Genomic DNA, 144,179 nt, shown 5'->3' on the forward strand with positions numbered 1-144,179 from the left:
CCCAGGAATGCATATGGAGAGGGAAGGTGCCTTGTCCCGCATCTCCTCCTCTGTGCACCACAGTACAACTTAGCCTGTGGTTTGCTAACAATTCATTATCAGAGCTGGGTGTAGCACTCATGAGTTGATGGTTCCAGACCTCAGGTCACTCTACTAGATTTCTCTCTAGCCAGTCAAGATTATTTCTTAATTCCAGTTCTTATGCATTAGAAGTTTACCACTTTTTTACAAAGCCATATACACATAGGCATGATCCTCCGCAGCACAGCCAAAATTCCCACTGAAGTCAATGAGAGTTTTGCCTGCATAGGGATTGCAGGAAAAAGACACAAGTGGTATCTACTTCGTACACAAATAATTTTAAAATTTTGATGTGTTGAGTGGAGCACTCCAGAGAAGTTTGCCTCCATTGTTTTTGATGGCATGCACTGTAGAGTCATGCATAATTAAACAGTACTCGTACAAGGTGAAGTTTGTCCTATAACATCTTTGAATTTTTTTTATCGTCTCTCTCACACAGCAGATTTTGACATCTCCACCTCCAAGACTACTTCCTTGGGCACAATCATTTTCAACTTTCTATCAATCTTAAACATAGTTTGCCTCAGTCTTTATTTCTGGAACATACATGTACTTTAAATAATATAGTAGATGATGTATTGTCATTGCATTGCCTGGTGTGATAGGGAGTGGAGTGATAGAGCATTAAATATCACACCTACATCTAGACTTTGGATGCCATATAATAAAAATTAGCTCTTCTACAGAATTTTTTAAAATCTGTCATTATTGAAGCATTATGCAAAGGAAGGTAACTATCATTCCCATTTTACAGATGCCGAAACTCAAGCATAGCAAGAGGCAGTGACGTGTCCAAGGTCATAGGGAAGATCCATGCTAGAGCCAACAACAGAGTCCACATCTCCATCTCCTTTATATATATAGCTTTTGTGATTTTTATTACAAACAAGGTGGCTGTAGCATGGAAGAGAGAAAGTAAATAAAAACAACAAGACTCTAAAGTAGATAATCCCTCCTCCCAGGCAGTCAAACTTCTAACTTTGGGGTCATCTTTGTCTTCTCCTTGACTTTCTATATTTCTTAAATACCAGGTCTGGCCAAAACCTGTTGTTTCTCTCTCTACAACATCCTCAGCATTCACCACTTCCTATTTGTCTCCACTGTTGAACTTCTGCCTCAGGCCCTCATTATTTTTCACCTACTGTGACCTGCTCTTGGCTTCTCTAACATTCTTCACTCTGATCTCCCTTTCCACTTCACTCAACACATTGCAGCCAAGGTTATCTTTCCGGGTCACAGCTCTGATCATATCACCCCATGGCTTGAGCATCTCTGCTGGTTTTCCATCTATTACAGTAAGTCAAACTTCTCATCCTTCCTCACTTTCAAGGCTGTGCATGGGGCCACTCCTGCGTACATCTTGCTCTCAGGTGCTGCTATATCTTTGCCCATCCACAATTAACACCTATTTAATCCTAATATAGATAAAGCAAATTATAGTTGTATTTTTGTACACTCTTCTGTACACTCTTCTCCCACTCAGGACTCCCTGTTTTTTCCACACCGTTCCCTGCAGCTGGAACACCTTCCAGTGTGCCAAGCAACCATACTTTCCTCCTTGAAGTCACTCATATAAATTAATTATTAAACACCTTCCCCTCACCTCCTAATCCTTTCATTTATATTGGGTTGTGAGGAAAGTATAAAAAATAAACAAACCTTTAGAAGTAAAAAGACACATACCAAATACACTGCTCAGCCATTTTGCTTTTATGGTGCATTCTTCCTCCCCTCTCCAATTTGTTTGTATTTTATGAGATTTATATTGTGAGTGCTTGGTACAAGAACCTTGTTTTCTTACATGTCTGTAAAGCATCAAGCATGTCAATGACACTGTATTAAATATGTAATAATAATTATGGACCTGATTCTGATTCTTTCTTCACATTGTATAGTGTCTCAGTCTATGAGTAACATACTCAAATGTGATTTGGATCAGTCTAAGAGAAGTAAACAACCAAGATCTCTCCAGATTCCCTTTCCTCCAGAATTAACCTTGGCCCCATCTAAACGAGGAGGAAAAAGTGTTTTAACTTGTAACTTAATGTGTGATAACTAACACATGTTAAGAGTCTTATATAGACAAGGCAAGTTACAGTTTTTAAACCTTAGCTGGTCAAGATAAATGCTAGGCTCTCCCTCTCCCCACCTCCATCACATAAGGTTTACCATAATCAGCCAACACATTTTAAAACTACAACTATAATTTGCTTTATCTATATCAGGATTAAATAGGTGTTAATTACCATATGCTAAAAATACACCTTTGATCCTGGTAAAGACAAGGCCCCAGATTGCTGGCTATCAGTTCCAAAGCTTTCTCAGTTAAGGACCCTGTTCCTTATCCCCCATCTGGCTTAACCCCTCCTAGAGAAGGGGCTTTTTTCTGGAAAATGGCCTTATTCTGGAGTGTTTGTCAACCAAACACAGCTACTGGTGCAGAGAAGCAGCTAAATTTAAAGGAAAGAAAGAAAAAGGGGTGCATGGAAAGAAAGAACAGAAACGGGGGAGATTAATTGAGCAAGGGTTTCTGCCATCAGTTCAACCTGTTTTCTCTCAAACTAGAAAGGAAATCTGGAAGGAAGGAAGGAAAAAAAATAAGAAAGGAACCAAAACAACAACAAAACCCTTTATTCTTTTGAGTTCTTTTAGATGGAGCCTCTTTATCTCACAAATCATTCCTGTGACTCAGTTATTAAGCATCTGGATTCTCCAATCTATTGTCAGCTAAATTAATGTCTGTGAATCTTTATCACTGACAATATTATAATATCAGAAGTATCAAAGGGCAACTGCTTTCAGTTTCATTGACAAAAGCAATGGGAAGTAGAAGCAAAACCTTGCAGCAGCAAATCATTAAATTATTCTGCTAATAAAAATGTGGCATTTGATTCATTCTTTTTAATTTAGAAATCATGATAACCAAACAGAAGAAATCAAAATGCCTAGTGACACTAGGTTTGCCTCTTGAAATATAATTAGGAACTTGATTAATTAACAATAACATTCCTCAAACTGTTGTATCATGTCAGTTACGTAGATGACTTATATGAGTAAAGCAGGTTGCTAAAATTTGTAGATCTGATGCTACTGTAAAAAAATCAGAGAAAAAATACTGAAGTAATTTTATCATGATAATTGGAGAAATATTAAACATGGAGAAACGGTAGATCATAAAATGATCCAAAACTTAATCTCCTCAGATGTTTAACATATGATTATTCTCTGTTGATCACTATTTGCCTAAATTAAAATATGCTTTAACGTGATTTGTGACTTACACCACATGCATTTAAAGACCTGGACCTTCTATAATATATACCTGCTTGTAGTCTATCTAAAAGTACTAAAAGAAAATGTTTAGCATTCTTTCTTTTAAATATAGTCTCAAATCCATAAATATTTTGACACCTAAAATTGACTAGCACACTTTTTTAACCTCTTAAATTCCATGAACACCTGTTAGCTTTAGTGCACTGATCCTTTAAAAAATTTATCAGGGACTCTGCTCCCCACTTTGTGGTGCTAGTGAGTCAGTGTGGATAGTGAGCAACAGTCTAAATATTTTGACTGAAAGTCTCTTATTTGAAAGACAATTCATAATCCGTTAGAACAGTTTACTCTTTCTTTTTCAGCGTATCTCTGTATCAAATCAGAGTAATATTTCAGCAAATATATGTACATACTTAATTTTAAATAATTTACTTTACCTTTTACTGAGATAACTTTACTCTATGCATTGTTTTACTCTGGTTGATATGTTAGGGATCTTATAATTTATTGACTGCAGACTTTATTAGTGTTTTATTTGCCTATACTAACTTTAAAAAAAAACATGTATTTTCAATGTCAACATTCCTGTTCCTGCTGCCATGGAAATCAGTTACAAAACTCCCACTGATTTCAATGAGAGGAAGATAATACTCCATGTTGACAGCTTAAGATATTTGTCCCCAAGATTTTGCATGATAATGAGCTGCACATATGTATTCAACGAAAATGACTCTAAATTATTTACTTGACTGTAAATAATACAACATGCAACTGGAAATGAATAATCATGTATGCTTTTTCACATAGTGTAGCACGGACAGTATCAATGGTAAAATAAGATTCTTTAATCTTTGATTTATTTATTGTTTATATCAGGGATCGGCTACCTTTGGCACGCGGCCCACCAAGGTAAGCCCCCTGGCAGGCCGGGCTGGTTTGTTTACTTGCCGCGTCCACAGGTTCGGCCGATCGCACCTCCCACTGGCCATGGTTCGCTGCTCCAGGCCAATGGGGGCTGTGAAAAGCGACGGCCACCACATCCCTCGGCCCGCACCGCTTCAATAACATCTGCATTCAATCATTCTTGTGACCTAAATGTACTTCAAACATTTCAGTCTCTGAACACTGGACATAAGAGATGTTCGCATCAGTGTTGTGGTCTTGTATCAATTCTATTCTATATAAGTTCTTATACAATGGTCATCACTATCATATGTGAGCGGCTTGCAGTGGTGCATTAAACAATCTAACATCTGTTCTCTCCTCCTCTCCCCAGGGGAAGAAGTATGTGCAGTGTAATATTTTGTTCAGGATTTTTTAAAAATTTATAAACACACATGTTTCTCTGTTGCAGGTCAAAAAATGCACCTTGCACTTTCAGTGAAAGGTGGTGAAGTTTCTGGTGGTCCTTAGTTTCTGGGCAAGTTCATTCTTCAGTCTTGGACTGACCCCTGAGGAAGTTCCATCTCCTGCACAGATGAGCTTTACCCTTAGTGCAAAAAATTCCATTGTGCCAGAGGAGTGAAGTTGTCAACCACAGTCTTCATCTCAGGACTTTAGACGATCTTTTAGATACCTGGTACAAGTAATTGAATGTCTTCAAGATAAGAACTGAGACCTTGAACTTGATTTGAAATTCTATAAGAAGCCAGTGTAGAGAGTGGAGGACAGCTCTGATGGATTCTCAGAAGCCAAAGCTGCCAAGACACACTCCAGAGTTTTGTACTAGTTGGAGTTTTCTAAGAACTGAAGGCTCCAGGTATATTGCCGTGCTTTAGTCCCGCCGAGGGGTGGCAAGGCATGAATAGTTGAGGCCAGTGCCTTTGATTCCCAGGATGAGATCCAGTCTCTTAGCCAGTCAGAGATGGTGAATCAATATACTTTGCATTTTGAAGTTAAATTAACTAATCTTCTTCAGTAACACTTTAAACTCAAGTTCCCAAATATGCATTTAATTTAAAGTTAATAACACAGTTATAAATTAGTTATTAAGAAACACAGAAGTTTAAGGATAGATACAAACTAATTACACAGTCCTTAAATCTGAATATATGTATAAAATAACTACCCTACTTTGATGAATATACAGTGACTTATTACATCCAAATTAAACTTCTATAATTTAAACAGAACTTTAATTTTAAATGTTACCCCTTTTTATTAAACTGTACTTTCCTTCTTTACACTGCAATGGAGACATCTCTTGAATATGCACATCAGTGAATTACCCAAAGTTAGAAATCCTAAACAGTTATACACAATACATTAAAACCAAGTGCACAATATACATTTTCAGACTGATTTTATTTACAATGCAAATCTTAACTTGGACTGCATGTTAAGATGTTATTTCTGCTAACATTTTAAGATGTTATAATAAAATGAAGCAGTATAGCAGTTCATTTATATTAATTTCTTTAAATTCTAAACTCCTGGGGCAGCAGCCAGGAATTCTTCTCTTTCTTGGGTAGAACCAAACACTATTTTGGTACTTAACAAATAATAACTAGTGATAGGAACACTAACTAGTGCAAATAGGTACATGCTTTTCTCTTTTTCAATTTTTTTAAAAAACAACAACATTGCTATTTGGGTATTGTTAATTTACTCTTGTTTAGTTTAGAGCACAAAACAAGATAACATTTAAGACCATGAAAAGAAAAGGAATACTTGTGGCACCTTAGAGGCTAACCAATTTATTTGAGCATAAGCTTTCATGAGCTACAGCTCACTTCATCGGATGCATACTGTGGAAAGTGTAGAAGATCTTTTTATATACACACAAAGCATGTATATATGTGTGTATATATATGTGTGTATATAAAAAGATCTACACTTTCCACAGTATGCATCCGATGAAGTGAGCTGTAGCTCACGAAAGCTTATGCTCAAATAAATGTGTTAGTCTCTAAGGTGCCACAAGTCCTCCTTTTCTTTTTGCAGATACAGACTAACACGGCTGTTACTCTGAAACCTGTCATTTAAGACCATGATTTTCAGAAGTGACTAGTGATTTGGGTACCTCACATTTGGGTATCCAGCATAAGACATCTTAAAGGGACCTGATTATCAGAACATGGGTGCTAGGCAATTTCTGAAAATCAAGTCCTTTTAAAGTGTCTTATTTTGGGCAGTCAAAAGTTAAGGCATCTAAAATGACTAGATGCTTTTGAAAATCTTGGCCTTAATTTTGGGGTATGTTTTCTTTTAAAACTTACAGTAAGGGTTACTTTTTAAAAGGCTGTTTCACCTTGGTTGTTCATTTGGTGCTGGTTTTCACTACTGTAGTCTAATAATTTATGACAAGATTGTAACATAACAGTTTGCCTGGAGTAAGGGGTGGTGCATAGCAGCACCACTAGAGTAGATTGGGCAAGATTTCTAGAGACACAATCCCCCCTGACTCCTACTGCTCTGCACAGGTAGCTGACACCTCCATCTCAGGTCAGTTCACCCCAGCTGGCCAACATATTGAGGGAGTAGAACCAAAGCTCCATCTGTTCCCTGGCCAAGGCCCAGGAAGTGGGTCAGCAGCCTCTGCTGGGACCCATGATGCAGGTAGCCAATGCAAAGGAGTGAGCTCTTGAGCCTCCTTACTCTCCTTCACATTGTCTAAAGGGCATCAATTTAATTGATGATTACACAGTTAAGAGCAATGTTGAGGCCTCAATTTAGCATACAAATAGTCAAATTAAGCAGTTATCTGATATACAATTACCCTAATAGGGCCATATTAAAAAGGGCTCGAGAGGTGATCCTGGCAATTACAGACCGGTAAGTCTAACATCAGTACCGGGCAAATTAGTTCAAACAATAGTGAAGAACAAAATTGTCAGATACACAGAAGAACATAAATTGTTGCGCAAAAGTCAACAACGTTTCTGTAAAGGGAAATCATGTCTTCCTAATCTATTAGAGTTCTTTGAAGGGGTCAGCAAACATGTGGACAAGAGGGATCCAGTGGACATAGTGTATTTAGATTTCCAGAAAGCCTTTGACAAGGTCCTTCACCAAAGGCTCTTATGTAAATTAAGTTGTCATGGGATAAGAGGGAAGATCCTTTCATGGATTGAGAACTAGTTAAAAGACAGGGGACAAAGGGTAGGAATAAATGGTAATTTTTTTAGAATGGAGAGCGATAAATAGTGGTGTTCCCCAAGGGTCAGTCCTAGGACCAATCCTATTCAATTTATTCATAAATGATCTGGACAAAGGGGTAAACAGTGAGGTGGCAAAGTTTGTAGACAGTACTAAACTGCTCAAGATAGTTAAGACCAAAACAGACTGTGAAGAACTTCAAAAAGATCTCACAAAACTAAGTGACTGGGCAACACAATGGCAAATGAAATTGAATGTGGACAAATATAAAGTAATGCACATTGTTAAAAATAACCTCACCTATACACACAATACGATGGGGGCTAATTTAGCTACAACTAATCAGGAAAGAGATCTTGGAGTCATCGTGGATAGGTCTCTGAAGACGTCCACGCAGTGCACAGCAGCAGTCAAAAAAGTGAATGGGATGTAAGGAATCATTAAAAAAGAGATAGAGAATAAGACAGAGAATATCTTATTGCCCTTTTTAAATCCATGGTACTCCCACATCTTGAATACTGTGTACAGATGTGGTCTCCTCATCTCAAAAAAGATATACTGGCGTTAGAAAAGGTTCAGAGAATGACAACTAAAATGATTAGGGGTTTGGAACGGGTCCCATATGAGGAGAGATTAAAGAGGCTAGGACTTTTCAGCTTGGAAAAGAGGAGACTAGGGGGATATGATAGAGGTATATAAAATCATGAGTGGTGTGGAGAAAGTGAATAAGTTATTTACTTGTTCCCATAATATAAGAACTAGGGGCCATCAAATGAAATTAATGGACAGAAGGTTTAAAACAAATAAAAGGAACTTCTTCACACAGCGCACAAGCAACCTGTGGAACTCCTTGACTGAGGAGGTTGTGAAGGCTACGACTATAACAGGATTTAAAAGAGAACTAGATAAATTCATGGAGGTTAAGTCCATGAATGGCTATTAGCCAGGAGGGGTAAGGAATGGTGTACCTAGCATCTGTTTGTCAGAGGGTGGAGGTGGATGTCAGGACAGAGATTACTTGATTATTACCTGTTAGGTTCAATCCCTCTGGGGCACCTGGCATTGGCCACTGTCAGCAGACAGGATACTGGGCTGGATGGACCTTTGGTCTGACCCAGTATGGCTGTTCTTATGTTCTTATATTGGACAAAGGGCCTGATCTTGCAAGTGCTAAGCAATATCAACTCACTGAAGGTTTGGGCCCCACAGGATTCTTATCCCCATAAGAAGATGTCATAAATATCAAGGGAAGGGTAAACCCCTTTAAAATCCCTCCTGGCCAGAGGAAAAATCCTCTCACCTGTAAAGGGTTAAGAAGCTAAAGGTAACCTCGCTGGCCCCTGACCTAAATGACCAATGAGGAGACAAGATACTTTCAAAAGCTAGGAGGAGGGAGAGAAACAAAGGGTCTCTCTCTCTGTTGGTATGCTGCTTTTGTTGGGGATAGAACAGGAATGGAGTCTTAGAACTTTTAGTAAGTAATCTAGCTAGGTATGTGTTAGATTATGATTTCTTTAAATGGCTGAGAAAAGAATTGTGCTGAACAGAATGACTATTTCTGTCTGTGTGTCTTTTTTGTAACTTAAGATTTTGCCTAGAGGGATTCTCTATGTTTTGAATCTAATTACCCTGTAAGGTATCTACCATCCTGATTTTACAGGGGTGATTCCTTTACCTCTATTTACTTCTATTTCTATTAAAAGTCTTCTTGTAAGAAAACTGAATGCTTTTTCATTGTTCTCAGATCCAAGGGTTTGGGTCTGTGGTCACCTATGCAAATTGGTGAGGATTTTTACCAAACCTTTCCCAGGAAGTGGGGTGCAAGGGTTGGGAGGATTTGGGGGGGAAAGACGTGTCCAAACTACGTTTCCCAGTAAACCCAGTTAGAGTTTGGTGGTGGCAGTGGATATTCCAAGGACAAAGGATAAAATTAATTTGTACCTTGGGGAAGTTTTAACCTAAGCTGGTAAAAGTAAGCTTAGGAGGTTTTCATGCAGGTCCCCACATCTGTACCCTAGAGTGCAGAGTGGGGGAGGAACCTTGACAGAAGATTAAGTGAAGCTTCATGCACATAAATGGACTGTATTGCAGCTACAAACGTCAAACTTTTTCCAAACCTCATGCTCTGGACAGCCTTGCATTTTTGCTAATTGGTATGTTTTTCTTTAAAAAGTGAGAATCCTAACCTTTTACTTGACAGATATGTGGATAAAATGCCACATAACATTTTGAAAGCTTATCTACTGTATGCTGTTTACCAGCTTTATGTTGGACCTCACACAGGAGGATACAAATGAAAAAAGTCCACAGACACAAAACTATCACCTAAATGGTTGAAATAAATGTGTACACTACTAGTGAATGGTTTTCAACTATGTAAAAGTGCTAAAATACTGCTGTGCTTGTAAAAATGACTATAAAAATGGTTCATTTTTACTCAACAGCTCTATTCCTTGTTTTTATTCACCATTCTGTCTGTTGATTTTAGTGACAAAAATAAGATGTCTTACTGCTTTTTTTCCTCATGTTACCGCTGCAGCTAGAAAAGAGTAAATAAGATTTTATTCCTTCCTGAGGATTAGCCACTGAATTGTTTACAGTGTTACAATCAGTTATACCTGTGCAAATCTGCTAAAGCCATACGGTTGGAATCAGTAAAGGAATACTTTGAAATTGAAGACAATAGGGTTTGCACAGGGTGTAACCAAAAGCCTAATCCGGGTTGCAGAACTTTTAGTACATGATGCATGAGAAAGAAAGAACCAAGTGTGACTCCTAAAGGAGTTTGTAAGGCTTACAGATAGGAGAGAAAAAAATGTTACCTGTTAACCAAGGAAAATGTATATGAAAATAATTGAGATGATGGACAGACAAAAAAAAATCCATAATTTCATCTTCTTTTCCAACTACCACTCTCCCTTCTCCCTTTTATATCCAAACTCACAAAAAATGGCTTCTACATTCACTGTATGGGGATCCTTTCTTTCAGTTCCATCCTAAGCACTTTCTAATATGGCTTCACCCCTCTATACTCTATTGAAACTTCTCTCAACGAAGTCTCTAATGACTTCTTCACAACAAAATCTCAGCGCCTGTACTCTAAGGGTGAAATGGCTTAAGGATCAGCTAAGGGTAGCATTCCCTATCTGTGACTGACTTCATTGACATCAGTGTATATTACACTGGACTGTCTAATAAGTTGATTCCTTGCTAACTCTATTAATTCACAGATTCTAGATAATAAAATTTGGAACCACTGCTTTCACCATGTTTCTTGTGTCCATGTCTTCTTCCTGACAGTGTATGATCAAAAGAGAAAATTACATATTTTACATGCCATCAGGAGCTTATTATTAACTTTGCTAGCTAGTTGTCTCTGTAAATATGAACTCATCTGAGAAATACTGAAAGTTTCTGTTTGCAGTATTAGCAATTTAGACTAAAACCAGGCTTACACCATTAACTGGTACAGTATTTAATAATCACTACTAGTAAAGTTCATTTTTATAAGAGTCAGCAACACATACAATTCACCAGCTGAAATATGTAGTGTGATGGAAATACACATTCAGACGCCAAGACTGAAACCACTAAACTAAACTATGGAAACACCTTATTTTTTTAATCAGAGAGTAGAAATGGAAGGAAGAGTTTTTGTGACTCTACCTACTATAGATTCTAGATTTAATAGTGGACTTATTTTTAAGGGACATACATTTATATCAATGGATTTTGATATGCCTAATAAGTGTACTCATTGTAATACAATATTATAAACTTACATACATATGAGTATACTGCATGTATGTATTTGAATATTATTACATTAAAAGCTATTTTGGAAAGAATGTTACTGTGGCAAAATCAAGCACTCAAAAATTAGGAAATGCCAAAATTAAGATTGCTCAAGCAATGCTAATTCGGCCCCCTCAGGCGTATGCATTATGACATAGTCTTTAATGACATGATCACATTCTTTTTTCCAGAGGATTCTTGCATCATTCTGTGAATGGGTAATTATTTAATATTTCTTTTTATCCTCCTAATCAATATGCATAGCTCAGATCTTATTTACTGCCCATTATTCAAATGCTGTACTGAATACAAAATTATTTTCCTGATGGGCTTTTCTATGATGATCTCACCATAGTATCCAAGTGTTTCACAAGGATGATTGAATTCATCTTCACAACACTCCTGTGTGATTATCCCCATTTCACAATTAGGGAACTGAGCAACAGATATAGTTAGGCCCAAAGTGTCAAAAGCGTGAGCCCAACTTAGGACACTTAGAGCCTTATTTTTCAGAGTACTTAGGATGGGATCCATAAAGGAATGTAGGTGTTACAACACTGAGTGTGATAGCACCTTTGAAGCATCTAGAAAATCACAGGAACACCACTGCAATCCACAAAACCAGGTTAGGTGCCCAGGTTCCCTATACAATGAATAGAGAGAGATAAGCATCTTAGAACCCACAAATCCAGCATGCTATGTGCTGAGCTGCCTGAGCTAGCCAATGGGAGATGGTGATGAAAGGGGTTTGTCATAGATCCTATCATTCTCCCAGAAAGAGGCACCTGAAACCAGGCTGCATGAAGCTGTCTATCTCTGCTCAGCAATCCACAAAATGGGAACCAGACACCTGTAGTCAGATAGATGAGGCACCTAAAGTGTTTCTTGTAAGAATGAGTTAGGCACCTGTCTTTGACCACACAATAGAGGTGGAGGTGCCTGCCTTGCAACTTTTAGCTGTGTGGTTATAGCACTTGCCTGGGGTGACCCAGGTTCAATCCCCACCTCTCTGCCAGAGGGGAGAAGAGAATTTGAAAAGACATGTCCCACTCTCAGGAGAGTGCTCTAACTATTGAGCTTTGGGATATTCCGATATGGGGCTCTCTCAATCTCTCCTCTTGAAGCTGTTCCACTGTGGATAAATAACGAAAGAGAGATTGAAGCAGGGGGACTGGACCAAGTTCTCCCACCTCCCATGTGAGTGTCCTACGCACTAGGCTACTGTATCCGTCTCGCTCTTTCTTGCCCAATGACTGTTCCGCTGTGGATAAATATGTAAATAGTCATTGGCCGAGAGAGAGAGAATTATCCTCAATGTGAGGAGGGTGGGAATGAGACATATATTTTCCCAGGGGGGTTCTCGGCTATTTGCTGGCAGCAGAGGAATGTAGACACTCAGGGGTCCTGGCAGGGAGCATAATATAGTGGTTATAGATCATTTTGTTTCGGTGCCCCCAGCCTGTCTCTGTCCTACTCTACTCCTATCCGCCTTCTAACCCAGTTCCCGTCTCTGCTCCTATTCGATTTCCCCACCTGCTTCGGCACCAGCCGCTCTTTTCCTATCCATCTCCTCCACCCTGGATTTTGCTTCCCTCCGCTTCTGCTCCTAACCAATCCACATTCACCTGAACTCCTACCATCCTCTTCCTGCACTTATCCACCCCTCACTCCTGACTTCCTCTTCTGCTGCAACTATCGGCTCCCTGCCCTTCCCCCAATGCTTCAGTTCCTGACCCTCTTCACCTATCTATCGAGGTTTAAACTGATGTAAAAATGTCCACATGCAAAATTACTTCAGTTTAACTTAGTTAACTTCTGTGTGTGTAGACCACGCCTTGGATAACTTCTTGCAAGATACTTCATTAAAATAAAGTAAAATTGGAAATTTAAATATATTATTTGAACTTTAGACATTATTTTGTTAACACACACGAAGAATTCTAATAGGCTACAGAAGCACCATTTTACTTTATAGAAGCTGTGCTAATTTGTCCTTACAGGCTGATTCAAAGCCCACTGAAGTCAATGGAAAGATTTTCGTGGGCTTTGGAGCAAGTCTTATATCATGTTAATCTAGGTGTTTTGTAATTCTATTTTTAATTGTAATTTCAACTAATTTCCTGGTATTGAAGTAAGGCTCACTAGACTATAATTCCCTGGATCACCCTTACAGCCTTTTTAAAAGATAAGTGCATTTACTACCCTCTAATCCTCTGATATAGTAACTGATCTTAATGAGTGCATATTTTATAGCAGCTCAGTCATTTAATTTTTAGATTCTTTCAGAATTCTTGATGTCTATCATCCAGACCAGGTGACTTTTTGATCTTTAGTTTGTCAGTTGCTCTTTTGACACCACATTCTATGTAGTACCTCATCTTTGTTATGTGAAAAGAGTAGGTCTGGGGTAGATATCTCCGCAATATCTCTGGTAAAGACTGCTGCAGATAAAGCATTTAATTTCTCTGCAATGTCTTGATATCCTTTAATTGTTCCGTTTGCTACCTGGTAATCCTGCAGACCCACCAATTCTCTCACAGTCTTTCTGATTTTGATATACTTAATAACATATTGGTTTGTAAGTGTTTGGCTATTTCTGTTCAATTATCTACAGGTACTTTGCTCCTCAAATTCCCTCTTAGGCCTCCTAATTTTCACTTTACTTGCAGTAGTTTATGTTCTTTTCTGTTAGTTTCACAATGATTGGATTTCTACTTTCTGAAGGATACCTTTTAGACTGAAATAACCTAAATCTTGAACCTTGCCATTTAACCATAATGATTTTCTCCTTCCCATCCTACTTTCTTTTTTAGTTTAGGGATATGAATGTCTTCTATCACTGTTATGATATGTTTAAGTGGCCCCCATGCAGAGACTAAGCATTTTAATTTCAATACTTTTGATTTAAGGTCTTTTTGACTAGTTTCCTGTCTTTTTAAATTGAAATAAAATAAATCCTTCTTTCTCAGGATAGGGTCACCAAGACCTAGTGTTTGGGATGAATCCTTACTCCAAAGATTTTGAACTTTGTTACATTGTGGTCACTATTATTTAACAGTTCAATTAAAGTTACTTCTTGAAGCAACTGCTGTCTGTTACCTTAAAACGAAGTTGAGAATAGTCCTGCTTTTGTTTGTTCTAAAACCAAAAAGCAATAATTTCAGGTGTCAAGAAATTGATTTTCTAAATCTTGTCCTCTTGTGCCATTTGACCAGTTCATATGCAGGTAGCTGAAGTAATTTATTATTGCCATTTTATTGGACTCAGTTTGTCTTGTTGTTCATCCTCAACACTCAATGTATTTTTTCAGATCAGGAGGCTGGTTAGTATAATCCTCCTAGTATTTTTGTATTCTTATGTCCTGAGAGTTATATCCACATAGTTTATCTCTTTATGGTCCTCTCTACTCAGAAATTTTATCTCACAAAATATTTCTAATAGTTTTTTTTCCCCCACTAAACATGTGGCATATGCAGAATACATGATGGTGTGGTGCACTACAAAGGTGTTATTGGCACTCATTTGCAATGACCTTCACAACTCTCTTGTGGCTTCTCCACACATGAGTAATGCACCTATTACAAATTAATGCAGATAAAACCTTTATAACACTCTACACAGTCATTTAATATATGCTACATATTTGACAGAAATAAATATTTTAGAAATATCTGCGAGTTGTTAAACAAACAAAAATTATACTATTTGCACATATGGATTGAAATCAATAAATGGCTTTTCATGGCTATAAATTGCATGGCAGAACAAACACCAGAAAGGGAGACAGATGTTTTAAAGCTGCTGAGCACCTAAGTCTATGAAATCAATGGAAACCACAGATAGTCATAGTTTCTGAAAACAAGGGGTGAAATACTACACCCACCACCTTGAAGTGGGATGGGATTTCACCTCAAACCACTTATGTCGGTGTTCAGATATGGATTTAAGGGCCTAACTTTAGGTACTCACATTTTGATATTTTTTTCCAAATATTCTACATGTGTATTTAGTGTAAATGGTATGTAGCTCTTTGGTGCTTTTAGGAAAATTTTCCCAGCAAATTTTGCTGGCAAAACTTCCACTGATTTGTATAGAAGTTTTGGCTGAGTAAGCGCTATAGAGTTTGCCCCTTATTTCAAGGTCCTGGGAGCTTATCCTCTGTGTGCCCTCAACTTCATTGACTTCAGGGTGAGTTGAGAACTGCTCAGCATGTAAAGTTGAATACTTAATTATATCAAATGGAAAGAGGCAATTGCTGAATTGGGGGGGGGGGGGAGAGAGAACAAATCCCCAAATGCATCTTATTTCAACTGAACATAAAAATTAGAAAGAAATCCTTTGATGCATATTACTCATCATATTCCATTGTAAAAGTGAAGTGACTATTTTGGCATGTTGGAACCCTACTGGTCCCTAACAGAAAGGCAAACTAGAGACAACATATGTACATAAACGGGCACCCACCCACTCACCCACAAGATGCCCCAAATGCAGTAGTACTGGCTCAGTACACTAGAGGGAGCTAGTACATAAATGCAATGAGACATTTTTTCATATTGACAGAGCATTTATGTCACATATTTCGATATCCTGCAGTATTTAATTTGGCAACGGTTGCCTAACTATATAATAATAACAGCACAAGACCAAAGGATGGGTGATACAAACCTGCTGAGACAACTGAGTATCTTTGTATCGATGTTCCACTTTACAAAATGTGTTGTTGATTCACGTCTTATTTTGGTAAATAAAAACAGACTAGTTGTAGCAGACAGCCATACACACTGAGCTTTCATCAGCCAGTCAGAATCCTCCTTTCAGAAATCCCAGTTTATAAATATACCATATATATAGTGTCTCTCTTTGGCACACAGACTATGTGTACGTTTCAGTTTAGTGATTCCACACTGTAACTGATAGATAGATAGATAGATAGATAGATAGATAGATAGATAGATAGATAGATAGATAGATAGATAGATAGATAGATAGATTTTACACAGCATTAGTTTCATAATGGTTAGAAGCAGAATCATTCTGCATGGCAAACTAGCCATTTTAAAGCTACAAAGGGGTCTTAGGATTGGGAAGAGCTCTAGCAAGGACACTGATTTGAATATATAAATGTAAAATATGTACTCTGAGTTGAATGATATTGATGGACATAACTAAAAAAAAGCCTGAGTGTAATTTCATTGACTCAGGCAAAAAACCCCTCTCTCACCTGAATTTTTAACAAACTGCTCTAAAATAATTTCCAGAAGCCTCTTGTAATTGCTCTAGATTTTATTTTCTTTACTTCCTAAATGATTCATGTTACTCACTTACACATTCGCCATTCTCAATTTATAAACGGCAGCTTAACTTTAGAATTTATGAATTGAGATCAATACATTAGCAATCAAAACACTCACCTTTCTATTTCAATACATCATGCTTCCCTCCTCCTCCCCCAACTTTCGCCCGGGATGTCTGAACAGTAGTCGAAGTTTACAGAGCTCTCTCCCAGATGGCTGCTTTAAGAGGGAATATATGTGTAGAGACAGTAGTCCTAGTTTCGGTACTAAAACATTACTCCAGGAAAAGAAAGGGGTGACAGAGCACGCCAGGTACTTCTAAATATTGGTAATACTTGGATGCAAAAGAATCTTCTTGTGGACCAGAATCATTTGCAGAAGTGCCGAAATTGCCTATTCCAGTTGTTTACCACCGCATTGGCTTCCATAGGTACCACACAGCATTCGGACAAAGGTTCCTTTGTGCTTGATAAGATTTATATTTTGGTCATCTTGTGAAACCTGCCTACTGTGGTTAGGGTGGGGCCCGATTTCTAATGAAATGTTTAACGGACCTACAGAGAAGGCAGATATATTTGATTATCGCCTCTTGAGACACTTATTGATCAGTATGTGCTGGAAAAATTATAATATTCGGGTTATCTGTCATGCATTACTATATTAGTGCGTTTCAAATAATTGTTTATCAAGTGGCAACTCAAATGTTTTTACCGAAGGCAGGGGAGTTGGGTAAAGATCGCTGCCTACCCGCCGGTATCACAGAAGATATACAGGACCGGCAGCTGGATCACACGGAGGCACATTCTCCCATTCCCACAATGAAGCATTCTAACCGTACTCAGGGATTTACGTGGAGAACCTGTTGGGAATCTGGGATCTATGTCATCTATGCAAATTTCATCCCGTCATACGCCGCTACTACAGTTTGTTTAATGTCTGACATATGGGAAGTATTGGTCCTAATTTTTCTCTATTTTCAGCGATCACCGAAGACTCCTTAATATTTCTACAAAAAATATTAAAAATGCCAGAGAGACACTGCAGTGTATAGAAATGAGAGACTGCAATTTACAAGCAACAAGCCCTTCTCACATTGTTAGTCTCCAATCTAACTGATCTAATCAATGACACCAAAGCACTGGGGATTCAAGCACCGCCTCCCCAAGCCTTTCCACTGATTCTCATTGGCGGCCAGGTTCGGAGGCAGGTTCTTTTCCTCAGCACGGATTGGCTGGCAGGGAATCAGTATCAATGTTTAAGCAGCGGCGTGAGGTGAATAGAGTCAGTCTGCAAGAGGCACTGGGAGAGAGCGATGGGGCTGAGAACCCAGCAAATGCTGCAGTAAGGGAGGGGGGAGCTATAAGAGACAGTGTTCCAACTGTTGAATTTTCGCAAATCTCCACTTACCTACGGACGGCTTGTACTGTGGATCTGTTTTCTCTGAAATCGACATCTCTTTTGCATATGGTCTGGTTAACGTTGGCTAATGCCTTACTGAAAGGTGCCACCCTTCAATGAGACCGAGAGAAGAATTTTTAAAAATCCCTCTACAACAGACTGCAGAATTAACTATGTACAGTGGCTCCGGACTCAAATAAAGGAGAAAAAAACAGCACAGAACTGAGACTTGGAACTAGAGCTGTGAGCATTTCAATGGGAACCTGTGCTTTCCCCCCCCGTTAATGTGCAAGATTTCTGGGTGTTTTACACATAACACTGAGGAAAGGTGGCTAAAAACACTCAGCAAAGCAGGAGACAGACGCGCCTCTGTGCCCGTGAGTGGATAACAGCCTTGTTTTCCTGATTCCCAGACTCCCGGAGAAAGAGGTATAGTAAAAGTGCAGCTGGATCCGACACCCTCCTCTTTCTTCCCCTCTCTCTTTTTTTCCTTCAAAACATGAATCTGATTTCTCTGTCTATAGCGTGAGTCAGAAAAGCGTTAGGAAGAAGCTGCAACTAATGTCTGTGAAGGGAGGAACATGAGGCGATAGTGAATGTGATTTGTTCCGCTGGATCTGACTCATCCAGCAGATTGAAACACCTGCATTTCTGGATGTGTCAATCATTTCTTTTCGGCTGTTAAAAGAACCTGAAATAAAATTTAACACTCCCCCCATATATACCTATACATAATATCACTGGGGAGGTAAATCATCCCGGGTGAACGCATCTGGCATTGCAGCCGCTCTTTCCCCATACACCAAGATGCACAGAAAGACTATTACAGCTTGAAAAGACTGCAAAATGCATCACACCAAACACTGAATTGTATTTGTTTTATTCCAAAAGAATTGTCGATCAAAATATTTGCCTCTTTTTATTCATCGCCAAGATTCCCCCTCCCCTAAATGAAGAGGACTAGGAGGCAGTGTCATTGGAAGGAGATGCTGAATAGAAAGAAAAGAGAGGCACTTGACAGCTCAGCCTTGTGAATGCAGAGACTGTTTCCCTTTTAGCGAGAGACTAAGAGAGTGTGTGTGTGGTGGGTTGCTTTTATTTTTTTGTTCCTCCCTCGCTCTCTTTTTTTAAATCAGTGCATCCAGCCATGGGTTGCCTGTTGATTTCCTCTCGAGTAGAGAGAAAAGCAAAGTGGAATTAAACTGCATCGAAAAGTGCGGCTCCAGACACACACACACACGCAGTGCGAGTGAGAGAGAGAGAGGATGTGGTAGTGGCGGCGGCTACTGGCCTGTCTTAAAGAAACCCAAGTGTGCATTTGATTGAGCACAGCCTGTGATTTTTTTTTAAAAAAAAACCACATCTATCGCTAGTGATGACGAGCAGCTGGTGGGTTTCTTAATCCCCCCCCCCAAAAAAAAAGAAAAGAAAAGAAGAGAGGGAGGCTAGTGGCGCGGGTAGAGAAAGGAAACTACAAATCCGGACACTAGTTTTCACACTGCAATTTCCCTCCCCTCTTTTTGTTGTTCGGCAAGGAAAGAGTGAGCGTGGAGGAGCCGGCGAGGGGGAAATACCGATGGCAGCGAGATGCAGTTCTCCGCCGCAAGCAATGCAAGATTAGATCTCTAAATGCAGCAAAACACTCCCTGAAAACCAACAACCCCGCGGTGCAATCAGACATTTCACTGCCTCTCACTGCACACGGAGCGGGCTTCTACACAGGCGAGAGACTCTTTTTACCCCCCACCCCCGCTGTCTCCCTCTTCTACCCACCCTCCACTCCATCAGTCGCATCACAAGCAATGAGTAGCAAATAAGCGTTTTCTGTTAACGGTCCTGCTTCCCAACAGCCAGCTCCTTTTTCTATATATATTTTTTTAAATTTCTTGGACTGATCTGGAAAACCACCACTGCCATCGATCATTTTTTATACTCTTTGTAAATCGGCGGATATTAAAGGGGAAAAAAATCAAACAACCATTCGGATCCGTCTAAAGAAAAAGGTATATTTTTATTCTCCTCCTCCAGCTGAAGTTGGGCAGCCTAAGTAACTGTGCGGGGATTGTGTGGCCGCAGAAGCGCTTGATTTGAGGCTGCTTTTCTCTCGCTCTCTCGCCCCTCCCTGCGAGCTACATGCTCCATTTGCTGCCCCGCATCCTGTGTCTCTGCAGATGTTTTAGAGCAACAGGTTCAGCAACTTAAAACACGGGTGGGGAGCGGGAACGGAAGAAGGGAGCGGGAAGAAGGCGGCGGAGGAAGAGGGGGCAGGGGCCACCCGGGTGCTGCCGCAGCTGCCACCACCCCCTGGCTCGGGGATGTACCTTTCCATTTGTTGCTTCTTCTTCTGCTGGGCTCCTGCCCTGACTCTGAAGAACCTGAATTATTCGGTGCCGGAGGAGCAGGGGGCGGGCACGGTGATCGGGAACATCGGCAGGGATGCCCGGCTGCAAGCGGGGGCGGGCGGGCCGGCGCCGCCGCCGGCGGAGCGGGGAGGCGGCCGGGGGGCCAAGTCGACGTTCCGCGTGCTGGAGAACTCGGCGCCGCACCTGCTGGACGTGGACGGCGAGAGCGGGCTGCTCTACACCAAGCAGCGCATCGACCGCGAGGCGCTGTGTCGCCGCAGCGCCAAGTGCCAGCTCTCGCTGGAGGTCTTCGCCAACGACCAGGAGATCTGCATGATCAAGGTGGAGATCCAGGACCTGAACGACAACGCGCCTGCCTTCCCCTCCGACCAGGTGGACATGGACATCTCGGAGAACGCGGCGCCGGGCACCCGCTTCCCCCTCACCAGCGCCCACGACCCGGACGCCGGCGACAACGGGCTGCGCACGTACCTGCTCACCCGCGACGACTACGGCCTTTTCTCGCTCGACGTCAAGTCGCGGGGCGACGGCACCAAGTTCCCGGAGCTGGTGATCCAGAAGCCGCTGGACCGCGAGGAGCAGAGCCACCACACGCTGGTGCTGACGGCGCTGGACGGCGGCGACCCGCCCCGCTCGGGCACGGTGCAGCTCAACGTGCGCCTCATCGACTCCAACGACAACAGCCCCGTCTTCGAGGCGGCCTCGTACGTGGTGGAGCTGCCGGAGAACGCGCCGCTGGGCACCGCCGTCATCGACCTCAACGCCACCGACGCGGACGAGGGCACCAACGGCGAGGTGCTGTACTCCTTCAGCGGCTACGCGCCCGAGCGCGTCCGCGACCTCTTCAGCATCGACCCGCAGAGCGGCCTCATCCGCGTCAAGAGCAACCTGGACTACGAGGAGAGCGGCCTCATCGAGATCGACGTGCAGGCCCGCGACCTGGGGCCCAACCCCATCCCCGCCCACTGCAAGGTCACCGTGCGCCTCATCGACCGCAACGACAACGCGCCCGCCATCGGCTTCGTCTCCGTCCGCCAGGGGGCGCTCAGCGAGGCCGCCCCGCCGGGCACCGTCATCGCCCTGGTGCGGGTCACCGACCGCGACTCCGGCAAGAACGGGCAGCTGCAGTGCCGGGTGCTGGGCGGCGGCGGGGCGGGTGCTGTGCCCTTCGCCCTGGAGGAGAACTACGACAACTTCTACACGGTGGTGACCGACCGGCCGCTGGACCGCGAGGCGCAGGACGAGTACAACGTGACCATCCTGGCCCGGGACGGGGGCAGCCCCCCGCTCAACTCTACCAAGTCCTTCTCGGTGCGGATCCTGGACGAGAACGACAATCCGCCCCGCTTCAGCAAGAGCCTCTACGTGCTGCAGGTGCCTGAGAACAACATCCCTGGCGAGTACCTGGGCTCCGTGCTGGCCCAGGACCCAGACCTGGGCCAGAATGGGACTGTGTCCTACTCCATCCTGCCCGGGCACGTGGGCGACGTCTCCATCTACACCTACGTCTCCGTCAACCCCACCAATGGCGCCATCTATGCCCTGCGGAGCTTCAACTACGAGCAAACCAAGCACTTTGAGTTCCGCGTGCTGGCCAAGGACTCGGGCTCGCCCCATCGTGAGAGCAACGCCACAGTGCGCGTCACGGTGCTCGACGTCAACGACAACGCGCCCCTCATTGTTCTGCCTGCCCTCATCAATGACACTGCGGAGCTCCAGGTGCCACGCAACGCTGGCGTGGGCTACCCCGTGGGCACCGTGCATGCCCTGGACAGTGACTTTGGGGAGAGCGGACGCCTCACGTACGAGATTGTCGAAGGCAATGAGGAGCACCTCTTTGAGATGGACCCCACCAGTGGTGAGATACGCACTTTGCATCCATACTGGGAAGAACTCAGTCCCGTGGCTGAATTGGTGGTCAAGGTCAGTGACCATGGCAAGCCCAGCCTCTCAGCCGTGGCTAAGCTGATTGTCAGGGCCTTGGCTGGACCACTGCCCGAAGCTGGTGAGCCACAGGTGAATGGTGAGCAGCATCGGCGACCACACTGGGACCTGTCGCTGCCCTTGATTGTGACCTTGAGTACCGTCTCCATCATCCTACTAGCTGCCATGATCACCATTGCTGTGAAGTGCAAGCGGGAGAACAAGGAGATCCGCACCTACAATTGCCGCATCGCCGAATACAGCCATCCCCAGCTGGGAGGAGGGGGCGGCAGCAGCGGGGGAGGAGGAGGAGGCAGCGGTGGCGGGGGTAAGGGCAAGAAGAAGAAGATCAGTAAGAATGACATCATGCTGGTGCCCAGTGAGGGGGAGGACAGCAGGGGCCCCCTCAATGTCATGAACGTAGTGAGCAGCCCATCCTTGGCCACCTCACCCATGTACTTTGACTACCAGACCCGTCTGCCCCTCAGCTCACCCAGGTCCGAGGTGATGTATCTGAAACCCGCCTCCAACAACCTGACTGTGCCCCAGGGACATGTGGGCTGCCATACCAGCTTCACAGGGCAAGGAACTAACGCCAGCGAGGCTCCCCCGAGCCGGATGTCCATAATTCAGGTAGGAGACTTTTAGAATAACCTGGACCTCACTTTAGACTCTGGTTTAAACTTTACATTTTGTCTGCAGTGAAACCTGTTGTAAGGCACCAACAAAAATCAGTCACTTCAGGGAGGTCTTACTTCACTTCAGGGAGATCATACTTGAGGGATCTGATTCTGTTCTCATGCTGGTGTCACCAGTGTAAATCAAAAGTTATTCCACTGACATAAATGGAGTTACACCAGTCTAAAGCTGGTCTATGTGAGAACACAGTCAAGCCTAATATGTTTGGTATACTTTGGGGGTAGTCTCCTAAAACAGGAACTGCCTAATAAAGGTGAGAGAGACCAGGTAGGTGAGGTAATATCTTATATTGGACCAGCTTCTGTGGGTGAAGAAGACAATCTTTCAAGCTACACAGAGCTCTTCTTCAAGTCTGGGAAAGGCAAACTTACCCACCTTGTCTCTCTCATAACCTGGGACCAACATGGCTACAACAACACTGCAAACAACTATTAAAGGTTGTCTCTTTCACAGGTTTCACTGAACTTTTGTTTGGGGCGGAGATGGGGTGGGATATTTGAAGAAGTTATGTCTGCTGCTGTAACCAACAGGACATTGCAGAAACTGTACACACTAAGGACACACTTTTTTTTTCCCGAGGAAATCTATTGCAATGGTGAATATAGCCTTCCAATCCTGTATGTAATATGGACTGTTTCCAAGATGTATGCTTTTAATTTTTTTATTTTCCTTTTTTGACCATATATACATATATTTTTTATCTTTGACACAGAACAGTGTAATTTGGGGCCCCATTACTTCTTTTTCTTCTCTGAAAACAATAAAACTTTCAGTCTTGGAAAGTTCGCTTAGTTAACTAGATTAAAATGTAAGTGATCGTTCCTTCCTGCCTCCCCAATGTTAACAAACCTCAAATCCTATTGTAAATCAACAGAATGACTAGTCAGATTTCCAGTAGCCTGAATCAGTATTGACTATTGCTTTATAGTGAAAGACTTGCATGCTCTGTTGTTTTTTAATCAAAGCTCATTTTTGAAAAATAGAGTAGTGGGCCACATTCTGCCTTCAGTAACACTCATCACCCATTGACTTTCATGTATGTCAGTGATGGCAGAATTTGGGCCATTGGATTGAGTTTAATATTTAATTAAAAGAACAACTTAATACATAGTATGCAGTTTGAAGTTCAAACACAGAAGATGTTTCTGGAGCAGTGGGCTTATACCATGAAATTGAGGGCAGAATCTGGCCCTAATTGATCTAATTTAAAGTGTTCCTTGATTAGTGTGGCTTAATGGTCAAATGTTACAGGTATGCTCCAAAGAAATTTTTAGAGTTTTCATTGAATGCAGGCTCTGGGTAATGACTATTAAATATATCTGAAGTGTCATATCTGTTTTGTCCTGTGGTTCTCCTAATATGCTGTTCTGAGTCATAGGGGAATGGGCTGAGTGTATCAAAAGTGACACAGACTCATTTTGTGTTGCCAGCTAATGAGAAAAAGTTGCACTGTAGACACTTAATATATCAAAAAGAAATTCGTAATGCATTTGAGGCTTCATATGATGCAGTTTTGTGAACACCAAATTTACTAGTTTCCAGTGGCATCTAATATGCTCAAGAGAGGTGGCCAATAATTGATCTACTATAGCTGTATATTTTAATAACTGCAGAAAAAATGCCCTGTGTACAAGGTCACTGCGAACTATTCCTCAACCCACTATTGAGTTGTGTCACAGAAACAATTTCATTTTATACTTATCATGAATTTGTGTTGCTATCAATTAGGTGGTTGAGTAATATTCAAAATCAGAAATTAATTTTAACAAAAAGTGACACTTCAGGAGCAATATTAGGTTAGGGCAATACTGAAAATAATTTGAATATAATTCATGCTTTAAAAGACAAATAACTTTCAATGACTCTTGTTTAAGTCATGTAATATTTTTTTACTATAAAATGAAGTTGTCAAAATACAAAAATTCTTTTTTTTCCAAGTGACAAGTGTAATACTTACTAAAACATAGAAAATTATATTCTCTTGCAACCATGTAATGTTTATATAAAGCAATTAATACATGTATTGGTGCTACCCAATAGTAAAGATTCAACTGTAGTATAAAATCTCAATCGTAAATATTATTCCTCTTTTAAAGTGTTCACTGTATCATATCAGTAATGATTTTTTTTTAGATTTATATAAAACTGAAAGAGGAATTTCCTCTTGTAAAAAAGGTGTGTTGTGGTTTCTGTGAAAGTTTTGCTGTGATGACTGTGGAAAATCTTAACCGTAATTCCTGATAGCATGAAACTGTATACCTAATATTTAACTTTCTCTTTTCCTGAGTATCTGCACACAGTATTTTGGAGCAAGGTGATGCAGCTAGTGAGTTAAGAAACACTCATCTTTCGTTTATGGAAAACTGGATCAAATTTAGTTTAGGTCACAAGTGGACCTGAATTTAATAGTCACAATATAATCATAAAACAAATACGCAGTTTGACATAGTTGTTGGGCCCTGTTCAGGATAGGCCCAAGTTTATAGTATCAGGAGTTTGTATTAAGAGAACTATGTGGAAAAAATTGCATGTCTTCACCAAAGGCTACAGATTTTACATGCCACAGAAATGAAATTTTATATTTTCTTGCCTTCTTTCTCTCCCCATCCCCAAATTAAGTATTATATATAAACTCTGCATTTAAAATCAGGAAGCGCATGCTACTTTGGCTCTGATTCTGCACTTCAGTGAAGCTCTCATTGGAGTCAGTGGGAGTTTTCCATGAGCAAAGAGTGGAGGATCAGGCTCTCTCCCTAGTAGAATATCTACTTCTAGGAAAATAACCTATGCTGTGAGGAAGCAAAAGAGGTAGCCAGTAAAAGGAAGAACTAGTTTCCAAACATCAGGGTTTCTCAGACATTCTTGTTAAACCCTGGATTTGTGCTGGAAATGGCCCACCTTGATTATCATACACATTGTAAGGAGAGTGATCACTTTAGATAAGCTATTACCAGCAGGAGAGTGGGGTGGGGGGAGAGAAAACCTTTTGAAGTGATAAACACCCATTTTTTCATGGTCTGTGTGTATAAAACATCCTCACTGCATTTTCCACTTTATGCATCCGATGAAGCGAGCTGTAGCTCACGAAAGCTTATGCTCAAATAAATTGGTTAGTCTCTAAGGTGCCACAAGTACTCCTTTTCTTTTATCAGGGTTATTGTCCACCTTCATTAACTAGTGAAAAATGCACAATTTGCTCATTGCTTCAAGTAGGTGAAAGCTAAGCTATTTTATAAGTATTTTCTCTAGTGAATATTCAGTTTAGTTTTTTTAATACATATGTATGGTGGAGCCACATTAATCTCCTACTTTCTAATTTACACAACAAAACAGCTCTCTTTCTCTTCCTGTTTCTCAGCAAGGATTTAATGGAGTTCTCTTGTGAGGTTCTAATAAGATTTTGTATATTTCCAAAATATACTACATTATATTACATCACATACACTACCAAAAATGTATAAATAATTAAGTAGAGACTACAGTTGTCTAATCAATAAGGGCCAGATTTTCCCTTTCTTACCTTTGTACTCTGGAGTTATTCCCAGACTAAAGTCCATAGGTCAGATTGTGATATCCTTATCCATGTGCATAGCACCATATCTCACCTATAATCCCATCAGAGTTAATGGATATCTGGAAAAAGGTACTACTTAGAATCTGGCCCAATGAGAATACTTGCCATGTAAAGTACTGCTCAGTATGAATGAGGTTGCATAATTTTCTCCCAATTTAAGTACATTTTGCAATCCATTATCTTTTATGTTTTAACTGTCTTTTTACTCACTAATTTGTGAGTAAATTTCAGTATTTGCAATGAGTTTATAAGTAACTAATGTGAATTAGTGGGGTTTTGTACCATAATTGTGAAAATCTTCAGATTTCCTGTATTATGTATATGAAAAATTTTGGATGGATATTCAGCAGCACTGAGAACTCAGCACCCATTGATTTCTAAGAGAATTGCAGGTGTTCAGCAACTCTGAAAATAAGGCCATGTTTATTCAATAGATTAATCAGTTGACAGGATGACATATAAAGACTATTACTTTACTAGTCATACATAGTTAGGACACCTACTGTGCACAAACACATCTTATTGTTACTTAACAATTCAACCAGCACAGTGTATACATTCTCTAATAAAGAATAGTAGTTTTAAAGAATAATTTAGCATAAATATGTTTAGACATAAATGTACTGGTGTGTGTTTATATACACAGACAAAATGTATTTACAAACCAAAATTTTAAATGGTTCACAGAGAGGAAAAAAAGTGTAAATTTCATGGCCAGATTAAATCAAACTTCCATCCAAGCCCTTAATCTTGTAACAAATGGGACTTTGCTCTGTATTCTACAAGTACATGCTTTCATATTCAGCCCTATCAAAAACTTCTGTAGTTAAGTGTGTAAGCAATTCATGCTAACAGGAAACAGGCAAATAGTTCTGCTGGCAAACAAGCCACAATTTCTTTTTCTTCAAGTTTCCAGTAGATGAAAGAGTGGATGGATAAAGGGAAACCAGCAGAAATAGATTCTTTAAAGTGACATGACAGTAGTGTAGAAAACTATCTACATATGCAAGGAGTGTTGATGATCATAGAGAATATTTATTATTATACTTGTGATGCAGTGTGGAGAGATTTGTACATATATCAAGTGAGACAGAATGTGGAAACTGTGGTCACAGATTTTATTGAATAGAAAAAAAGAAGAAGAAGAAGAAGAAAAGAAAGATACCATTTTACAAGGAACTATCAAGCTGGGAGTCACCACAGTAGCTGCAGTAGGCAGTCCTGTAACATTTTAAGATAAAGTGCAGATCATTCTTAATACTTCCAGGCACCTGATGTTTAGGATGTGTCAACAGATTACTGTTAAATCCCAATGCAACCTCATCACCAGGTGTCTAGTAGTATCTGAGAAGATACAGACTTCAAGGGGAAAAAAACTCTGTAAGCTGTATTCATGCTGTTATGTCTTCAAATATACTATTGTTCTATTGTTTGCTTTAAGAAACTTCAGTGTGCAGTGTTGCAGAATGAAACATGCTGACACTGTAATATCAGGAGAACTGAAATAATTAAAAAACAAATTGCATTCATTCCCAGAATTCAGAACTCCAATCTCAAAAGACTCACATTATGTTTGGTTTTTATATCCTTTGCAAAGGGGGAATATTCTTCGTCTGATGCAGAAGCTAATTTTTCTAATAGAGCTAGTGGAAGTTTAGGACATGTATTGAGAGGAGAATGTAGGAGAAGTCAGTGGAAGTTCTGTACAATTGCAGGCTTGCAGTTTGGACATTATATTTCCCAGGCATTTGGATTTACCAACTGTATTTTCTAAGCTCAAATAAAAAACTACCAGACTAACATCTGATCTCATGTCAGAGCTATCTGGCTGAGAGGTATTACAATAGTTTTTATATTGTGTATGTTTAAATTAGATATAATGCAAATTAGCCCTATTAAATGTTTGAGATTTGTAAATATATATTGCACTGAGTATAATTACAGTATACACATTTCTAAAGCTTCTAGGCCTATTTTTCATTGTGTATTAAAGTCAATGCAAGTATTGCCAGCGTAAGAACTGCAGGATTGGACATTTTCTTTATATTTGCACAACAATAAATATTTCCTTTCTGCCCAACAGATACTCTGTTTGAATATAACACCGTTACATAAAATACATGTACTTTATGGCCTGATCTTGCAACCATATCCCACATAGTATCCACTGGGATTACTAATGTGGGTTATGGCTGCAGAATCAGGCTCCCCCTCTTTTGTACCATGTCTGTCATAGACCCTGTGGGCCTGATTCTGATCTTCCTTCCTCCTACATTTTACACCAGTGTTACTCCATTGATTTCACTGTAGTTAAGCCTGATCCATGCAGGTGTAAGTGAGATCAATCTAAGGCCCTATACTCCAAAATGATTTGTGGGGTTAAACATTACAGAGTTAAACAATACAAAATAGCAAAGGGAGAGACAAATTACGAGTCAGGAGGAGAAAATGCAGATATTGGGAGTAGGGAACAACAACAATGCCTCCAAAATAAAAATCCTCATTAACTAGTTGGTTAAGAAGATCAAGGGCTCTGTATGACTTATTTTCTGTTAACAGAGACATATACAAGCTGAAAAAAGTTAGTGCAGTTAAAATAAGTGACTAAGGGCCAGATCCTGCAGTCCTTATTTGGGTAAAACTCCCATTGACTTTTATGTGCTGCACAGTTGTTGAAGCTTTGCTCATGTTGGTGACCACTTAACATGAGTAGTCTCATTGATTTCAGTGGAAGTACTCAGGTGAATAAGTGATTACCAGCATGAATAAAGTTTGTACAACTGATCCCTTGAAGAGTTAACTTTTGGTTTAGCAATAACTTTGGCCCAGATTCTGCCACCCTTACATTAAGTACTGTTTTACTCTACAAATAATCCTATTGAATCCAGTCAAACTTCACACCAAGGAATCTAGTTCCCATTTTAGTCAACAGTATAACTCCCATTGACTTCAGTGATGCAAGATCAAGCCTCCTACTAAGGTTTCTATGGAATGTGAGTAAGGGTGGCAGACTCTGGTCCTTTATATTTAGAACTCAGTCATAAAAATCGTCTGTCGTAGCAGATGTGGAAAGTTGCTCATATATACATAATATGTGTATATATAGATAGATATAATGGGACCAGCCTGTGCACGATGGTGCAGAATCCTTTTCTAATGAAGAATTGGGGAGATTTCAATCTAACTTTTTAAAAATAATTTAAATGTCCAAATTTATGGTTTGGAGTTGAAAATAATATAGTAATAATTCATTAATTAATAATTATAGTGATATAAAGGTCAGAGATATCTAAGACTCCCTTTGAACTATTCATAAAGAACACTTTTTGCTTTTATATTATGAAAACAAATATTTGTATTTGTTTTAAACCATATATACAATATTCTGTTATTTTTAAAATGTGGCAAATATAGCTCTATGGAAAATTTTCACTATGTAAATTTAAAGTATTTGCAGCTCTCACCTACAAATAATCAAGTATAGACCAAATCTTGCTGTTGCTACTCAGGCAAAGCATTAATGAAAATGAACGGAGTTTTACCTGATTAAGGATTGCAAAAGTGGACCCTAAATCAGTTCTTGAGGTTTTTTTTTTAAATATGAAGAAGCTCCAGTTTCTCTTTACAGCCACTGTCTCCCCCTGTGTGAATTTTAGACACTTTTCAGAGTAACAGCCGTGTTAGTCTGTATTCGCAAAAAGAAAAGGAGTACTTGTGGCACCTTAGAGACTAACCAATTTATTTGAGCATGAGCTTTCGTGAGCTACAGCTCACTTCATAGACACTTTGTAATTTTTCACCTTTATATTTTAAAAAAGCCACACTTACCATCTCTTTCCCTTAATTCTGTTGCAAAAGTAAAAATGTTGCACCAAACCCTTCAGGCAGTATTACACAAATCCATGTCAGTCTATTTCACTTGTCAGAAGCCTTGAAAATAAACAAAAGAACATCCATAGCAGTGTTGCTTTTTGGAGGTAACAAACTCTTCAAGTTTGAGGAGTATCTGTCTATATTAGATGAAAGGAAAAAATATTGTGCAACAGTTAAGAATTTCCATGAAAGGATCTTTAAACAATGATTTGTTGACCAGAGCAGAAACACAGATCCTTTTTTATCTCTACTAGTACAGAAGCAGTATTTTGATGTCAGGAGGTCGGAAGAGAATACTTTGGACATATTTTTTTTCCCCAGAAAGTAGCTTGAGGACTTTGTATTTTCAGTCATATCAGTGCTTACATTGTACAAACAGAGGTGGTAAAATTCGTGATGAGAGGGTACCAAAAGATAGGGAATGAGTGAAATCTGCCTCTCATGAGAATGCAGATTCTTACATGGACAGGAAAATGTTCCAGGGAGAGCCTAGCAACATCCTTTGGGGGGAAAATATTATTTTTGAGAGTAAGGACCATTTTGTTTTTTTAGTTAGGAAGAGGGAGAAACTAGTAGGTCTGGCTTTCTCATAGTTCTGAAGTGATGGGACTCAGTATTGCACGCATTCTGACAGCATTAAGCATTTTGTATAAAATTTCCACTGTTAAGTACTTACTGAAGAGTAAGCAAATTTATACATATACACCTGTTAATTAGGATATTAGGCAGTGCTTTATATAACCTTTCCAAACACAAATATATTTTATATATAAATCCCAGAGGCTGCAGCATACAGTTCATGCTTTATTAAGGTCACAACAGAAGCATCTATTTCTATTAGTGAATTGCTTCAACCAGTTAGTGTTGCTACCTGTGCAGAAGGACAGTATAAAGATCAGTTCATCTGTCACTTACTTTCAGTTAGAGGATGTCTCTTTTTTCAGCTCTAAAGTTAATCAGTCCTGTGCTGATGTACTGTCAATTTATTGCAGTAAAGGAGATGTCCTCTGATTACTTAAAATAAATTATCTTTAATAAAAAAGGCTTTAATGACATCAGTGTGCTCTGTGACTGTGTGCTACAGTCTTCAATGCATGGGACAGCAGATTTTTAAGTGTAAAAAGAGAGAATTGTTAGAAAATATAAATGCAGAATTTCAGCTGTGTGGATGGCACATCTTATCGATTAATTGTAAATTCTTTCAGTGATAGACATGTGAAATTAGTTTCAGACAGTGTTTCAGACAATGTATTGATATATGCATGACACACTTACATTTGCTTGTTCTAGTCCCAGTGACACTATGATTACTGGTATTTGCAATCCTTGCCCTGGAACACTTCCAGACAGTTTTATTGTATTGAAATGACTCTTACAGTTCATTGAGCATCTAGCATAACACTGCTGAATATGATTGGCGCGTTTGCATATATTTATTCAAAAAAAATCAGGCAGTTAAACTGCATAATTATGGGAAAACGAATCATAACAATAAAAGACCATTTAAGTTAACAAGCTTTGTGATCAAAGGATAAATACAGGTTGGATAAATGAGACTCTAGATGTAACTAATCTACATAAATAGGCTTTGGTCTGATTAAAGGAAAGGAATACATTAAAATAATTTAAAGGTATTAAAAAGCATTTTGCTTCAGTAGCTTTATAACATCTAGTTTTATCTTATTTTTGTTATGTTTCGATTCAATAAAAATAGCTGTATCAGTGATAAACTACTTTTATGTGGTTTTTTTTATTTGTTGATTACCAATGTTTACAAAGCAAAGAAAATATAAAATAGCACAAGTAAACAAAAGTAACAAATCATAAGTTTCCATTTTATTTTGAACACATTGTGTGTCAAAAACCTGAAGCATTTTTAAAAATTTGCAATGTTTTTGATTGATTTTTAATTAAAGAAAAACATTAAAGGGAACATTTAAAGGACTATTTCTTGTTTACTGTCTTTATCAGTGAAGAGCAGCCTTTGTAGTGTTTGAAAGCTGGTGCATTAAAAATCAATTTCAAGTCTTCAAAGCTATAAACTCTTCCTTGGGTTGTAGATATATACTGTTTTTAAAATCATTCAGAGCACACTTGACAATTGAATTAAAAACAAAAGGTAAATAATAGCTTCATCAACATTTTGAAGGATTTTAATGTATTTTTAATAATAGCTAAGGATCTTTATATTTAACTGACGTGAATTAGAGTTTGTAGTTTTTAAATGAATAATTTGTTCCTAAAAGCAATAATACTTAGTCTTTTATTTATACATTTTGTTTTCAACTTTCATTCTTGGTGTTTTTTGTTTTTTAATGAACATCGTGACTCAAACACAGAGTATGTCAGTCAATATCTTTACTTACTATATTTCTGCCTGGATCATTACTGATTGCTAAGCAACCACTTATGGATAGAATTGTTGTGGCTACAATTCAATAAAAACTGAGCAAGAGTAGACAAAATTGCATTAGGAACTGTCATAACTGCCAGAAGTTTAATTGTATAAAACTGCAAAGGTCATTTAATTTAGAAGAGAGTTGCCATAAAACTCTAAAACACAAAGATTGTTAACTTAAATGGTCTTTTATAGCTTTTTTACTGCACCCCAAATTAAACACTTGGATCCTACTTGCACAAAGCTTATGCTCAAATAAATTTGTTAGTCTCTAAAGTGCCACAAGTCCTCCTTTTCTTTTTGCGGATACAGACTAACACGGCTGCTACTCTGAAAGTTATGAGAGTTTTTTCATTAATTTAGTGGATCAGGATCATGCCCTTAATCTGTTTATGATTAACTCTAAGACCTGTGAAAACTAACCTCCTTAGATATGACAACTTCTTAAATAGAACAACTGCACTGGTATTACAGGTCAAAAGGCCTGATTCTGAAAATACTTATTCAGCAAAGTGTTTTAACTCATGAGAATAGATCAGTGGTGGGCAACCTGCGGCCCATTGGCCGCACACGGCTCATCAGGGTAATCTGCTGCTGGGCTGTCAGACAGTTTGTTTACATTTGCACGGCCACCCGTAGCTCCCAGTGGCCGTGGTTCGCCGTTCCCGGCCACTGGGAGCTGCAGGCGGCCATGCAAATGTAAACAAACTGGTGGCCCAGCAGCAGATTACCATGACAGGCCGCATGCGGCCTGCGGGCCGCAGGTTGCCCACCAGTGGAATAGATCCATCGAATTAAATGGGATCACTCGTGTGTGAAGTTGCTCGTGTGTAAATATATGTAGAATTGGGCCCAGAATTTGTGATTCTTTATAATCAGCATCCCTCCCTGTGGCATCTTCCAAAATTGAATCCAAGCTGCAAAAGCTGTTCATTTCACTTTCCCTCAAACTGCACTCTGTAGTGCTCTATTGAGATAATCCTGATGACTGAATATTTGATAGTTTTTGCTGTTTTGCATACACTTGTGTAATTTGATATGCAGATTTGAAGATCATAAAAACAATCCTGCTTTGATGATCATGAGCAAGATTATCCAGCCACAGCTGTAAAGTACCCAGTGTGTTCTTTACTGATCTCTTCATCATTTCACTGGATCAGATTACAATAAGAATATAGTGGAATTTGGAGTGCTTGGGAAATAGTGGATTTAAAAGCTTTAAAAATGGCAATCACGAAAACCTTAGAAACTGGTTCAGTATCTAGGCCACACTTCAAACAAAATAAGTGTGTGTGTGTATGTGTGGTAGAGAAGAGGATGGAATGTGTTTCAAAAAGAGATATCTACAGCTTGAATGGAAAAGAATGTTAGTTAATGCACCTTTAATGGCTTTTTTGTATGTATTACATGACCTGTAAAGAACTGTTAAGCAGTCCTGGAGAAGATGTTGTCAGTCTTTACCCTCTTGCAACAAAGGAGAAAGCAACAGGTTTAGAGGCAGATTCTGTTGTCATGTTTTCCTGGGGCAAAAGTGTAATGAAGGAAGGGCCTCCCTTTCTACTGCATAGTTGCAGTTAAACATCCTGCTTAAAACTGTGTATTCAACTATCAACCTTCAGTATTGAGAATAATGAGGAGGAGGAGGTATAAATCATGTGGAATGTGAAGTAATCAGCACTCAATCAGTTCTATTAACAGCATTAGGTATTAAAAAACACACGGTAATTTGCATCACCATAGCTTCAAGGTAAGGAACAAATCAGTCAACTATGTAGGCAGTGGGTAGAAAAGGGGGAAAACAAAATGTTTTATGTTTCTTTTGAAGTATAGTCCTCTCTTTATGTAAATCCATAAATGTATTCTATCTGTTTAAGTCACCTGTAACTTCTTTGCAGGCCTGGCAGAATAGAATATTGAATAGTGCTAAAACTAACAGGATGGATTTTCTTTATTATTTATTCATTGACCACCCATTATATATGAAGTCTCTTCAACAGTATACATCTCATTAACACAATAATGTGCCTGTCATGAAATAAAGATTTCTTCAGAAGTAAAGTAAGCAATTTTAAATGCCTGTGTGTTTCTGCTTCCAGAATCTTGGATAGAACTTTTAAGTTCAGCTCATTTAAAAATTATACACTAGCATCTTCCCCGCGTCCCCTGCACTTTGATTTTTGGCAGAACAATCCTAATAATTAGTGGCTAGCTTTCCAAATCTTGACCTGATCCGTAAGGCTACTGTTTATCCTTGAATGAAATTAAAACAAGAAGTTAAAACTGCTACGGTTAAACAAATGCAAGCTGCAGGAATTTTGGCTGGTGTTGGCAAAGATCTATTATGGATTGCTTGCAGTTGTGTTTGTCTTGCTGATTCCAATAAATGAAGAAATGGGTACCCATGCTGAGTAGCAAGAGGAGGAGAGAATACATTTAAAGGAGACTTTTTGTTCTGATTTAAATTTTGAGCAATAGGTTTTCGACAGTATTTTATAATCAAGACAATTACATAGTAATTTGGGTTAGAATACAGGCCCAGTTCCCTATCTTAAAACCCAATTTGTTACCACCTGTGGCTATTTCTATTAAAAAAAGAAACATAATTACTATGCGTCTCAGCAGTCTAAGAGTAAATTTTTGCAATTACAATACCTCCCTTGGGCAGATATGTGAAAATGGCAGATTAATTCTTGCCAGGGTCTGTCAGTTCCTTGAGAATTTTTAGGGTTGCTAGTAGTTTGGTATAGTCTACTTATTACACTGGTACTGTTCGTAATGTTGTGGTTAAGATTAAGTCAGCACTTCCATTATAAATCTCTAGAAATAGGGCTCTATAGCACTGCCATAAAAAATTCTCTCCAAATTGAAACTTGACATATAAGGTTTCAGGCAAGGAGTGAGAACCCAATTCTGCTTGCATGGGAAACTGATAGGAGTTTTGCCAGTAAAGTTTACTTCAGTAGAAACAGGACTGGGATATATGTTATTATTTTATCCCTGACCAGATTTTAACAAACAAACAAGTTTAGTTTTAGTACAATAGCTGGATCATTCTTAGAGTCATATAGTAACATTGATGTAATAGTGTGTGAACTGAAGGGCCACATATTGCCTTTAGGATTGCAGAAAATATTGATGGTTTCAGATAGGATCTTTTGTTTTGTCCACAATGGCAGACGAACTTCCATGTTTCTTTAGAGTGGAATGTCTGTGGGCCACCAGGACCAGATCCTGAAACGTCCACCGGAGTTACTCATGTGAGTAGTCTTATTCAAGTTCTTATGAACTTTACTTACCTGAGTAAACTTACTTGTGTGCATAGGTATTTTCAAGATTGGGTGGTTAGGCTCATAGCCTGTAAACAGCTTTGCACAGATGAACTCTTGCCTCCAAATCGAGCCCTTGTTGAAGTCAGTGTGGCTGCACATGGGCTCATGAGTCCACCTGCAGGGAGCAGCATTAGCCTGTGTTATGGATTAGTGCCTTATTAGTGTTCAAAGAGAGCAATTTAAGGAACCTTAATGTGTCCATTTTCTTTACATTCACATGTTGTGTGTGTTTGATTTTATTTTTCATTGTTGCTGTTGTGATTTGGGATTTTTTTGACAGAAGAATTGTTTGTTTCATTACTCTCAACTGATTTTACGGGCATTTTTTTGACTTGGGCATTGTCACAAACACAGCAGGTTGGAATGGCTTCCTTAGAGCCTTTACAGCCCACTAATTGAAAATCCATGGGGAAAAAATAGGTTTATACATCACACCACAATATCAATTGATCTATTTATTCTTGATTAAAGCATCCATATGATGGCTCTGAGTGCCTTGCCATTTAAATAAGATTATAAAATCAAACCACCAGTTCAGTCAGCTCACCCTCCTACCAAGCAGCTGCTTATAATCAGATATTAACAATCACATATATTGGCTTGTACATCAGTCTCCCATCCCCAGGTGAAAAAAATGGGCCCAGCAGCTCTGCCCTGAAAGTTGACAAAAATCCATGCTATTTTGAAATGGGGCAGGAGGGCATTCCAGAATCCCAGGCTCCTTACGGAGAATACCTTTTCAGCTGTTCTCTCTCTACTTTACCAAGCAGCTCTAGCTTCAAAGCCTCCACAACTGTGGCAATGTATTACAGGGAGAGAGGCAGTGCTTATGTGAAGATACATGACTGTAATGGTTCAAACATTTATTTAAGGACATAACCTCTTGTTAAATTTGTGCAGGCCTAAATTATTTATCTTATGTCATAGATAATAAAGCAACATCACAAAATTTTACAACTGCAGATGTACGTCACGCAGGCATGTGATGTCATCAGATTCGATAATTTGGTGTTCCTTCATTGTAGGTTCAGTTTTCAGTTCTGCAGCTGTTTCTGTATACAGAGGATGTGACTCTAACTAGTGCTAGTTCGTGGTAATTATATCTATGTGAGAATAGACCATCATATCCATGAACCAACGTACATGAATAACAACTTTAAAATGTTGAAATAAATAGTTACATGAACCTAAATAAATAGTAACCCAGACAGAAGTAAATAATGTAGAGTTCATGGCCTTCAATGAAGAATTAAATAAAATTAAAGGTTTAATTTCTGACTGGCTCTGAGAAAATCTTCAAGAGAGGAAGATATTCTGAAAGCTCTTTAGCAACTCCTAAAGTACCAGAAGCAGATGAAGGGCACCAATTTAAAGAAAAAGGCAACTGAAAGAACTGTGGGAAAATGCAGATCTGCCTCTGTATATTTCATAAGTATCGCACCGACAGGCAGGTCCAATGCCCTGCTCATTTGTGTCCTCTGCCCCTAGCAGCATGGCTCTAAAATTATACTATATCATAGACTTCCCCTGGACACAAAGCATGGAGTCAGAGTACTAACACCTGTGCAGATTTACATTTGGAAATCTGCTGGGTTTGGAGTAGAACATGTCATATACAGGGTCTGCTCTCTTGGTCATTCACCGTTCCCTATCATCACCCGCAAAAACCCACTGAACCCCAACCATGTGTCTGTGTAGAAGGGCATCTGCAAGTGTGTATGGGGAGGTGGAACATACTGTACAGGAGTTCCTTCACCCATCATTTCACTTGTTAAGAGCCCATTGTAATCTTTTTCCTGCGCCTTTGCAACTTTCTGCAGCATTCAGTTTATATGTATGTGGGAATATAATCCCGATGTAAGTACTCAGTTCTGCTTCAGCTGAAGTAAAGGGCTGATCCAAAGCACACTAAAGACAGTGGAAAAAAACATCAGTTTATTTTAGTGGGCTCTGGATAAGGCTTGATGTGAATTTTGCCATTATCTTTAGATGGAAAGGGAGCAGCCCCAGACTATATAAACAGCAAATTAAGGTGTTGAAACAAACTGAATAAAGCTAAGACGTTCAAAACAGAATGTCTCTGTTTCCCCCCCATCAGTATACTGTGGGTTCAGGATAGTATACCAATAAAAGGACACATTTTGATCTACCCCCCCTACCATATACTGTTGCTTTTATAGATTTTTCCCCCCTAGAAAACGTGTTTCAGTGCTTGTAAAAAAAGGAAAACAATAACAGTAAGAATAGGACAATTCCTGAAGTATTTGCTTGCTTAAGTGGAAGTTTGAGTAAGAACGTTGGGATTTCACTCAAAATTAAAAATAAAATGCCCCCAGCTCAGCATTCACGAGCATTGTAAGACCAGTGTGCATGATAGAAAGAAAAATGTCAAAAGATAAAGAGATTGTTTTCATAGTTCCAAGGGAGGGTTGCAAACAGGGGGAGAGGAAGGAGAATATTTTTTTTAATTATGCAAAAATACTTGGACTGTCTACTTAACTTCTAATATCCTTGCTTTTGTCAGCTTGTATGTAATTTTAATTGGTTTAACTTTCAGTGTTAACATTTAATAAGTAAATCAGGATGGCGTTGGTATCAAATTTGATATCAAAGATGTATTATCTCTTCTTGCTTGTGATTCACTAGTCCTGGAGCAAGCTGATACAGTGATAAGGTGGTGCAGATATCATCTAGTCATTTAATTGTAGCTGAGTCAGTTAGTTGTAGTAAACATAACATCTTGTTCGGAATGCTAAGGTAGATTCAACATAGTGAGAGCCATAGATAAAAGATGCGTTAAAGCATTTCAGATTCAATCATTAGGTTTCATTGCACCCATCTGCTACCAGAAAATGTAATTGGAAACTTGATTCATTGACCTTTAACTGTCATTTTGGACTATAATTTTTAAATCCATATTTTCAAGTCAGAGTTAATTTGATAAGAGCAATGCCCAGTACATTTTAATGCAATTATTTTTGTGCAATTTTAACAAAAAAAATTATAATCAGGTTTTAATGGTCTGTTGTATATTCTGCTAATCCAGTCAAAGTAGTTATTTAATATGAATGTGGTTAAAAGCAACTAATGTTCAACTTCATTAAGGCTTCTGTTAAATAGGAGGCTTGCTGAACTTTTCACTGTTATTTTATGCACGAACTACTACCTCTTATTAATTATTTCCAGGGGTCCATGTTACACTAAAATTATACTTACAAGTTCCAATCACACCAAGATTATACAGCATGACACAGAGGCTAAATAAGCACTGAAATTACATAGCGCTTCAGGTATTCATTCCTAAAGCATGCTTAGTTTCATAGCCTTCCTTGTATTTTTCCTAGCACAGATGTTGTCTCACGCAGGGGGGATAGCACACACACATCCCGTAGCACTTCTCCTACATGTGTGGCACACAGGTAGAATGTCTTGTAAAATTACAGGGTTACTTAGAACAAGCAGGAAACGTGTTGTGATAAGTGAGCGTGATTTAATATCCTCTCAGTGATGGTATGCTGTTCTGTTGTCTGAAGTTCATGGGATGGGAAAAAAATGATTAGACAGGTGTTTCTTCAGCTGGTGGGATCAAATTCCTGAAATATTTTACATAGTGTAGAGACAGATGTACACAACGTAACCTTATAATCCCATTTCACAGCTTTTCCAAATACTGGGGAGCTCGATAAATAGAAAGCCGATTATATTGGCAGCATAACTCCATTAATAGGATTCAGATCTACATTATTGACAAGTCAGTGCTGTTAATATGATCCAGTATATTAAATTGACAGGAAAACTAGAACAATAGGATGCATCTGCAGCCTAATTGACAGGGAAGCTCTTTCAAAAGGTTCTTAATGTGGTTTTTATTGACAGTGTGGCTCTAGTAAGTACATATCGTTGGTCAAAAGTGAAAATATATTGGATACAACTATACTAGTAGGCTAGAGTGAAGTAGTTATTGTTCTGGTTTCCCATACTGCCATCTTAACTTTGATATAAGTCATATCAAGTCCCCTCATAAGAACTTCACAAATACCTCTTAAAGCATCAGTCTCAGCTGCAATGCTCACAGGCATTTGACATGTTGTGAATTATTTTAAATGTGCTCATCTTTTTTTTTAAATGAATAGAGGCAATACAGAGTAATGTAATAATGTGTCATGAATTTCATTATGTTTATTTATTGATTCTGCTCTGCAATAGCAGAGGCAGAGCTATTGTATTTTCAGCCAGAGCTCTTTATACAGTGTGGTATTTGGCACGTCTTTCTATATGCATTTCTTGTGCCTTCTCCAAAAAATAGTTTGTTTTAAGAAGTCATATTACAATTAAATATTTTCTTACTGCTTTTCCTTCACTTTGTTTATGTTCTCATCAGATGTTCACATCTCATGTGAATGAGGCTGAAAGACCTCCTAGTGAAAAAAAAATCTCCATTATGCACAAAGGGAAGCAAGAGTTGGACCCTCAAAGTCTTCCCTCTGATTGCCATTTTAGTAGGAGAGGAGTCATGGACTGAGTGAGGTTGTCACCCTTTCCCCAGTTCTTCTCTTTTTCGTGGAGAGAGATTTGGCTGCTAGATGTCTCTTGTATCTCCTCTTGCAGTGATGGGGAGAAAAAGGGATGTGTTAGTCTGAAAGAGCTTTCTCTCTGAGGGGGGAAGAATTGATCATGGAGAGGTTGCATTCTCTCTTGTGTCTTTTATTTCAGATGCTAATCTGGCCAGGATCCATCCATCCCCTTTCCCATCTATCTTTCACTTTTCCTTTTTACAAGGGCTAGGGGGAAATCTGGCAAGTATTCTTGCATCTTTTTTGTCTGGTGAATTGCCAAGTACACCATTGGAAGAACTTGGCAAATAAATAATAATACATGGATTGGGGACTGATTTGGCCAGGATAATCTGTGATGCTCTAGTTTATTATATCAGATGTAGAGAGCGGTGGATATCGCTCATTCTTTTGTTCTCTGCTTTCCATGTATATGGGTTTGAATGTGCAATCCATGGCCTCCCCAAAAGAATCCTTCTTCCTTTGGGCAAAAGAAAAGCAAAAGAAATGCATGATACCAGGAACCTGCAGTCAGTATCCCTACAGCAGAGGCTGGTGGTACAATCTGCACATGTGCCCTTGTTTATCATGTGTTTTCTTAATGAAAATATGCTTTTGGACAATGTCATATGTTATTGGAAAAATCATATAAGCACACTGCACGTTTTCTAATATGGAAACCCACATTTTAGAAGTGTGAAGCTTCCCAGCCATGTATATATGTAATATAAAATATACCACAGCGGTGCAATTCCAGAAGGAAATGAGAGCACAGCACATAAGAGGACAATTGTTCCTAGATTTGTCTAGAATGGTGTCACTTTTTAATTCTATCCTCCAAATAGGTAAAATTCTTCATTACTGATTTATGTACAACTCTTTGTTCGCTGTTGGGCCAATACCTTTTGTTAATGGTAAAGGTCTGAGGTTTAAGGTTTTTATCCCGAAATAAAAAACTAAATCTTCAGGCCAAGTAAACACACTCAGCAGCAGATTTACCAAGAAATCTTTTCTTTCTCTTTGTGGAAAATTATACCATGTGGAACATAAACAGTTTCTAACAAAATCAAGACAATTGTCTGTTCTTTCAAAACTAGATTTGGCAGAAAACAGTTCTTTTGTCTTGCGAAGTGATTGCCAGTATGTAAGAGCTCTGTTTCACTGGGTGGAAAATACTTGGAATTAAGGTTTTCAGAAAAAGAATTGAAAGATGTTTGAATTAGATATTAAGTGGCAGTCTGATAAAGGGGAGAGATGTTCCATTTCATTTTCTGCTAATGTTTAATTAAAAAGATGTTAGAGTCAGCAAAGACATTTTGTTTTATTGTGGTTTCAGGTATGAACACCTACATAAAATAGACTTGCATTGAATCACACATTTTGCAGATGTCATGCTTCTTCTTGTAATTCTGAGAACATAATCTGAGAAAGATTATGAATATTCTAGTTGCCTAATATTCATAAATCTGATTAATGTTTGTCTTCTTTTTTAGATATTAGAATAAATCTTCTTCTAAATATGACAGTTATTTCTGGACACAATTTGTCAAGAATACTTGAATACCATGTTTCTCTAAAATTTTCTGGAATTGTGTTGTTTTCAGACGTTTATTTTTGCAAGGGAGGGAGCTGTTAAGTTGCAAGCTTGAATTTTCTGTCTTATTTTCTAATCATTTTGTGCAAGCTAATGAGAAATGTACCAATAGTGGATTACAGACTGGAGAATTGCAGTGTAATAGTGGGCCTGATTTTGTGAAACAGCTTTTAAATTTGCATCTATGATTTTGGAAGCTCTACACATGCACAAACACCCAAATCTGCACCAGTAAAAACCTTTGGATGCAGAGATGTGTGATTTTGTGCACACAAATATTAAGAGGCAAGGTTCAGGCCCCTTTGGAAATTAAATATTTATGTAAGGGACATACTGATGTTTCCAACGTGGACCCAGATCATACTCTTCTGTCATAATACCCAAGGGAAATGACTCTGGAGGGGAAAATTTCCACAGGTATCATGAAGTTGCCCTATGTTGTCCCGCTGCGGAATAGTGGGATGCGTGCAAACTTAGTGGATCCCAGAGGGTTGTACCTTTCTCCTGCAAATCTTCCCAAAAGAACAAAACCTCTAGAACCATCGTGGAAATCTTCTTCATCTACAAAACATTAAAAACATTTCATTTCAAATAATGTAGATTTCAGTACCCACATTCTTCCCTTGCAAGGATTAACAAAAATTAAAAATGGGAGAGACCTTTTAGCTCAGCAAGACTATCCTCCCCTGCCACTAGAGGAATGTTCACTGTAATACAACATCATCTAGGGCTGTATCCAGTCTTGTTTAAAATGTTTCAAATGGTGGGGCTTCCATATCTTTCTGTAGTAGACTATCCCTCTCTAGTGGATCTCATTAGGAAGTTGTTCCTAATATTCAGCCTCTTATTATCTCAATTTCCTCCTTTCCTTTCTCTTAAATTAATCTTTTTGCAAGTAGTAGCCATTGTAAAATTAAATAGTAGAACCTAACCAGTGGACATGCAAATTTCTGGGTCACATGGTTGTGAATTTGGAAATTGAGAATTCTGAGTTCCCCATATGTAAGTAATAAGCAAATGCAGTGTTGGTGTACTGAAATGTATTTCTTCTGAGTACACAGATCCAAGCTGGTATCAGAGAATGCGGATAGGTAGGTGTGTACCACAGCATGCAATTTAAAATTCCATGCGGCCAGCATTTCTTATGACTAAGAGCAGAATTTGTATGTGTGTTCTTCTTCAGTACTTTATCATCACCGTGCTTAATCCCTGTCTAATGCACTGTTAGTTAATTTTACTCAGTGAACATCTTGAATTCCGAATAAAATCTCCAAAATCTGATGCTTAAAAGCTGATGTGGGGGTTTGGTGCGAAGGTGGGTAATGCTATCTGCCTGTTCAATTGGGGGAGCAGACCAGGGTGCATTAGTGTAGCCCCTTGGATGGGCTGCTCCAGGCTTCAGATTAGTAGCTGTTGCCCAGCACCCCTTATATGGGGATTCCTGATCACAGAATACATGTAAAATGCAGTCACCTCTCTGCCCAAATATATTTGAATCTGTTGTAGAAAACACCTCCCTAGCAGCCAGCATGGCTGCCCCAACTAGGCCCTACTATGCAATGGTTCTGTGGACAGTTCTAATAATTATAAATGGCAGTTCAGTTCTGATTCTTGAACATCCATTCAACATCTAGTTCAGTCAAAAACTGACCAATAAATTATTTCCTAAGAATTAAAATGATCAAGGCAACTGCTTAGATTGCAACATGTAAAATCATAAATAGTGTTTAATAGGGGTGTAGTTTGCCTGCCCTTTTATCTTCCTTCTCCTCCAAACACAAAAGATTGAATTCTCTGCTGTTGTAATGCCACTGATTCTTAAAGTTTGACTGTGTTACTCTGGTTGTGTGATACCAGTGGCACTTGAGGTCTTATCCTATACTGTATAAATGAGTGTGTTCCATGTAAACGAGTTCAAAAGTTAGCAAGGAATATGGGCATACAGTATGCCACTAATAAGATCTGCAGCTAATAACATAGAAAGGTTTTGGGTAGTCAGAGTGCAACAAAATGCTTTTTGCTGGTGGTAGGTTTTTCAAAAGCCATACATTGCTTAGAATTGCAGCGGTGTGGCATAAAGTGGTATGACTAATAAGTCTGCTGAAAATATTTAAGATGAAGTTTGGTGAAAATGTTTCATATCTGCTTTCATCAGTGTTACATTTTTTAATTTTTTTAATGTCTGCTCATTTAGGCTGGGATTGTCAATGCAACCGATGTGAGTTAGGCACCCAAATCATTTAAATCAATGTGAGTTGGGAACCTGACTCCCTTAAGTGCCTTTGAAAATCTCAGCCTCAAAGCTTAATGTTTAGTATTTATTATCAATGGTTACAGTGTATGTAAGGATAGTCTATGTAAGGATTTTGCCCTCTAGCTAAGCGTGCCCTGCTGTAGCTCATCATTGGTAGGGAGTTTCCAAGAAGTGGTAAAAGTCTATGTTTCTGGAGTTGAAGGAGTAGGATTTTACACTTAGTTCTGCAACTATACATAGATTATCTAGTAATTGTGTGTGTTCTTTTGTAACAATGGACTTATTGTAGGATGGCACCCAACTGTTTGTTTTTATGCTAAGTATAATATGAAGAAAATTAGTTGAATTATTATTGAGTTACAGGTCATTAACCTTTACTTTGATGATAGCAGCTCCATAGTTAAGATTGCAGTTAGGGTTCCATTATGAACCCTGTTTTTCTTATCCCTTGTAACGTGGCATAGAAAAAGTATTTTCAGCTAAAATTCACTTTAACATTTAAATTCAAATGTATGTATTCCAAAGAATGTTAATTTATACAAAAAATTAAAATAATGGAAATGGGAAGTAAATAATCAAATACTCACTCCATACAGCTTCATGAATAGATGTTCATTTATAAAACATCACATCTAATATTCAAAAAACAACTTTAACTCTGCTGCCAAATACCAAACTGTCATGCATCTAGCAGGGTTATGCTTTATACCATAACACCTACAACATTAGACGTTTTATAACTGTTAGTTATAGATCCTTTTGCCACTCTTCCCTCCCAGCTCCTCTGTGCTTCTCTGGCAGCAGAAAGCAGACAGCTAGCTCACTCAGTCAAGTGGGTTTCCCCTTGAGTAGGCAAATCACTAGGTCATACAAATCTGGTATATTCTACTGTATGCACCATGTTCCTATCCCCTTGGGATTGGAGACTGAAGGCTGTGTGGCCAGAACGCACATTGCTCCAAGAATACTGGCAGTACTGCTATGGGGCAAGTACAAAACAGTGTAACATGGCTTGTTTTGTCTTGCACCAGTGATCAAATACCTTCAGATGATCCCAGGATTGGAAGGGAGAGATGGAGAAAAGCCATTTACACCCTTTCCCCAGGTATACCATTGGCACTGGCCCATGGATTACAAATGAAAGTGTAATATATTCTAGACCTACTCTATCTCTCTTCCTTTATATAAGTAAGTATTGTGCAAGCCTTGGTGAAGGAAAGAAAATTGATTGTGGGGTTTTTTGAAAATATCATAACCCTGAGTGCCTCGGAAGAAGGAGGGTGAGAAGTTTGCAGAAATCGCCTGTTGTGATTTGGCTATTATTCCTTGGGAGGATATGTATGCTCTATGATACAGATGGTGTGATGATTGGTGCCGTTCCAAGAATCTAGATAGAAAGTTTGAACAGAGTATTATGAGGCATGGACAATAGATGTAAGGTGGATTGAGCTAAATTTAATATGTGGACTGTATCTGTAAGATAGCATCTTTAACTTCAGGAAGGTAAAAAGGGAAATTATATTGAGCTATAAATATACTGGATGAGGTAACTGGCTTTTTGCCTCATAATGGAACGATAGATGGGAACAGTGTTGATTCTGGGTGGTCTCTTGAACATAATAGATAGTTGGGATTAGGAAGAGGCAAATGTCTGATTAGTATAGATAAGAACAAGAGGTTGGCGTCACTGGCTAATAATAGTTGAGACGAATGGGATCTAGAAAATAGTCTGTGGTTGGTTCTATTGGCTATAAACAGTATGCTGGGTGGGATGAGCTTGATTTGTGAGCAGTGGTAGGCTGTTTTCAGAATGTATATAGTGTAGGGTGCATGAGTATAAGAACATTTCTGGTCTATAGGCTGAGATTGAACAGGGATATGGGAGCAGAGGTTGTTTTGGGGATATGTTATGTGGTATTTAACATGTGAATATTTAAGAGAGCACATAAGTATTTAAATATTCTAACAGTTTATCTTCCTTCTCCCATTTCATAATTGTTATTTTAATTCCTTTACATGCCTATTTTAAAAACTGTAATATTTATTGATATATGTACATTACAGCCTACATGTTAACTAGCAAGCTTAATATAAATAAAAAGCTAACAGAGGCTTTTTTTGATAGTAGATATTAAGGATCATGTTTTCAAAAGGGCCAAGCACCAAACGGCATCTGTTTAGGCATCTAAATGAAGTGGCTGGGTTTTCAAAAGTGCTTAGCTCCCTACAGCTCCTACTGTGAGCACTTTTCAAAATCTAACCTCAATAGTGAGAACTGAGCACTTCTGAAAATCTGCTCCTAAGAGGCTTGCCTAAGGTCACACAAAAAGCCAATGAAAGAGCTGGGATTAGAACCCATAACTCCAAAGTTCCACTTCTCTAGACTACGTTTTCTTAGATTATAACTAAGAATATGATATTTCTCACAACAGAAATCCATTTTACCTTCTAACATCTGAATAAAATCAGTTGCTATATGCATATATAAACCCCTATATTTGAAAAGCACTGTGAAGATTTGAGGCTACAACCATGAATTGGAGCCATGAATCTAAAACATTTTATTTTAAAAAAAGAGGAGTAAAAGTCTGATTCTATTGTCAGACATATGATTTGCATTGCTACACATCTTAAAAGTAAACTCTCACATGTGCAAAATCAGATTATTTTAAAATCAACATACACAGTATGGTGCATTCCAAATCTGAAATTTGAAACTGCTTCAAATGTTAATACAAAACGCCTGGTAATAGTGTACCAGCTGTCTGTGCCAAAGAGTTAATAAGCAGTAAGGGGGAAAAAACCCAGAGTATAAATACTCTTCGTTAACTAGTGGGTGAGAGCATGTAGTTTTTCCCCCAAATAATCTGTAGTTTAAAAAAACACACCACAAGTTATATAGCTAAGTTTATTTTGCATATACTGGGAGAATGATAGATGTTTGATAGTTGGTTGCAGCAACCAACATAGAATAGTAGATTTCAGATGTAGGGTCACATTCTCCCAAACTTCCCATACAACCTACAAACAGCAGCAAATCATTCTTATTACAGTGGATCTTCATCAGTTGCACATAACAACAAACAAACCTAAGAAATTAAATTGGGAGCGAATAGGGAAAACAAATATTTAAGCGACTAGTCATTTATGTAAACACTTGTCCTGCAACATTAAACCTTACCTTGGGCCTTCTGCTTCGTTAATTGAGTGCTCCCTGTGTTACTGATACTTATGCGCTAGATGCCGTTCCTGAACTCATTGCTGCGGAGCATAATGGCGTGATATGAAATGTTTCAGAAAACAGTAGAAGCTTTGTCGCTAAGTCAGCTGCAAGAAGAAGTGTTGTGTATGAATGTATAGTATATGGTGTTTTATGAAAGATACAGTCTCTTTCTCTCTCTTTCTCCCAAAGAACTCTAGCTGATGATACAAGGGGAATTCAGTTCCCTTTGGCAGAACTCCATGTCAGTCTGGATGCTCTAAATACTCCTGTTCTACAGTTACTTAGCTCATACTGCTAAAAATACACTAGTCACAGACTTTATAAAATATCTTCTTTTAAAAGAATGTTTGGCAACAACAATCATTTAATGTTATTGTGTGCATGCAACCCCTATTTTTCAGAAACAGCTATTAATACTGATGAGAATTAATTAGAGAGACAAAATCAAACATATGCATAGGGCTTGCATTTGGTTCCAGTAATATTTAAAAGAAAAGACCCATAAACCACTAACAGAAAGATTCTTAAACTATGTTTTTTGCAATTCAGAAGTAATGTACGAGTTTAAATGAAATTGTATTCAGCAATAAGAGCATCAGAATCCCAGAAGATGATGTAACTATGTTAAAAATGAGCATTATTGAATAATTCACTTTTATAATATGCAAAAATTGGGTAATTTTTTTCTTTCCTCTTTAATAACCATCAGTCTTAATATCTAACTAATGAAAAAACATAAACAGTGTCATCTGTCAGGTTACTGAAGGAGAATACCACTTATTATAGCCTCATTGTTTACTTTAGCAGGTAATTTGTGGATCGGAATCATTTAATTGTTCTGAGTACATAATTACATGCCAGCATTTTCCAATTTAATTAAAATGTACAAATCTGAAGATTAAGGGATTTTTTTGAATTATTAATTATTTCTCCTCTAGGAAATCTTGTTGCTCTGCAGGAGATTTGTCCAGTGTACAACTATACGTATTTTTTTCCTTCTCTTTCACAGACAGACAATTTTCCCGCAGAGCCCAATTACATGGGCAGCAGGCAGCAGTTTGTTCAAAGGTAAGGCCTATTAAATAACTTTCTCGGCTTCCCCATTTGCATTCTTGTCAAAATTGCTTTGCCAGAGAGTACAATTCAAATTGGAACAAGTAAATACAACTCTCTCTTTTTTTTTTTTAAATATGTATTTCAGTAGCTCCACGTTCAAGGACCCAGAAAGAGCCAGCTTGAGGGACAGCGGGCATGGGGACAGTGATCAGGCTGACAGTGACCAAGACACTAACAAAGGCTCCTGCTGTGACATGTCTGTTAGGGAGGCACTGAAGATGAAAACTACTTCAACTAAAAGCCAGCCACTTGAGCAAGGTGAGTGAAGCTTCCAATACCTACAAAGTGTAAAGCTTAAGCAATCATTATAAACCTATTAGTGCTACAGTTGGAGTTTATCATGGTGGAATAGCCTATTGATACTACTATCAGATAAAACAGTAAATCTTGGCCCAGAGCAAAGAATGTTCAATATCTTTAAGTATAAACATGAAACTACAATAGCCTTTCTTTTTTTATTCCAAAGAAAATTTTAAAAATCATTAAAAATTAGTATTTTTCCAAAACTATTAGAGTATATTTTGTTTTCATGGACATTTCCATAAATGTATAGCGTACAGTCTTTCTGCCTACGCATGCCTTGAAAATTGAAATTAGATATGATTACAACAACAGACAAAATAACATCCAGTCATTTCCATTCTTTACATAGTTTGGAGTGAGGTTTAAGAAAAGATCTTGGATATCAGGGGAAAAAAAAAACTGGATCAGAAGAAATTTTCAGTTCAAGGCTATATTTTCCTATTTGTAACGTTGACTTCACTATTCATCGCAATATAAGAAGCAAAGTGTCAAATAATGGCATCATACGATTTTCAGTATAATCATTTCATTCACACCCTAAGAAAGATGCAGATAAATGTCTGTTAAGCTGCTACAATGATTTATACTAGGACAGCGGCAATGCTCTATAAGCATACATTCTGATAAATAAGCATGTTTATTGCCTCAAAGTCTGTGTCCAATTCTTTTTTTTATGCCTTTTCACTAATTATGATATCTTCTATTTCAAAATAAATATGACATTTCCTAACAATGTCAGCCAAACTGAATGCTCCAGCATCATGTATGTTTGTGTTTTTTGTTTGTAGTCTCAAAAGCAATGAGAAAATGAACAACTGAATTCTTTTGAATTTACTGTCACATATCTGTTAGTCATTTTAGTCTGTTGTGTGGAAAGTGATTCACAATGTTAAGGATATTTAAAAATTGATTAACTAAATCATTCTTAATGAGAAGCTATATTTATAATTAAGCAGAAATACATTATAAGCTTTTTATTAATTGATGATTAATTGGAACTAGATTTTTGCCTCTAGCACAGTCTGATCTGTAGCACATTCATCAGCAAATACACGCTCTACTTCATTTTTCTGATCATGTTGAGATTGCAATATAATTTTTGTTGTGTACAATATTTATAATGCTGCAGTATAATTTATTCTGTGTGTATTGGAGGGTTGACCTCATACAAGGCCTTGTTTTCCAAGTAATAAATGCCAGAAAGATTATTTTTTTTCCTGACCTTTTACCACAGTGACTCTGCTTATAATTGGACATTGATCTGTATAAAGATGCAGTGCTGGACTTTTTTTTTTTTTTAAAAAGAAACTGTTTGAACATGGATCTAAGTTTCTCAGTTTTTGTATAGAAAACAGAGGACAGGGTCTCCAGGCTTCAACATAACAGGTAACCTGAAAGTACAATGGAATTCCAAAAGACTAATAAAAAGTGGAATTAGGAAAGTTATGTTCTAATAATCTAAACAAAACAGGTGCATTTTTAGGAAAGGGTTAAAAGACAGAGTTTGTATTATTGCATTTTGTGCAGCAACATGTTATACACATCAAGCCAGGTACAGGTCAGAATACAAGAAGACTAGTAAGCAAATTTAGTCAACCATTCGTATTGCTTATTTTTGTAATCATGCAAAGAGCTATTCGGAAGTTTGCATTTGTCATCATATCTGGATGAGGGGTCCTATTAATCAAAAAACTACTCATGCAATTGGCTCATATTAATTCCTCAGTTTCTTTTTATACAGAAATTAAACTATGAATATTAAGTGCAATCTCTTGCTGAATGTCAGCAGGAGGCATTTAGGTAAATCTGTTTTGGGGGGTTTTGCACAACAAATTAAATGTAAACATAGAGACGGCAAAGGGAGCTATTTTTCAAATGTAATTAAAAAGGGTAATGATATTTGTTGTTTCCTGTGAGTTCTTCAGGAACAAAATGGATGGTGGAGTTATGTAGACTAGGGTTCCAAACCTTCATTGAACTTCATATGGACACAGAGGTTCAATCCATGCAGAGATCATTGCAGGAATGAAGCCCAAAAGCCCAATTCTGTTCCTACTGAATCAATGATTGTTTTTCTGTTGATTTTAATGCGAGCAGTATTGGGCTCAATAATTCTACCTGCACCGGTATATTCTTTCTCTTCAGAAAATGGGTTTTGTTTTTTGAATGAAAAGGCCAGTTTGTGGGAGGAGACGTATGACAAGTAAGATAGTGAAAGAAAATGATCTTGTTTTCCATAAAGAAAAATTGTCTTCCAGGGTAAAAGAGATGGAAGAGTGGCCAAAAACCAGTGGTCTAGACCAGAGCTCAAAGTGGTAGTAGAAGTGCTGGCTCTGTCATCATTCTAGGTTGCACTCAAGGATGGAAAACCATCAATTTGTAACAAAAATTTAAGCCAGGTGGTGTTTGTTTAAGTATATTTAAAATGCTGTTGCTTTTGTTGATCTGAGGTCAATTAGAATTATTAGGTGTTCAGCACTTTTTAATATCAGACCATGCTTAAATGGACTCAGGAACCTAATGTTAGGGTTTTGAAACTCTTGGCCTGAGTTTGTGTCTGCAAACTTTTGTATATAATTTCCAAGCATTCCTATCAGAAGTGTAGCTCCAGACCCAGCCATGGTAGCAGCAGCAGGGACACTCGTGTGAACTGGTTACTGATATGTTAACAACTGTGTCATCTAATCTGGCTCAGAGCAGGTCTAGACGACATGGTGGTTAAATGTCAGTGGTTGATCTACACTGTACAGCCACACAGTGCTAGCAAAATGGGAAATTTTATGAAAAAAAATGTCTAGGATAGAAATAGCTTCTGGCTGATATGGGGATCTGCGCAACCCAGCTCACATTTCGGCTTCCACCAAAGGAAAGAGACAGTGGAGAGCAAAGCCCAAATACATCTGCTGTTGAGAACGTTTGATTTTGAAGGGGAAGTCTACAGGTGGCACTTTTCGTTTTGCGCTGGTCTCAGTACTATTAAATATGGGAGAAACTGCAAATGAGAGAATTTTTATCAAAACTAGACATTGGCCCCTAATGGGAAAAAAAAAACCCACACGCTTTAAAAAAAGTCACTGGAACAATAAGTCTTGTGTACTAAACAAGCATGTCTCCATTCAGTTATTTCAGTGAAGCCATCCTGCTGTATACTTCAGTCCTCTCTTTCTATAAAAATGTCTAGCTGTCTTTTAATCTTATTTATACTATCTGATTCACTATTCTTACTAAGCAACTTATTCAATATGCTTATGGTTTTGCCAGAATTTTTTGTTTATGCCTCATTTTTAGGCTGTGTCCCTGAGTTATTTTAACCCTTTCACCAGACAGAACAGTTTGAACTCATTCCCTTTGTTAAACACTTTTAACAGCTTTAAATAGTTCCTATTAAGTTACCTTGAAACTCTTCACTGCTCCAACTGAAATAGCTCATAGTATTTTTTTTCCAATAGTATTTTTTAAATACTGGAATCATTCTTTTTGATGCCTATGGTTTAAACATAAGGGCAATAATATCTTTTCCTGGAAAAGGTGACCAGAACTGAAAATCATATTCTAAATGGTATCTAGAAAATGGCTAGTACAATAGCAAAATAATTTGTATTCCATCCTTCTGTTAGTGCATCCTAGAAATCTATTTTCCATTTCTTGCAGCTATCCACAAAGCTGGATATTTTTCTAATAACTCTTAAATCCTTTTCCTGGTTAGAATGCTGCAGGATTTCTATTTCATTTCTATGTTGGTTTATTTTCATTTCTGTTTTGGTAGCGGTTTTCCTACTTTTTCCTACATAAAATTATTTTATTATTTTATTGTCAAAATTACTTTTGAGATCAAGTCTCTCTGAATCTAATAGCCTTGTTCAGTACTTGTTGTAACACAAGGTGTGGTATCATAATTTCAAATATATGATATCAAAGTTTGCTTTTCATCCACACCTCACAGGAGGAGTTTGCATAAATGCTATTGCCTAGTTAACAATAACTTTATTCTTGAGAGAGAAGAAAGGACAGAGGAGCCTCCTGAGAGGAAGATTAGAAGGAAATTCTTCAAGATTCACGTCAGAGACTCCCTTAAACCCTATAATCTGTTTACCAGGTTTCTCCGCTAGAGGGTACAGTTTTGCCCTAATTTACACAACACGGCTAACCAGTATAAAAGGGGCAAAATGAACCCGCAAGAAAAATAAGAGATACTAAAGCATCAGCCCCAAAATATAATACTTCTTTCTTCTTACAACAGAAATACATATGCATCTTAACTGAAGTAGCACTACCTGCAACAATCTTATAACAAAAACATTATCAGTGTTTTAACATCTCAAAGAATATTCTGAACTCTTGAGTTTGTCCACAGAACAAAGTCCCTTAAAGTCTGTTGTAGCTTGTTTGTTGATTTTTTCCACTCTTTGAGCAAGAGTGTGATAATTTGTTCTTAAAATCCAGTACTCTGCATTGATTCCCCAATAGTAAGCATGAGATTATCAGAATTTTTGACCAAGAATTTTTCTGATCTCCCCGTTGACAGCCTTGTCACAATTCCTGAGGTCCCCAGGATGATTAAAAGCCATTGGGATCTATTTAATTGGCTGAAATTCAGCCCTTGATGGTCAGTGAGGAAAGATCAGGCACAATTCTGTTCTGCTCTCTGACACCATCACCAATGCTTTTCGTGCCATTTGGAATGATGGGTTGTTAAACAAGTGCACTAGTTTAATGAGATATCCAAACAAGAAGATTGTGGAGAAATTCCTTCTCACAGTTTGGTGATTGCCTCTGCTGAGAAACTGATTCAGGTTGGGAGTCCCCCCAAAACTGACACAACCCGTGAAATATTTTGTTCAACATTGCTTCCTCCCATAGGTTTCCCCCCCCGGACAGAACATCTTCTATCACATTCTCTCTGTGCCCAGAATGTGAATAGCTGTCAGACTGCACTACTTGTTCTGACGCCACCTAAGAATCTTTATGTCCAAGAATATCATCCACTCCAACTTGGTTACCCCTAACATGGTCAGGTAAGAGACTACCTTGCTGTTGTATGTCAGGACTTGCACGCAATACCCATTCTTCACTTTCATCTGATTCAGTGTGATCCAGACCCAGCAATGCCAGCTTGTTTATACATAGAGTCTCTTACCTTTTGATGTCTCAGGAACTTTTCTCATTCTGATTTAGAAGTATCAGTTTCTAGAATTATAGAGTATAGAAACTATTTGATAGTGCCCAAAATAAATGAGGTTTTATCCCTATCAGATTTGTTCCTTACCATACATTCCCTGGTATTCCCACTCCTTTTCTGACTTCTGTGATTTAAGCAAGCACATCTGTAGTTTTATGTAAGCAGTTGCCATGGGAAATGCTAGCAACAAAGCTGCTTTATCAAGGAAACGACCTATCTAGCCAGCTGTCTCTGACGAAATCAGTTACCAACACCCCGTGAGATATTTGGGTAATGCAGTATCATTTTAACAATAGGGATTTTAGTTTAAGACTCAGAACCCACTGTGGCTTTTATTATTTATTTATGGCTTTTATGCTCAGCTCCAAAGGTTTCTTAATTTTCTGCAATGCGTAGGATCTGTTGGGAAACAGTCAAATGAAAAAGAGTCCCATTCAATTGCGTCACATAATGGCACACAGCTAAAAAGTGAAAATATTTTAAAGTGCTTATGTACAAATGCTAGAAGTCTAAGTATTAAGATGGGTGAACTTGTGTGCCTCATACTAAATGAGGGTATTGATGTAATAGGTATCACAGAAACTTGGTGGAATGAGCATAACCAATGTAACATGGTAATACCAGGGTACAAAATATATTAGAAGGACAGAATAGGTCGTACTGTTGGGAGAGTGGTGCTATATATGAAAGCAGGCATAGAGTCAAATGAAGTAAAAATCTTAAATGAACCAAACTGTACCATAGAATCTCTATGGATAGTAAGTCCATGCTTGAATAATAAGACTATAGCAGTAGGGATATATTACCGACCACCTGACCAGGGTGGTGATAATGACTGTGAAGTGCTCAGGGACATTAGAAAGGTTATAAACATTTAAAAAACTCAATAGTAATGGGGGATTTCAGTTATCCCTATATTGACTGGATACATGTCACATCAGGGCAGGATACAGAGATAAAGTTTCTTGACACTTTAAATGACTGCTTCTTGGAACCCACAAGAGGAGAGGCAATTCTTGATTTTGTCTTAAGTGGAGCACAGGATCTTGTCCAAGAGGGGAACATAGCTGAACCGCTTGGTAATAGTGACCATAGCATAATAAAATTTTACATCCCTGTGAGGGGGAGGGAGAAACACCAAAGCAGCCCACCCCGGTACCATTTAATTTCAGAAAGGGGAGCTACACAAAAATGAGGAAGCTAGTTAAACAGAAATTAAAAGGTACAATGCCAAAACTGAAATCCCTGCAAGCTGCATGGAAACTTTTTGAAGATACCATAATAGAAGCTCAATTTAAATGTATACCCCAAATTAAAAAACATAGAGGACCAAAAAAATGCAAACATGGCTAAACAACAAAGTAAAAAAAGCAGATAGAGGCAAAAAGCATCCTTTAAAAAGTAGAAGTTAAATCCCATTGAGGAAATTAGAAAGGAGTGTAAACTCTGGCAAGTGAAGTGTAAAAATATAATTAGGAAGGCCAAAAAAGAATTTGGAAGAAAAGCTAGACAAAGACTCAAAAAATAACAGCAAAAAAAAAAAATTAAATACATCAGAAGCGGGAAGACGGCTAAACAACCAGTACAGCCCCTGTATGATTGAAATGCTAAAGGATCACTCAAGGAAGATAAGTCTTCACAGTCTTCACAGCTGAGGATGTGAGGGAGATTTCCAAACCTGAGCCATTCTTTTTAGATGACAAATCTGAGGAACTGTCATGGATTGATGTGCCATTAGAGGAGGGTTTTGGAAAAAATTGATAAATTAAACAGTAATAAATCACCAGGTCAAGATGGTATTCACCCAAGGATTCTGAAGGAACTCAAATGTGAAATTTTAGCACTACTAACTGTAGTAGATAACCTATTGTTTAAATCAGCTTCTGTACCAGATGACTGGAGGATAGCTAATGTGATGCCAATTTTGAAAAAAGTCTTCAGAGGCAATCCTGGCAAATACAGGCTGGTAAGCCTAACTTCAGTACGAGGCAAATTGGTTGAAACTATAGTAAAGAACAGAATTATCAGCCACATCGATGAACATGATTTATTGGGGAAGTCAACATGGTTTTTGTAAAGAGAAATCATGACTCACCAATCTACTGTAATTTTTTAGGGGGTCAACAAGCATGTGGACAAGGGTGATCCAGTGGATATAGTGTACTTAGATTTTCATAAAGCCTTTGACAAGGTCCCTCACCAAAGGCTCTTAAGCAAAGTAAGCTGTTATGGGATAAGAGGGAAGGTCCTCTCATGGATCAGTAACTGGTTAAAAGATAGGAAACAAGGGATAGGAATAAATTGTCAGTTTTCAGAATGGAGAGCGGCAAATAGTGATGTCCCCCAAGGCTCAGTAGTGGGACCAGTATTGTCCAACATATTCATAAATGATCTGGGAAAAGGGGTAAAAAGTGAGGTGGCAACATTTGCAGATGATACAAAACTACCCCAGATAGTTAAGTACAAAGCAGACTGTGAAGGGTTACAAAGGGATCTCACAAAACTGGGTGACTGGGCAACAGAATGGCAGATGAAATTCAGTGTTGATAAATACAAAGTAATGCACATTGGAAAACATAATCCCAACGATACATATAAAACGATGGTGTCTTAATTAGTAGTTACCACTCAAGAAAGAGATCTTGGAGTCATTGTGGATAGTTCTCTGACAACATCCACTCAATGTGCAGCGGCAGTTAGATAATAAGACAGGAAATACCATATTGCCTGTGTATAAATCCATGGTATGTCTACATCTTGAATACTGCATGCAGATGTGGTCGCCCCATCTCAAAAAAGATATATTGGAATTGGAAAAGGTACATAAAAGGTCAGCAAAAATGCTTAGGGGTATGGAACAGCTTCCATATGAGGAGAGAGAAGACGGGGAGCTTTCAGCTTGGAAAAGAGACGACTTAGGAGGAATATGATCAAGGTCTATAAAATCATGACTGGTGTGGAGAAAATAAATAAGTAAGTGTTATTTACTCCTCATAACAGAAGAATTAGGGGTTACCAAATGAAATTAATAGACAGCAGGTTTAAAACAAACAAAAGGAAGTATATATTCACACAACTTATAGTCTACCTGTAGAGCTCTTTACCAGAGACTGTTGTGAAGGCCAAGACTATAACAGGGTTCAAAAAAGAACTAGATAGGTTCATGGAGGATAGATTCAGCAGTGGCTACTAGCCAGGTTGGGCGTGGATGTAAAACCATACTCTGAAGTGTCCCTAGCCTCTGTTTGCCAGAATCTGGGAATAGGAGACAGGGGATAGATAATTTGATGATTGCCTGTTCTGTTCATTCCCTCTGAAATATCTGTCATTGGCCACTGTCAGGATATTGGGCTAGATGGATCATTGGTCTGACCCAGCATGGCCGTTCTTATCAGTAGATTGGTCAAGAAAACAGCACTTCTAAGCTTGAGAGTCTGATCAGCTGTACCGCTGGCCGGGTCCTCCTCATGAAAGTACTAGGTGCACTGAACAGACTAAACATTGTAACTTTCCATTGGTATATTACTGCTTTTGACACAATCATCTAGCATTTTTGGTAATAATAACACTCAAATGGCTTTGCTGAAGTCCACTTTTGCTTAAAAAGTTTTCCTGTTGAATCTTTTAATCTGTCCATTTTGAATAGCACTAAATACTTATAGCACTAAATACTTGTTCAAGGATTTTAAAGGTAGGACAAGCCAAAACCAAGACTTTCTGACCAAAAATATAGATCTGAACTCATCTCTGCAAATGTGCTGCCCCTCTAATATTTCATAGCAGCCTCTCCTGTAAGGCCAATAAGCATAAAAGATATACTTTAGCAAAGTTCAGCCACAAGTTGTTGGGCTAGATGCAAGAATTATTGGATGAAATTCTGTGGCCTTTGTTATGCAGGAGGCCAGTCCAAATTATCATAACATCTAAAATGTATGATTCTGAGAAGTATCTATTTCTGTATGTTATATGATAGGAGAACTTACTCCCAAATTATATTTTGAACAAAACTAAGCCTGAGCCCGTCTGACATCCAGCTTTTATTTACTGATATTGGAGGATGTACAGTGTGTTTATTATATTGCGAGAGGAAGGGTTTGTTTGTTTTTGTTTTTTTGTCCAATCCCTTTAAAAGTCCTTTAATAATGAATCCCCTTTTTGTTTGCATGTTGTGTTTTTAAACTTGAGTCTACCAGTTAATTTTTAGATTGAATTTCTGCATTTTCAGTCTCAATTCCGTATTGAGAGTAGGTTCTCGGATGGCATTTTGTGATGTCAGGCCAGGAGACAATAACAGCTGCTGAGAAGCTGGGTCCAAGCCTTTATGCTGGGTTTCTGCCATAAAGACAAGAGAATTCCCGCAAGCTACCTCCCTCCGCCAATGTGCTCCCCTCAAGTCTTTGAAGCTTTTGGGAGTTCTAGCAGTAGGATAAAAGGGGGAGCGGAATGAGGAAGAGGATACTATGCTAAAAATGGGCAGAAAAATTATATGAAGTGTTGACCCTCTGATGGGAGAAGAGGTCAGGTTAATGTCTCTATCTACTTACTGCCTTTATATTATATATAAAACAGATAAATGTAGGCAGATGTTACAGTAGTTGAAGAGTCAATGAGCAGCACACTTTGCATGAGAATACCTCTATCTAGTATTACCACAAGCTGCGTTTCAACTGGAGTTGGGTTCATCCAGACCAGGTTTTCAACCAAGGACATGTTTCATTTTGTCTGGGCTCACCACTAGGATATCCTGGTGTTTTGGCAGTGTACTTAAGTATATGGGAGAGACTAAATGAAGCTATTTAGGCAAAAAATTAGGGGGAAACTCTCTATGACTGACTTTCAAAACATACCAAAAAGTACTTATGTATCTATATGGAAATAGAAATGTGTCTTTGCAATACAAAGGGGGGATAATCAGACAGCAGGGCACTGTATATGCACCATTTGCTGTGTTATGCCACTTTGTCAGACAACATTTTACAGGCTACTTCGTTTTTTCTCCCAACAATTCACCTTCCTTTTTAACTGGAGGTTGGCCAGGCTAGACAGCTGTACTTTCCCCGTTCTACTCCAAGCCTGCCAGTCTGCTCTTCTCCTCCAGGGACCTTCTTCCCATTGCCTGTGGGAAAGAAGACTTGTCCTGTGGGACTGGCTCCCAGACCTGCTATTTGAAGGGTCAGTTGTGAAAAGATTTCCATATTTTTCCTTCTATATCTTTATTTTTATTTTGTAGACAAAGTTTCAGCACCAGATTAATTTGCTATATGATGCTGATGAATTCTTAAAGGAGAAGGGATTGAAACCTGATCTGGATAAACTACTACTCCATTTCAAATGCTGTTTGCTTGGTGTGCTTGTTTGCACATCAGTACCTAGGATATTCCTCAAGCTCACCACTGTTTAACAACAGGTCTTGTGTTTGAACTCAGGGTGTAAAGGGTAAGGTTTGGGAGCTCTACTGTAAATACTCATTTCTACATGTATTTCTGAAAGCTAAAAATGCAGAAGTCACCCCCCCCAGCCACTCCTTCATACCGTCACCCCCAGTTTAAGCCTCTCTACCTTTTCCTGCAATCCCTGTTTTGAAACCACCTTAGCTGTAGTCAGGGACAAAGTCATAGTATGGTGATTTGTTCTTGGAAGTCTTGGAATTCATAAGTATTTCACATAGTAGAGCTTTGTGTTTTTTTACTGCAAGAAAAGCAGAGAAAAGGCTCGCAGTGCTCAGTAAGATGAAGCACTTCTGTGTCAAAATTATTATCTTGAGCTAACAATGTTCTTTCAGATTCTTTCTGTAAATGGAAAGAAAAGTGGGGGCATTGAGAGATCAACAACTTTGGAACAAGGCAACCAAAAAGAAGATAGTTCTTATTGTTTTAGGTTTTATACATTTTTCTTTGTAGTAAACAGCTATTCTGTTGTGCTTACTTTTGTTAATAGAAGTTTTAGGCATACACATATGAATTCATGATGACTTCATAAAACCCATACTCTTGTGACAGGATTGTACCCTTTTTCTGAGAAAGTTCTCGGTTTGGTGGACTTATATTATAACTTTCCCTTCCTTTATTATAGTTTCTTGTATGGAATTCAGTTTTATTTAAAAGTATGTGTCTATGTTTGTGTGTGTATCCAGTTATTTAAATTACATAATTAGAGCATGTACATAATAAAATGTGATGATGGGCCATATCCTGCCTTCCTACATTAAAATGCACAGAAGGGGAAAATTTGCATTGAATAATCCCAAGGCTTTTTTGTCAGTGAGCATCCTCTCCGCTATGAGGCATGGCTGGCTGTGGTGCAGAACTGTCAGGAGGTCTTGACTGCTGAGTGCTCTGAGGCAAGAATCCATGTAATATAATAATACTACTTAGCATTTATAGAGGGCTTTGCTTAGACTCAGTGCTGTAACAACATTAACTGATTAATACTAATTACAAGTTGGGTCTAAACCCCAGGGATGCTGATGTATATATACTCAATGTGTATGTACATGTACTCAATGTACTCTGCCACCATACACTTATCAGATACCCCCAAATCCAAAATGGCAGCTGAGCTGGCTTCCATGTCCTGCTACCGCTTCCCCTTCATGCCAACAGCTATACTTATATAACTTCCCTGCCCCAAGTGGGCTTCATATGTTGTGAAAGAGGCTTATTGCTCCTGAGAGCAGCAGGAACTTCTGATGCATATTTCATCATGTTACAGTTCTTTATACTGAGAACACTCCATGTATAACAGATGTTCCCTGACTACTACCCTTTCCTGAAGGTGACATGCCCTTTTTTCTTATGTTGCAGCTCTGCTGTGTGTGTTTTCCAAAGGAGCTGATAGTGGCTATGTGTTACTAGGAGATGATGCTGCATAGCAGCCCCTGTGCAGCATGCCAAGCTACATTTAATTCCATCTGCTCCCCTGTGCTACACAGAATGGAGGGGAGCATATGCCTGTTAGGGGGCTTATTCCTTCACCCACTTACTTCCCTGGTCCTTCTTGCATGAACAGAGAGCAACAATACCCGAAGTCCAAAGGTGCAAACAATTCGATGTTTATTGGGGGGAACTTCCAGCAAGCATGATTCCAGTTTCCTTCCTTAGTATCCCCCTTCCCAGCTCTGACCACAGAGCCTTACACCTGTGTCCCTGTTCCCATTCCTGCCCTTAGACAAACATGATCCCAATTTCCCCACCCCCATTCCCTGTTCCCATTTCTCCCTTTAGCAAAACATAATTCCAATTCCCCCCCCCACACCCTGTTCCCATTTCACCCCCACACCCCACTCACTTCTTGATTGACTGCAGATTATATAGTAAAATTTGAGTTCTGCTTAGCTATACCTTAACCATTTTCCTGAAATTTAACTAACCAATCCTAACATATTGTAACATGATTATGTAACCAATTATATCCCACCACCTTAATTAGTTTACACCCAGAAAAATTAATTATACAGCAGACAGAAACAATCACAGAACTAGACAGAGATTATACAGACAAACAATAGCAAAGTGGGAACTATAATGAGAAAACAATACAGAAGTGAGGATTTCACATCCCAGCTATTGATAAGTGAGTTCTTGCCAGACAGGATGCTATCAAACTAAGTTTCCTTTTACATTTTCTAGGCACTTCCCTTTCTCTGGAGGTGATAGGCACTATCAAGACAGGACTGTATTCCTAACAGCCCAATAGCACCTTATTTCAATGTAAAAAGAAAAGGAGGACTTGTGGCACCTTAGAGACTAACCAATTTATTTGAGCATAAGCTTTCGTGAGCTACAGCTCACTTCATCGGATGCATCAGATGCATCGAAAGCTTATGCTCAAATAAATTGGTTAGTCTCTAAGGTGCCACAAGTCCTCCTTTTCTTTTTGCGAATACAGACTAACACGGCTGTTACTCTGAAACCTGTTATTTCAGTGTGACTAGTTTGGAATGTGAGGATGTGACCATTTGCTTCCCAGCTTATGGCTGCCTCTGCTGCTTAGCCAAAGATCTTAGCCTAAGCACAGGGCCTCAGACTGTCACAGTAAGAGAAGGCTCTTACACCGGCAGACAGTGATTTTGATTCTTTCTTTTATACCCCTAACTAGCCAAGTGATAAGAATACACCTAAATTCTTAAAGTATAGGCCTTTACAGACAGGCCTGAATATCTATATCCTAACAATGCCCAATGTAACAAAGTTATGCTGTGACATCAGATTTCAGAGTAGCAGCCGTGTTAGTCTGTATTCGCAAAAAGAAAAGGAGTACTTGTGGCACCTTAGAGACTAACCAATTTATTTGAGCATAAGCTTTCGATGCATCTGATGCATCCGATGAAGTGAGCTGTAGCTCACGAAAGCTTATGCTCAAATAAATTGGTTAGTCTCTAAGGTGCCACAAGTACTCCTTTTCTTTTTGTGACATCAGAAAATCTTTATTTAAATCTGTAAATGTGTTGTACAAATTTAGGACCAAATTCTGTAAGTAAGCCTTACTTACATGAATAGTCCCATTGAAATCAAGGCAATCAAGCAACATATAACCCACAGCTCCTAATATTTCAGATGTTAACTGAATATTGGAATAGTGCAGTCTAATTTGAAAATTGTTTATTTAGGAATAATTGTCATGTTTTGGTGTTATTCTTCATACCTGAATGTTTCTTCTTCAGCAGAGGCCGAAGAATAATGTTCTATTTCAGAGAATTCCAGGAAAAACTGGGTTCAGTTGGCTACCATCTCCCCTTGTTCTCAATGCGATAGAGGCCAGAGGATGCCCTTAGCAAAGACGGACACTGTCTCCTGTCACCTCCTGACAGACATAGAGGGTTACCATCTTCCCTGAAGGCATGTTGGCTTTATTCCCTTTTGAGAGACAATGGCTATTTTATAAGAGGACATCCTCACTGAGGGCAGGCCTCTGGCCATAGCCTCATTGAGAACAGTAGAAGATGGTGGCCATTTTGAAAAAAAGCCAATTCTTTTTGGGTTCTCTGAAAGAGATTTTATTCTTCAGCTTCCACTGACGGATGCATTTTCAGTAATGAAAGATAATGTTTGTTCTATTGTACATACTCATAAATATTTCTTTTTTAAAAACTATCAGGCCTACTCAACAAGGAGGATAGGCGATGGGGTGTATCTGTGCAAACTAGGGAAGATGTGTTCGGAGGAATGTAGGGGTGTAGAAGGGAGGGTGGGCGTGGAGAAGATGGGTGTTTGTGTGTCCAGAGGAATGTAGGTGGTTAAGAAAGGAGGGGAAATTCAGGGTGGTGGTGCATGGGTATATAAAGGAATGAATGAGATTTTGGAGGAGGAAACTGGGGTATATACCATATTTTGCACTGCTGTGATGATGCAAAGTCTCTCTAAACTCAGCTGACTAGTCAGTATGCTCTGACTGGTTTGTGGTTTTCCAGAGTGCAATAAAGTATCCAAAGCATATTGATGAATCTGGCCCTAAAAATTAAAATAAAAAAGATATCTTCAAACTATTAGAAATATCACATGATAGCAAGAGATTTTTTTTCATTAAGTGTTCATGTACAACATTTTCAATTAAAAAAAAACAAGAAAATTCCCATACAAAACCTATTTTCAGGTGAAATTAAGGTTGAGGGTATATATTAGTAATTTAGGATAAAATAAATTACAGGGATGTTGCGGTTATCGCTAAAACAGGCATTATAATTTATACCCAGCAGAGTGATAGTTAAGGTTAAACTTTAAAGAAATCCAAAAATGTTAATATATGGAAATGCACTGTTAAGGCTCCCAAACAGACTTAGTACTGCCCTATTGTGACACCAAGATGGGGTGGGGGGGGAGATTCCTATGTGTCTTTAAAAATGACAAGTGTCTAATCTTAGACCAGAAGCACTATGATTATTGCATGATGTCACTATAAGCTAGGATTAATATTGTTTGGATGCCTTAACTGTGTATTTACATTATCTCAACATGTTTGGATTTCTTTTAAATTTAACCTTAACTCAAAACTTCCTGAGTTTATAATGTCTATCTCTGAAATAATTACAAACGCCCTGTAATATATTTAGCCCTAAATGACTGATATATATTCTCAACCTTAACTCCACCTTAACCTTGTTTTTGTCTGAGAAAGTATATTTTATCTATACTGAACTGCCGATGATTACTAAAATGTTGGCTTATGTGTTCTTTCTGTGTACATGTGTGTGCAAGGGGAAAGATTTAAAAAGACAAATTTGACTGTCAGTGGAATTTAGGCACCTAGCTGCCCTTTGTGTCTTTGAAAATCTCCTCCAAGATTCTTCACTAAATATCTACTATTTTAAATTGTTTAAAACAGACATTTAACCTGTTTTAAATAAGACAATGTAAGTTCCAATGTAAGCCCAGAAATGGCTTTAACGTCAATGGAAAAGATAAGGAGCCAAATGCTACTTTCCCATTTTAAAGTAATTGGAATTACTCCAGATTTCCACCAGTATACATAACTGAATAATTTGGCCCATGGGTTATAATAATAGATTCTCACCTAATCTTTCTGCTAGCAAAGTAAAGATGTAGGGCTACATTCACAAAGGGATTTAGGCACCTAACTGCCACTTTAGGCACTTAAACCAATACAGATGTATTGGGTTTCTAACTCAGGATTGCGAATTGCACTAGGCGGCAGAGTGCCTGGGAATTAGGTGTTGCTATCCTCAACATAACACCACCTAAATCCAATTTGTGACTCTAACCAGCACTTACTATATAGCTGCATCCCTTCGAATGCAAATTAGGATATATTTTGGCTTTCCAGATGTATGTAAAGACAGAGAAGAGAGAGGGAGAGGAGAGAAAAGAGAAAATTAGTTTTGAAGCATTAGAGTAGGAATACAGCATGTAATACCAAAGAGAAAAAGGCAAATAACCATGACACATTTAGATTCCTTAAGAATAACCAGAGGCTGTCCTACCCACAAAGCAGCATAGTGTGGCCTTCTGGCGAATGCTGTATTTTTTACTTCTCTGTTAAGAATTAAGAAGAAAGCAGAAATTTATTTTGTCATCCTGAAGATTGGGAGCAGTTAAACTTAAGTTGTAGTAAGGTTTACCATAGTGTAAGTGCACTTTGTTGTGTGCTGTAGAGACTAATCAGGGTAAGCAGAGTAGACCCGCCCTTTCCTGTTTTGGATCAATACAATATAATCCTTACTTACTGCTGTAAATAGATTTAGCATAATTTAACTTTAAATTTTCTCTGCTCACTGCCAGATATCTCCTCTGTTTGTGTGAGATTTTGTGTGTTAAATGGGAAACAGATTAGTAAAAGAGGCATAGCAACAATTTTTTTGTGTGTGGGTTATGCAACTGTTTAATATTTACATTTAGTAGAAATTATTGGAAGCAGTTGAGAAGTAAACATGCTGAAAAATTGGACAAGAAAGTAAAATAAATTATTTGTCAGTAGGTCCAGATCTTAATCAAAATTTATTATTAATTTTTAAAGGGAGAGAAAAATATCCATCACATTGTTAATGAAATCCAGGAAATTTAAGTTACCTAAGAAAGAGAGCAACTTTAAAAGAATGTTTAGTTGAATAAAGTTAAACTTTTCCACTAATGAAGCTATTGAAAACTTAGGCCCAGATTCTCCCCTAGGTGGGTTATTCCTCTGTAGAGACATGGAAATCGAAAGAGTTAAGACTCAGAGAGTTTCCTTGGTTTGCCCTTCTAAAGAAGTGGAAAGCACATTCAGCCTCCAAAATTTGCAGATTTCCCCAGCATCTGCCAGTGTCCATGGAGGTCCTCTGCCTTCCAGTCCCCTAAATATAGAAGCCAGTTTTCTTCAAGAGTCATGCTACCATGGACTTGCACATTGGCCATTGACCTCTCTCCCATGGAAGTGTGTTTAGGAGTCTGGCAGAAGTTGTTGTTGGAAGTGGAAGCATTAATTTATTCCTCAGATCTTTTCTAAATTAGGTGGGAGACACAGTGATTGTTTGTTCCACATCAGAAATGTGATACCTGTGGCGTACCTACCCATGGAAGGGCCTCTACAAGGTTATGGAGAAGAGGCATCCTGTTGCAGAGCCTGATCCCCCACTTCCATGCTCCCACAGTTAGGTTCAGCTATTCTTCACTTGCAAAAGTGGAGACCAGCATAGGGCCCTTAATTCTTGATGCTATAGTTAAATATTCATCTGTTTAGCTCTGGAATCCATCTGGGCTTGTATCTCTGGTGCCAAAAGCTATAAAAATAGTGCATTTAATATTTAAAATTAGAATCTGAGGTCAACCTGTAGCTTTGCTGTAAAAAGCCAGATTGCAGTGAAATACTCTGCTCAAGTGATTTGACAGAAAATGTTCCCTAGTAGCCAAAGAGTATATGGGACTCAAACTAAAAGTCAAAATAATTAGCATGTTTATCTGACCACTTGAGCTGTTAAAAGTTATGTTAATTAAATACCAATGAATGATTACAAACATTAATTTAGGGATTAACTTCAGTATATGATATCTATATTTTGAATAGTGTTAATCTTTAGTAATTAATGTATCATTTGTAGGTTTGAAATAATTCACGATAATATTAAATCTAACCTTATTAAATCTAAGACAGTTTCTGTAGTTCATTAAATTCTTAAACAGCTGTTAATCCTTGGCACATGTGTTTAAGAATCAGTCAGCATTTCATAAACATACAGAAACAGTCTTATTAAATCTAAATAAATATGTATTTAAGACACTTGGAGCCCTATCCTGCCCTATTATATTCATCATAGCTCAGCATGTATCATTATTTGCACTAAAATCACAAAATACTGCTCAGCATCAACATTATTAACAGTGAACATTCTGCCTTCTAAAAAGGCCCACATATGTAAGAATACACTAGGGGGCTGCACATTTGGCAAATAGAACAGGACTCCCAAGAAAAACATGCTGCATAAATTCCCATCTTCAAAGTTACCTCATTATCAAATGTTTAGCCCTCTGGGTGTACATCAAAAAACTTCCTACAGAACAAATCTGGCTGTGTTGTATACCAGTCAAAACCTCGTGACCTGGAAATGTTAACAGTAGATTTGGGGTTTTTTAAAGTTTTCTCAAGTGGTGGCCAACTTGCACAGCCATCAGGTCATGAGGATTTCTTACTGGAAGGGCAGTTTGGTTACTTTATGAAATATGGCCACTTTCTTGTACTGGCCTGCTTTTTATTTTATTTGTCTAATTCTTAATATCCACACTGCAGGCTTCTTTTTTGCTTCACATATTTTTAAGTGACTTGTTCTTTGGGGAAAATATGGGTTTACATTTCAGGAAAACTGGGTGTGCAAAATGTGAATTTCCACAAGATTCTCATAGGCCTAAAATAAACATGTTTATCTGAAAAAGTAAAAAGGCCAAAGTTTGTACTCAGAGGTAATGTGTAATTTAGATCCCATGACACTAACTTAGGCTCCCTTACATGCACTTCGATTTACTCTGCTGATGAATAAAAGATTCCACATGTGTATAACTTACACCCAGAGGATTCAGAAGCAGATGTAAGTTAAAGCAGTCTCCACCCTATTTAAATTTACCACATTCTACAGCTTCGCCTGGCTTTTCTGGGCTCTATGCTCTCTTACACTCTCTTCTACATCAGTTAGAATGTGTCCAGTGATTATTAGGGAGACTAACTTATCAGTCCCTTCTGAACTTGCCCCCAGATCTCTTGTATTTTGAAAATTCATTAAATTATTCGTTCATTTTTATAGAAAATACATTGTAAAATTATGTTTTAATAAACATAAGAGCGAAGTATTGTCATTATCAGCAAGGGTAGGAAGTAGCGCTATCAATCAAATTAATAAAGAGAAAAGGAGTTTCAGGTTAAAATAATTATATCAAGTGATATATAATAATAACTGTCATGTGAAGCTATTGAAAGGATATCTAGAATCTTATTTTCTCTGGATTTATGGGATTTTTAACCCTGTTTCTGATATGATTCCTCATCATCCAGGGCCTGCCCATTTTTTGTGTGGCACTGTAGTAAAGCAGGCTGTACAGTGTTTTTCTTAAAGAGACATATTGTATTGATATCTTTCAGACATTTTTTGTTGTATGGTCATAAGCAATCAGGTGGGTAAGCATCTGGTTTCACCAAAATAAATTAAGCTAAACTGCTTTAATTTTTTTCTGATGCAGATATTTTAAAACCTGCTTTAAGCAGAACTAAGCTGGTACTTAAAATAGCTCACTGATATTCAGAATAATGGTATGAAAGCAAGTATAGTAAAAATGGACATTAAGGTGCAGTGTAAGCACTGATTCAACTACTACGACACTAATTCAAAAATTTTAGCATGTAAGATCTACATCTGTGTGAATTAAAAAGTGTATGTACACAGAGGCTCTCTAGAAAGTGTGTCTAAAATCAGGCAATGGTGGTTGAAGCTGTGAGGAAATCTGAAGTGTGATGTCATCTTCAAATCCTGATTAGGACAGAAGAGGAAGGCAGCAAAACTATTTTCCAAAATGAGTTGGATAATATTCACTGTGTCATTTTCCCAATTTTAGCCTTCCTTGTGACCCAACTGACTTTATCAGCACTTCTTTATGAAAAGGATCTCCCATTGTCATGTCTGTTACTAAAGGGTCAGGCAGATGTGTCTGTCTCTATTCTGCCTCATGAAAGGTCCAATATTTAGTTTTGTTCTCTCTGGAATATCCTGACAATGTTAGTACTAAATAAAAGCTACCAATTCCCTGCTTGTGTTTATCCTTCTTGGGAGCTTTGCCTTCAGGAGTGGAAAATTATCATACGTATGTTTAGTGATTATATCTGCTTTTGATTAGTGTATAGACAAAGGTACATCTCAGTGAAAGTACTTTTGAGTAAGATTATTATTAGTTCCTTTATTATAAAATGTTCTAAATACATAAATTAGTTCTGTTCTTTGTGCTGTGCCATCTTTTTCCCTACTACATCACCATTGGCCTGCTTGGTTATTTCAGAGAGTTATTTCAGGGGTTATCTATACAAATCTCCACTCTGGAGTATAACTTTCAGCAGTTAATATTTTTTCTCAAACTAAGACACCTCTCTGTGACTTTGGCACACATACAGCTGCATTTCCCATGATGGATACAGCACATACACTTCCAAATACATCATCTACAGTTCCAACTTGGACTGAAATTCAGATTGCCACAAAATGTGCACCTTGTTTCCTATATAATTTAATAGAATCATAGGACTGGAAGGGATCTTGAGAGGTCATCTAGTCCAGTCCCCTGCATTCATGGCAGGACTAAGTATTATCTAGACCATCCCTGACAGATCTTTGTCTAACCTGCTCTTAAAAATTTCCCATGATGGAGATTCCACAATCTCCCTAGGCAATTTATTCCAGTGCTTAGTCATCCTGACAGTTAGGAAGATTCTGTTGATGTCCAACCTAAACCTCCCTTGATGCAATTTAGGCTCATTGCTTCTTGTCCTATCCTCAGCGGTTAAGAATATTTTTTTTTCTCCCTCCTCCTTGTAACAACCTTTTACATACTTGAAAAGTGTTATCATGTCTCCTCTCAGTCTACTCTTTTCCAGACTAAACAAACCTAATTTTTTCAATCTTCCCTCATAGATCGTGTTTTCTAAACCTTTACTCATTTTTGTTGCTCTTCTCTGGACTTTCTCCAGTTTGTCCACATCTTTCCTGAAATGTGGCGCCCAGAACTGGACACAATACTCCAGTTGAGGCCTAATCAGCACGGAGTAGAGTGGAAGAATTACTTCTCATGTCTTGCTTACAACATTCCTGCTAATACACCCCAGAATTATGTTTGCTTTTTTTGTGAAAATATTACACTGTCGACACATACTTAGCTTGTGGTCTACTATGACTCCCAGATCCCTTTCCGTGGTACTCCTTCCTAGGCAGTCATTCCCCATTTTGTATGTGTGCAACTGATTGTTCCTTCCTAAGTGGAGTACTTTGCATTTGTCCTCATTGAATTTCATCCTATTTACTTCAGACCATTTCTCCAGTTTGTCCAGATGATTTTGAATTATAATCCTATCCTCCAAAGCATTTGCAACACCTCCCAGCTTGGTATCATCTGCAAACTTTGTAAGTTTACTCTCTATGCCATTATCTAAATCACTGATGAAGATATCGAACAGAACCGGACCCAGAACTGATCCCAGCAGGACCCCACTCGTTATGCCCTTCCACCATGACTTTAAACCACTGATAACTACTCTCTAGGAACGGTTTTCCAACCAGTTATGCACCCATCTTATAGTAACTCCATCTAGGTTGCATGTCCCTAGTTTGTTTATGAGAAGATCATGCAAGACAGTATCAAAAGCTTTACTAAAGTCAAGATATATCACGTCTATCACTTCTCCCCCCCATCCACAAGGCTTGTTATCCTGTCAAAGAAAGCTATCAGATTGGTTTGACAGGTTCTTCTTCGAGTGCTGTCCCTGTGCTCCACTCCAGGTGACGGTGCGTCCCGGTGCCATTGATCGGGAGATCTTCGGTAGCAGTGCCTGGTCAGGACGCATGCGCTCAGCTGCTGTCTCGCGGTCTCGTTAGAGTCTGCCTGAGCGCGTGCCCCCTGCGCTCCCCTCAGTTCCTTCCGTCCTCGGCTGAAGACAGGACTCGGGGAAGTGCTGATCCTCTTCCCTGGTTTCTGGAGGAAACAATTACAAAGAACATAGAAATAGTTAGTAACATCCCAGTTGTTTCCCTTCCTCCAGATTAGTTACTTAGTTTTTTTAAAAAGAAAACAAAACCAAAAAACCCCGTTTTTTTTCTTCTTCAAGTTTGTCTCCCGCTGAGACACACTCCCCTGGCATTCCTAGAGCCAGGGGCTTCAGGATTCAAGAAATGTGCTTCCTGCCAAGTGTGTCCATTGCACGAGCCTCTAAACCAGGGCTTGTCATGACAGGGACCTGCGGCTGAAAATGCTTCCCAGGCAGAAATCCCTGCAGCCGCCTTTAAAGACAGGCAATGGCAAACCCTCTCCCTCACACTCCCCGGCCAGGTCTGAACCAATTGGGAGCATGGCTTCACCCTCTCAGGTGAAGAGGCAAGACGCCCACTGTCTCCGTGCAAAGACTCTCACAAGGGTAAATGGTCTCCTGCGAGATCCTTACCCTCAGTGCTGACAGCGCCGAAGGCAGGAGCCTCCGACCATCCCAGCACCTCAGCCATGGCTCCCGCGGAGCACAGAGGCAGGTACCCGACTTCCCGTGCCGGGAAGGTCTCCTCGGTACCAGTCCCCTCGGCACCCAAAATAGACCTGGTGCTAACAGCGCACTCTGCCCTGGTGCTGAAAAGAACATTGGCACTGAGCCTGCCTGCCGCTCAGATAGCAGCAGCGGACCTCCCGCAGGGCGCCTACAAGCTACCCGAGGCACCGGGAAAATCCAGACAAAAGTCTGTGCATGCCTCTGAACACAGATCGCATGCCGCGGAATCAGAATCCGGGGAGCAGCAACAACAGTTCCTAAGTCCGGACGGCCTCTCAGTGGCACCTGAGCCTAACTCTCCGCTCCTGGACACGCAGTGCTCACTCTTTGACCAGCCGCTCTCCCCGCCTGACCTGACAGCGAGCCTGATATGCAGCAGCATGCAGAGTTCTCCCCACCTACCTCTCCTCCTCCACCGGAACCTTTTGCACGTCAGGTCATGGCTCACAACCACCAGCCTCAGTTTCCCTACTTCGCACCCCTGTGGGCGACGCCTAACTTTTCTTATCCGATGCCTTGGCCTCACTGGTATGCTTGGCCAGCTCCTACTACCACTCACCCTCATGCTTCTTCCACCAGACCACAAGCTCTTTCTGCTCCTCTGTTTCCAGCTCCGTCTACTTCTAGAGCGCCTGAACCCCCCTCTGAAGAGGTAGGCTATGGACCATACCCTGATTCACTGACTCCTAACTCTCCATCAGCTCCAGACGCCATCATGCCTCCGCCTCCACAGCATGTGGACGATTTCAAACAATTCCAGGAACTTTTCAAGAGGGTGGCCCTCAGCCAAGATATCCCTTTTGAGGAGGTCCAGGAGACAGAACACAGACTCCTCAAAATCCTTCAGCCCTCTGCGCCCTCAAAGATTGCGCTTCCCATAAATGAAGCACTCCTAGAATCAGCTGACACTCTCTGGCAGACCCCAGCCTCTATCTTACCAACCTGCAAAAAGGCTGAATGTAAATATTATGTTCCTGCTAAGGATGTAGACTTCTTATTCTCTCATCCACAACCAAATTCTCTTGTAGTGGATGCAGCGACACACAGGATGAAACAGTTGCACTACCAACCCACCCCGCAAGATGAAGACCTCAGTCGCCTTGACATCTTGGGCCACAAGGTTTATATCTCCTCCATTCTGCAATTCAGAATTGCCAACTATTCTGCCCTACTTGCAAGCTACGACTTCGATAACTACAATAAACTCTTTGAATTTACCTCCCATATCCCAGAGGACAGGAGAGCAGACTTTAAGTCAGTCCTCATCGAGGGCCAATTGGTCTCAAGAACAACCCTACAAGCATCTCTAGACATGGCGGACACAGCTGCCCACACTACTGCAACTGCAGGGGTTATGCGCAGATCTTCCTGGCTCTCTTCATCCGGTATCCCCAAAGACCTGCAGATCAAAGTGGAGGACCTCCCCTTTGATAAAGACAAATTCTTTTCCAAGAAAACCGACAAAGTCCTTCACACCATGAAAGACTCTAGAGAGACCCTGGGCATCTACCCATCCCTTCCCAGGAGACAACGGTATCAACCTCACCACACACACAACAGTATCATTGGTGTCAGCCCAGACCATACGATATACCCAGGAATCGGCCTAGACCTCCTAGGCGCAGACAAAACCAAGCGCAAACAGCTACCTCCCACCCATCAGGAAATAAACAACAATTTTAAAGTGTTGGTCAAGGGTTTGCATGACCACTCCTTGACTCCACTGCCTACTTGCCCATTTGGCTACCGCCTCCAGGTTTTCCACCATGCCTGGCAGGAGATTACACAGGACCCCTGGGTCCTGGAAATAGTTCAGTCCGGTTACTCTATCCCTTTTATATCCTACCCTCCTACCCTTCCCCCTCCCTCTTCAGGGACCCCTCTCATGAGCACCTGCTTCACGTAGAATTGGCTCATCTTCTACAGATAGTGCAGTGGAACCTGTACCGACACAACATCAAGGAAAGGGGTTCTACTCCCACTACTTTCTGACCCAGAAAAAGACTAAGGGATGGAGGCCTATTCTAGACCTACGCGAACTGAACAAATTCGTAAGGGTACAGAAATCCAAGATGGTCACACTGGGCACAATAATACCTGCGCTGGAACAAGGGGACTGGTTCACAGCCCTTGACCGACAGGATGCCTATTTTCATATATCCATTCATCCAGCCCACAGAAGATTCCTATGATTCACAATCGGACACGACCATTTCCAATACAGGGTACTACCTTTTAGACTCTCCACAGCACTGAGAGTATTCTCGAAGACCCTAGGCGTAGTCGTGGCGCACCTCTGCAGACATGGGATCATACTTTTCCCCTACCTAGACATTGCCTCATCAAGGGCAACTCATATGACGAGATGCTCCAAGCTACCCATTTCACCATCTCCCTCTTTCACAGCTTAGGCCTGCAAATAAACGTCCAAAAATCCACCCTGACACCTACATAGCAGATCAAATTCATTGGGGCTCACCAGGACTCAATTCGAACAAGAGCCTCACTCCTACACAACAGATTCCTCGCTATCATACATCTCATACGCATGCTCTCTGTTCGTCTCAGAATACAGGCAAGAACTTGCCTACAGCTCCTTGGCCACATGGCAGCCACCACTTTCGTGGTCAAGTACGCCAGGCTGCACATGAGATGTCTTCAGGGCTGGCTCAACTCCCAACTACAAACCCAGCAGGCACAGCCTGTGCATGCTGCTAACTCCTCCAGCAAATGTACTAGCTTCCCTACAATGGTGGACGAGACCAGAGAACCTCTGCATGGGCATTTCCTTCCAACAACAATCCCCCACGCTCATGCTCACCACAGACGCTTCCCTGATCGATTGGGGAGCACATCTGGGGGGGACACACGGCACAGGGCTGCTGGTCCGCGCCAGAGACACTTCTACACATAAATCTTCTAGGGCTCAGAGCAGTGAGACAAGCCTGCCTTCACTTTCTTCCCCTCATGAAGAACAAATCTGTCTGGGTCCTAATGGACAATATAGCATGGATGGTTTACATCAACAGGCAGGGGGGAGTACGATCGCACTCCCTATGCATGGAGGCCATCCTGTTGTGGAATTGGTGCATACAATACCACATACAAATTATTGCTTCATACCTACCCGGATGTCACAACGCTACTGCCGATGCACTCAGCAGACACTTATCCACAGAACTCAAATGGGAATTGCGCCCCACGATACTACAACAGTTCTTCTCCCACTGTGGCACCCCGTCAATAGACCTCTTTGCCACAGCCCAGAATCGCAAATGCCACCTGTTTTGCTCCAGAGCAGGATTCGGGACTGCATCCCTAGGAGACGCGTTCCTCATCCTGTGGAACAACTCTCTTATGTACGCCTTTCCACTGATCCCTCGATACACAGGGTTCTGCACAAGATCAGAGATGACAAGGCCTGGGTCATACTCACTGCCCCAGCTTGGCCGAGACAGACATGGTATCCTTTCCTGCTCCACATGTCCTCCCGTCCTCCACGGACTCTCCCGAACAGACCAGATCTGCTTTCTCAGGACAACGAACGGATTCTCCACCCTCAGTTCCCGAAATTCCACCTGACAGTGTGGTTCCTTCATGGTTCCAGACCCATGAAGTAACCTATTCCAAGCAAGTCCGATATGTCTTCCTGCATAGTAGAAAAGACTCCACTCATAAAACTTACCTGCAGAAGTGGAAGCGCTTCTCCCTGTGGTGCTCAACTAAACACTTAACACCCATATTGCAACCCTCCCTAACATCCTACACTAACTTTTGAAACTAAAACAGAACAGACTGTCTCAGCTCCATCAGAGTACACTTCATGGCCCTCACCACCTTCCATGATCCGTTAGACGGCTATTCAGTCTTTGCCCAGCGCACCATAAGACGCTTTCTCACGGGCCTACAAAAATCTCTGCCCTGAGATTTATCCATCAGCGGTTGCATGGAATCTCAACCTCATTCTTTGCGGTCTTATGAAACCTCCATTCGAGCCCTTGGCTACCTCATCTCTTCTTCACATGTCCATGAAGGTAGCTTTCTTTGTTGCGATAACATCAGCAAGGAGAGTAGGGGAAATAAGTGCCCTCGTGGCCTATGCTCCCTACACAACCTTTTCTAAAGATAAAGTTACCCTGCGACCACACCCTAAATTTCTCCCAAGGTGGTGTCCACCTTCCACCTTCACCAACCAATATACTTACCTACATTCCATCCCAAACCTCATGAGATACCGCACGAGGTGACTCTGCATACTCTCGACGTCAGACGAGCAATTGCCTTCTATTTAGATAGGACTAAATCATTTTCTAAGTCCTCATGACTATTTGTCTCTACTACCGAGAGATCGAAGGGTGTGGCTATCTCTAAGCAACACCTTTCAAAGTGTATCTCTGACTGCATCAGATCCTGTTACCGCATTCAGAATGCTCAACCGCCCGAAGGCATTAGAACTCATTCTACTCAAGCTATGTCAACGTCCATTGCCTTCCTCCATAACATACCCATTCCTGATATCTGTAAGGCGGCCACGTGGTCATCTGAACACACATTTACCAAACACTATGCTATCACACAGGACACCACAGCAGACACCATAGTGGGCCATATAGTACTGTCTACAGTACTCACTTCCGTAACTCCAAAATCCCACCAACCATAGTGGGTACTGCTCCACATTCACCTGGAGTGGAGCACCCACAGGGACAGCACTCGAAGAAGAAGAGAAAGTTACACACCTTGCAGTAACTGAGGTTCTTCGAGATGTGTGTCCCTGTGGGTGCTCCACTCCCCGCCCTCTTCCCCTCTACTTTGGAGTAATATTCTGACTTCGCCAAGGTATAGAAGGAACTGAGGGGGGCATGGGACACTCGTGCTCGGGCAGACTCTAACGAGACCACGAGACAGCAGCTGAGCACTGCTACCAAAGATCTCTGATCAACGGCGCCGGGATGCACCGTCACCTGGAGTGGAACACCCACAGGGACACACATCTCGAACAACTTGAGTTACTGCAAGGTGAGTAGCTTTCTCATTTGTTCTTGACAAATCCATGCTGACTGTTACCTATCACCTCATTATATTCTAGATGTTTGCAAATTGATTGCTTAATTATTTGCTCCAGTATCTTTCTGGGTACAGAAGTTAAGCTGACTGGTCTGTAATTCCCTGGGCTGTCCTTATTTTCCTTTTTATAGATTGGCACTATATTTGCCCTTTTCCAGTCTTCTGGAATCCCGTCTTCCATGACTTTTCAAAGATAATCACTAATGGCTCAGGTATCTCCTCAGTCAGCTCCTTGTGTATTCTAGGATCTGTTTCATCAGGCCCTGGTGACTTGAAGATATCTAAGTAATTTTTAACTTGTTCTTTCCCTATTTTAGCCTCTGATCCTACCTCATTTTTGTTGGCATTCACTCAGTTAGACTTCCAATCACCACCAACCTTGTTGGTGAAAACGGAAACAAAGAAGTCATTAAGCATCTCTGCCATCTCCACATTTTCTGTTATTGTTTCTCCCCCCCTCCCCCATTGAGTAACAGGCCTACCCTGTCTTTGGTCTTCCTCTTGCTTCTAATGTATTTGTAGAATGTTTTCTTGTTACCCTTTATGTCTCTCGCTAGTTTGATCTTGTTTTGTGCCTTGGCCTTTCTAATTTTGTCCCTACATACTTGGGTTATTTGTATATATTCATCCTTTGTAATTTGAGCTAAGTCAAATACTTATGAAGTATCTTTTTGAAGTATCTTCTTCCTTTATTTTTCAAAGAAACTTTCCTTTGTCATTTTTTGTTAAATGAAGTAAATAATGTTTTGTAATCTCATTATTTTGTTTTAAAATTCTTGGATTTTTTTCTTTCACATAAAGAAAAGGAGTACTTGTGGCACCTTAGAGACTAGCCAATTTATTTGAGCATGAGCTTTCGTGAGCTACAGCTCACTTCATCGGATGCATTTTATAACCAAATGTATAAAATCTCAAAATTTTACATTCTAGAGTTCACATACTGAATTGTGTTAAAATAATATTTTATGAGCACAACACTTTAAGCTACCAGCCCACTTTACATCCACTGCTGTTACAGGTTCTTGTATGGAGCCATTTGGGGCTCCATGCCAGTTACTCTGCCACTTATCACAAACTGATGTTGTTTCACACTGCCTGCTGCTTCCTAGCTTAAGGGAGGTGGCAGGACTCAGTAGAAGGAAAAGACAGAGCACGTAAAGGGTTCAGATCAGGGGTGGGTCATGACACCTACAGGTGCTCAGAGCTCAAAAGTAGTGAAATCACCATGCCCCTACTCCATAGGAGGACAAGGCTATGGAGAGGCCACAGAGGAAGAATCTAAGTCTCCATCTTAAGATCTGCTTTACAGTGCCTCGCTACGCAGCATGTCAGAGGGGGGTAGGAATGTGGTAGTTGCTCTGTGAGGGAATGACTGTTTTTTCTTTGAGTAGCATCTGCGTATTCCCATTTGTGGAATCAAGGCACCTGAACCATGAGCTTCTTCAGCCTTCTGGAAAGTAGTGTCCATTAGGGCCACACACCACTCATCCCCCCTCTTGAATGGTTCTGAGGGTATAAAACAGGGTGTTGCCCCAATCACCCCTCATTTCTTATCTATTTCTTATCTTGGATTGCATAGTGTCCTTGATACTTTCCTTGTTGGTTCTTTTCTTTTCTCTCTCTCTTTGTATGCCTTTTTTGAAGCAAATTTTTGTTTATAGTTTTTCAGTTACTCACATTTTTCTTTAAAAAGAAAAAATGAGATCCTGTACTGCCTGGGCTCTGTTGGGCAGCCTCAGACACACCTCCTGATAGAGGTGGCTCATGAGGCCCAGTCGACTAAGCTGGCATTGAATAATCCAGTATCAGCTCCAGAATTTGTCCCACCGGACCAAATTTTTCTGTCTCTCAAGGCACAGTAGAGGCATTTCAGGGTGGTTGTTTTATGGCCGTTTCTTTCTGAGGGAGTGGCCAGTTTCTAATCTGTTTCACTTATAGGTTCTCATTCACTAATGTAATGTTTGGGTTGCAATTTATATTTATTTTAAAATATTCTATTAGAACCTTAAAATTGAAATATTTCTATTCCTATAACTATAGCTAAAATAAGTTTTTACAAAGCCTAAAATTTGTGTCATATTTGACCTGACAGTGTCCCTCTACTAGATTGGTTGATTCAATCAAGCAGTTCCATCAATCCCATATTCAGAGGTTTCCAGATCTGAAAAGAACAATGCAGGTTTGAATTCAGAGCCATGGTACACTACATTGTCAGACTGATCAGCTCAAAAGGGGACAAGGATACCTGAAACTCTATGTAACTAAGCTTGAGTTCTACACTGATGCATGCTGAGAACTAACGTGACTTATTCTCTGCAGTGACTGCCAACCATGTAATTCTTAGATGATATCCTGCCATTTGTTCTATGCAGCAGAACTGATATCGGTTCCAAAGTTGCTCTCTCTACCTCGTGTGTAGAGTTAGAATGCAAAAATAATGATTTTTCGGTATTGTGGAGAAAATAATATAAAAATGGACAGTGATGGAATATGAGGAGAAACAAAAATAAAAAGTTCATTGTTGCCTTCTAAAAACAAATTAAAGTCAGATAAATCTTTTACAGTCTCCTTTTCCCATGTGTCATTAACTTTCCTTGCATTAGCCTTACTTGTATATATGAGCTTTGAAAGTTCATATGCTGCAGGTCTGTCTATCTATACTATGGTGTTTCTAAATATAGCAATTCAGATACACATTATTGAGTCTGCTCTTCACCTTTCACAGGTTTGGCTGATTTTGCTTTCTCTGGTTTGTTTTATGTTTTTGTAATTTTTGGTCTTTGATTATTGTGTTCTGTTATGATTGCAATGTGCTTTGAAAAGTTCTGTCTTGATCCCTTCTTATGTCTTTGGTAGGTTTTTCCACAGATGGCAGCTATCAACTAAGAGCATTTTATCTCTGTTCTTGAGAGCTTCACATGGAATACTGTTACATATATTGGCATAGCAAACACTGCTGTCGCAGTGTCCAATGAATGGAGAAGTGGTCTCAGATATACTGTATCCATTAAAGGCTTTAAATATTATGACCAGGGTCTTGCATTGGCATTGGAAGTAAAATTGGAGCCAGTGGAGAATGCAGAAACTGATGTGATATATTATTGATAGTTTTTCCTTCTGAAGAACCAAGCGTCAGCATTCTGTACAAGTTGGAGTGTTTATGTGGCATTGAGGGTGGAAGCAACATTGTCCACATTCTCCATTGGCTCCCCATTTACTTCCAATGCCAACAATAGCAATAGTAATAGTGAGAAATGCTTTTGCTCCTGCATCTGGCCACAGTGATCAGTCCCTGTCTAGAAGTGACTAATGCATTGATTACTGTGGCCAGAACCAGGACCAAAAGAAATGGTTGTAATTTTCTGGAAAGATGGGCAACAGGGCATGGATCACTTGATGATTACCTTTTCTGTTCATCCACTCTGGGATACCTGGCGTTGGGCACTGTCGGAAGACAGGATACTGGGCTAGATAGATATTTGTTCTGACCCAGTATGGCCATTCTTATGTTGTTATGTTCTAAAGATGGAAGTTAAAGAAGGCATTTCTCACTATTGTTTCTACCTGTTATTCAGGATTGGTGATGAATATAGTAAGATCCTGAGACTTTGTATTTCCTTAATAAACATAGTGCATATGTCTCAGGTGGTGAGAAAAGTTACTGTCCTGATTATCTTCTCAAACTATTCTTTTTCCACCATCATCATGTCAGTTTTGCTTTGGTTCAGCTGAAGCCAGCTGCTTTTCATCCAGGTACTAATGTCGGTAATACGACAGCTTGGTGATGGCATCTGTTTAGAAGGTGATATAAAACAGGGTTCCATCAACAGTGGGGCCCCTTTATGTCTTATCCTTTCAAAGGAATCACCAATAGAAATTGAAGAGGAGGGGGAACAGTACTGATACCTGCGGAACTTCATGTTAGAGCAGCTGCACATTACATGTTCAGGATACTATTTGAAAGAAATAATTGAGTCATCATAGTGCTGCACCATCCTCTCTGGCTAGGTCTCATAGGTAGGTCAGCAACAGCTTGAGACTACTATGGCTGTTGCTTAAAATAGATTGAATACTACAAGCACTGAGGTTTGATATCAGTCATTTTCCCTTTGGGAAGTCATCCATCAGTGGAACAGAGTCATCTGTGTGGGAAGCTTGAATGTGTGTGGGATTTGGGATGTTGGAAGATGCCACATGCTGGCAAAATTTGAAGAGATGGTGGAGGACAGGGTAGTAGTAGGAGAGACTGTCCATATCAAATGTTGGTTTCTTAAGGAGAAAGTGGGCTGTCACAATCTTCAAAATGGCTGGTAAACTATCTTTGGTGAAGGAGGCATTGATAATTGCTTTCAGTTGTAGGCTTAATTGCTCTTTGCTGTTGTTCACTAGCCTGGAGGGATAAAGATCTGCTTAGTAAACTGGCTGGGAAATGGGGGAAAATGGCAAAATTTTTGTTTACATTTTTTGTTAAAATTTAATTTTTGACAAATTTTGCATTGATCGGTGCTTTGGTCAGATGTTTGGGTTATACTGTCCGGGGTGATTAGGCAGTTGTCTGCACTGAACAGTTCTATAACTGTGATTTCACCACTGCTGGAGCAGAAGAAAATACGTTTGTTTTTTCACAACCTGTATAGAGGTGGCAAGTTTCCACTACGAATGGTTGAATTTAGGGCCATAGTTTCTAAGCTGGGCATAATGAGTATGCCTGCAAAATTGTTCCGTTACCTGAGCTACTCGGTTTGTGTTCAGTGAGTGCAGACACATTTTAACAGTGGCTTCTGTTTTGTTCTACTGAAAAATTGGCCCTTAATGTTTAAGCAGTAGACAAATTTTCCTGATTGTTAAACCAGAATTAAAGGAGGATCAAAATTGTTCCTGTGTGTGATATGAGACATCAGATCTTGAACTAATATGTCTGTATGCAGTGAAGTAGGATTATATCGTAAATTTTAAAGTACTTTTTACAGGTAAGACCTTGGAAAATGTGTTGCTATTATTTATTAATTACTTTATGTTTGTGTTGCAGTCTTAATCAGATGAATTGCCCGTTGTACAAGGAACTGTGCAAACAAATGACAGGTTTCAGAGTAGCAAATTGGATACAATTAACTTAGGCTTGAATAGAGACTGGGAGTGGCTAAGTCATTATGCAAGGTAACCTATTTCCCCTTGTTTTTTCCTAGCCCCCCACCCCCAGACGTTCTTGTTAAACCCTGGATTTGTACTGGAAATGTCCCACCTTGATTATCATACACATTGTAAGGAGAGTGATCACTTTAGATAAGCTGTTACCAGCAGGAGAGTGGGGTAGGGGGAGAGAAAACCTTTGGAAGTGATAAACACCCATTTTTTCATGATCTGTGTGTATAAAAGCATCCTCACTGCATTTTCCACTTTTATGCATCTGATGAAGTGAGCTCACGAAAGCTTATGCTCAAATAAATTGGTTAGTCTCTAAGGTGCCACAAGTACTCCTTTTCTTTTGTGCAAACAAATGTAAACTTTCTTAATGCAAACTGAGGAGAATAGGTGTAGTCTTCTTTTCAGCTATTATTTCTGTTTAGAAAAATGACTTTATGCCCTTCCATCTTAAAGAGGAAAATTATAGAAAAGGATATCCAGGGATAATAGCTCTCTTTTCAAATCATGAATGGGTGCTGTGAAGTGATTCCTTTCCTAGTAAAAAGCTCAAGAGTTGTACTGTAGACAAACAAAGTAACTGAAAGGTTTCAGAGTAACAGCCGTGTTAGTCTGTATTCGCAAAAAGAAAAGGAGTACTTGTGGCACCTTAGAGACTAACCAATTTATTTGAGCATAAGCTTTCGTGAGCTACAGCTCACTTCATCGGATGCATACTGTGGAAAAGTAACTGAAAAGGATTTAAAGTATTGTTGAACAAGATGTTAAGATCCTAACATTTATAGAAATCGGACTTGGCAAACCTCGTGTAAGTGCAGATACACTGTATCTAGATAAATATGTTAGAAATTTCATGGCAGTAAGTAGTGAGGTTTAAATTTATGTTTTATCAATTACCCTGGATAAAGAAGGTAGTCGTTCCGTTTCCAAAGTGTAAGACTTTTTCACATCCCTGGTGTTAAAAACGATGCCATGCCAAAGAATTATAAATAGAAATGCTACGGTCTAAGAAAGCTTTTAGTTCTGTTAGGAAAGTAAACTGACTGAAGTTTTTCTCATTTAGTAGAAGAAAAATAAAGGCTTCAAACATGAGGACTGGCAGTACTTGTATCTGCTTAAATTCCTTCTACATCTCCAGTTGATTGACATACTCAACAAGCTGTTAATTGCCCACTTGGTGTGTTTTAAATGAGCCTTAAATTTTTAGGATTTCTGATGTAGATTTGTAAGAACTGGAAATTAAGTAAGTTTAATTGCATGTTGAGTATTTTTATTCACCATTCACGGAAACAATACTCTAGGCCATAGTAGCACTTAGTGTGGATTTTCAATGGTCCTTTCCCCCTGATTTGAGCAGCATACATTTGTTTTCTTTAAATGAATAACTGTGTACTATTTATACAAAGATAGTACCTTTACACTAGTTCTACAATGAGCACATGCGTGTTGTATCAGTTATTCATAAAATAAAAAAATGTGTACGTAGATTGGTAGTGTTTTAGAATAGTAATTTAGAGGCCTTCTTAGATAAGAGTATAAGAGTGTTGGAAGTCTAAGGTGACTCTAGTTGTCTTCACACAATGAATCGGAACTACCCTTTTTTCAGACTACTTGCTTTACTTTTACTTCAATAGTTTTGGTCCCTGGGGTGCAGAGCTGAGAAATATAGATTGTAACTATGATGCCACATAAGCAGAATAGTTTAAGTGATGATACAAAATGAATTGTCTCTGGTAGTGAACAAGTAGAGACTGGTTTGTGTAAAACAGTTTTTTACAGTCTGACTGTGGTGGGCTATTCTCAACCCCAGTGATACCTGCTGAGGAACTGTTAAATTTGGTTACATTATAGTAACATTTCTCTGAAGAAATGAATTATATACCTGTAGAGTAGTGATTGTTTGCATGCAGCCATGGCTGTTATTATGCACTCAACAACATTTTGTCTTCAGATGTGAACATTTGGATTGGTGCCAGATGTGAATTAATCTGTGGTTGTGATATAACAGAGAATGTTGGCAAGGTTGGGATGGTTGGGATGGCAAAGTTCTCTTCTCAGTGTCTAGACTTGATTGTCTTCATTGTGGTCAATAAATGCCATGTGATCTTTCATCATGAACCATAAATAAAAAAAAAATCAGAACATAAGATAATATTGAATACAAGGAACTGTCCAGCTATCCAACAGAACCCTCTAATATTGGACACTTACAGCATAGGGTACAAATCCTGATTACCCAAACTTTACCTCCTCAAGGACTACATTGTCAACTTTCAGGTGGCCTATAGGCTGCACTTAATTTGCATTAAATGGAGAAGACGCAGCCATAATTTTGAACATGGATGTATGGATCATGGAGACTAGGGAGTGTAGTTGACAGTGTTCCATCGTGAGCTGTGCGGAAGGCTGCACTGCATGTTTGCATATGTAGTCTCTATTCATGATCAAGACAGCTGGTAGGCATCACTTCAGCCACCCTGCTCTGGAGATAGAAGAGTATGCCACTAACTGAGTTATACTGAAATACTATATGTGGTATAAAATAGCCACTGTGTTCTCTGTGACCTCATCCCTGCAAACCAGCTGCTAATAGGGGATATCTGTTGGGTCTTTCTATTATACATCATCTCTTACAATTCCTGTCTCCACAACTTTCATCTGTCTTTATACCTATTGCACGCATAAAGTAAGGTGGGGGTGGGGTGGGAGGGAAAGGAGCTAACCTTTTCAGCTCGATTACAGAGAGAACGGTTTGTTTTTGTAATTAGAGCTCAGCAGTGATCTCTGTTTATTTCACTGTTATTCAGCTCGCTGTAAACAGAACTCAATTTTGACAACTGTTTAGCTCACGGCACAGATTTAAAGTATTAAAGGATAATGGAAGACTTATTAGATTAGCTTTTGCCATGATCTTTTAGTGTCCCAGATAATTATTATTTGTGATACAGCTGAATGGTTTATGCTTGTATTATTATTATGCATGCATTTCTGTGTAATACCTTATGTACTGTTGATAGGCACTAAAATATGCATTAGGAAGTATACATTTAGTCAGATTGCACTGATATCAGTGGCGTTTTCAAGTGGTTCAAATTGCTCTTTTATGTGAACTGCTTTAGTTTCCATATTAAAAGAATGAAAAGGTTCTCAGGCTCCTGATTTTTTCTTTTAAAGGCTCGGTCATCTTCTTCATCATTATTACTACTCTTAATCATTTTTAGTAACACTCATGTGATTCCACCACACATCTTTGATCCAATCATTACATTACATTTCTCCTCAGGCTCTGGCATTTTTACTTTTAATGCTCTCTCTCTCTCAAGCTTTCTCAGTGTTCTTCCATATTTTTTCTTGCACTACTACCGTCCTTTTGTTTCTTGTTTAGTTCTTTATCCCTGCTAATCACATGCTGTTTTGGACTTTCTCATTTCATTCTTTTTCTGATTGCCTCTTAATACCCATTAATTATGATACGTTGCTTCTTACTCTGATTTTATCATTGACTTTTTACCTTTTGATCACTTCCTGCCCATTGTACATAAAATCTGTCTGTTCAATCTTTCCCCAACTTTTCCCCACATCCTGGGTCCCCAGTTTCTCTTTCTTTTAGCTAACCTTGTTCTGTTCCTTTGTCTGTCTCTGATCAGAAACAATACCTCTAATCTTATTTTCTGTTTTTAGCATGAATTGTATACACTATTTTGCCTTTGTTTATAGCTTTGATATCCTATGTAGTCTTTCTCTTAAAAGACTTAACTCAAATGGCAACTTCCAGGCAGTATTAATAGATTAGGTCACTGTGTTCAAAAGAAGTTAACCTGATCATCTTGGGCACATTTTACAATTACTGGAAAAAATAACTGAGAAAAACTTTAATATGGAGTTTTCACATTTGAGAGATTGCATTTACTCTTAATGTCCATTGGAAAAGAGCATATGTCAGTGACAAAGTGGATGCATTTAACAAAAAGATGGGGATTAGTTCATAAGTGAAACACATTTCATATTTTCTTCTCAACCCCAAGTGATCACTGGTGGCTTACTGGTTCACAATTTGCTTAGAGGAAAGGGAGCACACTGTCAAGGTCGATGGGCGCAAAATTGTGCCTAGTCTACAAAATTTTCTGATTTTTTTAAATGTACTTTTCAAAAAAACAGTCTGATATGCATGGGTCATGGGTGAATCTTCTCCTGGGGGAGGCTAGCTCCCTGTCCTGCCTCTTTCTCCCGTGGCTCCACTCATACTCCACCCCCACTCTGCCCCAGACCCCACCCATGGTCCACCCTTGCACCCCCCACCCCGCTCACCACGTCCCTCCTCACCTCCAGCTCTCTATCCCGCTCAGCCCCCTCCTCCGTCACTCCCCACTTCCCTCCTCTCCTCCACCTCCTCCTTCACAAGGCCCCCACCGCCCACCACTCCCTCTGGCCCTCCTCTTCTCCACACACCCCTTCCCCCAAGGCCCCCGCCGCTCACGCTAACCACATCCCTCCTCTTCTCCATCCCCCTCCCCCTCGAGGCCTCTGCCCACCACTCACCACGTCTCTGCGGGGGAAGAGCGGCTGTGGAGCAGAGGAGGGATTCAGTGGGCAGGAGGGACCTCATGGGGGGTGGAGGAGAGGAGGGATGTGCCGAGTGGCGGGCACCTCCGGAGAGGGGGCGTGGAGTGGAGGAGAGGAGGGACTCAGCCAAGCAGAGTTGGGTGGGTGCCTCAGGGAAGGGGTGCAGCAGGGACAGGAAGAGGCAGAGTGCAGGTGGGCCCCCAACGGCCCAGACATCTGGTGGCGGGTTGGCAGCCACCGTACCAGGGGAAGCTTAGACTGCCTTGGCCTATTATACCCGCTGCCTATGCTGATACGGAAACAAATACCAGCTTCTCGACAATGTGATCTTTCTCTCAATCTCTCTGTTATATATTAGTCTTTATACTGCACTCATGCTTGTGGTATCTGATCCACTACCATCAAACAAAACAAGCTCAGTTTTTTGATAATTTTAATCATATGCAGATGTTACCTCATCCTTTTGCATGGTGCTCTCTTTTTGTTCACTTAGGCAGGCAAGGTATTGAAACCTACAAGCACCCCAGTTTTACAGCAGTGTTTTCTACTTGGGGGTGAGGGGCATGTCTGTCTTTTGGGAACCAGACTGGTTATGTGGGCCGAAGATAAAGGAGTAGATAAATGTGATCACTTTGGATCGGAAAAGCCATAGTTTGCAAATTCACATGCACACATTGCAAACATGCTGCTGTGTCTGTGGGAAAAGAAGCAGGTTGCTCTCTGAAAGCCAGAATCCTCCTTCTCTATGCTTGTTCCTTGTGACCCTTAATGTAGTTGATTGCAATAGCTGATTGCAATCGCGTGTATACAAGATTGCAGGCTCAGGCAGCATCCCACAAGTCAAACTTTTTTTTTGCCCCTGTTGCACAAATAAATACTGCTTGCCCAGCAGCATAAAGTCTGTGTATGAGTGAAGGAATTGGGAGAGGGCTCAGACCTCCCAGACAGCAGGAGATTAGGAACGGGTGGGAGTGAATCAGACAAAACATGTAGAAATATTGTAAAGACTAAGGCCTTGTCTACACTACAGGGGGAGATTGATCTAAGTTATGCAACTTCAGCTATGTGAATAACGCAGCTGAAGTCGACGTACTTAGATCTGCTTACCATGGGGTCCACACTACGTTAGTTCCACTGGAGCTCTCCCGTCAACTCACCTTGAGCTTCTTGTTCAGGTGGAGTACAGGAGTCGACGGAAGAGTGATTGGCGGTCGATTAGCGGGTCTTCACTAGACCCACTAAATAGGCTGCCAGTTCATCTATCACTGTGCGTTGAACCCCCAGTAAGTGTAGACAAGCCCTAAGAAAGGAAGATGGTGGAAGAAAGCAGTGAAAGAGAAGACAGAAAAGGAAAAGAGAGAGGAGAGAGAGAAAAGAAAGTTAGTGGTATCTATGGCAGGAGGACATAGTGTGAGGGGCATGTTCAGTGGCCATCTGCTAATCCACAACAAATAGAGGCTTCAGCAAAAAAGGAGGGAAACCACTGTCTTAGATTTTCTTAAACTTCTCACAAGAATGGAACAGATCAGCAGGATGGCAATGTGCATGCATACTCACAAATGCTGGTAGGTCTGATTTCAGGCTTATTGACTCGGTGATGTCATTTTAAAAAAAAACAGCAAATTCTTTCCCTGCAAAAGAATGTGTGGTACTTTCATCTGATAGCTATCCTATCTTGGTAGAACTCAGAAGGTGATGGTGCACTGTAGTGCATGTGGCCAAAATGTGTAGACATTAATAGCACTTACAAGGTCTGTATTTTTTAGTGAAAGAAAAAAACCCACAAATATTTGGATTAAATTTATATGTAAAATTTTTTTCTTTAACTCAGAAATAACTGTCCTCTGAATTCATATATAAAATCTGAGAAGACAGGGTAATTAATCACAATCCAGTGTGTACTGTGAGTGTGCCATTTTATTTTAACACTGAAAGGAAAAGGTTTAAATTATTTCCCTCCTTTTTTTGTAGCCATATTCAAAGATAATGATTGTATATATATGGCTTATTATGTCTTTTCTTTTCTTTTTTTTAAAGAAATGACATAATCTGCTCTGCAGAGTACTCGAATGTGCAACAGATAATATGTCCGTAACGCTATTGTATATCGTTCTTCTTTTCTTTGATCATGATTCTGATAATAATAATAATAATTTAAAATATAATTCTGCATCTTTTTTCAGATCAACATAGTGGGTTATGGGCTAAATGTCATGAAAAATTAAATTAAATCACAACATAATTCCCTATAGAAATCTGTTTAGTTCTGTAGAATTCCCACCAGGAAACACTGAAACCTAAGATATTTGTATTGTTTGGTGAAAAAAGTTGTTTGAAGCTAAGTGAGCAGGGTGTAATTTGCAGTGCTACAATACAGTATGCATTTCTTTCTCATCCAAGCAAACTGTAATAATGTGGCAGAAAGACTTTCCTATAAACAATATCACAGTTGTAGCAATCTCATATAAAATAGTTTCTTGTATTTGTATTGAAAATGTTGTTGTGATTTTTTACACACAGTTAGGTTCAAAAGTCTTGCTGCAACTTACAACCTGGATGGATCAGTTCCAAGATTCCCAATTTTCTGTGCACACATGAGTGCACAATAACTAACAATACACTGATATGTGGCAGTTAGTACAAACTAATCTTCCTCACAGTCTTCTCAGGTAGTTGCAGGATGTGCCAGATGTGGGGTGTTGTCTTTTAGCTTCTTTCAACGTTTTGTGGCATTTTCTCTCCGTTTCTAAACTGCCTCTTCTGCTTTGATTCCTTTGTTGAGAGCAGGTGAGGATGGTTTGGAATAAAAGGGTTTTTTGTAACTCCAGTAAATTAAAACCAAAACTGTAAAGAAATTTGTCTCAAGCATATGCAGAAGAACCTCTGCACAGAAATAGTATTTTTTTCCAAAGTAAAATTTTACATTACAAAAGAAATTTCCATGTTAAATATGCACATATTTATGGCTAACTTTACAGCCAAATTGACAAAAACTACACACGTCATCTTTCATTATTAGAGCAGCTTCTAGAACTAGATGCCATTTAAAAAAAATCACATGCATCTCATTACCTTATCACAGAAAGAGATTTAAAATCTGAGGTGTTTCATTTCAAAATGATTTTTAACCTTCTGCTTGGGGGAAAAAAACAGACGTCTTTCAGGAGAACAAAAAAAAAAGTGGAATAATCTGATAATCTGTAACTCTGTCTCCTAAATGTAATTTTGCCCAAAGAAAAGATATTAAGCTTTCTGAAATATTTTCTGTTCATATTTAGTTCAAAAGCATTCTTTTATTCATCTACATCTGACTCTGCTAGTGGAATATCATGATTTCTCTTTTACTGAAAAGCCTGAAGCTTAGGAGCTGCACACTATTTATGACCTTCTTTAAAGAGCAGAAGCTAACTAGGAATACTAGGAAATTAAGTTTTGTCTCCAGCACTAAAAAACTAAAAGTAAAAAGTATAAGGTAATCTTTTGTGAGAAAACAGAAAGGGGCCTGCAAATGATATTCTGTTCTATTAATACGGGATAGTATCTCTTCCCACTGTAACATAAACTGTCAGTGGAACCCAACATAGAATAAAAATTGCACGCTGCAGAGCAAACCGGAAAAAGATTAAAATCAACATTTTGCATAACAACCTGCCAAGAAATATGGAGAGAATACACAAAGGTGTCCACAAATACTGTATAACAAACTGTGATAATATTAAAACAAAAACCATATTCCAACATAAAAAGCCTTTCTCAGTCCTCAGAGCACAAACTTGATGAACTATTAATTCATAACCTTGTGGATAAACTATTCTATTTTAAATTATTAAGAATGATTTGGATCCATCTTGTTTACAATAATTTAGTATTCACTGGATAATCTGAGGTGAGATATTTACTAAGACCTGAAGATAGGAGTATCGAATTGCTCTAGCACACATTTTTCCAGAATCTGCTGTGTTTTATGCACTTGTGATCCATCATATGTAAGATGAGATCCCGCCTAACAATTTCTATCTAGGATCCTCTTTTGAATATGACTTCAATCGCTTCTTCATTGTTTTTACCCTTTTATTCTAATATGGATAAAGTGAAGATTAATTAGACCATTTTGTTGTTTTTCTTGGTTAGCTCCTACTTGTTACAACATATTTTTCACTTGTACATTGGAATTAGGACCCCTTATTCATCCTAATAAATGATCTCTGAAAATTCATGGAAAACGGAGCATGTTATACCACTCTCTGTTTGCATGGAGGAGCTGTGTGTTTCAGAGGACCTTTTGGACAGAGCAGACACTTGTCAGTGTAACATTTTCCACTTTTTTTTTTAGGTTGAATGTCAAGTGCTCCTTACTGAAATGAAGTATTACAAAATGAGAAGTATTTATCAGAGAAGCGTGACTACTTTTAAGATATATGTGATAAGATATATATGTTTTATGTCAAATTTAGGAAGGCAAAAATAAGCCTGTTGGAGAAAAGAGAACATTTATGAATACTGAAAGACTGTGAACCTATATAAAGAATCTCTTTAAAAGCTCTGGAAAACTCACTGGAGTATCAATTTGATTGTGGTAACAAGATGACTCATAGATTAATTGCTTTTGCCTCAACAAAACAAATAACATGCCTTTCACTCTGCTCTTTGATGTGCTGAATATCATAATAGTAGCCTTATAAACATGTGCATATCCCAGAATTACTTTCAGGTGCTTCCATATGTTGTGAGAGCACACTTTAAGAGCAGGATAGAAACATACACAAATTAAACGAAAAGAAAGAAAGAAAGAAAGAAAGATCTGCAGGGCAACAGTGCGAAAAAATGTTTAAGCTGCCTACTCAACCTGTTTTACGCTGGAATTCTGCATAATTATGTTACAGAGGAGGGGGAAACAACAGATGTTGAATAAAGATTGAAAGTAAGAAAATGAGATTGTTTAAAATAAAAAAAAATTAAAAAGGAGCTACAGTTGCTCTCAGCTAGACATTTTTTGTCAAGACTTTTAGACAGCAATCTATTTCTCAAATTCATTGCCCATTTCAGTAAGATTAATGTAAAACAAAGTGTTTCTTTTTAAGTCTGATCATTTGAACAATTATACAGCTTCAGTAATCCCCAAGTCAATCTTTCAGAAAACAGCTGAATGTTTCCTCAAGCAATTTCATAAAGTAGATTAAATGAATTTGATATCAGGTCAAAAAAACTGCAAGTACTTTGCATGAGTGGGTGTTTTTTTCCCCTATTATCTTATATAATTAATTGTTTTTACTTTCTGTACAAATATTTAAATAATCAATAGATTGGACAGTTGTTCCCAATCTTTGTGGGATAAATGCCATTAAACTATACTAAAACTTTTTATTTATTTTTTTAATGTCACCTTTCAGACATCCCCCAACACACCTCAGACATTAGAGCAAAGGCAATACTTTTACTTGAAAGAGAGTGGGTCCCATTTTTTCCTCTCATTAGCGGATAATTTCTGGTTTTGACTATTAGTACATTGTTACCTTAAAGTTGCTGTCAGTAGTGAGCCACGGTATAGCCAAAATGAAGTGCTGAAAGATACATACATACAGAGACAACACACTATTATCTGAAACTATTTGAATCACCAGTATGGCACTCCCACTATCATTTGCACATAGAATAATTTACCCATTGACTTCAATGGGAGTTTTTCCTGAGTAGATCCTTCACAGAATTGGCCATTAGTCCTTGACTGGAGGCCTCATGCATTTCTGTGACACTGCTGCCCTATTCTTAGAGATGATCATTCAAAAAGGTTGTTTTATACAAAAGCAGAGACCATTTGGGGAGCGGGATTCAGAATTGAAATGGACCCTTTTCCCAACATCTTATTTTTCTACTTGTTAACTAAAAATATTTTATTTTTCAAGCATTCCCGACTTTGCTTTCCTTTGCTATCCTCACCCTACACACCATCACAAGTAGACTTCAGTCTGTTGATCTGCTTCTGCCAGGTGAGCAAATACTTCATCTGCTAGCTGTCTTCTCTTGTGATCAGAATTTTACATGTAAGATTATGAATCTTCCTAGGTTTATTTTTTAAGGCTATGGCGCAGAACTTGACAAGACTGTATTATTTCTTAAAGGGCTTACAAGTAACATGATGAAGAAAGAGACTGCAGATTTGTATGCATTTTATATTCCGGAAGAGTTGAACCAAAATTTCATCTGAATAATATTCAAAGTTAAATCACTCTGCCTTATTATATTTGCATTAGTCCTGACAGAACTTTATAAAAGATGGGATGCAATGCAGAGAGGGTAGAGGTATGAAAGAAATGAAAATGTATCTGTGTGTGTGCGTGTACGTTTTCTGGGCATGCTCTTACTGCAGACTTTCACTGAAATTTATCAGACATGAATATCCATAGTTCAACACTTTAACACATTTAATACTGCAAGTCTACTACTCCCACCAATCTCTATAGGAATTTTATGGTTCACAAGCACCAGCATGTTGATGGATCTGTCTGTGGAATCAGGACAAATCTTTCTTATGATTCATTTTTGCCACAGATAAGTCATAAAACTAAGGCAGCAGATTGATGGGGGCTTAGGTTTTCTGCGCTTGTTTTAAACAGTAGATGTAGAACAGGTTCTTCTGTTTTATAGCCTGGAGCTAAACTGTCAACATAAAAGATGTTCGGACTTAATACCTGAGAGCCAGGCAGAAGAATTTCTTCCTACTTTTTTTAGAGCAGATTAACTGCCACACAATATAGCTCATTACTGCCTAGTGTAAATATATTGAAAAGGCAGTTTTTGCTAAAGTACATGAAATACTTTATCTAGTCATTATCTGCTTTACTGCAAGACGTAGAAATCAGCTGGAGAGGATTCTCCAGCAGCTCAGAGAAGAAAGATATTCACTCAAATCACTGTCTGTCTGTGGAGATTTCTGCATCTGACCAAAACTTATTGGGCTTGAAACATTATTCTTCCATTTTGCGTGAAAGTGAGAGAGAGATCGAGAAACAGATTGACATATATATACCAACTCACTGTCACACTTGATGTCACATGATGGTGGTTAGAAATAATTTTGATTTATTAAATCTGTAATTAAAGAAGAAAAGAGTGGAAGTGATGATGACATGCAGAGTAACATAACTAAAGAAATAACTGTTCAGGTTTTGCCATGTTTGATTAATATTCTTCTGGTTTGTGGGTTTCTAGTAATTAATGAAAAGGGTGACCTCTATAGAAATCAGTATATCATTTTGTTATTATACCTATGTCATCTAACAAAAGCACATCACATCATTTTTTTCTGAGTTTGAAAATAGCCTGTGAAACAGTGGAATGAAAAAGAAAACAAAGTATCATAGAATCATAGAATATCAGGGTTGGAAGGGACCTCAGGAGGTCATCTAGTCCAGCCCCCTGCTCAAAGCAGGACCAATCCCCAACTAAGTAAATGATTTTTAACAAATAACAGCATTTGTCATCATCAGCAGCTTATACCTAGTAGAAACTGCCTTCTTTTTTGTAGTTGTTTTCCATGTTCCTCATGTATAATTTTTTCTAAGAGTGCAGATGCCCTGGACAATAGAAGCCAAATCCTGCTCTCTTTACCATTGCAAAACTCCCATTGAGCCAGTTCTTGAGAGGTGCAGTGCAACTACAACTTTGAGGGGGGTCTAAGAGAATTGTAGTTGCTCAGTACCTCTGAAAATTCAGCCCATTCATTTTCTCAAGCTAGATGTACTCCCATATTTACTTATATGACAGAATTTAACATGAAGTGTTTGCTTTAATTATTTATTACTGATAAAGCTAAATGGTGAAAAATACTTGCTGGGTATTTTTGATAAAGCTAAATGGGGGAAAGTTGTGCTGAAACGCGTTGTTGTTTAGCTTTTATTGGAAATGAACAATCCTTTGTTAGCCTTTGCATTGCATAGGATTTTCTTTTATTTTTGCTTGATGTCAGTTTTAAAAAATCCACCTGTGCTTAACCACAGTCCTTTATCAAAGCAATAAGCTGATCTTGCAGGGATTTGTGATTGAACAGTGGGAAAGGCAGCAACTTACTCAAAAGATGGATTGGGTGTTTTCTGTAACCACTAAATGTTTGGGCGGAGTTGTTTTTAGTTTTTTTAAATTTTGCCCTTAAGTAAGGCAGGTATATGTCAGACATCCTATTTACTGCCTCTGTGTTTTAGTCTGTGTATAATGTGTGTGCATGTGTAAATGCTTTTTTGTTAGGGTTTTTGCCTTTATTTTTTCAGAATGACCTCTGAATAAATAACTTTTTTAGTGAATGGTGTTTTTCTGTGTATGTAAAAAAAAAAAGGCATAATTAAGGTTGTTAAGTATAAAGTTTGCCTTACCTTGACATTTGTCCGACATTGAAATTCTTACCTAAAGGGCTCCATTCATGAGTGTGCTTTCCTTTTTAAACAAATCCTTTTTGCCACTTAAAATTATATTTTAAAAATAGCACCTAAATTACTAGAGAGCCAAGGTTTATGAACCAGTGGGTCTAGAGCAGGGGTCGGCAACCTCTGGCACGCGTGCCAAAGATGGCACGCAAGCCGATGTTTAATGGCATGCTGCTGCCTGCTGAGTCCCAGCCACCGGCTCCACTCAGCCCCCTGCTGAACCCAGGCCGGGACCCCAGCAGGCAGCGGCAAGCCATTAAAAATCCTGCCCGCGCCGGCTGCTGCTGCAGGGCAGGCGAGCTCCCCCCTCCCCCTCCTCTTCCCCCAGAGTGCTGCATTCCTGCCCCTCCCTGCCGCCCATCAGCTGATGACCCTTGCGAGGGAGGGGGAGAAGCGGAGCTGCAGCGCGCTTGCTGCTCCAGGGAGAAGGCGGAGACGAGGTGGGGATGGGGGGTGGAATCAGGGCATATGCCCTCCAGCCCCCTGCTGTGAACCGCTCTGGGCACGGGGCTGGGAGCACCCCCACAACCCAGCCCACACCCCCAGCCCTCTGCCCTGACCCCTGCACCCCCCTTACACACCCCCAGCCCTCTGCCCTGACCCCTGCACCCCCACACACCCAGCCCTCTGCCCTGACCCCCTGCACCTCCCACACAGTCTAGCCTCCTGCCCTCACCCCTGCACCTCCCAATGACCCCAGCCCTGACTCCAGTACCCCCCACACTTACCCAGCCCCCTCACACCCCATGTCCTGATTCTTGCACCTCCCACATTTGCACCCCCACCCTGAGCACCAAACGGGAGCTCCTGCACGCCCCCCCCCCATTCCCCACATTCCCACCTGCACCCCTCGCACCAAATAGGAGCTGCCCAGGTAAGCACTCCACACCCAAACCCCAACCCTGAGTCCCCTCCCATTCTAGCTCCTGGCCAGACCGTACACCCCAATCCCCAGCCTGCTTCTTCACCCCCAGCCCTGTGCTCAGTGCACTCCCACCCTCAGCTCAGTGCAGAGAGAGAGAGGAAGAGAATGAGCTAGAACCAGGGAGAAGGTAGGTACCCACTCTGTGTGGGCAGGGCCAGGATCCCAGACTGGCAGCGGGCTGAGCGGGGCCGGCAGCTGGGACTCTGGCTGGCAGGAACCGGCGGACTGAACCCCAGACCGGCAGCAGGCTGAGCCGCTCAGCCCACTGCCAGTCTGGGGTCCCGGCCGCCAGCCCCGCTCAGCCCACTGCCGGTCTGGGGTTCTGGCTGCCAGCCCCTTGCCAGCTGAGTCCCGGCCCCAGGCCCTGCTCAGCCTGCTGCCGGCGTAGGCAAACAGAACCCCAGGCTGGCAGCAGGCTGAACGGGCCGGTGGCATAAGATCAGCATTTTAATTTAATTTTAAATAACATTTTGAAAACCTTGTTTACTTTACATATGACAATAGTTTAGTTATATAATATATAGACTTATAGAGAGACCTTCTAAAAAAACGTTAAAATATATTACTGGCACGCGAAACCTTAAATTAAAGTGAATAAATGAAGACTCGGTACACCACTTCTGAAAGGTTGCCGACCCGTTGTCTAGAGATTGTGGGTCTTGCATTCTAGAGAATGATGAGTCAGAATTTGTAGTCCAGATTCAGACAAAGCTCCCATTATTGTCAATGGTACTGTTGCCCGAATCAAGATTGTAGGATTGGGCCTTATGTGTATACTCTGGTTTGTTTGCATAAGACCCATAGTATGTTGGGTATCTGTTTTTTAATAGAGTTATGTTCTGAGTAGATGTAAGTACCTCAGACTCTTATGGCCAGCACTGTCTTAGATTCTCTGTCAGCTCTTGCTGCTTTCTTGCCCTGTACCAGTATGGATAGGAGATTGTTTGCTGTTCTCCATGTCTGGACAATGCCATTAGGGGCCCCATAGGCCAATCTCTAGCATCAGTGATACTCTCTACCTTCATGGAGGGGATAGGATTATAAGCAAGTTTCTTTAAATTAGCTCTTCTTTCCTGTCTACTTGGTGGATGCAAGGTGTTTCATTAACCATGTGCAAATTTCTTGCCGAGTGATTCAGCCCAGCTGGGCATGACAAGTTATAGCATGTCATCCAAGAAATTTAAAAACCGTGTTCCTGAAAACATGAGTGTGAGAAATAGCAGATATCACAAATAAAAACTCTTTTATATAAGATTTCATTATGAAAATAGGCTGAGTTCTATTTGCCACAGAAACAAAAACAATCCATTTGGATGTTTGGCTCTGCAGTTTTGCTTATATTTGATAGCAGAATTGTCTGCAAAGGATATTTTCCCACCTTGCCATGAGAAGAGCTAGGAAGTCAGTATTTAGGATCTAAGTCCAAAATCTTAAAATGTTTGCATCTAAAGGTTCAAATCTATATCTATATTTAGGCACCTCAGTCCTCATTAGGTGCTTGAATACACACTTAGTTGACTAACCTCAGAAACCCATATTTGAACATTTTAGCCAATTTTGATTAGTTAGTTAGTTTATTGTAACGCTTATGATGTGCTGGGCACTTTCCCAGGCATTCCAGAATGGAAGGTTCTTGCCCAAGCAGCTCACAGTCTCAGGACAGATAGATAATTTGACAGAGGTTAGGGAAAGAAGAAGAATAAAGAGGGAGATATATTATGGCCAGTCCTATCTATCTATCTGTCCTGAGACTGTGAGCTGCTTGGACAAGAACTTTCCATTCCTGAATGCCTGGGAAAATAAATACAAGGATGGACGGATAGATAGATAGATATCCCTGTATATTATATACGTATAATAACCCTTTATTTACTTGTATTTATATATGCAAGAGGGATATATATTGATATATATAGTCAACTAAGAATTGTAGACAGTATATTAGATGTAGGTCTTCAAAAGAGAATTAAATGTGGGAAAAGTAGTGGTCTTTCAGATGAGTTCAAGGAGGTCATGGGAGGGGGGCAAGGAAGAAGGCAGAGGCATTTGTGCAAGAAGCTGACAAAGGGGTGGTCAAGATTTGAAGGGAGGAGTGATGTGATCAAATCAAATTGCAAGCAAGACCACTAGTACCTGCTGAATATGAGGGCCTGAATGCAAAATTTGGTTTGTGAGTACTGAAAGAGTATATGTATAATAAATGGGGCGGGGGGACTTTATTTTTTCTGTCCCGAACTCTTCACCCTTTCTGTGATTTTGGTGGGTGACTCCCAGGTAGATTTGCACTTGAGAGGAGCATGCTAGAGAGAAAGGGCTGCATACTCATTACCCTCTTCTGCTCATTACCTTCTCTGCTTCTACCTGCACGCCACGGAGCCATGGCTCCCACATTCCACTAAGAGGCCTCCCTTAAAGCAGAAGGAAAACACAGCAAATCCTATCAGAGGTTTGGAAACTTTTAAAGCAGATTTTGCTTCATGTAACAGAGAGTAACAGCTGGTCCTCAAAGTATTTATTTGCTACTAAATTATCACCACTTTTATTCATGGTCTGTGTTCCTCACAATAGATGTTCTCCACTTTCATTGTGCCACGTCATAGCTCCTTGTTAATTTATCCTCTGTCTATGATTCTTCAGCTGCTGTCATAGGGATCTCTAAAAGCTGCTTGTTAAGAGAAAGCATTTTAACAGATGCCCTTGCACATTGGGATGAATGTATTATGGATACAGAATTATCTTCACACTTCTTACAATCACCTTTTTCACCTGCTCAAGCAGTGAACACCTCTGGCTTGTTGTCAGTTCACTTGATTGCAGCGTGGGAGGTGTACAGGGTCAAAGCAAGCCTTGTATCTTATGTTCTGTCATGCAAGTCTTGTGAGCTTTATTCCCATACTCCCAATTTTGATATGGCTTCTTTGTGCTTTTAGAATTACAGTATAGTAACAGCATAATTAAATCTTTTTCATCCATTTGTAGGATGACAGTTTTGTCCCCATAATATATATCCCTAATATCCTTATGAATTTAACATATACATATGTGAAGCTGATCTCAATATGATAAATTGCAGAGAGATGTGATAAATTGACTTTATCTTTTACCTTTACCTGACTAATCTGCCCCCTGAAACTAGTCCCTTTCCCGGGGACTTACTCAAACTGTCCATCCCTGCAAGCCTTTCTAACAGCCATCATTATTTTAAGTCTACCCATCAAACAGAAATTTCCTCCTTCCCAAAATTCACCTTTGCCCAAACTGTGATAGGCAAGATTCAGCTCTGCACCAGTAACAGTTTTTCTGTGTATAAAAACGTCATTAGCATAGGCCCCAATTCAGTAAGATACTTAAGCACATGCCTACTTTTAAGCATATAAGTATTCTCAATGAAGTCAAGATAGAAATTTGCTTCCTTTTTTAAAGACTGTAAACGAGGAAAGACAAAAGTAAGCTTCATGTGTAGCTGTACAACAAAGTCAAAGGGACTTGCTCAGAGAGCTCCCAGCATGGCTTGTGAGCATGAAAGCATATACAATAAATGGCCAAGATGTTTATTGTCTTTCTTTGCTCTGTCCCAAACACTTGATCCTTTCCGTGATTTTGGTGGATGGGCCTAAGTATTGGGCAGACCAAAAAAATTCTAAATGCTAAGTTGGCAAGTCAGGCATTTCAGCTCCTAGCCCATTACTGTGTCTGAAGATTTCATGTGGCATTTTAGAAGGATTTTAACTCTCTATTTAAATCTATCCTCAAAGATCTCAGGTTCCCCTCTGTAGGCCTTTGTGATTCAATTTATCTCTCAAAAATTGTCACTTAATAGTTGTTTTTTTAATTTTAATTTGTGGGTGTTATGGAGGGAGGAATAGAGAAAGTGAATAAGTTAACTTTAATGTTTTGACTTACGTAACCCAGAAAGTTACTTTTAATATGATAATTTTTTAGGTAGTGTAGCTCTACAGGTGATATCTACCAAATGGAACTTTTTACAAGGCATATCTGGAACTATAAATCTGATTAAAAGAAACATCTTTGCTCAAATTGCTTCCACCCTTAAAAGAATGCTTCTTTAGATCCTTACGGTGATCTCCTTCTCTTGGACTCCTATCCATCTAGCTTAGTTTAACTTAACTGGCAACCTTAGTTCCCTCCATGGAATTGGTTCCATGAATACGATAAATAGTCTCAAGAGCAGAGAAGCAAGCTGAATTTAACCCTTTCCTTTTAACACAGTCTTTTGGGACTCCCAAATCCTACTGGCAGGCACTGATTGCTGAATAATAAGCAGTAGGGGATTAGCTGCATCTGTATTGACTGTGTCTTTGGAGAATGCTACCAGTAACACCAATTCTGTTTGTCTACCACTAGGAAATGAACAAAGGAAATGTGTTAGAAGCAAAATATGAACAACAGGATTTAGCATGGTAAACAGGTGCATATCCCTGTAGAAATCAGATAGCAAAGCAGAGAGAGAAATCCTAATAGGAAAATGTTGCTTACAGCTTCTAACTGGTTGGGTTTAATAGGCGTATTTTCCTTGACCTCCTGTACAGGATTACAGCTTTGCTAGAAGGAAGACTTGAATTTTAGATGTGTTCATCCATGTCATCAAAGATGCATGTTATCATCAGAGCTAGAGTTGGCTAGCAGTGACACTGAAAGCATTTAGAAAACTCTGTGCTTTCCTCTTCAAAATCAGAAAATACAAAGCAACAGAAATGCACATACTGTAGTTAATAATCCTCTGTGTCTGAAATACTTTATTCTCCACTTTTGTCCTCATTAGATTTGTAGTTTGGGATTGAAGAGGCCACTATACTCAAAGACGACATTTGCTGATTGTTTTATAAAAGATATGCTACCCATAAGAAAAATAAAATAAAAAATGATTTTGTATAACTTTCACTTATTAAATGCTACAGCTCAGATTTTCTTGGAAAAAAAGAGACTGAATATGAACAGTCTATACGAAATGAGTTTTGATTGCCTATATCTAGTAAATATTAGAGAAGACATTTTATGTTTCATATATAATTTCCTCTCCCCTCTCTGTTTTCCATTTTGAAGTTCAGAATACCTAATGTCACTTTTTCTACTGGAGAACAGTTAATTGGTTAAAGAATTACCTTTTCTTTATTCATGTCTATTGGTCATTTTCATATTTCTTTTCTTATGTCTTTTTACTTCAGTGCTTATCTTTTTTTAATTTTCGTTCCAATTTCTCATTCTACAGGCTGCCAATACATAGCCCCGAAGATACTGTAGATGTTAGTTTCAGTACTCTGTCCAGAGGGTCAGTAAGCCTCTGAAACACTCCCTGAAGGTGTGCAGATGCATTGAACTGTGGCTGCAAATGTTGGAGGCAGATCGGAACATCCAGCTGCCACTGAATTCACTTGAACATGATGTAGACCAGTAGGTTCTAGTGTCTGAAAGTATCCATAGTAATATATCATAGGAGCATTTTGTAATGCAGGTGCACTCTACAGGATTGCTGTCACTGTTTACACTTGATTGTATTTTAAGAAATTAGCTGCTAAATATGTGATGTCAAATTGTCAGAAGGGCAGAGGCTTATATGTTACAGTGAGGTTTATTGAAACCTTTCTTTATGCCCAACTCTGGCATCCTAAGAAGTACACTTATTAATCAAATAGTTAAACTACTAATTTATTTACATAAATGATATTTGAGTTAGTGTTCAGAAGCCAAAGACCTAATGGAAAGAAAGAGGTCAGGCCTCTTGAGGCTTTGAAATAGGAATTTCTGGCTCAGAGTGCATTGCTAGCAAATCCAACAGGGGAACAGTGATATATCACAATGAATATTACAGGTACATTGTTCTAGTAAAGTAAACTTTCTTCTCTATTTTTCTGTTAGAAAAAAGAGAAAAGCTGCATGTAACAGATCTCCCTCCTGCCCAGCTATTACTGGTGTTGAGCCCGGCTTACTTAAAGTCGAAGTTCAAGATCCAAAGCTAGTGGTTATACAATACCAGGAGAGGCAGACGGTCATGGAAAAACCTGTAAATAAACATGGGTTAAGACTTACTCTTTAGAAAACAAAAGTTAAATTGTATACTTCTGATAGTGTCTACCACAGTTCTGTAGGTAGATAGACAAGGAGGAGGAATGCACCTTTATTTTTGTATGGAAATAACTATGTGGAAGAATAGCTTAAATCTTGTTTTGACTAGTATGCTAAGTAAATATGACATAGAAGTCATATTGTGAATATGTATATGTACCAGCAAGGTGTCATTTTACAGAGTGACTTTTTTTCCACCAGAAGGAACACTTAAGAGCCTATAGACTTGTGGAGGAAAATGGATAATCATAAGCATTACAAAAATAAAGACCTTGAGCAGTTATAGTGTTTGTTGTTATAATTCGTGAGGGATGTCAAATTTCTAGCATGTTACAGATTTTTGTGCTCCTTTGCAAGAAGAATTCATTTTTATTAAAGTTATACACACATTTTTCATCTGGAATTAAGATCATTGCTAATGTCGCCATTTCCTCTGATGCAAACATTAGCACGGAGATTCAGATAATTTCAGATTAGGCATTCCTCTTGTTTGTATGTTTGCTTTAGTTTTGTGCAATTGCATCGGTATTTTAATGGACCACTATTCTGCATGAACTACCAGACCAGAGGTCTGGACATGCCATAGGCTTGGAATTTTTCAAAATGCTGAAAAATCTGAGATCAGGTGCTTTGCCTAGGTATTGCACTCTTTTGCCAGTAGCGAGCTGAATATTACACTAAGCTGTAGAATACCCCTGCAGCTCACCCAAAACCATTAATGGGCGTAGCTTCAAAAATGACTCCTCTCCTGCCTTGCCAGTCAATTAGGTTCTAGGAAGGCTGATATGGGTGAAGAAGGGAGGAATGGCAATCGAAAAAGAAAAATGAGAACAAATGGGAAATGAAGTTCCAGTTCAAGCATTTCCTAATGGAAACAGCACTGAATTTGATTAAGCGGCTACGAGAAGTACCAAATATCATACTACAAAAAGACCACTGTTTCTATTTAGAAGGTACAAATAAACTATTTTGTTGACAGCCATGATGCGAGCAAATTCTGTCTGCAAACCCTGCCAGTAATGTAACAGTAATTCTCCAACATAACATTTGTCCTTTTACTTATTTATTTTGTATTAAATGTCCAGAGCAGAGATTTTCACATAATCATACTAGGGACAATTAAGTCTATTTTTACATAGAGATGGATGCCATGTGTATATGTGTAGCAGTTACGCTGGAAGCATATGCATGATACCAGCTTTACAAATACTCGGGCTCCCTAGGCACTAGATAATTTTGAGCTAAGGGAGGGAATGTTTTTCATGTTATAACGTTTTTTTCCTTGGTGGTAGCAAATTAACTGCTTTGTATGCATCTTCAGCTGGAACTGCACAGAGTCACTTGAGAACTTGACAAATAAGTTTAAAGCTCTGCCATTGTATCATTTTAGCTAAATTACATGCCTGAAACCTATGAAGCATGGTGTGTGATATACCTGTACAGTAGCAGGTAGTAGTAGAGTTCTCTTTCTCTTAAGAACAATTTTTTACTTCCTTAACTCCTTATGCGGTTTTTCCTACTGAAGGACAACAAGTATAGTTACATGTGGTGCTACTTATCCATTTTGGCCCCTTAATAGTCAAAGCAACATTTTTCATTACAAGAAAAATAAAGCAAATCAATGTCTTATTCAGAAGTCCATTGGTCACTTTTAGAACCATCAGACAACCTTTGGGGATCAGTTGTTTCGGATCCCTGTTATATTTTATTCTAAGATCCAAACGATTCAGACAGCCGAGCCAAAAAACCCCACAGAAGTCCCTCACCTTTTCTTTCCATGCACACAGAAAGACTAAGAGCAGAGGTCTAATATAAAACAAAAGCAAATTAAGGTTTAGTAGAAATCATATATGAAGTTCTGTATTAATTATATCAAAGCGAAAGGCTTCAGGAAACCAAAATGGCTCTCTGAATAGCCCAAGATAGTTCATAATGTTTACATGTCTACAATTAGATTGGTCATCTTTCTAAATGTCTGCACCCATGTCTGCCTAAATGAAAGGCTCTATCATTTATGGAGTGGAGATTTTCTCCCAAGGAATTCATGGACAGACATATTGTGTGATTTATCTTTAAGAGATGAAGCTTCCTCAGTAGTCTTAAGGGCAGAAATAGCATCTACCTGCTTTGCCTGAGCTGTTTTTTTAGACTGTGGAATGTCTTACTGTAGCTCCTCCTTAATAAAGCATGAGGATAAAGTAGTAGACAACATCTCTCAGAACGATTGCACTAACAGCATCTTCCGTTTTGGTTGTGCCTGTGGATGCCCTTTGGCTTCTTGACCAGTTCTGTAGTATGTAATGCAGTTTCTCAAAGGAATATGATTCAGATTGTAGGAAGCTAATGGCCAGGCAAAGTAGCTTCTAACCAAATCCAGGGAGGTTATTTAGGAAACCTGTGGACAAGTAATGGCAAAATCTTTGGGGAAAAAACCCATAGAGACTACAAGTCTTGCTGTAAAACAGAATGCCATTTTGTTATGGCATAGTACTCAAGCAGATCTCTGTAACAGATGAAGATACAACAAGTTCAAAGGTGATGGGTACCAAGGTGACTCAGCTGCTTATTTCAACACATGCAAATCAGAGGAACAGAGAAAGTTCCTCCAACAGAGAATTTTTAAGGTCTATATTCTATTCTAATTATGATCCTCAAAGTATTAAAAAACAACAGCACAATCTGGAACTTGGGGCTCTTGATCAGGCATCTGGAGAAATTAAAGTTCAACATGAAGACTCTAAAAGTCATCTTCAAACAGAATCTCGTAGTGATTTTTAAAAATTATTATTGACTGTGAACCTGGAAAAAATCTAACTGCATCTCTCTGTGTTCCCAATAGTCTATGCCAACGTTCTCATAGTCATAGAGGCAGCTTTCAGACAAAGGGGCATCTTTATTTATTCTCTCTTGAATTATCTTGTAATGGAGCATCACTCAGGCAGAAAGCCAAGGATGATATTTTTGTGACACTCAAAATCATAGAAGAATGTGGATTCCTCATAAATTGGGATAAGTGAGAACTCCATCCAGGAAATCTCTGACTTGAAAGCACTAATAATACACTAAAACATAAGTCAGCAATTGGCAAACTCATAGTCCATTGTGCCATTATTCAAACAGTAATGTCCCCTGCTGGTTATCCTGACCTAGGGCAAATCCCACATGAGGCATTTCCTACACCTTCCTACAAAAACATCTCTAAACCCATATCCAAAGTTAGGTTTCCTCGGAGATCTCAGCCTACTATGTAGCGAGGGAGAGGTTTGTGATGATCTGATAGCTGAATCTTGGCAAGCAGAAGTAGCAATGATGGCCTTCAGGAGGAATGGAAAAATATTCAGCCTCCCACGAGGATTAAGGTGTATGACGACAGCATAATATTAACCTTTTGAAACAGAAAGTGATATTCAGTTGGTTTCCCCTATCAGTAGAGAACAGACATGATCTTTCCCTGGCAGGCAAAGAGTTTTTAAATGTAACATTAGTGCTTGATGGCAAAAATGTGAGAGAAATGGTAATTTTTTTCACATTTGGTAACATGGTGGTCCAAAAGTGGCCAAAATTAGGATATATGTCCTGGATTCAGATTGTATCTATGTAAGGGTGCATGGCCAACCCTCTTTATCAATCTCTGAGGGAGGCCATGCCTCCTCACAGTCACATCCTTGTCGCAGCACTCACTCAGAGGGGAATTAGCTGTCTTTAAAGCTGAGGCCACCTGACCTGGGCCAAGCAGCACCAAGTGTAGGTGCCCAGGCCCTTAGGCAGTGTGGGGCACCACCAAGTGAGGGGCTCTGGACAGCAGTCAGGGCAAGTGCAATGAAGTTTATAAGTCCAGGCCCTCTGGCAGGATGGGTCAACAAACAAGTAGGAGGATCTGACCTATAGTCAGGACAGAGCAGCAACAGTCAAGCATCCTGACTTTGGCAGACTGCAGACAAATGCAGTCCACATGGTCTACAGTGTGGAGGCTGCTGCCCCAGGGTTGGGGTGGCAGGGAATGAGGGGACCGGGTCTCAGCCCAGGGCCCTAACTGTGGTGAAATGGTCCACAACTAGGTCAACGGGTCTCTTCCCGCAACACGCGGACCTAGTATCAGGCCAAAGCCCAACCAGACTGTCATCTAGTTCTGATGGACTACTTCCTACTTTCCCCTTGATGGGTACCTCATTCCATGGATGTCCTCCATCTCCCTGCAGTAGGTTGCCAGCAGCATCCCCAGCAGCTCCTCGGCATCTTGGTCAACCGGCGGCTCTGGAAAGTCCTTGGTATGGAGTCCTCTTCGGGCTCCAGTAGGAAGCAGAATGCAGATATCTATCTCCCTCAGTGGCTCCAGCCCAGCTAAGCTGCAGGACCTGCCTTTTATACTTCCGCTTCTTGTCCCACCCCTTAGCTTCTGGCAGGGCAGGCATGACCCTCCTGGCTCTGCAACCCAAGGGGCGGGTTGTGGTCCCTCCTTGTCAGTCTCTGAGGGATGCCACGCCTCCTCATCATAGTCTACCATGTATAAAGGATTGAGTATCTACTGACAAACTTTAAGGTATTGATCCTGCAACAGGCAAACCCATTCTCACAGAACCCTACTGACTTCAGTCTATCACAACCAAAGAGAAGTGATGACGTACTCTGAATGACAGCAGGGCTGTTAAAATGGGTATATAAACGAGAGAGAATCCTTCAGAAAGCCACCATGTCACCAGTGCCACATAGCAGTCAGACATGGCCTTTAAAAATATCTGCCATCCCCAAACTTTTAAGATGGTGTATCTCAGCTTAAAAAGCAAAAGGCTCCTCTTCTAGCTATAGATGTAAAGACTGTATGTTAAGCTAATTGATAGTTTATGAAAAATAGTTCATGTGGTAATATAAAGCTAACCTGGATTTGTGCTGGAAATGGCCCACCTTGATTATCATACACATTGTAAAGAGAGTGGTCACTTTGGATGGGCTATTACCAGCAGGAGAGTGAGTTGGGGGGGGGGGCGGAGGGTGAGAAAACCTGGATTTGTGCTGGAAATGGCCCAACTTGATGATCACTTTAGATAAGCTATTACCAGCAGGAGAGTGGGGTGGGAGGAGGTATTGTTTCATGGTCTCTGTGTATATAATGTCTTCTGCAGTTTCCACAGTATGCATCCGATGAAGTGAGCTGTAGCTCACGAAAGCTCATGCTCAAATAAATTGGTTAGTCTGTAAGGTGCCACAAGTACTCCTTTTCTTTTTGCGAATACAGACTAACACGGCTGTTACTCTGAAACCTGTCACTGGTGCTTGGTTATGTGTTGGTAAGGGATAGCAACGTTTATTTATTTAAAAAAAAATTGGTATGTTCAGAAAGGATCAAGAGTCTGATCATGTTTTCATTACCTTTGTCTATCCTCCCTCATTCTTTGCTTTTATTTCTCATAGTCACTTGTTGCCTCTTCTCTCTAACTAAATTGTAAATTCTTTGGAGCAGGGACTGGCTATTACTATTTGTTCGTATGGTGTCCAGCACAATGGGGCCTTGATCTTGACTGGGCTTCTAAAGATAGATATGAACATAACACAAAAGAGAATTTGAATTTTATCAATTATTGGTAAATAATTATACAAATTCAGTAAAATTTCTGAACTAGAGCAATCCCTTCTCATTGAAATAATGTTGATAAAATCGCATTGTATGATCTACGAACCTGCCTTTGACAAAGAATAGAAAAATGTGTTAGTCTGAAAATGTCCTTTCTAACAGATCCACAGATCCATCCTATTAATTACTGCAGTCATATTTCTCTTCTTTTCCAGGAAACAGCTCTTGGGCTCTACAACAAGGAGTCACTATAGTCACAGTTTAAATGCTAATAGTTTATCAGTTTAGGCCAACTGTTTAGGCAATGCAAACCACCAGCTAGTCTCTTGCTGGAGATTTCCTCAGCAAGCATAGAGCTGGAATAGCTGGCTCTTACATTTTCCTCCCTGCAGCCCTGGCTCAAGGGAGTATTTTGGTGGTGGGATCGGGGAGAGCCAGAGTGTGCTGTGCTGTCTATCCACAGCTGGCATTTGGTCCATTGGTGAGCAAATTAAAGCAGATTCCAGCCCCTCTCAGGGTTGGTTCAGAGGTAGAGAACTAGGGAGCCAAAACTGGTTGCTCGTTTTCTATTTCTTTTTTCCCTTTTCTTGAGCTGTCCTGTGTGAAGGAGGGGATATGTCCTTTTCTAAACACTTCCCTAGGCTCAGACAGAACCACTTGACCTCCTATCTTGCTCACTTGGGGCTCCCAAACCCTGGTAGGGAAGCAGGTACCATGGAGCATCCAGAAAGACTCTCTCTTCCCTTCCCTCTGATGCAGCAGGTGGCCAGCTATCAGAGCTGTTCCTGGGGCTGAATGAGAAACTGATCCCCTTGCCCCCACTGCAGAGTGGGAGGCCTGATTTAAGCTCTTCAACTGACAAATTACAGGATATGTCTCCAGGAACACGTTATCAAGTCAGTCAAGTATAAATATCCTTATTAACGCCGTCACCCTCAAGGGAACACAGTTTAGAGTCGCAGGGGCCACTAGTGGTGCCAGGACCACATGTTTTACCCCCCTCTGGTTTAGACAGTATTTTTTCTGCTGAGGAAGTGTTCACATTTGTGGGCTTTGGGGAAGTGGAGCCTATCTCTGTCTGTGACTCACAGATCTGGTTTGCCTCCAGAACAGCTAGGCAGAGGCCAAAGACCCATTGTTGGGATCTGTGGACCAGCCCGCTGTGAGGAAGGAAAATTTTCAGGTAACAAGTACATTTTCTTATATTTGCACTGCCTCTAAAAATATGTAAGACTGACACTAACTCTTTCACAGATTTCAAAGCATACTTTAATGTACTGTATGTAATCATCCTCTCAGCCCTGCAATATTTTTGAAATGTTTATGGACTAACACAGCAGTGATGAACTAGGACTAAATCTACTGGCCCACCACCTTTTAATTGCCTTTCTAACATTTTGTGCCGTATCAATGTTAGAAATATCCTTACCTTGTTTCCAGGAAAACCAGAGGGAAACTCTGTATAAAGGTAACAATCCTCAGGTGTTGATAGTTGTAATATCAGAAGAAAAGCCCACAAGAGTTAAGAGGTTTAAAAAGACGGGAATCCATTTTGGTTCTACTGTCAATCATCGTTCTAATCTAAGCAAATTGCTTTGCCTAACTGAAGGAAGCCTTTAAACAGACAAGCCAATATAAATATGCAGATTGCAAACAGCTCTGTTTAATAAATGCAAGCATGTGCAGAGAACTGTTTGTTTACCTCTGCTTATTTATGTCAAAAGCAATTGTAATTAAACAGGAATCCAACCTCAGAAGTAGTACTTTAGTTGATGGTTCTCATCAGAAGTGTCATATAATCCTAGTGTTAGGGCATGTCAGAGAAACCATTATTTTTTGTCACTAATAGATGCCTACTGATAAATAGTTCTTTCAGGTTACAACATTTTTGAGTAAAGGTAATTGTCTCCCTCAAATCAAAAGTGAGATACAATTTCATATTAATTCTAGAAGGTTTTCTAATCCAATTACAGGAATTACTAGCTGTAGTTCTTAAGAGAGAGTTATTGATATCTCTTTTGGGAAAATATATACAGTTAAGTGTTCAGCTATTTATACATATGTGTACATAAATATAGGCATTCAATATTTAATATATATGTCAAAATGTTAAAATAGTGTATAAAAGTTAGTGCATTCCATTGGTCTAAAGTAAATGCTGATTTTTCACTTTGCATAATTTTGTATGCAACAAGACTGTTCAGCTTCTAGGAAAGTCCATGTGAACTTTGTGCATGCACCCAAAGGCAAATCTTTCCCCCCTTAATAGGTAATAAAGCTCAGAAAACACATTGTTTACTGTGTAATGCAGTAGAAAAGAGAACATTTCACAAGCAAGAGGTGGACTGTAATAGCATTATCTAAAGCCACATGCTTTAAGAACAGGTAGATATAAACTTCGGGCCCAGTCCTGTAAACCCTTTCTCATTTGAATAGCCCTGCTCACAAGAGCAGTATCGTTGACTTCAGCTGGACTGTGCATACCACTAAGGATTTGTAGGATTGGATCTTTTTTTTACCTTTAGCATTTATAAAGGTGAACAAGGTAAAACAGGTAGATTAGAATGTGGCAGTATCCAGAGAGGATAGGAAACAGGAGTGAAATCTTGGCTATATGAAAGTCAATGGCAAAACTTTCATTGATTTTGGTGGTGCCAAGATTTCCCTCCAGGTGTCCAGGAGATCAGCTGTTATTTGAAAGAAGAGGAAAAAGAATAAAGCATATAAATATGTAAAACTGATGAGCATATGCTAGTATCCACCAAGACTGTAACAACATATGGATAACAAAATTATTGACATTTTAATTCACTGCCCACAAATGTTAGAAAGTAAGTGTTCTTTCTTTACTTATCCAATATGTAAATGTAATCTGTAGTGTTACAAAATCTATTTTTCTGTGTTTTTTTATAGTCCTGTTACATGCCTATATGGTGATGGGTAGCTACACATGCTAAATGCCACGAGAATGAAATTTTATGCAAAGAATGCACATGAGCTATCATTTACCAAGTCAGCCAATATAAGGCATAATGGGCCAAATCACGTTTGCCTCACTCAAGTGTGAGTTTAGGGAATTGTGGTTTGGTTTTGTTTGATTTTATATAATTTCTTATATGTAAGTGAAGTCAGCTTACACACATAAGCACAGAAACATGAACATATACTATTACATTATGTACAGTAATTTGACACAAACTGTAGTGACCTGGAGATTATAAACATATCATATAAGATGTTTCTTGGCAGTTGTTTTTTTATGTTTGGTCTTTTATTTTTAAAGTAATTTAAAATAGACATCTAAGAGCCAATTAAAGTGAAGTAGTATTTGTGAAGTTAGGTTAGCTATACTGAATCATTGTTAGAAGCAAAAAACTTTAATTCTATTAAATTCACCTTGAGATAATTAAGAAGACACTTAAGAGTTAATGAGTCAAATTATGATTTCCCATTTTTTTAGCCATATGAAAGAAGTCAGCAATATGAACCCACTAATTAGTTATCATGGTAGTGCAGTGTATTTGTGCTGTAAAGAGAACTGTGGCGCCATTTTTATTTTATTCTGTTTTATGAGGACTGTGAGGAAAGAGTAAGTAATTAGAGAAAGAACCACAGAAATGCATCTTTCATTTTAAGATTAGATCAAATGACCATTTTTTGCATTGTTTTTTGTTGTAGATGTAGCATATTTTGATCAAATATATATCTTGCATTGTACAGTCTACATTTTGCCAGCATGACTTCATCCTGGGCTATCTTAGCTCTTTCTGCTACAGATTTCCAATCTAGGTTACTATCATTTGCCAGGTAGCTTGTTTCCTTTTCTTTCTATGGTTGATAATTTAGCAGGTCTGTTTTAGGATTTGTTCTCCCTGAAGTGCATAAAGCACTTCTGATTGTTTACCCTTAAAGCTCCAGAGATTGAGGAAAGTCTCCAGGCTGCTGCTGTTTATTGTACACACTTGGACTGTTAAGGGTTTATTTTCAACAAGAGGTAGACAAGTAGAGATAAAGACCAACGGTGCATATCACCCTTCCAGTGCATCTTGCTGTACAATGCTGCATATAACCTATTTTATATATTTATTTTTACCTTTAAATTGATTCTGTTTTCTCATAAATACTAATTTGGCCCTTGGTGGTGATAGTTCACTTTGTGTTTATAGTTTCTGCTGCTAGTACAAAAGTGGCTGTTCGATTTTCTTCACTGTCTTCTAGCAGCAGCAGTCAAAATTACAGGCTAATGGTGAGGTGAGCAGCTTATAATGTATGATAATCAATAGTCCAAATCTGCTTCCTGTGATGCGACATAAAAGAGTGAAGTAAAAAGGTACAGATTTTCAGCAAGGCAAAAGCTCATGTACTGCTGGTGGTTTTCCCTTCAAGGTCAACTTGTATTTTTTTTCCTCACAAAACTGTTCTCTCCTTTTTTTGCTTCATATTTAATTCAGTCAGTGCTAGAATGTCCAGGGAACAGAAATGGAAGGCTAGTCAATACTGCAAATATGAATGCAAGTATAAAAACAGCTTTAGCCAATTCAGGAAACTAGAGGGAAAAGATAAATATGATATATAAAGATAAGTATTCATTTTATTTAAAGGGATTGCCAAGTCTAATGGATCATAGATTTTTCTTTGTGTACTTATTGATGAGGGACAAATAGTGTGTAATAGTTACACGCATATGTATGTAAACACTTATATGTATGCACACACATATATTTCATAAAGGTTGACAATTTCAAAGCTGACTAGGGAACTTAGCCACATAAGTCATATTGAAGTTAACAGGAGTTTTGTAAAGTCCACTAGTCGGCTTTGAAAATCTCAGCCATAGGTTTTTTTCTATACGTTACAGATAGAGCCCTGTGTGGATACAAAATTTGTAGGGCCTTAGCTATAAAATTTGGATCCGCATCCATCCATCACCAATCAGCAAAAATGGTTCACATCTGCAGATGCGAATATCTGCAGATATAAAGTGGATATCTGCTAATTTGCAGGGTTTTAGTTACAGACAGAGTGTATAGTGATACCTATAGTTAACATTGCATAAGTGCTCCATTTTATTTTCAGTGTTATTATATATTTGGTTTTTTATCTTTGAATGGTTTGTTCTCAGTCCAAGGACTACTATTTTTAAAAAAAATAAGTAAAACTGGTTCAGCCATTTTTGAGAATGGGAGGCAATAAGAAAAAAATACAACTTTCATATATGAAAATTTCCATTTCCCATTCTCAAAAATGGCTGAAACATTATTACTTTTTTTAAAAAAGTAATCCTGAGACAGAACAAAACAGCCAGATTTCAGCCCAAGAGTTAAAAGACCAAAAAAAATATAAGACTGAAAATATTGTTTAGATTGGAACACTTACGGAATGTTAAGTATAGGTAAGGCTGTGAGGTTGTCATGGAGATCACGGAAGTCATGGATTCCGTGACTTTCTGTGACCTCCGTGACTTCTCCAGTGCCTGGTGCGGCTGACCCCAGGGCTCCCCAAGCAGCTGGGACAGCCCCAGGGCCAGCTTCACCGACCGCTGCTGGGGCAATCTTGGGCCACCACGCCTCCCAGCAGCAGCAGGAGTTTGAGTGTGGGAAGGGGCTCAGGGCTGGGATTTGGGGTGCGGTATGGGGTGAGGGCTCTGGGAGGCGCTTACCTGGAGGGGCTCCCAGGAAGCGGCAACATCCCCATGCCTCAGCTCCTAAGTGGAGGCGTGGCCAAGGGGCTCTGCACACTACCTCCACCTGCAGGTACTGCCTCCACAGCTCACATTGGCCATGGTTCCCAGCCTATGGGAGATGTGGAGCTGGCACTCTGGGTGAAGGCAGCGCATAGAGGTGCCTGGCCACACCTCCACCTAGGAGCTGAGGGAGGGGGATGTCACTGCTTCCGGGGAGGCACGGAGCCAGTTAAAGAGCCTGCCAGCCCTGCCAACTGTCCCTTCCAACTGCACCCCCCAGCACCAGTGGGGGTCCCAGGCTGCGTGCCACCGCCCACCCCCCACATCAGCGGGGGTCCCAGGCCACTCCCCCCAGCACCAGCGGGGATCCCAGGCCGCCCCCACATCACCACCTGCGGTGCCCCTGGGCTGCCACCCCCACCAAGGTTTAGTCAGGGGTATATAGTACAAGTAGTGGACAGGTCAAGGGCCCTGAATTTTTGTTTACTGTCCGTGACTTTTACTAAAAATACCCTTGACTAAAACGTAGCCTTAACTTTAGGTCTTGATGTGAACATTTTAGTTGTTAAAAACTTGAAATTTAGCAGGAATATAATTTCTTCTTTGTAGATGTGCATTTTAGTGGTTTCAGAAAAGTTGGCTGTGATTTGTTAAAGTTATAAGTGTCTTAAAATAGTTGGCAAATATGCACTGATTTTTAAAATATGACCTACTATCAGTGTCTGCCAGTCTTCTATGGTCTCTGTGCACATGTATATATGTTAAGAAAGTTCAGAGAGAGAGCTGTGAAAGTGTGTAAGAAGGGACATAGGGCCTACCTGCTTTGATAGAATGATTGAAGGTACATAGGAAAGTGGAGAGAACTCCTGCATCTTTGATTGTGTGGTATAGAGCATTCTGCCCTAGCTGCCTAGCAAATATTGCATATGATGGCAATTTTTATATGGAATTTGCCAGGCTGTTTTAAGATGAAAAACTACATTAAAAGAATATTAAGGTTGCAGTGTGAAACTCTGAGAAGTCAGGAAATGAATGACTTATGCAGGAAATCCCTTAAGTTGGCCATAAAAACCTGTGTACCACACTGTCATACCTCTGTGTATTCCACATATTTAACAAGAAAAGTTTAGAAATGTTTTAGATAGATTTTAAAAAGAGAGCTATTCTACTTTTCATAGTGCTCTGCCTATAAAGCCAGAAAGAGAGTTAGAATGACTCTAGCCTTGTGGTTAGGGGACTCAGCTGTGATGGGGGGTCGGATACTTGGGTTTCACTTCCTCCTCTAATGAATATTTATTTTTTTAAACAAAATAAAACAGTGTTAATAGACGAGAATGAGAGAGCCCAACTCTAGAATATCCAATAGCCTGGTGTTTGGAGCACTCACCTGTAATTGGGGAAAGGAGAGTCTAACAACTTCAAATCCCTACCCAGATTGGACAGAGTAAGGACTTGAAGCAGGTTTCCCACATCCCAGATTTTTCTTTGACTTTGAACAAAACATTTAATTCAACCCAAAATGATTTTTTATTTTGTTTTCAGTTTTTTGTTTCACCCGGAATACCAAATAGCTTTTGTTTCAACTCGAAACACTTTTTTTTCCCCAATTTGGCCAGAAAACCAAAAAAATTGATTATTCACACATATCACTCTATCTGTTACTGGTCCAAGATGGAAAATTGTTTGTCCTAAACCTGACTGGCACCATTTGGAGAGACATATGCCATTGTTTGGGATGAAAAATAAAAGAATATTCTCTAGCACAGCGATTCTCAGACTTTAGCAACCCGAGGACCCCCATTTTGATTTAATTTTTTTTGCGGACCCCATGACCCCCGCTCAGCCCCAGGCCCTGCTCCCCATTCCACCCCTTCCCCCAACGCCTCACACCCGCTTCTCCTCTTCCCGCCCTCACTCCACCCCTGCCCCACTTCTTCCTCACCCCCGAGCGCATCCCCGCTTCTCCTCCCCCTTTCTCCCTCAATTCCTCCTGCTCCCTCGCAGCACCTCCTGCATGCCGCTGAATAGCTGTTCAGCGGCATGCAGGAGGTGCTGGGAAGGAACAGAGATGGGGCACGCTGCGGGAGGGGGTGGAATTATGTCCAGGGCCGCCAGCCCCACGGATCAACTCCTCCTCCTCCCTCTCTGATTTCGTCTCCTCCCTCCCAGTGCCTCCTGTACACCTGGGAACAGCTGTTCAGCATTGTGCAGAAGGTGCTGGGAAGGAGAGGGAAGAGCGGGGATGGAGTGAAGTCAGGGGAGGGGGCGGAATCCTGTCCGGAGCCACTGCCCCCACTGATCAACTCCTTCCCCACCCTCCCAGTGCCTCCTGCACGCCGGGGAACAGTTGTTCCCCGGCGTGCAGGAGGCACTGAGAGGGAGGGGGAGGAATTGAGGGGAAGGAGTTGATCAGTGGGGCCGGCGGACCACCTGGAGAACCCTCACTAACCCCCAGGGGTCCAGGGACCCCAGTTTGAGAAACGGTGCTCTAGCAGGTTGATGGAAGTTTTATTTTGTTTGGTTTGAGGTTTTTTTGTTCGGTTTGTTTTGAGATTTTTTCACTTTTTTTGGTCAGCCATTTATTTTTCATTTGGTTCTTTTGAAGCTGCTTTGGGGGTTGGAATTTTCAAGCAGTTCTGACAGAGACAGAGTAATTGGTGAAATGCAGGTGTAAGAGAAATGTAATTTATCTGTGTGGCTCTGCATTTTTATCACCAGGCAATTGTCACTACGTATTTTATGTGTGTATGGGCACTAGTGTCATCTCATTAATACAGGGTAAAAACAGGCATCACAAACTTCAACCCCAGTCTTTAAGCTCTTCCCAGCCCTTTCTTGGTATGCTCTCTTCATTTTCTTCTTAAACTCCCTGCTTCTCACCATCTTTACTTTACCCCATTTCCCATACACTAAGAAGAATGTCCAACTTCTTGTTCTCCAGAGATCCTCTACTAATTTCTTCCATAAATCTTTCCTGCTATATTCTATTCCTCAAGAGTTTCTCCACACTCTCTTCCCCCATAGCAATTTACTTTGTCTCATATTTGTTTCTTTTGTCAGTCTTAGATTTTAAGCTCTTTGGGGTCAGGAACATGTGTAGAGCACTGCATGAATTCGCAGTATTCTGTAAATGATTATTAATAATATATCTAGGTTAACTCTCTCACCATGAATTAAATTACCTCACTATAAAGTGATGTAGCACAGCATTAATTAAACTTAGCTCAAGCTTCAGTCATATGGCTGATTTTTTTTTTGAAGTGTAAATGATTAATGCTGTTTTACAGTATTTGATTCTGCCTCTCTGTGTTTTTATCTGTTTGTGGATCTGTGTAGTTTGTGTATTTAATACATAGAGGTTGTGTTCTAAGATTATTAAATAGTTATTGTCTGATCCTGATAGGTGCAGTTCACCTGTACTATACTTTAATGTCAAGTCAGTAAACGTTACGGGTGCTCAGCATTTTTCAGGCTCAAGACCTTTTGTGTGTGTGTGTGTATGGGCGCATACATATATCAGAATCTCAATCTTTTTAGTTCAGCTGGAATTCCAGATCTAAAAATTTTTATGGCTACCAAATTCTTAAAAAAAACGTAATGATTTGGAGGCCTGTCTGCTACTTTAGCGGGTAGAAATTTTTAGCAACTGAGGAACAGTGTTCAGAAATCCCAGAACTCAAGACATCTGAGATTTACTTTCTCAGTATTGGTTGGAGAGTACTGAGAATATGGGCAGTAGAATCATAGACTATCAGGCTTGGAAGGGACCGCAGGAGGTCATCTAGTCCAACCCCCTGCTCAAAGCAGGACCAATCCCCAACGAAATCATCCCAGCCAGGGCTTTGTCAAGCCTGACCTTTAAATCTTCTAAGGAAGGAGATTCCACCACCTCCCTAGGTAACGCATTCCAGTGTTTCACCACTCTCCTAGTGAAAAAGTTTTTCCTACTATCCAACCTAAACCTCCCCCACTACAACTTGAGTAGTTCCCCTTACAATCAAGAATCCCTTAATAAGGGATCCAAAGGGTATTTCTGAAATTTTCTAGCCTCCTAACATAAAGCTGGAGTCATTCACACAGTGAAGTTCGGGCTGAAGAATGACAGTCCAGAAATAATTGGTTTGGCTCAAGATGACCAGCCAAAACACATTTTTTTAAGCAGAGAGGGATAGGTTCTCCAGAGGATTTAGGGCTGTGATACTCAACCTATTTTTCATGCGGCCCACAATGTGTTACCTGGGCTGCAGGTTGAGAACTACAGTGCTCCTCCGCCCCGAGCCTTCCCCTACAGACCCGTATGCCCAGTGCCTCCCACGTAGAGACCTCTCCACAGAGTGGGGCCAGGAGCGGAGCCCTGGGCGGGGTACTGGGCAGCACGGAGGCAGCCTGGACCCCAACCCCACTGCGCCTGGCAGCAGGGAACCCGGATCTGGCCACGCGGGCCTGGCAGCATTTAGCACACAGCTGGGCCGTAGCTGTGTGCCAGTTGGACTGCATGCTGGCCACAGCTTGGGGGCCTGATTTAGGGCCTAAGTCTGACATTTAGTTGCCATTGAGATACTCAAAACCACCGCTCACCTGCCGCCCACCTCTGTAGGTGCCTGAATTTCCATCATTACAGTCCCCTAGGGCACGTACATTTCTGCCAGGGAGCATGCACACAGCTGTCTTAGGTGTGGTAACATGTTAGTCCCTCCGTTAATCTAGCTCAAAGTTCTTATGTATGCCTTTGAACTGAATTGTAGGACCAGAAATTTCCACATTTAGCCTTTAAAAATGCAGTGAACAAAAATGCTTTATTTAGCTTTTTTCCATTATCTCTTTCATAAAATAGAAATATAAAAATCCTGACTGAAAGCATTATCAATTCAAATAGTATGTCAAGGCTTATCATTCTTCCAAATTGTATGTATTGAGCAAATCCATTTTCACATACTTTCACCAAAACAAAAAAGGAGGAAACTGATTACATGATCCATTCTCATGTCTAATAAAATAGCGGTATGCATTTTTGACAAGCTTATACTGAACCATACAGATGGAAAATTCCAGTTCTCTATTCTCAGCAGGAAAAGTTGGCTTTTTAAGAAAATCTTTTTATTTCATGACTGTCACCCAGCATAGCAATTACAAACAAAATGTAGGTGACAAAAATGAAAACTCAGCTGGCTTAATTCTATGAAGTGTTTGTATTTCCATAGAGCCAGTCATTGCTCAGTTATTTGATTTGAAAAATTAATCCTGATAATGCCTTTTGAGTTCCTTAAGTACTGTTCACTATTTTTCTAGGATGAGTTCTACAGAACAAAGACTAACAGATTTCTACAGCAGATTAGTTTACAGATGAAGCTCAATTCTACTGAGAATGATTCTCTAACGACCCCTTTTTATTTCCTTTGGGCTATGTGAATGCTTTAATATTGAGAGTACAGAGTTAAGTAAATATATTGTCTCAAACGGTTAGTTTATGCAGTCCTCCTGAAATGTTTTAATTATTCCTTTTTTCCATAATTAAGAAATCAGAGGTCAGGAAAGCCAAACGAGAGCTGATCATAGCTTCTGTATTAGTTTAAAGGAACCCCTAATAACATGAGTTGTTGTTTTTCTCATTTGCTTTACAGAACAAGAAGAGTGTGTTAATTGCACAGATGAATGCAGAGTGCTCGGTCATTCTGACAGGTGTTGGATGCCACAGTTCCCTACAAACAATCAGGCTGAAAATGCAGATTATCGCACAAATCTCTTTGTACCCACAGTTGAAGCTAACATTGAGACTGAGACTTACGAAACTGTGAATCCCACCGGGAAAAAGACTTTTTGTACATTCGGGAAAGACAAGCGAGAGCACACTATTCTCATTGCCAATGTTAAACCTTATTTAAAAGCCAAACGTGCCCTGAGTCCTCTTCTTCAGGAGGTTCCCTCAGCATCGAGCAGCCCAACCAAGACATGCATTGAGCCTTGCACCTCAACAAAAGGACCACTGGATGGTTGTGAAGTGAAATCAGGAGCCTTGGCTGAACCAAGCAGCCAGTACTTGTCAACTGACAGTCAGTATCTATCACCTAGTAAACAGTCAAGAGACACTCCATTCATTGCATCAGATCAGATGGCTAGGGTCTTTGCAGATGTACATTCCCGAGTGAGCCGAGACTCAAGTGAGATGGACTCTGTTCTGGAGCAGTTAGACCGTTCAAATCGGGATCTAGGGAGAGAGTCAGTGGATGCAGAGGAAGTTGTGAGAGAAATTGACAAGCTTTTACAGGACTGTCGTGGAAGTGACCCTGTAGCTGTGAGGAAGTGAAAAAAAAAGTGTAGGCTGGCACTTACTTGCCTCTTCTGCTTATCTGGAAAAAAAAAAAGATCGCCCCTGGTTATAACAGTTTTACAGGGATGAAGGAAGACCAATGCTGCTTTAAGGCTTTTAGTGAACGTCTGAAGTGCCCACAAGTATGTTCTTTTCACTGCTCTTTCTTTTTCACATAAAATACTGGTTTCATTTTGACCAAACTTTCATTAGGACAGTGTGAAGTACCAAGAGAAAGAAGGAAAGACAGTGCCATTTTGACAATCTGATAGGAAGGTATGAGAAATGAGGAATAGAACTACGTCTGATATTTTAAGACTGTCCTCAATAGTTGATGCTGACTTTACTGTTTACCTATAAACCCCATGAAAAGCAGGGTTGAATCATTCTGATCTGTGGTGGATTTCCAGCAGTCACCACAGGCTTCTACTGAAAGTCCTAAAAAAGATTTTGTAGTAGTCCAAGCTACACCAAACATTAACATTCATTTGTGGTAAACATTTCTGTATAAAATTATCTGCCACAAAAATGAAACAAAAACACAAAAAACAAAAATCATTCCAGATCATTATTCAACAAAACATATCCTGGTCATTAGTAACACAACTCATATCATATTAAAGTTAAATGTAAAATGATATAGTCCATTTTGTCCTGCACACACATAAGCTAATTCACTTGATAAAAAGGAAAAAAAAAGGTTTTAATGCCTATTTAGCATTTTAGTGTCCAACAAAAATATAAATAGCACTAAGTTAGAAACAAACCTGAGGTATAATACAAGTTCGCAAAAATAGTTACCTTTGAAGGGTAATACATGAAACAAAATAACATTATTAACACGTTTTTATTAATTTGTGGACACTAAAATAGCTCAGGAAAGTGAAAATGTCTTAGACATCTACACAAATCACATGACCATTTAAATGTGCAAATGTAAGAAGATTCAATGTGTTTACATCAAATGACATATTTTTATTGATTTATTGCAGATTCAGTGCATATGAGCCAAATTGTTGAGTGTATAAGAGCTATATTGTGTATTTTATTAAATTAATATATAGTTGTGTTGCAAAAATATTTGGGCTTATATTGTAAATGGCAAGTGTTGCCTCAGTAGCTGTCGAACTCTATGAGTTTTGTTTTCTCCTGCTTCCTTTTCCCCATGGAGTGTGGGAAGCAGTGCCTCAGAGCAAAGTCTCTTGTTTAATGTATGGTCTGCAAAGTACTTCAGTACATAATCTGTTCAGAATGTGTTTGAGTGAGCTGATGGAGCTAACTGAACGGCCTACAAATACAACTATCAGTCATGGTTATGTGCAAATCCTTCTATTGCAAACCTATGTTTAATAACAAAAATTACACTTGAACCAACACCTGAAACCTCCTTGTTTTTTTCCAAGCACATATGCAGACAGTCTGTTAGGTAACACATTCTTGGTTGAAATCACAACTGATCCTAATATTTAATGTTTTATGCTACTGTTAAGTTCCTAGAGTATAAAAATGTGTCAGAGCCTGTGTGGTAAAGCGCTGTTTTTTCTGGTTTCTTGGAAAGTGCTATGGTTTACAAAGGTTCTGGGTGCAGGCTGCTTATTTTTTATTTGTTTTTTTAACTATTATTTTAAGTTGCTTTGTTACCGTCTTGGAATAATTTACAAGAGAACCTCTCTTTCTCTTTCTCTCTCCCTCTTCTCCCCCTCCCCCCTTTTAACGTCAACCCTTTACAGAGTTTGGCAAACTTCAAAATTGCTTCTAAATGAAAAGTTGAAAAAATACACATTTAAATATTTGCTTAAAATGAAACTAGCACAAGCACAAGAAGCAGCAGAGGAAAAGTTTAGACTAAAATTTTCCTCTGGGTATTTTAAATACTCTCTATGACATAGCACCATGAAACACAGTGATCAAAAATTGTTGATCTGTATTACACTAAATTTAAACTGTCATATTTTTAAATGTATTTAAAAGAGTGAATTTAATTCAGGTTGGCCATTTCAGATCCCACAAGGCCATACTTAAATAATATTCATCAGTTCAAGAAACAGAGTTGACCAACATCTGGCTGTGATGTTGAGTATTCCGTGATAAAGTATTCCGTGTTCTCATCTAGTCAGGCCTACAATGAATTGTCTTTGGTTCTTGAAAAGCAGCCATTACAAAAGTTTGCTCTCAGCTTCCATTGTACAGAAAGTCTACAATCATATGTAAACAAAGGATATTGTACATGTTTTATCAAGCTACTCTCCATATTTTGGACAATTTGTGTATCTAAAATGTGTTGTTGTCTGTGTACTACAGTATTATTTTGCCAAGAGATTGAAAGTTGATTTTGCTTGATAGCTAAAATTCCAGAGAGGATCCCTTTTTGTTCTGTCTGTCTTTTATCCTTATTTCCATGGTGCTCATCACTTTAGTTTATGAGCACCAAGCTTTTAGTTCAGCCAGTGAGATCCATGATTCAGCTAAACCTAAATCAGTGTGTAAATGCAGTCAAGTGATGGAGGCTTCTGTATTTTATAAACAATTTTAACATTCAGAAACCAATTGTACAATTCACTGTATGTGTCTGAAGACATAAAAACCACAACATTCTGAGAAAGGGCTGTGCCAGTGTAAAAGAAATTTACCTTAAGGCTCTCTGTCACTAGTGATTACTAGCTTGAGCTGTTTAACACATTATCTGTATTTAGTAGTTATTATTTATTTACCAGTCTGAGGTAATTCGGAATTCATGACTCACAGCTTTAGAACTGAGTTTAGCAAATCTTGCTTTTATATAATTTGTCCAGCAACTGCCTTGTGTTGCAGATCTTTGGCATATTGCTTCCAATGAGGCTGTCCCGGAATATGATATCTGCTTCATAATTTAGGAGTCACCTGTCTCTGCTGTTGAGACATCATGATCAACTGATAAAGTTTACATGGGGGGAGGTTTTGAGGGTTAAGTTAGCATCTGTGTGATTAAGTGAAGGAGATACCACACATGGGAGAAGTAAAATATAACTGTTTATCCTTCAACCTCCTTGCAAACAACTGGAAACAACCCAGCAATTAAAACTAAAGCCCATGGAGTATTTCTTGCCTTTTTTACATACATAAGGCAGATTTTAAAAGTGACTTTTAATACTAAATGAAAACTTCCACCAGACAATTGTAAAAATAATTATTGTTACAAGGGGAAATCAATTAAGCAACTAATAAAGATGTGTGAAATATGAGTGGAGAGGAATGGATGTCTATGCCACTTGTATATTAACCAAAGCAAATAACAGAGTAATACTTCCTATGATTTCAGAAAATGTTGACCAACCAAATCATAAACAACTGAATTAAAAATCAGTTAGAAAATTTACTTTTTTCTACGCCTGTCCTACAGAAGAGAACTTCTCTTGAAATGTGATTTGCCATTAGAGCACACAGGAGATTGTCCATTTAGAAATATGACCATTAAAAAGTCATGCAGATGCTAGTAATGGAGCTCAATGCTTTATTCAAACTAGCTTTCCAGCTGTTTGTTGCCTAATGGAGTAGAAATGCTGAGGTCAACAAATAGTCTGAAGTCTGGCATATTATACGCCCACTCATTATTGTCTAATTACATTCGTTTGACATCAGGCAGCATTTATCAGTGCATTAATTCAAATGGGAGTTTTGGCTATCAAGATTTGTTGATTTGAAGTGTAATTGAATGAAACCTGATTAAGGTCTTGACTTCTCTGGCCCCATTGTTCCACAGGTTGGCAGTTCACATTTATCGACCCTTGTCTCCCCATATGGCTAAGAGCTGCACCAAGTGATTGGTGAACAACACTACAAAAACAAACAAAAGCAGCATACATTGTATGGATTATCTCAACCGCTATTGTTTAATGGCTGTGTTTAATGTGACCTATCTGGAAAATGAGGACTACGAATAAAAAACAATTACTAATAGTGGTGTTGCCTGCTCTTGCATTCATTAACAGAAAAGAAATGTGTTAAACACTGCATACCACAGGGAGCCTGATGGTAATTACTTTGGAAAAGCAACTTGTGGCAATGCGGCTGTTACAGCTAGTTAACAGTTTGCCAAAAAAATGACAGTTCCTGCTTCATTTATTAGAAATGTGTAACTGTTTTCTCTCAACAGGAAAGTGGTGAAGACTTTTCATCAAGCTGGGCACGGTTATCTTTTAAGCAGCTGATGTGATGAAGCCCTACAGGCTATTATTACAACAGTATAGAGCTTCAGTAATAGGACTTTACTATACTGTTTTACTATACTGAAGTGAACTCACTAGAAGTATTATAAATGAGGGTCTCAGTTCTCAAAGGCTGTCAGCCTAAGAAGAAAAATCAAATCACTGCTCAAGTGTACAAGTGGAAAAATAATCCAAACGATGTAGAGTTTTTGGTGGTTGTTTTTTTTTTTAATCTTTCTCAATGTCCTGGGTATCGGAGGTAAGTAATCTCTATTCCTATTCTGCTGTAAGCAACTTGACAAAGCAATGGGGAAAAATGTGACTAAGTATTAAGTCTGGCTGCTTGAGTTGTTAACAAAATATACAATCCTAACTAGCCTGTAACTTGTTCAGTTTTTACATCAAGATGAATTCACCAAATGATGTTCCAAAGGGCTTTTTTAAAGTGCTCTAATTTGAAATCTTCTGTGGTTACCCATGTGGCATAATGATAATAGGTTGATATATGTGGAGCTGTGGGGAAGTTACTTCCACAAATTTTCAACCAACAAGAGAATAGTTTTTGCTTTTGACAGATTCATATTTAGATCATTCAGGATACTGCAGGTATTAGGGAGATATTTGTAAATACCCAGCTTCTAGCTCATGGTTAGTCTAACATGATCTTTTGTCCTTTTCGGTTCTGTACTACCAGAGGCTGACCTTTACAGTCCTGCAGGCAAGATGGCTATTCAATCATCCCATATCTTCTATAGCTCTATTATGCAGAAACAAAACCATCCTGCATCTAATTAGCTGACTACCCTGCACACAGAAAACCCCTATTGTTTTCTTCTCTGCTTTCTGCTGCATATGTTTGTCTTCCCAAAGGCTGCATTCCAAAATCCAGCAAGCCCTGTCTATGCAGAATCCTGCCAGAATGTACCTTATGCTCCTGAAGTCCTTGTTTGACGTGGGGATGTTTGCTGGTTTGCTGTCATGAACTCTGCATAATTCAGAGCTTGGCTGGATACATAGTATTGGTAGAACAAAGAGGAATAAACCATCCCAGCTTTCCTTTACCCCAGAATACAGTGTCATTGATTTCTCATTTGCAAAGTGGCCAGTCTGTTGCATAAAGATTCTTAGATCTCCACTAGGCCAATCACATATAGCTGCTTTACTGTGTTCACTCATGGGACAAATATCCTGTTCTCAACCCTTATATGTCTGAGACAAGAAAGCAGCTGAAAGTATATTTCTTCACTTAGTTATATGTCCCTACAGGCAGAATTTCACTGACAGTAATGGGGAGATGGCCCTATGCACTACATGTGTAGCCTGAACTGTAAAAGGTCAGCTTAGTATCAGTAGTGCACACAGAAATGGATCAGGAAGTTAATGAGCCATCTTTAAGCCTTTTGAGTCACATTTTCCAGGATGCTTGTGTCAGAGGGATACATAGGGAGCACAATATCGCCCTTTGTTCATTTTTTATTATTACTAATATGACCCCACTCACAATATGTTAAATTCAAGTTTAAGAGAAACATTTCCCTTAATGGTTAGGAGACTGTTTTCTTTCTTTCTTAATAGATACTGGAATCAATCTGTGGAGTCTGTTTTAGTTTCAAAATAAAAGTACTGTTGATAGGCATGTATCTTTTCTACAAGTATTGTAGAGCAGATATGATTGGGGTGGTTTTTTATTCACACAAAAATGTAATATGTCCCCAAAGACTTTTCTATGTTCCCCGATAAGGACAGGAACCACAGGTAGATCTTAGAGCATGGCCTGGCAGTCAACAAATTTGGGCTCTGACTAACCTGTGGAGAAAGGGAGCAGCCAAGGACCCGCACTATTTAACAAGGAGACTATCAACTAAAGTTCCTCTGCTGCCACTGTATCGCAAGGAGAGAGGGAATCTGTGACTTATCCAAGACAGTCGAGCTTTTTAGGTTAAAACCAGCAGCATAATTTGCACCTGGAAACGAACTGGAAGCCAGTGCGGATGAAGCACGTTTTTAACATGCTCTCAAGAAGAAACATTCCTTAACAAATCCAGTCACACTCTGTGCTAGCTGCAGTTTCTAAAGGCTTATCTACAGGTCACATTAGGGTGTAAATTCTAGGGCGCACTAGCATGTTGCGTCCTAGCTGGCCTATGTGGACCCTAGTGGCACATACCCATAATGTGTGTTAGCGTAGTCCTGTTTGAAATGGAACTACATTAGCACACTAGGGAACTTTTATTGCACATCAGCAGGATCCACAGGGGCAAGTTAATGCATGATATGCCAACACACTAGAATTTATAACCTTCTTTTGTGGACTAATGCATCATGTAGACAAGCCCTAAGTGGTCTTAAGAAATAGTCACATGTAGAATTCTTTGCAGCAGTCCAGTCTGAAAGTGACAAAGACATGGATCACTAGGCTGAGATCTGCATCCAAAAGAAAATGTCACACCTTTTGGGCCTCATGTAAAAAGACCTTTTGCCCACTCCTGCTATTAGGGTCCTCAGCAGAGTTGCCAGTAGCCACTATTATTTGTAACAATGGTTTTCAGTGTAAGTTTACATTTAATGTTTATATAGTATAAGGAAACAGTTTCACAGAAGATAACTTCTACATCACATACTCATTTGCTCTCCAGCTGCTCCTTAGCAGCCCCATAGTGTTTCTCTCTTTTATTATAAATTTGTACTTACAAATGTAAAACAAAGTATACATATAAAATACTTATATTTCATAAAACAGAAGATTTATCATCATATCCATTATAAATTTACTCCAGGAGTAAGCTTTTGGGGGCAGAGAACCCTTGTCCATCTTTAGGAGCCTAAAACACTTGTTGACAAAACCGTTTGGTGTTCATGTTTTATATAGTTTGTGTAGTTAATATATTTTATAACTACTCAATGTAGTATAGTTCATAGTTAAATAATGAACAGTGATAAATTACAATATCTCTGAAGTCCTATTTGAGTCTAAAATGATGTAAATAAATATTTACCATGGAACTGTTGGGAGTATAAGGTGGGAAACTGAGTCACAAGTCCACCCATTTAGGCTTAATCAATTTTTGCCTTTATTTATACAATTTCAGACAGAAGTATTGTCTCTTACAGTATCTGAACATATGTTTATAACAGACGATAAACAAATAAGTTAGTATGGGGTACAAGTTACCATAATCCCAGGCACAGAGAAGTTCTCCTGTATGTCATGATGGTCATCACTGCCTCTGATCTCTGGTCTAATCCTTCAGACCCATACCTTCAGTTTGTGGTCCAGGGTTTCTCTGATTTGGCCTTATTCACTTGGGTGTATTTATTCATTTCTACATTACATATTAATTAACCTTTTTCCAATCAGTGTTTAGTATATTATGCATTTGTTTTATGTGACCTGTACAATACTCATGCACAAGATTCAATTTACACAACTTTTGCTGTTTATACAATTTCCATGTCATTCTGTTTCTGTGTCACCCTGCTCCTGTGACTTCTTGTCATTACAGGTTTGTGTACTTTTTACCTAAAATCTTCCAGCACATCACCTTTGTCCTGTCAGCAATAACATCATTTTAAGCAAATCAACAAATCTATGTCAAGGGAGAAGAACTGACAAAACCACAATCATGCCAGAAGGGCATTGACCTAAGAGTGACCTCGTCTAAACTCATTCATTGTCTATTATAAATTATCATGGCATAACTAACAAAGCTCTTAATCTTACTATTTTGCAATTCTTCACTTTTATATTCCAGTATCATAATGCTGTATGTGTATTATACCCCTTTAATCTTCTTTAACCATGGGTTTTCAAAGGCCCTTTTCACTCAAAGTCCACTTATATTTGTGAATCATTACCCCCCAAAAGTAACCCTTGTTAATTTTCCTTGTGTTGCATTTTGAGGGGTGTCTTGAGTTTTTGGCCTTAAAAATAGACTTCCCCAACAGGACTGATTCTCTATTGCCTAACATCTTGTGCCAGCCAAGTTCACAGTGTGTGTAAACCACTACTATTCTGATTTGGTAGCATTTAGCGCCCACTTGGCACAAGCTGCTAGGGTGTTGAGAATCAAGCCCCATATCATTTGATAAGGATTCACTGTAGTACATCAAGAAAAGAATAGAAGTGTATAGAACAAGAATAGTCCAAATGTGAAATTATTTGAATAACTTGTATTATTTTTTTAACAAACTGTTTTATTAGGTGTTTAGAAGGTAGATAAACAAGTGTTAATAAATCTTTAACTTTGGCCACAAGATAAGCTTCTGAAAAACATCTAGGCTTTCACTTACTGTATATAAAACAAACAAAAGATCTACAATATTGTGCTAAAGATTTTATATATCATTTTAGTTTCCAGCTGAAACACCTTTCTTAAAAGACCCATTCCTTGACCCTTAAGCTTAAAAGCAACATCTACCAAACTGGTAAATTTTAAAACCACTAAAAGGCTAAAAATCTTTGGGATTGGTATGTGTGGTGATGGTGGTGATAAAGCAAGTGGTCTGGAAGTGGTGTTGGTGGCAGTTCCTTAACACCTCTGCAGAGGAAGTGAAATGCCAGAGACATGCCATACCACTGCAGTTAGAGGTAAGGCAGGAAGGCTAGAGGACATCTGAATTAGGCTCTCATGCTTGAAGAGCTTTGCTGGAGCCTTGCCAAGCTTAATGTGGGATCAGGAATGTAAAGCTGAGACAGCTCTGCTGATAACTGGTGATTCTTTTAGTCTAAGGTGCTGTTCACATCACCGCTTGCCTGGATGAAATCCAAGCATTTACAGGCAATGGCAAATCTAGGCAGCAAGGAGCCACCAGAGGCTGCAACTAAATCTTGAAACTAACTCACAGATCCTTCTGAAGTGTTTTACAGCCGTCCTCATTCATGTTTCGTTGTTTAATCCATCCTAATTATTTTTAAGGAATACCAGTAAGTACTAGGCTGCATTTCTAAGCTTACAGAGGTAGACCAAAGAAAGACCAACCTTTGGACGTGTGCATATTGTTTTGTGCCGCAGACACAGTTTCTGAGTGCAGCAGTCAGTTAAAATTCACATTGGCTTGTATTTGAAAAGCCACCTGTTTGTTTGTTTGCCTGGGTTTGGGGAAGTGTTTAAAAAAATAATCCAGCATGACAGGCTTCTTTTGCGAAAAGCAGGCACAATTTAACTACAATATAAATATTAATCATCATCAGTAGTCCACACTGAGGATTTTAGTTGGCATAACATGCACATATGCAACAGTTATGTAAAAGTGGAAGTTATTATAAACAGTAATTAATACACTGTATTACCAGCAGACTAAAAGCACTTTGCTCAGCATTCACTGCTTTAAAGACTGCATCAAAGTGGCAGTAAAATGTTTACCAGATTTAGTAAAGCACATCATTAGCCTTAGGGTTGCTGTTCCAGTGGTGACTCGCATTACCATCCACAACATGTGTTGCAAACTTGTTGGGTTTTATTTGTGCTGGAATCTTGCTATATAAAAAACAATATAATTGCTGATTTACCACTGCTGTTCAATCTAATTTACTTCTTAATGGTCCATTTGCATAGCAGAATTTGCATTTTATTTCACAAATAATGTTATGACTCCACCTGCCCTACTTCAGATAACATACCAGAATGGGGAGATGAAATGGCACCAGAAAAGAAGTTAGAAATTTGCTGCCCTTATCAAAGTCTCCCACAACTGAGGTAAAAGGGGGGGGGGGGGGAGAGGAGAAGGGGGATAAAGGCACAACCTATGTACCAAAAAAAAAAAAAAGAAAGTGTTCATGCCCCCATTCTCAGCTTTCTTTGGCTTCTGCAATTCAGAAGAAGTAATTTTCATGTGACGCTATCACATGTCACCATCCCTGTGAAATCTTATTCATTTTGAAGAACGTGTCAGACAAGTGTGAAGATATATGCAGATACTCATTGTTTTATCAAGCGGTAACATCACTCCAGCGCAACTACTTCCTTATTGACTTGCACCCTGTCTAAACACTGTAGATCACGGGTACATTACGAGGGATTCCTCAGCGCACTGTAAGGTGATCACAATAATAAAAAGTTCGGAGGGTTTTTGTTGCTTTGGTTTTGGTTAACAGTGCATATTTACTTCATTGTATTTTTACTCCTGCTTCAAGGCTCAAACCCGGGGGTGACAGCTGTCATTTTAAAGATAACTCGTTACAGATTTTACAGAATCCTTTAACAGATGGGTAGGTCTTTGTTTCCTAGGGAACACTAACAGGTTAAGTTTTTCATGAGCTTTTAATCATTTGAACAAAACTTATATACATCTATCAATTATTTAGTAATGTTAGTAACACAGCAAGCTGAGGATAACAAAAGTGGGTTTTTTTCCCCCATGAAACCAGTGCTTTTCCATAGAAAGCAGAACAAAAATTCTTCGGAAGAGTTCTTTTCCTCCCAAGCAATGATGATAAATGCCACTATTTGTAATAGCAAGTGAATTTTATTTTTAAGGGGTCTGTCTGTGTAGCCTTCTTTGGCGCCTCACAACCAACATTAAAACCATAAATCATTAAAACATACAGCAGATAACACATGACAAGATAGAACCACATAAATAATGAAAACCGAAGTCATTGTTTAGAACTGATAACTTTGCCCAGGTGCAGGTTTCCACTATGGCACTTTTTCAGGTCCTTTTGTTGAGTATTTCACAGGCCTAGGACTTTGGAGGCCAAGATACCAGGAATATACACACCAATATATGGTCTTGGTCTGCTTCATGGTCTGCCTCATGCCCCAAACCCAGCTCCTTGTTATATTAGGGCCCGAGCCTGCAACCCCCTCCTCACACTACTAGTTTCATTGTAATGACATTTTATAATAATTACACTGAAATCGTCCAACGTGAAAAGTGTAATTATACTTTGGTTTGATATCTGTTATTACCACTAACTAATATCACCAGCAGGCTAAGTGCTTAGGTAAAATACTTATTAATACCCACTTATTTTCCCACTTAATGCATCACACTTCAATTACCTTGAACATTCTACTTTTTGACTCTAGTGCCTAGCACAAAAATCCCATAACAAGAAGGTAACTACAGGGGTTAGATATAATTGCAGCATCTAGTATTACAAAATGTACATCTCCTATTGCCTTCTAGGGGCCTACCTGTGTGAGTAAGTCCCTTACTAGTTCTACTAGTAGTATTACAGTAGCACCCAACCAAGACCATTGTGTTAGGCACTGTACAAACACAGTAAACGACAGTCCCCGCCTTCACAAGCTTACAGAAGAAATGTAGGCAAAGGGTGGGAGAGAGGAAGTGTTGCTATCTCCATTTCATAGATGGAGAATTGAGGCACAGCGAGGCTGTTGCTTCCCGTTGCTCACACAGGAAATCTGCGATGGAGCTGGGCGTAGATCTACAGAGGCTCAGTCCTATACCTTAACCATAACACCAGCCTTCTGCTTACCCTCAGAGGCTGAGATAGATTATGGGGCAAAAAAAAAAAAAAGAGTTCTAATACGTTTACTAGAATTTACCTGTACTCCATGAGTGTTTACCACTTTTCCGAGTGCTTATATATTTCAGGTTTCAGAGTAGCAGCCGTGTTAGTCTGTATTCGCAAAAAGAAAAGGAGGACTTGTGGCACCTTAGAGACTAACCCATTTATTTGAGCATAAGCTTTCGTGAGCTACAGCTCACTTCATCGGATGCATTTTAGGTGCTTTTCCTTTCATCATTGTAGCATCAACTTAGTCCTACTGCACTGAGTTTCCAGTATCTCAACAGGAATTTCTAAGGCCTTGACTTGTCTGTGCCCCATCTCATGGAAACAATACATTCCGTGGTCAAAATGCTATTCCACAGAGTAAGACAAGTGGCAGCTGGCACCATATAGTTCTGTTATAATGAAAACATGAGGTGGCTGCCATTTCACAGTCCTGCACTAATGAGAACAGTAGGAGGCTAGCATTACAATGGTCTAATGAAAACAGGAAATGGCTGGCATTCGATTGGTATAATGAAAACAGGAGGTGGCTGGCATTACTCTAGTACAATGAATAAATTAAGATTTCTGGCCTTACCGATCTCATCTACATTATATATGAACCTAGTGCGCACAATGTAGGCGCAGTCCACTCAAAGTGAAACCAGCAGTGAATGGAAACAGAATCCTCCTTTAATGCATTTCGAAGCAGGAGGCTTAATTTTGCTGCACCTTTTAATTCTTTTTAGTGAACGCGGGTGAAAGAAAATGAAATGATGGGATAAAAAGAAGGCACACCATTTGCACAGATCCTCTTTTTCCTTAAAAAAAAATGCTGTGTGATTTCTCATGACTAACCTGTTAGACCTGAAGGTTAAAGTTGCTCAGCGAGAATGAAATCCAATACAAGAGCTTTTAATTTAGTATCCTACTTTTTGTGGGGGAGGAGCACGGGGGGGGGAGAGGGGGACACAAGTATCCAATGGCTACTAAATGCTTTGTGGTATTGCATGTAACATAAAGAAAGAGAACAAGAGGAAAAATAAATGCTGAGAAGAAAAAAAGAAGTTAAGCACAAAATCAATCATTCAACTAATGGGCTTTCTTCTCAGAACAAAAAGGTCAGGCATTTTTGTTCCTTGCTTTTCAAGCTAACTTCTTTAGTTGACTTTTTTTTAATTATTACTGCAGAAGAGAGTCTTGTGTGTAGGTCTCCGACAATAAATATACAACCATCTTCTGTTTTATTGTGACTTTTACAACCATCAGAAACTGATTGATTCTCAGTCTCCCTACTCTGGCTGGATTCACCATCAAATTCCTATAGTTCAAGGCCAGTTCATTAAGACATTGCATCAATCTACTTGTACAGTACCTTCCAGTTCCTCAAACCCCTGGGTTTTTTTACCTCAAAAAATCAACCACATCTTTCTGGATATCTTCCATTTGAACTGATAGACAAGATCAAGCGAGTATAATTTCCAAAGCAGCAATTAGTATGCTGGAAAGTTCCAGCATAAAATGTCATGCTTCCTGCTGCCTAGTATGCTGTCAAGAGCCCCAGCTTCCCTGCTCAGGCTGCAATGAAAATATTCTAGGCAGGTACTACTGAGTAAAACAGCAGTGTGATGCAAACAAGGGTACAGATAATCAAATCAAACTTTCTAATCGAGTTTTGCTATGCTGACACTCTTATTTCTCGCTAGCCTGCAGTTTGCATGTTGTTTTACAACACTGCAGAATTACTTAAAGAATAAATACTTGTGAGTTTATGAAATCCTTTTATGGCCAACATATATCTGAGAAAGTTAGAGGGTGAGGGAAATAATCTTCCTGTGATGCCTGTACAACTAATTTGATTTCTTTACATGTCAGCCTAACTTGCTCTTTTCTCTCTACTGTGCTATATTTTTTTGAATCACCAGATCCCCATTTGGGGGTAAGGCGTGCGGAGGGTTAAGAGTAAAATGAAGTAAAGGCAGACATTTTTTCCCCATCTCCTTCAAATCCTTCAAAATGATTAAAGCTCTTGCATTTAGAGAAATGCATCTTTATACCTTCAGGATCAGATTTGAATCTCAGATGCACAGCAGTGGTATCACAGAGTGTTTCATAAAAACTACTGCTGTGCATTACTTGTGCTAGCCGCAGACGTGGCTTAATCGAGATAGGAGCCCAACGCGTGCCATGCATCTGAGATTAGAAGCTGGCCCTCAGCCATTAATGCTGGCATCCCAGGAACCAACAGAGTCCTCTGCCAAACTTCTGGGATTTGGATTCACTGAATCCAACTCACAACCTCTAATCCCCCACAAGCAGAATCTGTTTGAATTGTGGGGCCTGTGAAACATCCAGGTGGCAGTAAAATTGTGGCATTGCCTGTATAAGCTCAAGGAATACCAAACTCAGTTTAGGAAGCTAGGAGCTATTTTCCAACCCTGAAGTTTTTCATTCATTGATTACTGTGGACTGTTTAGCAGTCTGAACTTCACCTATTGCACCTTTTTAGCTTGTTTATTCTGCACAGAGACCATAAACATATTGTCTGATGCCCATGCCACCAGACTCCGTTGAAATATATGAGAGCTTATAAATATTGCATACTGTAAATTTGCTTGACAGGTGTCATCACTTTATAAGCAATATTTTTTCATTAGCCAACTTTGTAGTAAAATGGCATTTTGCCCTATTTTCAAACTAACAAATTCTGTCAGGGATGGCATCTTTATTGCATTATTAAATACATCAGTCAATACCACCTGGTGTAATTGAGTCTTGTTATGTGATTCAGATAGTCGTTTAAACTATGGATTTTTCAAAGTCAAATCATCTGGCAGAAAGAATATTGTTTTAATGGAATTTTAGATAAATGCTTACTGTATCACCGCAACTACTAGTCCTGATTTAAGATAATGAATTGACCTTTCCTCAGATGATACTCAAAATCATTTATAATTGTGTTGTACAGAAAAAGCTACAATAAGCACTTGATTATGCTTGATTTCTGCTTTGTGCTACATATCAAAACCAGCACCTGACAGTTATAGCGAAATATGAATGAGTGTGACGGTGCAATTATTTTGGAGAAGACAGAAGGACTTAGCCAAGTTCTTTTTTAAGTACTTTAAAATAATAGTAGAGATATATGGTCCTTTCTCTCTCTCTCAAGGTCTATGCAAAAGGAAAAAGGGCTATCATTAGCAAACTATATTCAGTGTTCTCTAGTGGAATGTTAAAATGAATTTTTTAAAAACCACCAGGGAAAAAATTATGGGAAAATAAGTGGATTAAAGATGAGCCAACAAATTCGGAATAACTATAATCTGATTCAAAGGTATAAGTTTGAAGCTGAGGCATGATACTATTTTACCACAAAGGTGGCTACTGAAACGTTTTTTTCATTTTCACGTGCCGCTGCCATTTCTGTTTCTGACTGGTTCCATTAAAAAAGGAAATGTTGAAATAACATTAGAAAAACTTTTATTTTGGTATGTCTTGCTAATTTTTGTGCAAATCCAAGAGGTTCCTTTATCATCTGGATAAGCATTCAAATAATAGGTGCTTATCTTAACCAAACCTAAAATCTTGATTTAAACCAGCATTGCTCCGTGCCAATTCATTTTTCACATTACATATTTCACTTAATCACAAGTTACTTTGGCCCAGGTCCACAAAGGGATGCAGGCATCCAAAGCCCATGTTTAGGTGCCCAAGTCCCAGTTTTAGTCACTATTGCAATCCACAAAATCCCTGCTCATCCACTGCCTAACCCTATAGGTGCCAAAACTCACTTGCTGACTAAATTTTCACTGGAAGAGTTCACTGGGGACTAACTTTCTGCCCCTGGTCATGCACACTGCTATCTCCCACCTAAACTCCAGCACAATCCACAAACCAGGCAAAAACATGCCTGAACTAGACAACTTGACTCCGAAGTGCCTTTGTGGATCTAGACCTTTGTCAATAACTTCCCTGCCATTTTCCAAAGGTATGTGAAATACAAGTTTTAAGCTACTGTATCTTCTTTGATGCTCAGTATCAAACGTTTAGAAACTATGCATGGCCTTGGTGTCCTGACACCCTTGATATGTCCTCACATTTCATTAGATAGAATGGTCATTTTACTGCAGCTGTATTACCACAGCACGTTTTTGTGGCAGATCTAGTAAATTAAGCAGAGGTGGGCCTAGTCAAGCAAACTGGAGAAATGTGGTCTTGATGAAATTACTGTAAGGTGGGCACACAACTGGTTGAAAGACTGTACTCAAAGAGTACATATCCAGGGTTCGCTGTCAAACTGGTGTATCTAGTGGGGGTCTTCCAGGGGTCAGTCATGGGTCTGGTACTAATCAATATTTTCATTAATGATTTGGATAATGGAATGGAAAGTATGCTTATAAAATCTGCAGATGCAACCAAGCTGGGAAGGATTGCAAGCACTTCAGAGGACAGGATTAGAATTCAATATGACCTTGACAAATTGAGAATTGGTCTTATGCAACAAATTCAATTCAATAAAGACAAGTGCAAAGTACTTCATTTAGGAAGGAAAATCAATTGCACCAATACAAAATGAGGTATAACTGACTAGACAGTCATACTGCTGAAAAGGATCTGGGTCAACAATGTGATGCAGCTGTGACAAAGGCTAATATCATTCTGGGGTGAATTACCAGGAGACTGTCATATGTAAAACACAGGAGGTAATTGTCCTGCTCTACTCACCACTATTGTGTCCAAAGTTGGGTGCCACATTTTAGGTGAGACTCCAGAGAAAAGCAACAAAAATGATAAAAAAAGTTTTAAAAACCTGTCCTATGAGGAAAGGTTAAAACACCTGGGCATGTTTAGTCTTGAGAAAAGAAGACTGAGAGGTAACAGTCAGAGGTAGGAAAAGAAGTAAAGGGCTTAATGTATAACCAGGGCAATTAGGTTAGATATTAAGAAAAGCTTTCTAACCATAATGGTAATAAAGCTCTGGAATTCCAAGGGAAGTTGTAGAATTCTCATCGTTGAAAATTTTTAAAAACAGGTTGGACAAACACCTGTCAGGAATGGTCTAGGTTTATTTGGTCCTACCACAGTGCAGGGGCCTGGTCTTGATGACTTCTCAAGGTCCCTTCCAGCCTTACTTTCCATGATTCTATGAACTCTTGGAAGAGAGACCTCCAAGGAAAACACAAATTGGTCTAGTAAATGAGCTTGATTATTTACCAGATGATACTGTACTCTTCCTTCTAAGTAAACCACAGGCCAGTTAACCAAAGGCCAGCCTAGTGATAGGGGAAAGAGAGATAATGTGTTGTCAAAAGTACTGGGTTTGGATGAGTTGTAAAACTGAGCTACTAAATACATAGTATCGTTAACGACTCCATGGCACTTCCTGTGAGATGATGGGTTTTAACTCTGTTATTTACCAAATTTCAGTTTGGAAAATTAAATTATTTTTGCTATATTCCCCATACATCTGCAGTAAAAAAAATATAACAAGGCTCTTTTCCAGCAATGGTACAGTTGCACTGGTGCTAATAACAGTGTAAGTGCTAGTGTAGATAGGGGTCAGATACTTTCAGCACAGGGTCATGAAGCAATGATGAAAATGCTTGACCCTTATGTACCCAAGTACGCACCATTTTTATACTTGTGCTGTGCTGGAAAAAGAGATACAGAATATTCTAGTATAGACAAAGCCTCTGTCTGAAACTATTGTATGGTGTATTGTATCTTGTGGCATACATACTGAAACATTGTGTAACCCTTCTGCCTGTCAGAGTTGGCAGCAACAAGGGCCGGGTTCAGTATCTAGGGTTCCATTCCAATCACACAATGCAAAACCAGCTCGAGCCCCCACCCAGTGACCTGGGACAAATATATACCATCCCCGCTGGGTGCCTCCAAGAGGCAATACTTACCCTCTCACAAGCACATAGTCTGAGTGTAGCAAAAAGCCTTTTAATAACAGAGAGAAACAATGTGACATTATGTTGGGGAAACAAAACCAACAGGATTCATAACACAACCCATGAGCAAAAAACCCACCCCAAGCAAATTGGGGCGTGTCCTTTCCCTTTGGTTCTTGAGTCCAGCAACCCAAAGTCCCAAAAGTCCAACGACCCAAAAGTCTCTGTCCCTGGTCAGGGCAGCCCCAGAGTTTAAAAGTTTATCTGCAGAATTTTACCTCCCAACCTTACGTGGTCCGAAGCTGATAGCCCCACCTCTCCATGGAGCTCCGCTCTGCCAGCCACCCCATTAGCTGCTCTAGGCATCCGACAAACTGCTCTGCTCCACCAGCCGCTCTGCTCCACAAGCTGCTCTGCTCGCCATCCTGCAAACTGCAATGCTCTGCTCTACCAGCCGTCCCACAAACTGCTCCACCATATATCTTCAGGCTCCCCCACTACTTAACACAACACTCAGTGATTTCATCTCTTAGTAAGTTTAGCTCTTTTGTGATTTCAGCTTGTAGTAGGGGAGCCTCAGTGCTGGTACACCATTAGCCCCAAGTGAATTCAGGTCAGCAGCCTGTAACTAGATTCCTAATGGAATCAAAATTAGCTCTGATATTCCACAGTGGAAAAAGGAGGAAGTGGGCCTCACCAGGGGGCCCATACCACCAAGTATTAATACCTGTCCAGCCTCTCTCTCTTCACAGAGTTTTGGAACCCATGTCCCTTGCCTAGCGAGTGCTACTTAGGTGATGGTGAGTCCCTCCATCATAACAAAAGGCCAAGTGCAGTTCCACTGTCCTTGATTCCCATAATCAGGGTAATAACAATTTATTCTTCCTGCCTCAATAACAGAGTCACTGGGGATCCCACAGCAGCCAAAGTGACCATTTGGGCAGCTATGGCCTCATTCTAGGCAGGGTGGGTGTGCCTATGCAAATGAGATCGGCCCCTGAAGTTCTTTTCCACAACTTGCCACACCTCACCATCAGATGTCAGGGTGGAGCTCATCCTGACTCTGCTTACAATTGTCTCTATATTTTGGGATGAAAGGTGTTTGCAGATACCATGGTGATGGAAATAATATAATAAAATATGGAGCATTGTGAAATTTTAGTTCCTTGCTCATCCTAGGTATGCAATTTTGCTATTGTTGTGATGGGTGAGTAAAATATTATTAGCTTTTTTTCATCATCAGTTATCATGTCAAAGGGAAAACGAGTAGATTTTTGTACCTACAATGATAAATGTTAATGGCAATTTTTGCAAGGCAGATATAAAATATAGTAATCATGTAATAACATAGATTGTATTGTTTGCAATGCAACTATTGTATGATACAGAATTGTTTGCATCTTGTTAATGGAAAGACAAACTTTTTCAGCTCCTTGACTTGTGTGTGAATGGGGGGGGGAGTAGAAAGGGAGGGCTGATGGGGAAGAGATGCTGTCAAATAAGCAGATCACACTATGATGGTACGTCTAGCAAACCACAGTTAAAAACAACATTTTGTCTTATCTGAACTTCAAAGGCTACAACGAAAGGTTAGAGTTGGCATCTTCTATGAACCTGCATGTTCTTCTAGTTTGGCAAAATTCCTAACAAGGATGTAGGAAGAGGCATTGAAGTGCCTCATTCTCACCTTGATGAGCACTTAAAATGTAATTTACTGTTGCTCTCAATTACTGTAGATTCCACAAGTGTTTACTATTTTTGGCATCCTGCAACCTCACAGCCAAATGATGATGAATGAATATAGTGATTTGTTCTGTTTCAACAGAAATCTGGTGGTAGGGCAAAATAAGATATTTATACTAATCTGCATGAGTCCTGTTTGAAACTTTAATAAACTGTCAAGAAGATGTGCTAGCACTACGTTGAAAGAAATGCTCTAGGATGACAGACTTTTTCCATAGAATAAGTTATTTCTTTCAAAAAAGAGAAAGAGAAAGGACTTTTTCACAAATATGTTTTTATATTAATTATGAAGAAGGTCCTATTCAGTTGCACAGTTAAGCTCCCATCTAGAACCTAAGCAATGGGTTCAAGTTCTTAGGAGGATAACAACTACAGTCTGTTTGCTTCATTTGCATCTAATTTCTTTTTTCTCTAGGCATAAGTCACAAAGAACCTTCAGCAACTTGTCCTCAGCCTTTCAGATTTTTTGCTGGATTTTTTTTTAATCTTGTATTTTGCTCTTAACAGGAAGGTTTTCTTGATTTGGCTGTGGCAGGAAGCAGAATAGCCATCGTGAAATTAAATGTCCACTTCCTCATCCCCATAGGATAAAGCTTTTCTTCCTCGCAACTTACTAAGCCACCTCCAGACTGGGGACTGGAAACAGAATATACCTCCTACAAGGCTCAACAACCTCACACAGGGTGAAATTCATCCCACTGAAAGGGGCCCATACAAGATCCGATGGACCACTTCAGATGTAGCTTAAATACCGCATATGAGCTATATGACCCATCTGCATTGGGGTGAATTGCACCCTTCCTTCCTGTGATAATCCACCATAGAAAAAAATTCACTTCAAACAAAACAGTGAATCAGTTACAACCACCAAATTTACAACCGTTTTCAATCTGGACCTCCAGTTAGCTAGCGGGTGTGTGATATATTTTTATATTATTTCACCTGATGGTTTGGGAGCCTAGCCCTGCTTTCATTGAAGTAAATAGAATTTTATCACAGGCTTCAATGAGAACTGAATCAGGCTCTTTGACTCTGATCGTCCAGTTGGATTCATGACTGCACTCCATGCCCATGGGAAGACCCACCCAGGCAGATCCTATTGCAGGATTGGTCCTTTAGATTGTAAGGCTTTGTGACAGAGGCATCACAAAGATTTTCAAAAATAGCTAATGATTTGGATGGCTTAATTTTTGCGTGCCCAATCTGAGACATCTTTTACACAGATTCATAGATTCCAAGGGGACCATTGTGATCATCTTGTCTGACCTGTGTAACATAGAACTCCCCAAAATAATTCTTAGAGCATATCTTTTTAAAAAACATCCAATCTTGATATAAAAATTGTCTGTGATGGAGAATCCACCACAACCCTTGGTAAATTGTTCCAGTGGTCAATTACTCTCACCATGCCTGGGGTCCCAGCTGCTGCACCATGCCCGGGGTACTGGCTGCCGGCACATGCACAGGGACGCTTTGGTCCCAGACTCAGCTCTAGGGGAAGACAGTGAATAGGAGTAAGGGGGCTGGCTTTCAGGACCCGCACTATTAAAAATGTTCCAGCACCACTGTCTATCATTATAAGGCACGTTTAATAATCTTTTAATCAATCTCATGACTCTTCTCTGAACCGTCTCCAATTTATCAACATCCTTCTTGAATTGTGGAACCTGAACTGGACACAGTATTCCAAAGGCCTTCACACCACTGCCAAATACAGAGCTAAAATAATCTTTCTACTCCTACTCAAGATTCCCCATTTATCCACCCCAGGATCACATTAACAGTCAGGAAAGCATAGTTATGGGAGAGAGACAGGAATTTTGAGGCCTGTGCTATGCAGGAGTTCAGACTAGATCACAGTCATACCATCTGGCCTTAAAATCTACGAAATTCTCCTACCTCAGGGTGCAGACTGCTTCTAAATGATGGGAGTTAGGAAGAAACTTCCCTTATGGGCAGGTTATGCCAGAATTCTCTACTTTGGGGTTTATTGCAACTTTTGCTGAAGCATCTGATCCTGGACATGTCAGAGACAAGGTATCAATGTAGACAGACCCCTGATCTGATCCAGAAATTCCCATGTTCCTGTGTGAATATATTCAGGAAGCTAGATTATATTTTTCCTGAAGTCATTTTGTTTCTAACAAAGGTTCCACATGGAATTTCTTTTAGTCTCTTAATAACTATTCTCTAATTATATTTTCTTATACAACACAAATGCATCAGTATTGAAATATTAATCCTTGGGGATTAGTTTGCATTGAGTGTGCTTTTTTATAGGACCATGTTTTTTGCATTATTTCATTTTTTGAATACTTGTTGTCTTCCACAGGTTAAGGTTGTACAAAGTGTGTGTAAATACTCAGATGTCAAGGAAAATATTTAAACACCTGCATACGGTTTGCTTATTTGCTCCATTTTAGTGCTTTTAAAAGTTCACATTCAAAAAAACTACTGTTGTATTCTCCAGGAGCATACTGTAGCTTGTGAGGGCATGAGTAAAGCATTTGGGGCTAATGCCATTTAATACTGTGGGGGAGATTGTTCACCTACATATCCATGGTGAAGGACCCTTCTACCTGTGAATATCATCCCTCCCACATTGCCTCTGCAGACCATTCCCTCATAGTTCCCTGCCTCAGACCACATAGAGTCTAGACGGGCCAGAGTTGTCTCTTGTCCCCTCCTCCAAACAGCCATCAGCAACACTGCTGAAGAGGAAGTTCAACACCATGCTGTTTCAGCCTTCCTGTGGCCCCTTGCAGTGCAGTGAAATCCCATCTCTTTTATGGGGTCCCAAGAGCAGCCTCCATTTCAAGACGTCCTGACAACATGGTGTCTTTGGAGCTGTGCTGAAAGGGAAATAGAAAGAGTTGCAGGGTACCTAGCACAGAGCCGCTGGTAAAGACCTGCAAGTTTTACCATGGGAGGCAAAAACTGTTTTTCTGTGTCTTGCCAGACAAACAGCTTTTGAGACTGAAGAACCCTATTTATTTTACTCGTGTTGTGTAGTACTTTATCCTGTGGCATTCCTTGTGGAGCATGGTATTACTCAACCGGAGTAAGGCTGCCAGAGTCTTATCTTTAAAGAGCCATGGCACCAGGTGTTGCCCCTCACTGCTCAGCCAGTATTCCTCAAACCCATCCTAGAGGGTCCATTTTAGGAGGTGAAAAGGAAGTTCAGTGTCCATGCCAGTTCAGTGCTTGGCCGCTCAGCTGGAACTGTGTCTGCTCCACAGTTCCAACTGTGATCATGGTTTTTATGCTATGCTCACAGGTCCAGAAGAACCCGATTAAAACCATCAGTTAAATTTAGATAGGTCACCATGTAGCCTGTAGATAGTAACAACTTTAGGTCACTCCCAATTTGAGCCAAATTTGACGTAGCAGCTTCTACAAGGGAAAGGCTAATTATACCGTTGTTAATCAGCTGAGTCACCTACTCTCCCACGAAGCTCATACAGAATGTTTGAATAAAGCCATCTTGGCTTTTGTGCTGCCATATTTCATGTGATGTACTGACAATCTTTAAATGTACTGTACTATGGTTATCTCATTTTTTGATGATGTGTAGCTATCTGCATTACACTAGACCAAGCTCAGACATCCTCAACTCCATTGGGGATGTAGTGTGGTGACTCTTGTCCATGTCTTTCTTTAATGAGAAAGAAGATGTCATGTAATACTCATCTAAAGTTTTCTCCACATAATGCAGCAGGTTCCAAAGGATAACAATGAACACTCACTAACCCCATGCACAGCCCAAAATAACTGGGTTCAACCAATTACTTGGTTTAGGATCCACCCAGAAATAAGAAAGGAAGGAGCTTTCTCTCGAGGCTGCAGAACAGCTGTATCCGTACGTGTATATATATAAATAATGTATGGGGAACAAATATTTAATAATGGGCTTTTCAGTGTAGCAGAGAAAGGTGTAACACGAGCCAATGGATGGAAGTTGAAGCCAGGCAAGTTCAGACTGGAAATAAGGCATACATTTTTAATGGCAAGAGTAATTAACCATTGGAACAATTTACCAAGGGTCATGGTGGATTCTCCATTGCTGACAGTTATTAAATCAAGATTGGATGCTTTTCTCTAGGAATTACTGTGGGGAAGTTCTATGGCCAGGGTTGTACAGGAGATCAGATTAGATTATCACAATGGTTCCTTCTGGCCTTGGAATCTGTGAATCTCACTTCTCCAACATCTGAGCTGGAATGGCCTCAAAAACTCTAATGCACCTGCTCTGCTGGGGATAATGGCCAGTAGATCTACAGAGGAGTGGATCCACAACCTAACCATGGAGCCCCCATAATACTGAACTCTGGTTCTTAAAGATGTTTGCCTATATACTGTCTTCTGACTTCATGCTTCTGCTCCCTATTCAGCAGAACCTCTGCCTCTGGAAGCAGGATTTGGCCCTAAACGTTGCAAGAATTTCTATTCAATCACTATTTATTTTTCTTTTAGAGTGTGCAAAAATTGTATTTGTAATAATTTAACCATGGCAGTGTGTACGTGTGTGTGTGTGTGTGTGCAGAAAACTCCTGTACAGAACCATGTTTCCAGCCAAGACACTGCATTTGTGGGAGCAAGAAATCTAACTGGTTTTAAGATGATAAGATTATGAACAGGATTATCTGACAGGGTTCTCTGTGATAGCAGAGGGTGCTGGGTGACCCAGGAGGTCCCTTTCTGTCCTATGTTATTATTTCAAAGTTTTTACCTCTACACAATGTGGATCTGTAAATAAAAATGTATCACTATGTGCTGTCATAAGTTGAACAGTTCAGTCTGAGAGATAAGGTAAACCTCTCTTTATTCCACCACTGCAAAGTTTGTAGTGGATTGTTCCTCTTTTTCACAACTAATGTCAACAGAAAAGTGAACCTCGTGCAGCCTATATAGCAAAGTTAAGGCTACTAGCTGAACACTGCCAGTTTGGTGATGCACTGAGAGATTCATTGCACATCCTGCACACTAATGAGCCCACACAGATGCAGCTTTTAACAGAAACAGACTTAACCTTAAAGTGTGCAATTAAGACTGTGGTTTCCACGGCGACAGCTGTGAAAGATGCAACAGAGTTGCAAAATAAACAAGGTCTAGAATATCAGACACATAAGCTACCCATAAAAGCAAAAGGAAAAGCGACGAGCAAACAAGGTATGACTTGTTTTTAGCGTTGTAATTCCACACATATGAATGCCTTGCTTTAAATATAAGCAGTTCAGAAACAGCAACCATAAGGGTTGTATTTGCTGGATGTTTTGTTCTGCACCTAGGGATAAGCATTGAAAAGAAGAAAGGCACCCCCATGCATTGTGTGACAGATATTGGCAATGGCTGTGGTTCAGATGTCAGATCATTTTTGCCACATCATAGCATGAAAGGAAAGGACATAAAATGCAAACTGGTTTATACCCCCTGTGGTGGAAATACAATTGAAAATCATATTAGATATTGGATCAAAAGTATATACTTTATATTACACACAAAATGATATTAAAAGAATATTTTGAAGGTTGCAAAGTAAACACTAGATAATACCAGAATTTCTTCCCCCTTGTGTATATGCATTATGGTATAGCCTTAA

At 39.6% G+C, this 144,179-nt stretch overlaps 1 protein-coding gene across 10 annotated transcripts; it reads left to right on the forward strand.

Moving 5' to 3' along the window:
- The first annotated feature begins 17,824 nt into the window (after positions 1-17,824).
- On the forward strand, positions 17,825-121,097 carry PCDH17 (protocadherin 17). Of its 10 annotated transcripts, XM_074961593.1 has the most exons (7): positions 17,825-18,371; positions 19,478-22,861; positions 48,735-48,793; positions 48,927-49,099; positions 92,210-92,293; positions 108,410-108,484; positions 118,606-121,097. In XM_074961593.1, the coding sequence occupies exons 2-7, from the start codon at positions 20,258-20,260 to the stop codon at positions 119,286-119,288; spliced, it is 3,678 nt and encodes a 1,225-aa protein (XP_074817694.1). In that variant the 5' UTR covers positions 17,825-18,371; positions 19,478-20,257; the 3' UTR covers positions 119,289-121,097. The 10 variants fall into 10 exon arrangements, with proteins under 10 accessions (XP_074817694.1, XP_074817685.1, XP_074817702.1 ...); XM_074961584.1 differs by having other exon boundaries at positions 17,825-22,861; XM_074961601.1 differs by having other exon boundaries at positions 17,825-22,861; positions 48,930-49,099.
- Positions 121,098-144,179: the final 23,082 nt, after the last annotated feature.

The sequence above is a fragment of the Natator depressus genome, chromosome 1 (genome assembly GCF_965152275.1).
Source record: "Natator depressus isolate rNatDep1 chromosome 1, rNatDep2.hap1, whole genome shotgun sequence".
Lineage (NCBI taxonomy): Eukaryota > Metazoa > Chordata > Testudines > Cheloniidae > Natator > Natator depressus.

Bases quoted from the DNA above. Each gene is read 5' to 3' on its own strand.
- PCDH17 (XM_074961584.1), top strand. From the start codon at position 20,258: ATGTACCTTTCCATTTGTTGCTTCTTCTTCTGCTGGGCTCCTGCCCTG. The intron at 22,862-48,734 runs GTAGGAGACTTT...TCTCTTTCACAG, and splicing joins GCCGGATGTCCATAATTCAG to ACAGACAATTTTCCCGCAGA. The intron at 48,794-48,926 runs GTAAGGCCTATT...TATGTATTTCAG, and splicing joins AGGCAGCAGTTTGTTCAAAG to TAGCTCCACGTTCAAGGACC.